Source organism: Corvus cornix, chromosome 4 (genome assembly GCF_000738735.6).
Source record: "Corvus cornix cornix isolate S_Up_H32 chromosome 4, ASM73873v5, whole genome shotgun sequence".
NCBI classification, from domain to species: Eukaryota; Metazoa; Chordata; class Aves; order Passeriformes; family Corvidae; genus Corvus; species Corvus cornix.
Genome location: NC_046334.1, coordinates 55,820,861 through 55,965,039, shown reverse-complemented (window position 1 = coordinate 55,965,039; position 144,179 = coordinate 55,820,861). Strand labels below are relative to the sequence as shown.

Genomic DNA, 144,179 nt, shown 5'->3' with positions numbered 1-144,179 from the left:
TCCATGACAATTTGGAGTGAAATCCCTGTCTCAGGGAATTTCAGTTCAGGGCAAAGACATTTTAGAAGAAGGGCCTGTCCACTCCTTTTAAAGATCTGGTTTTTAGGATTAGCAGCTTTGTCTTTTTGGTGGCACACGTACACATACTCTTCTCAAACACTGACACTCACACACTTAAACATGCACTCATGTTCATGTGGCAGAACTTCCTAAAGACAATGTTGAGCTGCAGCACATCTAAATACAAAGATTTGTATGAGGGCAATTTCATTTCTTGATCTGGGTTAACTCCCTGCCCAAAGCATTATTTTTATTATTTCTTTAACAGCCTGGACTAGCTCCAAGCCCTGTGTCCCTTTAAGGCTTTCTCTATCTTACCTCAGTTTCTTTCCTTAAAAAGGGAATCTGCCAGCATCCAGCTACGGCATTTTGTGAGCATGTCTCAATTCCTCCTTCTGCAAGATTCCTGCAGCTGACAGCTTCTCTACCTCCTGCTTTGAACTCTATTCCAGCCAGCCCACACTGCACCTAGCATGACATAAGATGTTGCAGCAGTCCTCTTGCTTCTCTACTGTAAAAATTCTTCACCTTCTCTGCTTTTTGACAGTTTGCCCTTGCTCCGACTCCTGCCTTCTCATAGTATGGTGTCACAGCCTGCCAAAGGTGGTGTGCCAAGAAAAGGGAACACATCTGCTTCTACATCCTGGCTAGGTCAGCAGAAAGAGAATTGATTTAATAAAATTTATTTTTTGAGATTCTACCTTTCCTGATCCAATATAATCAAATCAACTAGTGAAATAATCCCTAAACTGGCTATTTTTCCTTTGGTACTTGAAACCATAACACAAGTTAGTTCTCAGTTCTTCCTGATATAGATTAAAAACACACTAAAAAAAATCTAAGGCACTTTGGAATTGAATTAATATTATCTCTAACTGGTTAAAAAAGTACAGTTGGATTTTGAAGAGCTGATAGGACTTAACAAGTCTATAGTCAGGAGCAAGACTCAGCGTCTGGAACAGAAGATTTCACCCAAGCAGTCTTCTATTTCCACCAACAGAGTTATACCAAGTCCTACTACTCTAGAAAATGCTATCCTTTGCCATTGTAAAGTAATAAAGACTTGATTTTTTTTATATGGAGTTTATATCCATGAGTAAGAGGCAGCTGAGGTTTATATGGTAATACAAGTTAGAATTCATTGCCACGGGTAAGCAAATGAACACAATAAATTATAAAGCCAAATAAAATTGTCAAGATGCATTTCTGAAAACTCAGTGATTTTTCAAAAAAGTTTTCTGTACCTTCCACAGTGATTAGATGTGACAACAACTGGCAGAAAATAAAAGTACTAATTGTGAGTGCCTGGGCAGCTACACAAATTAACAATAAATTTGTGTTCACAGAATAGGAAAGAAATACAGACTGTCCTGAGGGGAGAATGAAGTCTCGCTGCAAAGTACAAAACTGCAGGTTAGGGACAATGTTCCAAGAGTTAGAGGAAAAAGCTTGCTGCAGCACTAGTAAAGACAAACCCTGGAAAACCACTGGAAAACTTCATGCTTGACCTTCATATTTTAGCTAGTTTTTATTTTGATCATTTATTAGTTTGAGTGATCACATTGAGTCAGAAGACACATGGTGCCACTGTTAATTTATTTCTCCTGCACCTCTGCTCTTAGAGTTACTCAGCAAGTCTAGTAACCCTACTTTGAGTCACATTACTCTGCAAAGACCTCTAAGATGAGCTAAGCAGGGAATGTTCAAGAAACTGGTGCTTAAGTATGAGAAAACATTGATTCAAAGGAAGCATCCTCTGGTACCTGTATTTTGCCTGCATCGCAGGATGGGGTTGTGTCTCCTGAAGCGTGTGGCACAGCTTTGCATGCAGCAGTGTCACAGGATTTAACTTGAAATGATACCATTTTATAGCACAGAAGTCAATCTGATACAGTACAAAGATTTTTGCCTTTACTGTTTTGTAATTTAATGACTACTATAACCTAATTCACCTGATATCCAGTATCTTGACTATCGATAGCAATGAAATTAGAGTCATATCTCAAAATATGGCTCCAGGATAGTGAAGAATCATGTAAAATTTCTTAAGAACTGTTTTCCAGTGAGCTCTCACAGAGGGGCTATATAAGCCAGCCACTAACTAATGAGGGTTTTGACACAGTTGTTCTTGCAGAGATTCCTAGTTATCTACCCAAAAATCTTTTATTCCACTGACTGAAGCAATCAGTGATTTCTGAACATATGATACTCAGTCATGTAGCCTTGCTGCATCTATTCCCATTGACTATGTGACCAATCTCTCACCATACAATTTTCAAAGGCAGAAACAATTTGGTGGTAGAGCTACTTACATGGAGTAATGTTGCTCTGGGTATATTTTTGAGGATGAATTTTGAAGTGCATCCATTCCTTTGGATGAAAGATTTCTGCCAGTAAGGTTCAAGGTGCCAGATGGCTTTAAGGTGGCCTCCAAGAAAGCAAGCATATAGGTAGCTGAAATGGGTAGGATATACTTTGTATGGAAGAGCAAGGTATATAACAAAATGACCTAGGCTTAAGGTCTTTATTCTGGAGCCCATAGACACAGGCTCTTATAGTTCATGGGTATTTCTCTGTCAATTTATACACATATGTGAGAATCATTAAAATAGCCCTTTGTGACTAATGCAGGGGTAAGAATTGTAGGCAAATTCATAAAACACAGACCACCGTTTTTCTAGTTATTTCTAGGAACTTAAGTATCTTCTTTAAATTCAGATCTTCATTGACAGAATCTCTTTTACTAGTCAGTGGAAAACATTTGAGAAAGATCTGCCCCATGGAAGGGTCAAATCATCTTCTGGAGATATTTGATCCACTTTTCACTGAAGATGTCTTATTCTGTCAATTATATAAGAAGTCCAGAGCAACTATGCTCCTGGAAACCTCAATTAAATACCTAAAATTTGTCAGAGCAAAATGGCCCCAGGAAAATGGTTCCAAAAACTTCAAATGCAGCAGGCTGTGTTGTAATTCAGTTAACAGACTTTCAAATTAGTCAGAAAATGTGATCAAAGCATCACATTAAGGCACTATTAAAAGGAATACACTTTGATCATGACTAATGAGGTGCAAAAGCAGAAAGGAGAAAGAACTTCTGTGGAATAAAAAGAGAATTAAATGTAAGAACTAATCTGCCTCTATACTGTCTTATTGATAGGGCAGAGGTTAATATCAGTGCATATTTAGGAAAACAGTATAATCTATTTCTCTAACAGTTCTTTTCATGAAAGCTGAAGCTACTTGTGCTGAGAGTGAAAAAGAATTAAACATAAAAATATTAGGTTATAAATGGGTGCCTCTAATGTATTTTTTCCATACCATTTCAGGACTCAAGTATCAAGTGTAAATTCCATTGTTTGGAAAAATTGGTGAGGCTGTGCTAATGTATGAAAGGACTAGAACTAACCAAATATTGAATCCATTGATTAAGCTTTGTATATCTCTCTGTAAGAGATTAAGTGACAGCCCCATTTATTGGCAGAAAACCAGAAGAACATTAGTTAGTTGTTTTTTCTACTAAAAGAAAGAATACTTTTAATTTTAGATTTATCATTCATTTGCCAGATATTACAGGGCCTCTGGTTTATTGATAAGGAATCTGTGGTTTGTACTGCAAATAAAGAATAGCCATGCTACTGGACATGAAGGAGGCCTCTGTGCTCTATGCTCTGCTGATCTAGCACAATAAATATGTGTGATAATAAATCTAGATTTAAAATTAATTTAAAGCTGTGAATTTATCATCATTTATCTTCAGCTTTTATTGATCTAAAAAAGGCTGTAAAAAGGCAAAATAAAATATTGTATAAATAATGTGGATCAATAGTTCTGATGTATTGTCTCAACTGTTGATAGTATGAAAAATAATAAATACAACACAACCAGCACTCAGGGTCTTAGGTGAAATTTCAACCAAGCTGCAGAAGCTGGTGAGGATACACATTTTTGTAAGCAGTGCAACAGACTTTATACCGTTTCTGTACCATCAGCTACATCTAGCAGCAACAAAGTTGTATAAATGATATATTATCCAATAGATAGCATACAATTATGTTGCATAACTGTGCATAACCATCTTGAGTAGGTATGGTATAGTACACCTAAATATAGTGGGACATAGTATGAACATACTGTTATCCTATGATTATATTATGTAGTTATATAGTACATAATATATATACATTATTATATGGTATTAATAAAATTTTATTATAACACACTATAAAAGCCAGATTCACTAAGATTTATGTCACTTTTTAGTAATATGCATATGGTAATCTAAAATATTATGTGGAGTCTATAACCTGAATATGATACACTGACCACTTCTTTATTGAATTAGTACATTTATATTTTTAAAATCCAAAGATCTGGGTAAGAACTACCCCTTTTATATTGTGACCACTAAAGCTAGGAAAAAAATGCCAAGTTTGTTGCATAGTAAGAACTCAATCTATACCTTGTATGAATGTCATGCATGGCATTATGTTCTTCTGTCTTTCATCGATGAATGATGTGCCTTATATTGAAATAAAAGGTAACAAAACCAAACATGTTTGTAAGTGTGGTAAATGGAAATGCTTTTGAAGTATGAATTAGAATTACCCTGTAGAACATATGGCCAAAATATCACTGATCCGAAAAGTTTATCAAGGATTATTTAGACAAGATGACCTCCAGAGATCCCTTCCAGCTTCAAACATTCTGTAATTCTGTGGTTAAAGTTATTAAAAGTTCAAATAGCAAGAAAAGTGTCCTGGTTACAGGAAAGGGGGGTGGAGTTTGGCACTGTGTGGTGTGACCAAGGTTTTTCTTCTATACCACCCCACCATCGCTGGGGCGTGGTTGTGGCGGGATGAACCGGGGTGCTGGAGGGGAAGTGCATCCTCCTGCCTGGCTCTCTCCAGCAGAGGGACTGCCACCATCACGTGGATGCACACGTACCCAAGAGTCGGGTTACTGAAGAGCATTGCAGTGATGGACAGGTGGATTGAGCTGCCACGGTTAGAGTGTCTCAGGTGCATCTGCACTGGCAGCACAAGGGTGAGTTATTTCTGGCTCAGTGAGCCAGTGATGTCTCCAGTCATTAGGGAGAAATGCAACATAAAGGTGGGCTTGTGATCCAGGGGTGGACTTGAGTGCAGACACCATCCCCCAGGTTATCCATAACTGTGAAATATGTCCTGTGGTCAAGCAGACCAAGTGGGTAAAGCCCCTGTGGTATGGGGGAATTGCTGGAAAAGCAGGAGTGATGTTCATGGACAGAGAAATAAGTCATGGAACACTGCTTGTTCTATGAACCTGAACATTGTGTTAATCCAATATAAACACTTAAAACTAGTATCTTAAAAAACTAAAAATGCTATGTTGTAAGCTATTCTAAGATTTAATTAAATATTTATATTTTGGATAGACATGGATCTTATGGAGTACATGGCAGAGGTCAGTGTTATTCTTTTTCCCAGGCAAATGAGAGTTTTCAAGCTAAGAAAGCTGTCTAGAAGATACTTGATTAAATTCCATTTCATTGCCTTATTTTAAGCAGAGAAGAAAGTAGCAGCAATCCAACTATGAGAAGATGATAATGGAAGAGTTGATAGCTAGATACTCTTGTAGGTATGAAATCAATAGTGCCCTTCCAAGTATTAAGAATTAGGAGAGGCACATCACATCTTCTGCTTTCTGTCTTTTGTTAACAAAGAGGTTGGAGGCATTATTCTTATATTTGTATTCATTCTCTTTGAAGAGTCTCTGTGTGTACAGTTACTCTCACTTTTAACTGGAGATTGGAATCTTTCTGAAATCTTAGACTAAAAAGTCTATCTTCTTAATTGCACCTATATTTAGGAGTTGTATTAGCTGCTCTTCGTTGCACAGTGTTCCCTTTGGTTGCCCATAGGTAGTACATTATTCTCATCCTTTTACATGGGCTCCAGCAGCTAAAATATACACCTTTAGTCCTGAAACTGTCTCTGTTTTAAGCTGCTTTAATTATTAAATGGAAAAGAAAGATTATTTATTGAATTGCTGGGCTTTTTGGTAAGGCAACAAATAAAACATCCAAATCACTGAATTCATTGACTGAAGTAGTAGCTGGTTCCTATGCCAAATTATCAATGAATTCCTCACCTTTGATTAAAATGTGTTGTGGAGCTGATTTTTTTTAATAAGCAAACAAGTAAAAACCCAATTAACATTTATTTATAATGCTGATCAACATGTCTAATAACTGTTGCTAGCATTTTCATGAGCAATTGTGTTTTTCAGTATTTCTAAATTAATAAATTTCTCTTTGGCCATGTAGTTTATGATTGACAGATGGTGGCTGTGCAATGCATTTTGGAACAAAACCAGCTGACAGACTCTAGGTGGGTAGTATATTGAGCTGGCCAATCTCAGCGTTCTGTCCACATGTGAATAGCACAGTATATAAGGTAAATTTTTTGTTTCTGTCCTATCATTGGAAATACAATTAAATACTCTGAGTGTGCGTACATAAATTAAAAAAAAAAAAAGGACCAGTTCTTCAAATGGTGTACACTGTGTCCACTTGCCTGACCAACCATGGAGTTAACTGAAACATGTAGATTTAGATAACCGAGGATGTGACCACTACTGCATATATCAGGAGTCACAAAAAGATATAAAGAAACTCTACTGCATTTGTAAAGATTTAGCATTTTGTCTTCTCCATAGAGAATGAATGGGATGTTCTATTGGTTTTAGCCATCAGCTTCAGAAAAATGGTATCCTCTGACTAGACTCTGCAAGATGCTCTCATAACATGAATAAATAATCTGGATTTTTACTGCAAGAGCACCAGTAGGCCATCAGAAAGTTAAAAATGTGCTGTAGAGCATTTAAAGCTTGGGGAAAAAATGTTATCTTAAGTTCTGCTTCTGATCAGGAGCCAAAACCAAAACATTTTTTCACATCCCAACAGAAGGCTTCATTGTACTCAAAGATGAGTAAAGCTTTAGAAAAAACAGGAACAGAATTTTAAGGGATTCTAATTTATACAAATTTGATTTCTTAGATGCAAACAACAAAAATGTGCATATTCCCTGATAATTCTCATCCTAATCAGTCTACCTATCTGTAACAGGGTTGTGTGCCTCATAAGATCCAAAGGCTCCATCAGTCCTGTTCAGCTGCCCCATCTAACCAATGCATGCTGTAAGAGGAAGAAGGCAGGTTCTGTAAGAAACTGGGTGAAATAAGGGCTGCCAGACTATGATCTGAAGATGGAGTTGAGCCAGTTGTGTTGAATTCAATGATCAAATGAGTGGTAAGTTGCTGAAGATGTCTTTGGTCTTGACTTCTTCCAAAGGCCTTGGCTTTTTTGATATGCTGAGAGGTCAGGAAAAGGTGGCAGTTATGAACAGAATCTTTGTGAAGAGAAGACACAGAAAGAGAAATGCTGTTTGAAAGCTGGGAGCAGGAGATGGCTGTGAAAAGGAATGTGGTCACCAAGATACCATGGAAGAAAACAAGGCAGGTTGATAAGGAGAATGTCCAGGCAGGAGCTGTGCTGAATGCAGGAGACAAAGCCAGTTGTAAGATCAGTGTGCTCCATGTTGGGAAAGTGCTAAAAGCTGCTGGCAGAAGGGCAAAGGGCAGGAGAAACATACATTTTCTAGCACTTAGAGCAGGGTAGCAAGCAAAACTGGGGAGGTGTCTGAATACTTCTAAATCAGCAGGTGGAGAAAATGAAGTAAGCATAAAAGAGAAGGGTAAAAAAATTTCCTTTCTTTTAAGAAGTTAATTTTAAAAGCAGACTATTATGCAGGGTAACAAAAGGCTCAACAGCAAAGGAGGAAATATAAAAAATTGTAAGTCAGGAATTGGCAAGAAAAATGGCCCTGAATTTTTAAAGATGCCTTTCATGAGTGCCAGCTCATTTAACTACAGAAGAATTTGGGAGATGTGTTTTGTAATTAACAAGCATGAAGTGGAATTGGCTGCTGTAGATGAAACCTGAACTAAAAATAAGGTCCTTCCTGGAATGAGTTTTACTGTGCCAGGTGGCACATTGATAGATGACTCTTATTGAACTCTGTCCCTGGTTAGTTCATGTGTGGAATGAACTCTGGGAGACAGAGGCCAAATAAGAGATCAGCTGAGCGGCTGAAGACCATCTGGAAAGGAATGAAGGAAGAAACATGTATTGCAGGAGCTGGCCTGTTTTTGTTAAAGACTTTACAAGGTATGTATACAGTAGCTAGCTAGATTCTCTGTGGGATGTGAGGTCTTGAGACTACCTATTGTGCTACTACTGATCCTGAGAGACGAAACCAGGCAGTAAATGGCTTGTGGGTGGTTGGAGGATGATGAAGATGTCTAGACATTTTGCATACAATCTGCCTGGATCTCATCACAGGCCATGGGGTTCTGAGGTGTACTACTGCTATTTGGTGTTCTGGGAGATGTGGCTGCCATACAAAATGAAACAATTGAAAAATGTCCCCATTTGATGTTTGCAGTGAACAATGTCTCAGCATGCATCTCTATAACTGGAGCACAATCTAACAGCAATAAGCAGTGGTGACACTATTTACCATGATGATGATTAATGTCAATGTCTTTATTTCATTACAGATAAAAACTTGTGATTCATTTCTCGTCTTATACAATCAGATCAAGGCTATCATGTAATTGACTGAGTTCATCAAGTTCACCACATACATAAAAGAAATTGACATGGGTCTTCCTTTGTAGCGGGGGGGGGTCCCGAGAGCAGGGGAATCCAGCCAGAGTCACGATATGAACACCGATACGATTTGAGCATCGTGCTCCAGTTTTATTATTCAGTTACACCAAGTTATACTTTTTTCCAAAGTTCATGCCCCTTTCCCGTGAGAAAGCCTCTAAGCAGCGGGGGAGCTGACCAGTATATACCTTTTCCCAAGGCTGTTCAAGGCTGTCGGCTAGCAGGCGCCTTACAAGCCTGTTTTCAGCCTGAGGCCCCATCAGGGGTACTTCTGCAACAGCCCTGGGATGCCCAAGCCCTCCTGGGGTATCCTATATTCCACAAGGAATCCCTCTACATTCCTTCTTTGTGTCAAATACAAAATGTCCAGAAAATATGGCTGAAAGCGATTACATTAATGGCAAAATATGTTTCTTAATTACTTTGTTTTCCCCGATTTTAAGGGTAATTTAACTTTTTCTAAAAAGCAGAGAAGTTTTAATAGATGAGATAATCCTTGGAAAATATCTCTTGACTTTTGACTTAACTACCTGCAGTGACCCCATCATGTGAAAGTATCTTTGGGATCCAGCTGCAAAATACCATGGTTGATCTTTTCCTTTGGAGATGTATTGAATAGAAACTTTGGCCTAGAGAACAAGCAGGGCACTACTTGTTTTTGTGTTGAGCTTAACACTGAAATTAATATGGCAATTCTCCAGAACATGATGTAGGTTGATAGGTGTGACTTGCTATGTTTACAGATATGTGAGCTTAGTTAGTTCTTGAGATGTCTCTGTAGAGAATATCATGGATGTATCTGTCTCAGTGAATTGGTATTATGCAAATATCGAGTAATTTCAGTAATGTCTTTTTTTGTCTCTAAATATCACAGTGTTAGGAAGAGAAAAATATTTACTGGGGCACCGAATAAGAGAGCTTTTATTTGAACAGTGCTTGTCTGAAATTTGATAAAGCTATGAAGGGGAGAAAAAAAGATCTGTGTATCACTGTCACCTACATAGACAATGAAAGGGAGTGAAAACCACAGGTGAGAGAAGCTAACTGCAAAAAGATGGGTGAGTAGAAAGGATGAGATTGGGAATAATTACAAGCTCAATGACTAAGCTTTTTAGGCACAAATGGGGAAGGAACACACACTTTCAGAACAGCAAACTACAATGTTATAACTGTACATGGGGGGATGGAGATAGTTCTGGTCAGGACACTCAGGTGGCTTTTTTTCCTTAAAGGTAAGTCATAATGTTTTCGGATAGTTATGCAAAGACAGAAAACAATCATATTTGTTTTAACAATGTGTTTCTAGAAACGTATGTGTTTGTGAAGAGCTTAATAGATGGCAATAGGGGAACTGGATTGTTTATGAGATTTTATTAATAACATGCTTCATGTTGAGGAGAGAGGAAATACAAAGGTTTGGAAGCATGTGGGGAAGTTCACTTTTATGCTAAAGAAAAAAGATATTAAAATCTAAAATGAATGGCTTTTCAGAGCTAAATCTTTAGGAGAGATTTAGTGGTAGTTACACAGATAGACATTAAAGGAAAGAGCTAGAATTTCCCTCAAGTACAGAGCATGACCACTGGCATTTCAGGAGAGGTAATCATCCTGAGCTCTGCTGGATAAAGTAGCTGTGGAATCAACCTCTTCTAATGAGTTGAAGTTACCCATTTTACTTGAATACTTCTTTTATCTAATTTTATGCCCTGTTTAAAAGTCTGCCCCTTCCCAGTTGTACCTGGCTGTATCTAGTATTTGATTTGTAGTACTGTACCTTGGTGTCATCAATGTTGTGAGTGAATAAATAGCTGGAATTTGGAGTAAGGTCAGTTATTTATTTTGACCAAATGAGTTGTGTGAGCTCCATGCTCGTTGTTGCTCTTTGAATCCCAGACAACATGTAGAGGTAAGCTCTTCTGAAACTACCAGTCTGCAGACTCAGCCTGGGATTTGGCAATTATGCCATGATTTTCTTTCCCCTCCCTCCTTCTTTATCAGGTGGCGCAGAATCTGTAAGGCAAGCTGATCTTATGATCCATGCTTTTGGATAACTAGAGAAATATCTCTGAAGTGTGTTTCAAGAAAATTCTCATTATGAGAGAACTTGCCCTCAAATTGCACTTTTTTGACCATAATGGCTTCAAAAAGTAGTTGTTTAAAATGGTTGGGAAAATGGTTGTTTAAAATGTCAAATAAAAAAATTGGCTGCACAAAAAGAAAAAGGTTTTTGGGTACAAAAGTGCTATGTCACAAAGTTCCATTCAAAATCAAGTAGAATACTGAGGAATTCAAAGAAGTTTATATAGAACAGAAGGGTTTGACACTTTAAATTGAGCACTCACTAGACAACTTCTAAAGTAAATCAACTTGACAGGCAATTTAAAAAAGAGAAAAAGAATCAATGCTTGCATATTAATGAGCAGCATATTAGAATACTTTCTTCTAGAAAATAGAATATTTCTACTAGAAAATAATTAGCTACGAGAGAGGTAACAGCTTGTATGGGAATTGGTAATATTCTTATCTCAAATTACAGATGCTAATGGTTCCTTGTGTAATGTGGGGATGAGTATACCTAAAGGGTCATAAACCTCAGGAAATTCCCCAAGTACTCAACAGTGAAAGGGAAAATCATGTCTGTTTTTCAAGAAAACCTATTTCGTTGTTCCTGAATGTTCGGAAAAGTTCTATCATGTGGGCTGAACAGCTTGGATATGGTATTCCTGCTTTTGGTCCTGCCAGCTGACGGTAGTTCACCACAGTCTTTCAAAAAGACTTTGAGGTCAGGTCACTTAAACCTTTACATAGGAATTTAACTGTTGGATTCAATAAACGCATGCTAAGGATAAGATGGTGCTGATATCAGAACAAGCAATGATGCAAACAGTATATAGCAGTGCAACTATACTACTTGTTTATCTCAGTACAAGAAAAGGTTGCTTGTCACTCACCTACTGAAATTAAATTAATATGACCCATGTGCTGTTTTTATAGTTACTGAATGCATCCAGATGTGAAAACCTTCACTTTTCTTGATAGCCTTGGGGAAGTATTACTTCAATAAGAAGTATTGGAAAGGACTTAATGCTCTTGTTAGTTATGTTACCAATCAAATATTCACTGAAGTCTGTGGAAAGATTACATTAATTTTATGATGTTTTGAACCAGCCCTGAGACTTTTGTTTTGCATATTAGACTTCTCAAACCAGGAGCCAAACCAGGCATTTGAACTACAGGTACCAACATGTCATGAGTGTCTGAAGGAAATGCCTCTAGCATCACACAACACTTAGCTTTGATGATCATCTTCTGGTTTTCTGGCTGCTCAGCTACCTTTTATAGGTTCTGTATCAAAATTGGCATGCTTAGAAACTGCCCAAATCCTTTCCGTGCTTTATTTCTCCCTGATCATGGATATCCTTTCCTTAAGCAACTTGTTCAGGTTGTGGATTGAGCAAGAAATCTTAGTTCTAAAATTGACACTGATGCATGACCCTAGACACTGCAAAAGGCTAATTACTTCTGAGAATTATCCCAAGCACCTTGTACAGTAATAAAAGAAGAATACTGTGCTAATACTGTATATGGAGCAAAGGTCTCCTGAGTCTCTCTTAACTGCAAGAACTTTTCTGTTGATGGAGGGAATTTCCTGCACTTGAACATATAACTGATGGCTTTATGATGGTTTTCACTCAATCAAAACTGATCTGTCATTGGAGTTTTTTAATCACAAAGGTCAAAAGCTTTTCATATGCTTTCTATCATTTCAGTCTCTAACAGAATTTATTCTTGAATATGTCTCTTATAGAATGAATTATGCACCACAAATTATATTTGACAGTTCTTTGTATATTTCTGAATAAAACAACAAATCTTAAATCTGATACAGGAGGAGTACAGGGGAGACCTAAACAAAAAAGCTGTGAGAGAAAGACAAATCAGCCAGACAGAGGGAAAGGGAAGACAAATGCCCTGAAATATACTCTAGCTCCATTATTTAAATGTTTTCATGTAATTACAGGATGTACTGTACATGTGTTTTTAGACATCAACAGCCGAAGTGGATGGCAGGTACTTAAAATATTTCAAATTAGACATGAGGCCCTGTTTTCCCTTCCTTGTGATGTCTGAATGTGTTGACAAAAGTCTAAATTACAGTCCCTGTTTCGAGGTGACTACATTTGAAACATCACACCAGTTTATAAATCTCAGTTTGCAGTGACCCAATTCATCAATACCTGTCTTTGCTCCTTACTCTGTTTCAGCTCCTTTTTCTTCTATATTTAGGACTGGAAACAAACAAAAAAAAATACCTTTTTTATCCATCTTATGTAGCTGATTTGTTATTTGTGAAAACAAGAAGATAACCTGCTTTTTGGAAAATGTGCTGAACATGGTATGTAATAGATCCCATACCTGAAATGTTACTTTTCATTGCTTTGTGCATCAATGTGTTTATTTTTTAAGCCAGAAAATCAGAGTACAAACTTTCGTATAGTGATGAAAAATTTGAAATAGACTTGGCAGACCATAAATCAATGGTTTGCATGTTAAAGCACAGACTCTGTAACGTACCAGGAATGACGAAGACTCACACCACTTAGTTGTGTACTTCCATGATATGGTTGGAGGTTTGGCTACCTTAATTCAGTGGAAGATGTTTCCCTTCTCTCTGAGTCTCGAGAGACTCACATCACAGAGCAAGCTGATTGATATCCCAGAGTTTCAGAAAAGCTTGATTAGCTTTGGGAACATTGAGGAATTCATCCCCATCCCACCCACTCTGGTTCTGCTCACTGCTGCAGATTTCCTCTCATGTGCTCACAGATACGTTACTCACAGCAGTGTCTGTTCACTTCACTGGAGGAGAGGATAGCTACACCCACATTTTCAGTTGATTCACCAAGGAATGAAAGACACGGAGATCACTCCAAAGTGATCCAAAGACAGCAGAAGTTTACCAATAGGATGGGAAATGCTGGATAACTAGAGTCAGAACTACTTTGGGTACTGGAGCTGCAAAATGGAATTTGGGTGAGAAAGCACATGTTGGAAGAGGCACCAGCATGCCTTGGAAGTGTGTCCAGTGTTAGCTGCAGTGTCTCTGCAAAGAGTCTTTTCAATGAAGAGCAGCATGTACAGCATCCTTCCAGGTAATAACCTAACAGATGGCAAATCAAAGAACTGTATGAAGGGGCGATGGAATTCTGGAGGGAAAAGGAGAAACACACAGCACAAGAGATGTGGGAATGAACTGGGAGAAACCAGGCAAGCAAGCAAGGGTCCTTTTTGTTAATGGAACTCCAGATTTCAAAGTGCAGTGGAATAGCCGATTTGGTATATTCAAATGATTATGTGCTGGGAGATGTGATTTTTTGCAGGCATGAATGGGAAGCTGCTTTGGCAGATCTGGTTGCTTACTGACAACCCTTTAGTTCTCCTTGTGACAACTGTGTGCTCTGGGTTGTGTTTACTAACATTGTTTTTGCATCTTTGACAGTCTTTATGTACTATGTTACTGTAGGTGTCTAATTGAGCAAGAGGAGGGATGGGGAGGGGTCTAAAGGTTTGCTGGGGTGTTATGTGCCTTAGATCAAGCAGAACAGAACTTGCTCCTTTGGCAAGTGCTTCTTCTGCAGAAGTGCAGATAAATACCAGATGGGTACTTACTTTTTTTTGGCTCACATTTTTTGTTTTGAAATGTGTTGAAACATTTTTTGAGAAGGACATAGTGCCATCCAGAATTTCTGTCAGCCTTGCCTCATTTGTTTGACTGGATATGTGCCTTAGCTATAGGTTTCCCCCGGAAATTCTGTGGGTTTAACACCCATTTCTCAGCTTTAGTACATAAACCGGAGAATGGAGCGCTGTTTCTTGCTCTTGATGTCATCACTTTTCTGGAGAGTGATAGATATGTACATATAGAAAATTGATACCTGATCTGCTGTCTAAATCTGAAAACGTCCCATAGAGCTGGGGACATCTGCATTAATTTAGGAAATTCTGGGCTTCCTCCTCCATTACTGCAAGAAATTGTCTCAACCATTCTGTGGTGGCTTGTTACAGAAAGTTTGATCAGCTTTATAGTATTCTTCCTATATATTATCACAAATACTCAATTTATGCCTGCCTCTGACCATCCAAATTTTAATTTAATACATAAAAAACTGTGGGTAAAGGCACCCAGGTTAAGCCATTGTGTTGCCAATGTACAGTGTTTTCCAGACAAACATAATGCTGCAGTAGGGATGACTTCTGAGGTAATGAAACTCACATGGGAGTCTTCACATGCAAAGTCCTTATCAGTTTTCTCAAAGCTGTAATAGCTGGCTCTTCTTTTGAATCACTTCTGACCTCCCCAACACTGAACATAGTAAGGGAATTTTTTGGCTAGGTTCATTGACATTTCCTTAAAAAATTAGTAAAATAAATGCACAGCCAGGAACACTCACCTATTGCTTGCTGTGTATTTTACAGTCCACCTGATTCCTTACCCAGTGTTTGCTTGTTTGCAGATCTGTTGACCTTCTTTATCTATTCATAAATCACTTGCGTTGTTTTCTGGGTGTAGAGGAGAGAAAAAGGGAGAGATTTTGGAGTAACTAGGGAAGAGTGGTAGAGAACTAAGAAACTGTTTATTTTGTTTCTAATTCTTTTCTGTTCACTTAAGCTTTCTTGGTATTTTTTGGTCTACAACAACAGCAGATTTCTCTGCATGCAAATTATTCTCAAAATCTAAAGAGCTTGTAACAAGAACACAACAACATATAATTGGTATAGAGTTTGACAGAAGATGGCCAGAAAAGATAAGCGCCTCTAAGCTTCAAGGAGAAATTCAAAACATTTGTGGCAACTTTCAAGGCATGGAACCTGAAATGTAAGCATGTCTCTGGTTTGGCTCATCAGTGGTTTTGATAGAAACTTACTTGCAAGGTTTTAGGATGTGTTTGCATGGTGCTCAGCTTTGCTACTTGTGACTTACAGGGCTGGGAGCTGGGTACTCCAGCAAGAATCAGCTTCAGCCAGAATGTGTTTGTCTCTTTCCCTTTCTTCCACCTTTTAAAGTTTAGGCTTTCCAGCTCAGAATAGGACACCTTGATGTAACATCACTTTTTTTTCAGAGATCAAGTGTTCCTGAGCTGGAGCCCTGGAGCCGTCGTTCCTCCAGTGCTTTGCTCCTGCCTTCACCACAGGAAGCCGCTATCAGATGCTTCCTGTAACTTCCTCAAACACAGATACTGCTACTGCAAACAGTTGAACAAATGTCCACTGTTGTCCACTAATGCGTAATTCTGGCTGGTGTTACACTCAAATAACATTCAGTTACTTTCGTCTTGTGAACCTTTCTTATAGGATTTACCTCTTTTGCCTGTTTCATTGAATATCTGTATTCTATAGGTAGTGTAAAACTGTTTGTTTCAGTATATCTCCAACATGCCGGCACTGTAAATCTTCTTTTGTCCAGAAATACACAACTCTTGGAAAAAATAGTAGTTTTGTGTCAGTTTAGAATTACATATTCTGACCTTCGTAAAAGAAAACTATTAGGATTAAATTAAAACAAATGTCAGCATTACAGCCAGTGAAATTGGCGTTTTTTTTCTTTTGCTTTGGTTTCTGCTACTTAATACAAAAGGGAATCACTGCCCTTATAAGAAGACTGACAAATCCTATTGCAAAACTCCCTTAAATAATTTTAAACACCGTATATCCTCTTATCTACCCTGTTCAATTCTGAAAGTAGTAAGCTGGGAAATTCATAGGAAACAGCTAGTGTCAAAACCAGCTTAATTTTTGTCTCTGGCCTCTGAGCCTTGTGATTCTACCCTTACTGGCTCAATTCAATTTCTTTTCCCAGATGATAGTCTCTATTAATGAAATTTTTCCTCATGTGCAATATACTTGCTGAGCTAATTGCCTTCTAAAGAGGGGAAAATTCTTCTCTATTTCATGATAGCAAGAAAAAGCAATAGTGATCCCAGCATAAGCCATGTAGAAAGAATTTAGTGAGAATTAAACTGAGGAGAGAAAAAGGGATACTCTTGAAGTGGTCTTCATGTGTAGAGCTGTGTAACAGAGACAGATATTGCAGGAGGCAATTGTAAAAGCAGGTCTGGGTAAAGCACTGATTGCAATACCTGTGTGAAGAATGAAGTATTTCTCATGGGGTTTGCACAGAGTCCAGGGGAAGCCTGAGATTTCTATCTCTCAGAAAGCACCATAAGGGGAAACTGGCATTGATTTGGCAATGAAGATATGATGTGTAGTCTTTGTAAGTAAATAAAATGAACCAAAGAAATACCAGATCCCTTTCAGACTAATCTAGTTGATGGAAATAACCTGGTGAAGGCCCATCTCTCTTTTAGGTCTTAGGGATCAAAAGGAACAAGATCTGTATCCATCTGGATGGCAAAAGTCTTACCAGTATAGAGCAAAACTATATTGTAAGGCAGAAATTACTTATAGAGAGTTAACATACATGATTTCAAACATTCATTTTGGGTATTTGGATATTTAAGCTTGGGGTTTGTAATCTCCAATCCAAACATACACACGCCTCCATAAATTAAAAAGAATTTACTGTAGTCAAGACCTGCATCATTATTAGATATATATTATTATATATCTCACAGCATACAGCTCTCACTTGTTAACAAATTATTTGAAGACCAGATTTACAACAATCAGTATGCAAAGAAAAAAAAAATGCAGAACTATTATTAATAAAAACATAGCCACTGTTTTTGTTGTGTTTGCTAAATCAGAAACTGAAAGCTAATGTACCTTTCCACATGAAAAAAACCCTAGCCATGAGAAAGCCATGTGGCTCTGAAACAACGTCCTTTTTTGGGGATGTTTTTTTCTTTTAATTTGATTTTGCTTTTCAAAGTTCAATACCTGCAGCAGAGGGGAATTAAGCACATGTTAATGTAGTGTAGCAGGAAAACAGGAATGTGTGGTTTGCCTTGCTATGAACATGAGGGAATGGAAGAATTCTGCCATGTCTGTATTTTATACAGTCACTCACTGAACAAAAGGACTCCATTGTGACCAAGTTTAGGTTTTGAAGGGAAGAAACAGAATCTTGTGGGATTCGTTCCAGTATGGTAGATTCACTTTTGGAGGTTCCTGGGGGATGAGTTATCTAAGAATACAGGGGAAAATATCTCGTCTTTGTGGATCAGAAGGAGATGTAGGTCTACCACTATTGTAAAACATTTGGGAGCTTTGGTTTTGTACTACGTGCAGTGCTGCCATGGTTGCAAAAATGAGACTGCGTTGCTCAAAGATTAAAAGATTCTCGAGTTGTCTTCAAAGAACCAAGTCCATTTTTGGAACTATATTATCGAATACTGTCTCTATGGAAGTGTTAAGGGAGACATACTAAGCAGCAAGCAGGATTAGTACTCATTTATGCATGGACTTAATCCATACCTTACTTCAAATAATATTTCCTGCTCTAGTGTATTCTGCAGGCACACCCACTATAAATTGTGAATAGCAGAGGAACAATAGTATCTTTATAGTATCTTTAATAAAGTTTAATGGTTAACAAAAGATAATGTCATAAAACAATCTTACCACTTTCCAAATGAAACTGACTTTCCCATCTGTGATCTCTAAATAGTATTTGGAATCCATAGAAATGATATAATGTTTAATCAGATTACAGTATAAAAATCTATTGACTCTCCTTAGAGATTTTTTTAAAATTACAGCTTGTCCTCAAGTTCTTTGTTGCTGAGCATAGGAGTCACTGTCCTCTCAGGAATGGATTTCTGTCCTCATTTAATGCAGGAAATGACAATATACACTAATCTTACTATATTGGTAGAGAGCATGTGGCTTAATGCTTTTACTTTCTAAAACTCAAATTTTCCAGAAGCAATGAACTGTGTTATTCAGGCTTGTGGAATTCCTGTGCAAGGGATTCAACTAAACCTGCAAATGAAATCAATGGATGTTCAAAGCCCTACAACATACCAGCCATGGTGAAACTCTTTCATACCCAGCTCATTACACATAATTTAGAGCACCTCTCGAAGTACAGTGACACTGAGTGACATCTAATACCCCTTGGAAGCAAGAGTTTGAAAGAGTTTCCCAGTTTGGACACAACAGAGTATTCAGTTTTCCTTGTGATACTCCACAAAAGGTATTAAGCAGGAAAGACACATTTCCTGGCCAGGTAAGGACTGACCGAGAATGACACAAACCCTAAAGCTGTCATCACTTAACTACACCAGATGAAACAACTGTAGGATGTGCCTGCTTTTATGCTCTTTCGTTTCACCCATTCCTCAAAAGCCTATGTCTGACCACCATCCTGTCAGTTTTGTGTGCTAATTGTGTTGTATATTCAGCTGGAAAAAGGTTATTCAGGAGTAATTGGGAAAATGGTGGTTTTAATCTTTAAATGAAACAACCAATGGAATTTAAGCTGTAACAGAAGAAACAATTATCGAATAAGGGTTTTCTGTTATTCATCTTATTAGATCAGATTATTAATAACAATGGCTCATTCCTTTTGTAGAAAAATATAACGGCGGCAGGAAATTGATTCTTTCAAATAAACATGAAGTCCTGCCTGACAGCAAAAAAAGATGTGTTTCTCTTCAGTACAGATGACTTTAAATTTGTGAATAATATCTGTGTTCCACCCTTACCACATTAGTATTAACACCTAGTTATAAACACCACACACATTTGATACATTTCAGCCCATAGGAATACACCACCAAATTTCAAAAGCAAATCTTAGTCATGTTGTATGTATTTGGAGCTGGGATAATAGCCAGCAGGAAAGAAAGATTTGCTAAGTTTTGAAATTAAAACTGAAGAATACAATATAAATTCAGCATTCTGTTCAAGAAAACATTAACATTTTACAGGTCTTTGGTCTTGTTTTCCATTTTCTCAATTTAGGCTCCAGGCAGTTCAGGACGTTTGATTTATACCAATTACATGTGATTGCCTTGTGTACTCTGTAGTGCTTGGAACAATAAGGGGATGTAAACATCTCTGTTTCTGAAGCAATAATAGGTTTCATTTCAAATATGTTCATTATACAGCACATACTTCAAAAGATAGATAAATCTGATTACTTTTTTGTTTACATCCAACTTACAAGGTAGGACATTGCTTGCCTCTTAGCACTCTAGCTGTGGATTCTTGGCAAGGGAAAAATCAAAGAAAAATAAAGGTCTGACAGATTTTTTCTTTTTTTAAATTATCAGAGACATAACCCAGTCAATAAAATACTTGATTTATCTGTGAGTGAATGTGTTCATCCAACAAAAACCCAACAGTAACAATACTGTAAGAATGGGCTACACACCAGGCTAATGCTGCTTCAATGACTTTTCTTCAATTCAGTCTGTTCCTCTATTGAATAATAAAGAGGTCAATAGTATTTAGATTAAATTTACCTTTATTTTTAATTTACCTTTATTTTTAATCTTATTATTCTAAATAAAGGATTTGTAGTTTTCTTCTCTAACACCAAATCCCCTCTTGGCTGGGTCTCCTGAAAGTGATATTTTCTGCTCTGTGAAAAAGCAGAGGGGTTTGAGCTGACTTAGGAAGATCACACTATTCTTGCCGGTATCTCTGCTAATCTTGTTCCCGTATGTGGTCTCAGTGCCTCCCCAGCTCAATCATATTCCTTAAACTATTTCCCCTTCTTTGCACTCCCTGCCCATGCACACACTTCCCCCCTCTTTGTGAAAATATAAAAGAAAAAAATGCCTCAGCTCTGTCCCTCCCTCCCTTTGCTGCCGCAGGCTGGTGCATGCGATGGCAGGGACACACACAAGCCTGGCCCTTCATCTCCTCTGCACAGCAAGGCTTCTAGAGACAGAGCTGGTGATGGTCACACCCACTGCAGTGCTTGAACCTGTGCTCTGGCCCTTGTGAAGGCTTAGGAGAAGTGAAAGGCCCCTTAAAATAACACCCAAAACAACCTCCAGAGCTTTCAAAACAAAGAACATGAATACAGCAATGTCTGAAATCCCTTCCTTTCTCAAAATAGAGGCACTAGTCAGCTGTCCTGTGAGAGATCTCTGTCCTTAGAAATAATTGCTCCTAGAAATAAGTGGATACTTGCTTATCTCAAAACCTTTCTGAGGGTGTATGGAGACAAGGAAAGGACAGCAGAAGGGAGTCTTCTTTTGTTATTTCTTAACGAAGTTTCTCAAGTTCTACGCCTGGTTGGGAGACACAGTTTAACTTTCCAGGTCTGCCTGGAGGAACTAGACTCTTGTCCTTCTCCTTGTGCAGTGCTGGAAGTGCTAGGCTTTAAGTGTGAGCCATTATCTCCTGGCAGTGTGTGTCAGAATGTGCAAGACAAAGCATGGAGAGGCTCCTCTTGCTGCTCAGAGCAGGCTCATGGAGCAGGGGTGAGCTCCACATTTCACCTGAGTTGTACAGAGGTCCCAGAAGCAGAGCTCACAGCAGAACCCTGGAGGTCTCCTCTCCTGCCCAGAATTGCACTTACAAATGCTTTTCATCATATTGCACTCCCTTGTGTATCTGCTCCTCTGCTCTATTGTGCTTGGTTGATCCTGGGCTCCTTTTCCCTCAGCCACAAAGAGGGAAGGCTCCCTCTCTGAGCACCGCTTTCTCCTGCCAAGTGGTGGGGATTTGAACTCCTCAGCCTGAGGGCTGGGGCTGAACACAGCATTCCTTCTTCCTTACAGTGCCATTACAGAGGACATTGCTGCTTCTATCCAAAATAAAACAGGCAGAACTGTGTGTGACATGTCTTCTCTGTAAATATGCATGCCCTGAGAACACACAGTTTTTGACACCCCAGCACAAAAACACCTACTAATTTGTATGAATATGGACTGTACAACAGAAAGGCACCCCAGGAAATTTTAAATACTGTAATATTATTACTGAAGCAGTAGCTGGAAAGAAGAGGATCATAAAAGCAGAAGAAGGAGTGAGACCTTATATGTGCCAAACCCCTCAGATATTTACAAGGGTAAACCATGGACTGAGGAGGGAGGCAAGGGCTGGTGAACTTAGGGGAACAGATCAGCCACATGGCAACCTCCTGACTCCCTAATAACTTGAGGTACTTGCTTTTGAACAAGTCTTATCAATAAATAAAATCCCCTTTTATCATACATGACTCCAGGCAATTTGATTTGAAAATATTTTATTATAACCTGGATTTTCTTTTCTGTACCAGAGGCATAGGGCCTTTGGGACACATCCTCTTGTATATGAATACCAAGTTTATTCTTTGCAGGAACAAAGACGTTCTGAACAGAATTAACTTTAGGAATTATTAATAGTGACTCATACTATCTCATACTCACAAAGAAAATGAAATTGATTGAGTAAATGAATACTCAGAGTAAAGGTTTATAAGAGCAGGGACTGGGACACAGCCTTTGTCAGTCCACTTCATTTCAGATAGTTACTTAGCAAAAAGTGCATTGAGAATCTAGCTTGTTTTTCAGAGATTAAGTTAAAATACCTTTATGCAATTCATCAAGAGGAATTTTCAAAGGTCAGATGACCAGCTGGAAAAAAAGTAGATCTTTTTTTCTGAGCAGAAAAATAGTCCTGTCTAGCTAATCCATTAGTGATATAAATGCTTCTTTTTGTGCTCCACAGAACTTAGGCTGATTTTATTCAGCCTGTGTTTCTCTTTCTAAATGTCTGCCAATATGAAAACAAATGGTATGGGTTTTTTTATAAAGGGAAACTTAGTATTATAATCATTCACATTTACCAAAGTTTATAGGCATGGTTCATGACATTCCCCTTTCCTCTCATTCCTCTCCAACCCTGCTGAATTACTTAATTTAAATAATCACTAGTTTCATATTAGTAATGTACAAGTTTCCCAAAGACTAAATTTTCCTTGTTGAAAATATTAGAAACTGTTGAATATCAATATCTCAAATGCTTAAAAGTGAAGTGCCCTAAGTGTTGCCTCAGGGGTTGGTGACTGTCACCAACTTCCCCACAATGCAGACTGAAAGCACCTGCTGTGACTTCTCTCTTTGGTATCAGCTGCAGGTTTGTTTGCATTTTTTGTAACTGATTTCCATTGGCCATTCTCTGTACTGACTACACTGCAGGGATTGGCAGTGGAAGGGTATCTTCATACTTCCTACAGGATTCATGTGGGGTGAGATCAGTAGCACTGTTACTGGTCCTTTACTATTCCTCAACAATTAGTTGTGGCTAGTGAGGCTGGTCTGGTCTTCTCTGATTCCTCTGGACATGGCAGTTTCTGTTAATCCTATCATAAATCAGGCTGTTAGGCAGTTTGCTGTGTTAAAATAGGTGGCATTAGCTTTCAATTTCTACATTTCCTGATTATGAGGCAGATCTTAAAGCATACTTAATGACATATACTAAAGATGCCTTCTTCACATATACCAAGAATTTATTGTGTGGGAGTCTTGTGAAAGTAATGAACAGAGCAAGTACTCCTTCTGGATCTTTTTCTGTATTTTTTACATTATAGTTTCTACTTCTTTTTTTTTTTTAAATTAACATCCGGAGACTGCAGATTTAACTGTTACTCAGTGGTTCATCATCATGACAAGTGTCTGAATTAAACAAAATTGACTTAAGGAGAAGCATTGAAGTGAGTTTTATGACAGAATTTGGCTTAGAAGCCTGACTGTCTAATGCTTAAATTGTGAGAAAGAGATTTTGGTACTGAAAAATCTTTTTCGTCTAGAAGTGTATCCTGAAAGTTTAAACTTGGAGAACTCTGCATACTGAAATGACATCTAGGAAAAGACAGAGGGAAAATGCACTGAATACGAGAACAGAATATTTTACTTTACTATGTCTATGAGAACTAAGTTGAAGTCAATGCAGAGAATAATTTAAAGCAAACGTCCTCTGAGAAAATACAGGAAAATGCTTGTGACCTGGTTTAGAGACTCAGCGGAGAGTGAGAGCGGTCTCTTGGTTCTGTGACTGCTCTCTGGAGCTCTGCAGTTTCACATCTGACAGCCCAGTGGCACATCTGCTTTGGTGGGCCTCAGCCCAGCTGCTTTGACCAAAGTGACAAATTTGTGACTCCTTTCCCTCTCTCCATTTCTTGCGAATACCTTAGCTGTGGTCGTCTTTTCTTCCTTGTGATTTCATATTCATTTCAATTAGACAAAGGTGAGTGGTTCAAATCCCATTGGACTGTGCAGACACATTTGCTGGCATAGTTGCTAAACTGGGAATTTTTAAGGGTGTTTACAGGAGGCGATGTTTTCAGGTTTTCTTTAACTTTGCTTGGAACAGATTTTTTTTTCTCTCAGCTGATGGGATTTGATGTGTCTGTAATGTCTTCAACACTACCACCCCCCGATCAAGTGAAACATAGATTTAAAAGAAACATAAAGATTTTAGTTATAGGCTAGCTGCGTTGAAATTAGTTAGAATAGGAAGGAATTTGGGCCCAGCTAGAGTTAATTGAAATAGTTAAGAGAGCTGGACCTGAAACAGTTTTCAAGATGGTAGTAATTGTTTACTGAATAATTAGTGATCTGTCATTTGCATGTTTGTTTAGCTGTGCTTAGAACGAGGAACAGAAACATTGATAAGTTGGTCTAGGAAACAAGTACAATTACCGATTTCCTCCCTTGGTGGGAACCCATTCAAAAGTCATGCAAGAGGAAACTTAGACATCAATAAAGTAATTAGGATTGTTAAAGTTCAGAGAGGCGAAAAGGTCAAAATGAGGAAGATGAGCTTACTTCATTTATTTTGGACCACTGGCCCAATTCGAGACCACTGACTCAATTCAGAACACACACTGCGCATGCTTAATGGCATTTAAGCTCATTTCCATATGAAGCAGAGAATGGGAGGTGTTAATGTTATGAATATGCATTTGTATTTTGGATATTCATAATTTTTGTAACTAAAAAGCTTTGTGTTTGCTTGGATCGGAGCCCTGTGTCTTAGGGAGCTATCCCAAACAGTGCCTGGCACCAAATAAACGTACACTTTCTAACTCTAAACTGTTAGAGGTCTTTGTCCGTCTCAGTTGGATATCGATACTAGATTGATATTCATATTTTGGTAAAGCAAAACCTCAGAGGTCTCAAAGGGTGTTTGCCAGTTCATAAAAAACAAGTGTAGGATACTACAGAGGTTTTGCTGTAATCTTGAAAAAAAATGGTTCTCTCAACATCGAAGCTTAAACATGCTTCAGAGGCTTTGTGTCTCATTGGACAGTTACAATTGGTCTCATTGGTCCAATTACAATATGGAAGTTCTGAACAGGTTTTCAGGTTGTTGGGATATTTCTAGGTTTATCTAGAATGATAGTCTGTGCTCAGTATCTGCACTAAGTCGTTTGATTTCCTCTGTACTCACACAATGTAAAAACTTTCCAGCCCCTGTAATATTCACCCCTTTTTAAGTAAAGTAAGTCAGAATGTGCCATATGAACTGATACAGGTTAAGGTAGATACTCATCTGAAAGTAATGTGTCCAAAATGGATCTTTTTACTTTCTGCTTTTTTAAAAAGAAGGGAGGTTTATGATATAGAAAATTATAAGAGGAGTTTAATAGGCAGAGAGTATGAAGACTGAATTTGTTGACCTCTCTCAAGTGAAAAATTGCTTTGGATGCTAGCATGCAATTTCCCTGATATGAAGGCCTACAGAATATCCACAGGTCATCTCCCTCAAACATCTTCCATACCGCCAGAAAGGGAGAGTGCTTTCCTTGATGCTACCTGCTAATTGCAAGCAGCATGCTTAGTTAGATGCCTTATGGCCCTTCTCCAGGCATGTCAGGCACCTTTAGCAGGAAAGGTAGAAAGACAGACACATTTTGCCATATCCACAACTGAAGTTCTATGGTTCCACTGGTTGCAAACACACTTTTTGTACCTGCTGGGACCTGGCAACCTCTCTGAAGCTACTACAGCTGATCGTTTGTCACCCATTTTGAAGTTCTGCATTAATTTGAGATAGCTCTGTAAATCATCTAGAAATCTTTAAGTTAGTTTCAAAACTTATTAACTCACTCTTTAGTAAGAGTCAGCCCTGAAAAGTACGTGCTAAAGCGGAAGAGTGTGGCATTGAAAGGGACATTGCTGCAGGGTAGAGCACTGGCAATCGCAGAGCTGGCACTGCTTGGGCTTGCTCAGAGTCAGGACTTGCCAACTCAGGCCCAGCATCATGCTGATGTAGTCCTGCTGTGTTGTTGTCTCAGGTAGCATCTCTGAACATAAGCCTGGGACATATTATGTGTGTATACCATTGTAGCTAAAACTACCTCAGAAGTCTGACCACCATATCCCATATATCTCATTTTGTGATGTGGATGTGCCCCATAACAGTAAATTGTCTTCAAAATGCTACTCCTTAAAGCAGCTGTCTTCTGAATCAAATTCTAGTGGACTGAACCCATTTGATTTACCTTTCTCCTTCATAGATTATAATTCATAGTTTCCCCCTTTCATAAAAGTATATTTTTATTTTGTGACATTGAAAAAAAGGTCTATAAAACTATTTGATACTGTCATTTTTATTACCCTGTCCCTTTTTATGATAACAGTGCTATTTCATGTGTTTCCATTTATCTTCCAGACTTCTTCATGTTCCAGTAATTAAAAGAAGAGATTATATATCCAGCTGGCTTTACAAGCCAAAACCAATATTTATTTATCAAAGTAGTTAAAATCATGTTTAGGTATGAGACAGACCCAAAAATATTCTGTTTAAAGTATTAGTAAGTGTTCATTCTGTGCATTTAGTCGCATGATTCATCGTTACGCCTTACAGTGTTTTGTAAGGGTCATGAAGATCACTTTCAGCAATACAAACCACATATCAAACTCTATCTTCATATTTTAATTAATATGCAATTTGCGCTCTTTCTAAGAACACTTCTGGCTAATATTCCAGAGACTGGATTTGAAATTAGTCTGACTTTTATGAGTTTTGAAACAAGGAAAGAATGAAATTGCCTATTCATAGTAATAGAAAATAGTAATGCAACTATTTTCTTTAATAGTCCTCAGAAACACAAGAGAAATATTAATAACCCAGGTTGCAAAAGTAAAGCAAAGGGACAGAATGTTTTTAAGGATCAGTGAGGAAAATACTAAATTCTCTGTTCTGGTTCTGCTTCCAGGGTGCTATAGGGTCATTACATCTGTTACAGAGTACCAAGTGCTGTGCTACGGAAGACATCAGGAAGAAGATCCTGAGTTGTCCTGAATCAGACATGAACTGCCCAGGGAGTGGCACTCCTGTAACATGCCCGTTGCAATGACAATAGGGAAAATCTCTGAAGGCATATCTGGTTCTCTGTCAGTCTGTTGAGCCTTCTCAGGAAACCAATAATCCACTGCCATGTGATTTACAGATAACAAAGAGGGTTTAGGATTGTGACTTGTTGGTCAGCTTGTCAGTAGTGAGTTCTAAGAACTCCTTTCTCAAACAAAATGAGCATGATATTAATTTTCTTGGAGAATAGCCTCGTCATTTGCCTAGATGCAAAATGACCATTAAAGTAGTAGTAGTAGTAGTAGTAGTAGTAGTAGTAGTAGTAGTAGTAGTAGTGCAAGTGAGGTACAAATTCATGTATACATCTGTAATGCAAACCATTTCCACCTTGACTTCCTTGCCTGTAGCAGTTCTAATGAATGAATCCACCACACAGTTTCTTTCAAAACAATTCTTGTAATGATAACAAATCCTAGAATTGCCATTGTTGTTCCTGGGAAAATTAAAACAAGAACCTTAAGTAACCAACAAATTTGAGGAAAAGTTTTAACTGTTGGTGTTTCACTTTAATTTGTGTATTCTCTGACCTATTATTGTGGTTCAGCTTGCCTAGTGCCAGCTCTTTTCTTGAGGCAATTCAATTTGAGACAACAGAGCAGGATCGTATTTTTGTCTTCTTGGGCATGGGCCGGAGGTAGAGAAAAATCAGTTTTGCACAAGTAAATTGTTCCTCTCCTCATGGCTTCTTTTGCTTAGCCAAGTAAGAGGATTTACATTTTGTTAGCTGCTTATGGGTGAGAGGTATAAAAAATATTTTAATTTTACAACAATTCAAATTTTGGATGGCACTCCATCTCTCATCAAGATTAAGGTGAGACTTTACAGTATTTTCAAGGATTAGTGCTAACGTGGGAGAAGAGAACTTCTCTTCATACCACATTACAGAGGGGGGAAGACAAAGTCAGGCAGTGATTCTGGGGAGAGCATAGCTGCCCTTGCCACAGGTTACCCACACATGCAAAGATTCACTGACTCTGGTTTTTGCAATAAGGCTACTGGGACAAAACAAAGAACTGTGATCTAGGAAATATTTGTGTATTGTCTGCATATTCCTCTGGTTCAGCTGCCTGAAATACATCACATGTACATCTTACTTACATCACATGTACATCTTACTTACATATTGGAAATACATCCAATATGAAAGGATTTTATGTTGCAGTATAGAAAAAGTACACCTTGCAGTATAGCCTTCAGAGCCATCTTCTGGGGGAAAAATCAGTATCTGCCAAAGTATTAAATTGCATTTTATAAACAAAGAAAAAAGCAGCAGCAAATAATACTTTGACGACTTCTTAAAAAAAATCAAAATACAAGAATGCAAGATGGGATTTTACAGTGTGCATTTTGATTCAGAAGCAAAGATCTCCATGATCATTGTGGAAGTAATTTATTAGCTCATAAATCATCTGGGATCTTCTGAAAATATCCATAGGAAATTTTACATTCTTTAATTAACTACCAGGGGATATTTGAAAGAGGGTGAAGCTGATACATTTTGTACACACACCCACACACATACATGCATGCACACAACCTCTCTTTTAACTTGCAACAAATCCTAAGAAATTAGCAAAACCTATAAAATGAGTAGAATTACCCAGAGAATTTGGGTTCAGTTCTGAAATCAACAAACACAGGCTTTTGTCAGTCTGGACCCAAATTTCTGTTCTCTATTCTTAGCCCAAATAAAGCTGCTGTTTGGCTAACAACAAAATGAGCAACATTTCCTTGATACAGGTGGCTGGTTTATTTTTTGTTCTTAGCTCTGTGCTACACTGCTTATTTTTCTTATCCTAAGTTTCAGTGGCTTTTAAGGAAAGCTGAATATGCTTTCACCACTACTGTCAGACCTGGAGAACCATCAGAGTCCATCATATGTACAATTTTTTTATGACTTACCTGAGAAGGGTATAGCAAACATATATGTAATTTTGGCATTATTGAGCAATTGTTGCAAAACTGCTGTTAGATATTATTCATGCAATGAATACTTGAAATGTCTGGTTTCATGCTTTAGGCAGCGTAACATCAGCTGACAGTATATTTCTTGTATCTTGAGAGAAGTTTACATGGTAAAAATTGTAGTAATTGTCTTACTGCATAGGCTTAAAGATGGCATTACTTGGGTCAGCTGGTACCTTCACCAGCAAATAATCCCATGAAATTGGCAGGACAGCTCAAGACATAGGACAGTCCTAAACAGAATTTAAAATTTACTCTTCTAGCTCATGCAAGATGTGTATATATAGGTTAAATTCCATTGTTTCCTGGGATTGTCTGAGGGAAGTTTTGATTTCTTGGTGTTTCTTGATACCTTTATGACCATTTCACCATTTTAGACAGAGTCTTAAAGACTCTTGTATAAAAATGACCAGGAAAAATCCAAAAGAACAAATTTGGTATGGCATGGATTTTATGACAAGGGTTTTGTTATGGTTGCATCTCTTCTGAGATTGAAAAGTGAATATTTTAGTACTGTACTCCTTCAGGGGTGCTGGGTTTCACTGAGATGAGCATATTTCTGTCCCTAGCTCTGAAGTTATTTCAGAATCAGTGTCATTATGCTACAGTTAATAACATAAAAGAGTGTCTTTCATCTCCAGAAGCAATTTACAGCTTACAATAAACTGGCACATAAACTCTTCAGAAAGATCACTTTGGGCATTAACTTCTGCTGCACTGTAGAAATCTATTTAATCATGAGAGTCAAAATGTTTTGCTGAGTGGACATTGGAGCCTGCAGTTCCTTGATTAAACTTATCACATGATACAGTGAATGTTAGAATAGCTCCTTAATACAGGTGCAGCATACCAAAAATACAGGTTATGCACACTGATTTTGAGGGAAAGCTTTGATTTTTGTTAATCTGATAATACAAGAATAGCATTTGAGGGGTTATTCTGCTTTTTGCTGGTATTAACATTGGAACCAAAGTTAAGCTTTAATACCAAGGCCAGCTGTTGTCTCTCCTCCTACAGCTTTAACTGCAGTATTTTCATACATTTTAGGGAACACTGATTTTTATTGATTACGGATTGCTTTAATTTATTTAATTCTCTGACTTAATTCTTAACAGGTAAGATGTACATTCAAGACAGAGAGGTCACTTACCTTAAATCAAGTTCCTTAATGCAGTTGTTATCTTGGGCAGGGCTGGGCAAGCAAGGCTGTTTTCTGTGTCTGGGATTCATAACTAGACCTTTTAAGTATTTGGGGTTTATCGTTCACTTGCTTCATGGGAGATCAGTGAAAGCATCAAAGTAATTGCATAGATTATGTAGAACATAATACAATTATTGATTCGGCAATACGTGTACATTGTTGTTATAAGAGGATTTCTGTGAGAACCAAAAGCTAAGACTTTGGGAGTTTGGGTGGGGGTCACTGAGGTTTTTTTGAGCTTTTTCTTCTATTGCTTCAGGTTCAGAATAGGTTTTCAGGGGTTGGTAGTGGAGGATTTTGCAGAGCTAGTAACAATATAAGGACCAGAAAACAATTGCTTTGAACGCACACAATTAAAAGTGAAAATAATAAAAGAATTTCTTTATGAATGCAGTATTACTTGCCAGTTTTCTGCCTTTTCTGTTTCTAATCACAGCTGCACTCTACTCTTTGTTTTCTCTGCCACCTCTATTGTTGAAGTAGGTTTTCATTTCTGGAGGTGAACTTGAGTGTGCTCACATTTGGGAACTTTTTCCATTTTAATGTGACTGCAGCAACTTTGAAAGTCTGCTCCCTGTTGAAAGCTATGGCAACACTCTCTCCGTGAATGAAACTGTCTGACAGGCTTGCATCGCCTCCTTACCATTCTGTTATTACTCACATTGTTACTTCATATAATCTATTTATTATTGTTATTATGTCCTGTCCATATGTTTGTGACGAGTTTCCAATCATTTATTTTGCCCATGACTGGTACAAGTGGCATGTTACTAGCAACATAACAATATATTTATAACTTCATCTTAATAAATTTTCTCCTCTATTCTTTCTTCTAAAATCTTCCTTGGATGTTGAGGCCCTTTAAGTTATTTTTGCAGCTGTGGCCCTTATGGGGTGTGGAAGGACTGGGAGGCAGAAGCAGCAGCAGGCAGTGGAGTCTGCCCTCAGAGCCCTGTCATAAATGTAAAATCTTTCTATAAACCACATTTTCTTTCACGTATTCTTTTTCCATTCCCACTTCATCTGTCCTTTTATGTTTGCTTCCTGCTCATTTTTGCATTAATAAGTGGAGCACAGGAAATTTTGGCTCCCCCCTATCGAATAGATTTGGTTGTAATGCTGCTGAAAAGCATAAGCGTTACTTAAGCCTGAACAAAGGAAATGTCACACAATGTGCAACTTGAAGCATACCAACTTTAATTTTGTCCTTGAAATGAAGAAGGGAATTTTTGCATTATTAAAGACTGGATTTTTTTTTTTTTAAATAGCAAGTTTCCTTAAAACAAAGGCTGTACATAGAGAACTAAACATTTTCCCAGTACCCTTGCTTCAATTCTTTACTCTTTGAAAGTACGAAGCCACTGGAGCTTATACTTCTGGAGGTAAATAGGAGAGCTGAGACAGATGGAATACTGTACTCTGCATCTTATGTTCATTGTATGGAAATGAGCATGAATTTTCTTCCTGCTGAATTTTTAGCATGCTATTCTGGGTGAGCAATACCTTACAGTTAGCAGGCAACTGTGACTGCCAAGGCTGGATTTGATTATGGCTAGTGTGAGGCATTGGATCACTGAGATTCCACATCTGTGAAACAAGGAGTTGGGGCCTCATTATCACAAGGTACATGGTACCAGCAGCTCCCCTTCAAAATGCCTGCCTGACAGCACTCCAATTTCATCTGCACAGACCATGCAATGGAAATGGCAGAGCACAGGAGACAAGGTGTGAGCATTAAAAAGCATTCTCTACAGCTTTGTAGCTCTGGACATCTATTCTGCAATAAATTGAAAAACTTACCCTAATGCAAAAATACACTGTAACAGTAACTTGGATCTTTTCAGCAGGCATGGTTTGAAAAGAAGAACTAATTTCCTTAAGGAGGTTTGTGGGTTTTTTTGGTTTTTTTGTTTTTTTTTTTTTTTTTTAAATAGAGCTACATAATCAGCCTATTTTAAGTTACGTTGGCAAGTAGGCATGTATTTAAAATTTCTGTCATGTGCTTTCAGAAGTAAAAGGGTTGGGCTTTTATTTTCTCTAGGCGTTCTTCTGTGCATTAAGAATGATGATTTAGTATTCACTAGAGAAGACAAGGCTAAGGTGATACTTGTTAAAAAGCAGAAACACCTAAGAAAATTAACAGGAATAATATAGCAGGTCTTAGAAACATCTTCAGACAATCTCTCACATTTCTAGTCCAGACTCATAATGATACCATGCTACCATAGAGCCCATCATCTTTACACAGGTGAACAGAAGAACTCATGTGGCCTTGCAGAAATTTATCATCTGTGCTTTTATTTCAATAGTAACGAAGAAAGTTTTGTAAAATGCTTCCCAGTTATATGGAGCCACCTTGCAGCAGAAGCCAGTATTCCATAGGGAAAGGGGAAGGGTGTGCAGGGGACTTGGGGTGGGCTTTTTGGGTTTTGCTCATTAGAATACACATCTTTAGGAAAAAAGATGTATATTGGGAAATAAGAAAATTTCCTATTAGGAAAGATCCTTGACATATGTGTTTGACAAACTGAGCTACCAACTTGCTGAGTTAACAGCTGTTACCTGTTAACTTCATGGGGGCAGGGAAAAGAAGAAAATCTCCAAATCGGCAAATTTAAGTTGCACCTAAACTGTTCGACAGCAGGGAAGAAATAATTTTACCCTAGTCCTAGGACTGTGGTAATTACACTGTTCTAAAGCACAGTGTTTTGGGAACACAGATCACCCCGTGGATGGCTTTGGCCATTAAGTGCTGTGGTATTTCTGGCATGTAACCTTATTCCAAGTAATTTTTTCATGACACTCCTGGGTCTGCCTGCATGTTTGCAGACAAAAGCTTCAAAAAGAGGCTGGTAGGAGCTGAATTAGAACTGTCAGATGTCAGCAATTAAATTCCAGCATTATCACCATGTCTAGACACTAGGCACTCCTAGGGCACCTCAGAGCAGCTTCATCTGTTCATCTTTACCACAGTGAAGACATTTTTACCTATTAAGCAGTATTAATATTTTGCTCATGTTCCCCAAGCCTTCCTTTATACATGAGGATATTTAGGAGTTCTTTACAAGACTAATGAGTAAGACTTAAGCTGGCTTTCTTTCCTGTTTTTTAATCCAGGAACACTAAATATAAGGTGGCAAATGTAACAGGCAAGAGGAATCACACCAGTTGAGCTGGTGTCTTTAAAGAATTAAACTTGCCAAGTAGCTAACTTACATAAAGATGAGAAAAATCTCTAAGTATAAACCAGTTTTGTCAAAAAGATGGCTGTTGAAGGTGACAGGAAAGCTGAGCCATGGACTGAACAGCTGACACTACGTGCTGTTACCATTGTGCAGCTGCCTGCATTTACATGGAAAGATGGCATGTCTTGGAAACCAGTTAACGTGCAACTGTTTTAACTGTAAATGAGGCTTTTTTTCCAAAGCTCATTCATGTTGTTCACAAGGTTCAGATAAAACTTCAGCTATGGGATAACCAGATGACATTATTTCACAGGATAGGACAATGTAAGTCATCACCAGGGATGTGTCCATATACTGGTGATGGTTCCCACATGCAGGTCATCTTTCAGCTGAGAGGTACTGGCCAACTCTGTGTCACTCCAAACTGGGAGCATTTTAGGGCAATCTGGATTGTTCATTACCTGTATGTGGAAGGAGCAGAGTACTGCTGATTGCACTCATTTTTGTTTATCAGATCTTGGAGACTGTACTGGCCTGAGAAGATATTTTTATATCTGCAACTGTATTAATAAAGGTGTCTTTTCAACTATTCTCTTCTACTTTGTATTGAAATCTTCCCTGCACACACTATGTGCCTTGTAGTTATCAAGCCATGATTAAACTCAAGTACAGTTTAACTTGAAATTCATAATAGTAGTACATCTTCAGCCCATAAAAGCTGAAGATGAAACTGTGGCCTGATGCAGTTAAGTGCTATGTGTCAATAGAATTGACAAGTTTATGTCTTACAATTCCTTGAAGAGCCTGTCAAATTTGTGTGTCTGGGACCTTTACAGATAAGCCTCTTAATGATTAGGTGCACACTACATCCAAGTATTTATTTTAAATATCTTGCTCAGCAGCTCCAGATGTTACCAAGGATGCCTCCTCCCCTAAGAAGGAAACTGTCCTTCCTACATGTTTCTATTTCACCAGCTGCATCCAGTACAAACACCATCAGCTAATAGATGAAATACAGTCCCTGCATACTTAAGATTTTTGCTGCTCAGATTTGGACTCTGCCTTATAGGAACGACTTCTTCATTTGTGAATTAAAGGGAAATTGCTGCAAACAATTCAGAAAGCTGCTCCACATTGTCACAATGTAGAAGGCTGTTGGGGAGGGCAGAAGACAATCCATGTTAATTTGTAGCTGGCAATGGATTAGGAAAAAGGCTGCAGGAGGAGCATTTGATGCTGAAACAGAATTATCATAGTCAGCAAATAGAATTTTAAGTGGATAAAGTGAAAATGTCAGGTATGTATTATAAGAAATGGTTCATCCTATCAAGAATTACATAGTGATTCATATAAAAGGCCCTTTAGGCTTTGCAGCTGAGCTGAAGTCCTCCTCCTCTAGGTGAAAGCTGAAATTTACACTTAGAAGATAAAACATTTATAAGAAAGAAAAAAACTATGTCTTTAGTCATTTTATGAAACCTATGTCTCTGAAACAATCTCTAAAATCAAGTTCTAAAACTTAATCTATACTAACATTTAGTATTCTCTTTCATTCACACAATGATTGGATTTGAGGCTAATCAGTGATGTCCCACTTGAAGAGGTACATGAAACTATTACTATATGCAGTACTTAAGTATCAAGTGCAAAATTTCAAGGATCTTCATCTAATAGAAACTAAAAATTTCCCCTCAGTTTTATCTCACTTCAGTCTTGCCTCATCTATTTCATTACAAAGATTTGTAAGTACTATTCTACTGACTAAATGCTGACTTCAGAGAAAATGCCATATTCAGCTAAGCACTTAATTTGTATACTCAAATTGTATACTTTGGGATTAAAGGCGATTAAAGGTTGTTTGGCTTTTTTAAGATGAAGTCACATCGGACATGTAATCAGCTGGCTGTGAGTCATGCTTTGTCAGCAAGCCCATTTCTGCACTGACCTTTTAGTTTCTGTCTTTCAACTCTCTAGAGCCATCCTCCACAATTCAAGACTTTGTCTACGATGCATGGGGGAGCCACAGCCTCAGCCAGCAGAGAAGCCTGGTGAGCAGCACCAGCTCTGTGAGGGCTTTTCAGAAGAGGCCAGGTGAGTGGAGCAGGCAGATGACTGCTTTTCCTCACCTCCAGCCAAGGACTGCCATTCCCTACCTGCTCACGTGGAGGCAAGTTTCAGCTGTGATGTTGATGGGCTTGTCATACTTAGAATCTTACTAATATAAGTTTTCAAAATTTAACTCTTCTGTATAAAATAAATTGTACAGCTGCATTTATAGATACCACCACGTAGTTTCCTCCTCCATCTCCGCAAATGTCCATATTCAGCCAATCTGGGAACCAAAGGTATATAAACCTCATCTAAACTAAAACCAAACTCCTACAACACAACAGGTTCTCCTTTTTTGAAAACAGGGGTTAAAAATTCAGTGTGTTCATTTAAATTAGATGGTTTTTTTCATGTTTTATATGTTAATCTTGAACTCCAAGGAGAATAGTACTTCTCACAGATGTCTATGCTATTAACCTCTCTAAGACCTGGATACTGTGACCCACTGAAACCAATGTGAACCAATCCTTCACTTTGCTCAGGGATGTGAAAATGCAGCAACACAAGACATCAACAGTTTCAGCAAGCAGCACAGTGCTAACACAGAAGTGGTCAAAACATAATTAAGTAAAAATGAGAGAACTTAATAAAAAGTCATTGTTTCTTCCAACATCTGAAATATTTCTTAACCTATGCAAAGTTTAAATTTATTAGCATTTAAGGTGTTATGATAATGGATGAGATCCAATTAACAAGAGATGCCTCTGCCCAAATTATGGTGCAAATGAGACCACATGCCAAGTCAATAGCACGCATTTAACAATGAACATGAGGCAGAAAGATAGAAGATTATGTGGAGACTACATTGCACCTTCCAGTACCTGAAGGGGCTTACAGGGAAGTCAGAGAGGGACTCTTTCAGGAATTGTAGTGACAAGACAAGGAGTAAGGGGCACAAATTGGAAGAGGAAAATTCAGGTTACATATTAGGAAGAAATTTTTTACTCTGAAGGTGGTGAGATACTGAAACAGGTTGCCCAGGGAACTTGCAGATGGCTCCATCACTGGCAGCGTTCAAGGCCAGGTTGGACATGGCCTTGAGTAACCTGGTCTAGTGGGAGCTGTCCCTACCCATGGCAGGGGCAGTTGAAACTAGATTATCTTTAAAGTCCCTTCCAATCCTTCACATTCTATGATAAAACCACCTAAACCTTTTTAGCCATAAACCAGGGTGTGCTTATACCCTCCTCCTCTATATCCACAACACTTGTTTTTCAAAGTCTGCTGCTGCCACTAGTATGACTGCACAAATACACACTTTTGTCATGGTAACAACCAGCCCTAACTACTGCTGCCTCTAGTAGCCTCTTTTCTGTAGATAACACAAACTGCCCCCACTTTGTGTTACTTTCCTTTATATCTCTGATTAATGATGGTAGTTACTCTCACATTGATCCACAGAAAGCCAAAATAAGCTTTTTGTGGTGTTTTTTGTTTGGTTTTTGTTTGGTTTGGGGTTTTTTTGCATTGGAGTGATATAGGTGGTTTTTCATATGAAGTTTAATTACAATTCTGAAAATAAGCTTACTTTACACTATTAGGAAGGAAGATAAAAAAAAACCTGAAGACTTTTCTGCTTCTTTCTTAGTAAGATACTATATAAAATATCCCCCCTTTTACAGAGTCTAATAACCTGCCTTCCACGTTTCAGTAACATAAATTCTTTCAACTTAAGATTCTTCATGAAAAATACAGCAGATGGAAAGTATCATTGTGTTTGTCAAGACTATATCAGAGAACAATGTCTTAATTTATCATCTGAGCCAAAGTACTTGTTACATGAAAAGCAAATGTAGCTATGTATATAGCAGTGAGTGAACTAAGCATGTTTATTAGAGTAATGAGGTAAGAAATATTTTACATTAATGACCCTGCCTGTACCAAGGCTAGTCAGAGTTTATTAGGTACTACGAGAAAAGCTAATTTTTTTGTCTCATCAAAACAGGGCAAACTATCAAGCTATGCAGAAGTATTACACATAGAATTAATTTTAAAGGTGAGTTTCAAGAACTACTAAACTGATATTTGGATCCAAGCAAACCTATGAAAACAGGGCAAGTGCTAAAAGCAATGGGCAAGTAGATTTTTAAGCGTAACTGATCCTACCTTAAGTCCCTACCATACCTTGTTCAGATAATAAATTATCTGTGGACTGTTTGGACGTTTTTCCGTGTTATACATGGATTACATTTTTCTACCACTATAATCTTAAAGATAAAAAGTAGGCTTAAATTATTTGCATGAGTACATACATTTGTTACTATTAAAAAAAGCACAGTATAAACACCTGATTAAATATAATGTATGAGTATCTCAGTTTGAGCTACTATATATGGATTGCTCCTAGTTGTGTAATATACAAATTCATCTCAGAGTTGATTGCTTCTCCTGGCACATCTCCTTACATTCACCTACTGTCTGCAATTCGGTTTTCATAACTTGCAGTATTTGGAATGGAATAGGATCAAGTTGCTGGTTTTGACTTCTACATCCAAAACTGCATTTCTGTCACCAAAAGGAACCCTCCTGCACCAAGTAACAACCCACAAACAGCAATTACAAAGCAGTCAGTTGTCTAAGATGTTTAGATACTTTATCAAATAGATTTAAAACATATTTGATATACACTTGTGTATTTAGTTAAAATTCTTTTCTTTAGTAATACCCATGAGCTCCTTTTTTTGAGTGTCTATCCTTATGCTAACTGTAAGGCTGGATACAAGATAAAAGCTACCTCTCTTGAAACCAGGGAAATAGAAAAGCAATCAAAACTGAGTCATACACTTGTCAAAATGTTCCTGAAAGAATTCTTAAATGGTAACTACCCATAAGTAAAAATAGAACCCAAATTCTAGCAACACTGTCCTATTGCAGAGGTTAGTACAATGCATCCAAGATTAATTCAGACTACCAAACAGACAACTAGAAGCTGCAGTAAATCTGGCAAGCAGTAATTAAAACATATCTGAACAAGTTTATCAATTATTTAACACAGTATTTGAGTATGGACAATGTTAGATCTGTATCATGACTCAGATACACTTAAGCAAAACACCCAAAAAGACAAGTTGGCAGTGGGTAACCAACTAACTAAGTATATACAATCCAATTCCATTTGTTGCTTAAGGTTGAGTTGTGGTACCAGTACTACATTATGCAGAAGCATTTTTTGCTATTTAATACACGTAACTTTAGCAAAATTTGTATAAGTGCTGGAAACAGGTACAACCTCAAGCACCACTCTGCAACTACAACTTCAAATTGGTCACAGCAGCAGGATGATACAAAATATGATCTTGTTTACACTGAGGTGTCAACAATTTAAGTGTAGGAAATTGTAACTTCAGTATTTTCTTTAGTAACAGAAGCTCAAAAGTTTCAGATAATGAAAGAGTAAAATCAATATGACATTCAGTGCAATAATATTTAAAAAACCCAACAAGTAAGTGCAACTTTGGGCTGCTGGGGAAAATACTATTTATTATACATTTAAATACAAATTTGAAATGTGTTGTGGACACATCTGCGGGGTTACAGGTAAAAAAAATATACAAAGTTGTGTTCTGCATCTCTCAAGACTGACACTTCAGAAAAAATTTCACAAAATACCAAGCAAGAGTTCAGCTTTGTAAGAACAGACAAGGTAATAATGCATAAAATTTTTTGCTTTGTTCCCTCCCTGCATAAAGTACCTACAGTCTGTAAACAGTCTTTAAAAGTGTTAATAGCTTTAAGGAATGTGTAATCACAGTTCATATGGATTCATCCCAGAAAGAATTACAATGCTACACAGTAGTTTCGTGTTTCCATAACCCAGTTCTAATATTACCAGTACTGTCTGCAGTGAGCAAAGGTCCATCCTGTCCACTGCTTTTAAGTCCATTCTGGACGGCTAAATTTAACCCATAAGATTTTTGTTGGTTTTCAAGTTCAGCCGCTATTGGTTTCCTTAGAATATCTTTTTTGTTGTTGGTAGCTATTGTTTTCTCAGTATTTCTACTACTTTTTGGAAGTGTACTGCAAGCATCACTGCTGTCTTGTTGGGACTGGTTATACTGACGTTCTCTGTATGCCATATAGGCTCTTCGGCTCCTCGAGTGGCCCTCGCTGTTGCTCTGGCGAGTTTTGGGTAAGCCATTCTGCACACTTCCTTCCACGCTCGTGGGAACGTCATAGGCATATTCCCTCAACACTGCGAGCCTGCTGGCACGATGGCCCTTGCTCCTGTTCTTATGGTGCCGGCTTGGGTGTCCGTTTGTCCGAAACTGTACCTCCAGTGGAGCTACGTGCATTTTGATATCATTATCTACCGAATGTTCAGTGAGACTGTTATCAAGTTGAGGACCTGTGTTCAATGGCAGAGAAGTAGGGTGGCACTGAGCTGCTGCAGCTTGTAAATTAGTTAGTTTACAACCTTGAGAGGAATTTTTTAGGCTTGATGCACTTTTATTTGTGCATGAGGATTCTGCACTACTGTTGGTGCATTTCGGGGCCTCTCCGTTGGTTCCACTGGAACTGGAAGGTGGCACATTTACTTGCACTGAATATGTACTCCTTCCTGGGCAGCAAGTTGTTATCCAAGCATGCCTGACATCTTCCCTGTTAATGCAGTGGTGCACCATAAGAAAGGCACTGAGACTTAAACATGTTGCCCCAAAAAAACAGCTGAAGATCAGGTCCATAGGATAATACAGGGAGATGGACAGAGCTCCAAAGATCCACAGCATAACATACAAAACCAAAGTAAGGCCCACTCCCAGAAGCTGTGCTTGAAAACTGTGCTCGTTCTCCAAAGCAGATGTGGACACCAGGGACACTGACAATGAATCCTGATGGGCCAGTTCCCCGTGTTCGTTGGTGGCCAGACGCTGCTGCTCCTCGACGGGTTCCTTCAGCTCGTATTTGCGTTCAGGGTGACGCTTTAGTTGTATGAATATGCTGAGAAAATACATACAGTTTATGAAAATTATAAAACTAGCAGGTCCATAAAATGCTCCTAAACTAGGTTCCCAAGCCATCCAGCAACTGCAAAAGAAACAAACCAAAGAATAAATTAATATCTTTGCACAAGTCACTTATACTTCTTCAGTTCATTGAAATGACCCTGTCTGTGCTACATTTTCTGGAAAAATCAGAATTAATTGCAACAAGTATTCAGAGACAAGCAAGCCTAAGGAATCTTATGACAGAGCTCTCACTTATAGGCTACTTACTAAGGCGCATTAGGTCTGCTGCCGTAATTTCGGATGTTTGCTGCAGCTGTTATTCCACAAACTATGATAGGGATCCCTCCACCAATAAGGTAGAACCTAAAAAATAAAACCAGTTTATCAGTAGCTGCTTAAGTGAAATGGATTTTTTCCAGTCACTATGAAGGAAATGAGAGCTTTCCAGGATTTGGAAACACACAAGTTCTTTATGAAACTAAATAGGGTGCATCAGGTTTGGGCTTTGGTAGCATCAATTGTTTTCTAAGTCTTCCTCAGTACAGTTTTTCTCCTCCTGCTGTAAGCTGCCTCTCTCTCACAGCTGCTCACTCCCACCTCTCACTCACAGACACTGAACAAAAGTACACAGTGTTATAAGGAAGAAGCAAAAGCTGTCAATCAGAAGTTATAAACTGCTGGAAAAGAGTAAGGAAACTTAGAATGAAAATACTAAGTGTTATGTCCTGTTCCAGAGGTGAACTTGCCTAATATTATATACACTGTTACTTGAAATTTTTTTGGGTGGAGGGGTTTGGCATATGGCAGTTGTTTTTTTTTTTTTTTTTATTTTTAATGGACTCTGTAATTTTACAGTATAGTTCCTGCTTCTCTGTGGTGGTATTAATGAAAACTGTATACTTTCAAGAAGAAAAAGGGCCTATGTTGTTGGAGTATCTTACTTTTCATTCTGATTTCTATGAATTCCCATTGAATTCATTAGGGGCAGATCAGTAATTACTGATAATCAAAATTAACAGCACTCAGTCCCGCAGCTTATACTAATCCAGTCCAAATTCAGATCAGAACACACAAGTGAAAGCTCCTACTGTGACATGCGGGTGAGCGCTTGTTTTTTATCAACAGGAGACACCTATTATGGTGGTCCTGGACTTTTCCAGTGCATTTCTGATAATTCACCAGAAATAACTCTTCTCTCACTTGAGACACAAAACAACAGTCTAAAACAAATTATGACTTTCTTGGAAAACAAGATGAACTGAATTTATTATTTAGTTGCTGAATCCTACGAAGATCAGATTCTGACATTGGTGTATTCTGTATCTTGATGCAGCAATCAGGAGCTGGCCAGATAAAACAAATCTTTGTACAGGTACTGCATTGTGGGCAGTTTTATTTTGAGACTAAATTTAAAAGACAACTGAAAAAAAAATTCTTCGGTGGCCCTTCCATACAAAAACATCACACATCTATCTGACTGAGGAAATTCCTGATCTGTAGGAAGTTGGACACTGAGTCTGAAAAATATAAAGCATGTTTGCTCTGTTCTTGTCTTGGATACTTGTCTGTGGAGCTACTGCCAGTGTCAGAGATGAGGTGTTCAGACCTAAAAAAGCAAGTTCATGTATGTCTGTGTAGAGCTGAGCCTGTGAGGCTGGTAATTTTACTACAACATTTTCCAGAGGAGAAACTTCATAACAAATAATAAAGGATAAAAAAATGCTTGTATGTAGTACTGAAAATGATACTTGACGCTAATCAGAAATGCACTTCTGTTTTTCTGCAGTCTCTGTACTTAAAAAATCAAGCTCTTTAAATATTTGCCTGTAACTAATCAAAGTTAATCAGTTTCTGCCACCTTGTGGCGAATTTCAGTGTAGCAGTTTTAATTAACATGCAGCAGCTCAGGAGGCAACGTGAACAAGCTATGTCAGTATTTTCTAGTAAGAACATTTCACATAAGTGAATTTAATAGATAATTAGTTTGTCTCATTTGTGGGATCTCAGAAATGAAAATTCAAGGAGGAATGCCTCACAAAGAACACTATTTTCATTTGATTATGAGTGATAACCCTATTTTTCAAATAATTTGTAAACAATCTTTGGAAAACATATTAAACTTTATTTACTTAAATTGCAGTGTTTGTTAATTGTGGTAACAGTTCTCCACATTCTTTCTTCTGACAATTTAATAGGTTGTGTTGCTATCTAAAGTCCTAATGGTCCTGAAGTCAAACTTTCAGTGGTGATGCTGAAACACTACCAATTTTTTAATTTGCAAATCAGCAACCCAGCATTGCATCTGAAACACACCAAGACCAAGTCTTTCAGCTCATCCTCCTTAAGAAAACACTGAGAAACAGAAAAATATGAAAGGAACTTTAAAGACCTTGAGAGAACTGAAGAATAGTGACTTATTACATATTCTGGTCAGAATATAAATGTAGCAACTTGGGAAATACAGACACAGAAACAAACAACTCACCTCAGCATAGGCCTGGGTGGAGGAGGTGGCTCATCAGGATCTTGACACCTTTTGGTTTTTTTGGTTACCTGCTTGTAAATATTACGAGATGTCACTCCCAGCCACAGTACTGTTGCAAGAGTGGAATAATGGAGAATTATCCCAACCTTAAAACAAAAATAGACAACAAAAAAACAATTAACCCCCAAATATTTCCTTTCTACTGAGTTATTATAGTAATCATTAAACCCACAAATCAACATAAAGCTGAAATTTTCAAAAGCTCAGTTCAAGAGAAAAAAACCCCCTCTTATTTTATATGACTGTTCTAAGTGCCAAGTCATTATTGTTTTAAAAAAGAATAAAACATGTAACGCAAACCCATGCATGGAGAACTTAATAACAGGGGAAAAACTGTTTCAGATTACATATCAATCATACGCTTTAGGAAACTGTATTTTACAAAAGACGTAATTAAACATGTCCTGTTACAGATATTATTCAAATTGAAACAAGTAAGGGAACAGCAAACTCACGATACTGTGACAACTATGGAGCAGATGGCAAAACACAGACAGCCAACATTCATCAGAGATTTTAACATAATGCAAAGATAAAGAAAGTGTATTAGCTGTTTAACCAGCCCAAACATTAATGCAAACTCTGCTCAACAGGGGAATCTCCTTGTCCGGTACTGCCTTATTCACAGGCCAACACTGCCATGACAGCACATGCACGTAGAAGGGGTAACACTTTAGTTCCTATTAAGCTGACTACAAGTGGGTTTTTGCCAGTTTCAGTCACCTGTAAAAACACACAACTCCCAAACAGCCCATCTGTATCACAAGGTTTCTTCTGGAGAATTTCTTTCTCCAGGAAGGTAAGAACAAAGGTGTGTGTGTATGTGTGCACACACATAGTAGAAACATCAGGGATATATTTTATTGCATCACTTTGAACCATCAACCTAATAACTCCTGTAAATTCAAACAAAAAGCACTATGGAATGTTATGGCGAGGGATTTGAAATTTTTTTTAATTGCTGGATTAAAAAAAATTTTTTTTTAAAGTTTCACTGACATTTTTGAAAGCAGCAACTGTTGTTATACTGAAACACTGCAACTAAATTGGAGATGGCCAAATCTTAGAAGGGTAAATCATTAAAAAGACGGAGTCTCAATAAAGCTAAGGACATGTGTTTAGAGAAAGCATGGGGGCTTGAAGCACTTCTCTCCCCTTCGGTTACACTGAGCAAAGAGAAATAGGTATTTCAATACCTGTGAAAATCAGATTTCACATGGCCTGTAAAGGCCACATACAGGCCTATAAAATAATTTCATAGTCAGTAAGTCTCAAAAACAGAAATAACCAATAAAACTTAGTTTTTGTGATAGCATTTTGGGGGGAAAAAAAAAATCTCCTCCACATTTTACAAGGGCATGTAGTGATAGGAGGTGACTTTAAAGTGAAAAACTGTTGATTTATATTAGATGTAAGAAAGTTGGTTTTTCATAATGAGGGTGGCAAAACACAGGCACAGGTTGCCCAGAGAGGTAGTACATGCCCCATCTCTGGAAATATTGCAGGTCAGGTTGGATGGGGCTCTGAGCAATCTGATCTAATTGAAGATGTCTCTCTTTATTGCAGGGGTGTTGGACTAGATGACCTAAAAGCAAAACATTATTTTTTTTTGTCTAAATTTTACATTTTGATGAACGCCTTTACAGCATTACAGTTCTGTAGGTGGCAAGGGGGCCATATTCATATATAGGAGTAAGAAACCAGCAACTAATTTTTACTTACTGCTTGGCAAATGCTGGCATTCCTGGTCTGAGTTATGCCTCCAATAAACACCACACATGTCAGGAAAATATGAAAGCTCAAGTTAACTAACATATGCCAGCTTTTAACACTGATCCTGACCACACTGTTAAAAGAAACAAATTAGACAATATAAAACACAGCTACATTACTGTTTTCAGAAACTAGAAAGATATTCTTATGATAAACAACATATAATTTCTGTTAATGATTGTTTGACTACCACATGCTTTCTAAACAAATACTATCTCTGGACTTTATCCCAAGAAATTAAAACACCCTCCCACTGCCAGCTTTATACATCTATTTGGGGCCTGATTTAAGAATTTTAGGATTCAAGTTTTCACATCAACAGAAATGTAAAAGGCTGAACAGTTTGTTAAATTCTACTATTATTCTTGAATGGCCTCTTCTTTCATCATGAAGCAAAATGAAGAATTAAAGGAGAGACATGGTTACGAGAGCTAAATTCAGCTCAAGAGAGATGAAATAGCTACTTCTGTAACTGTTAGTTTGCATCAACAAATTTTATAGGGAAAAAACACTGAAAGCATATTACTATATCATTCTCTAATAAAATAGAAAAGATAGTCCTAAACATGATGAAACTAATTTTCTTAGTCTAATAATTCTGATTCCTACCTGTGATGGTATATGTAACTGACCATGATCATCAACAGGCACATCAGCAAAACCATGGCAGTGGCATAAATTACTGGGTGCAGAAGATCAGCTGGCTGTGTATATAATTCAGCTCCAGTCAAGTCCTAACAACAAAACCAAAAATAACATTAGTCCACGGTATCTATTTTTTGAGGGTGGGGGAATGACAAAGGGAACACAAGAAGTAACAGACACCTTCTAGATGAAATGCCTTCCCTCCCTTCCCACCCATCCCAAAACAACTCTCCAATTATTTATTTATTTATTATTATTTATATATAGAATTCTTCTGCAATTATCTGCTATTCTGGCTGACCTTTATAAATGCAGTCACAATTCTTATAGAACAGTTCAACTTCATATGTTCTGGAAGATACAGAGAGGTCAGCAGCTTATAGAAACACACCATTTTCTTCATCTTAAAATATCTGTATGTACAGATGTGGAATAACTGTGTGTTTCAGTTGTAATTATCTTCTTTAACAACCCAAAGAACATTACAGAAAGTGCCCTCAGCAAGTCTGTAAATGATGTTACAGACTGGGGGGACCAAGCAACAGACTCGAGGATAATCAGAGGGATGTTGGTTAGACAGCAAAATGGGTTGATAAAACATCATGAAATTTAGGAAAGGAAAATATTAAAAGATCTGCATCTGGGATGGAATAACCCCATGCACATAAAAGTAGAGGCTGGGCATTGGACTGATTAGAAAACAGCCATAGTTAGTGGCAGACAAAAGCTGACCACAAGTCAGCAGTGTCACCTGTAGCCCAAGGCCACACTTTGCTGTGTGAGCACTGGCACAGCAAATGGGTGAGTGATGATCCTTCCCTTCTCCTGAGCACTGAGAGACCATCCTGCAGAACTCTCAATCTGAGGCTCCCAGCACAAGAAAGACACTGACATACTGGATGGAGCAAGTCTAACAGATCACCAGGATGATTAGCAGGCTGAAGCATACAGTGTCTGAGGCTGAAGATGTCTTTTATATTTAAGAAGAAAAGGAAGAGGGGAGAAATCTCATTATTATATTGAGCTACCTACTAGGATGGTATAAAGAAGACCAAGTCAAGCTCTTTAAAACTCTTCTTGGACCTGAACCATCCACTGATGAAAGGAAACTGACAATATCAGCAACACAGAAAATTCTGATTAGATACAGGAGAAAAATTCTGAAGTGGTCACATACTGCCCAGGGAGTCTGTGTCCCTGGACATACTCAAAGCTTGACTGAATATGACCTGGAACAGTATGGAACAGTAAGACTTGACTTTGAAGGCAGTCAAACTTTGAGCAGGTTAACTGGACCAAATGGCACCAGATGTTCCTACCAGATTGTTATTCTATGATTACTGTTTGACCAGAATAGATCGTTGATAATTCTAAGAGAATTCAACAGCTCTATAGAATCAATTAAATTTTCTGAATCCACCCTGGAACAACATTTTCATTTACTCAAAAGAAGAAATAATTCTGTTTGGAAGCAGTTACAATTTACTAGAGTTCCAGGAGCGGGGAAGGGACACAAACATGACATGACAACTCAAAAGAAACTGTAGTTCCTTCCAGCACAAAATACAGTAAATTTACTTAGCTATGGTTAGTGAAGAAAGTCTATTAAAAATAGTTTTTTGGACTGGACACGATACAGAAAAGTCTCTCCCCTATAATTCTGAGTCACTCTAAAATCTCTGGAGTTGGCAAAGTTCAAAAGCGTCCTGAGGAAAAGGAGAGAAAACTTGCCATTCGGAAAGAGCAATAAAAGATTAGGAGGAAGTTTGAGTCTGTTTTGAGAAAAATCCATGATATTTTTAAGCTTAAGATGGGTAATCTGATTTCATGGACAGCAAGAGTTTTTGAATTAAGGCTTACAATTAAATTAAGAGTCAACAGTTTCTTCACCATACCTTCAATTGTTCTTTCATCAGAATATAAATTCGTTATTCCTAAGTAACTCAACAACCTCATTTCAAACTAATTTAATCAGGTTGTCAGTTTGATTCTTATCTATCTGGTTTTCTTTGGCACCTCGAAAAGGATCATATGATATTATGCCTTAGGCAGCCAGTGTCATCTGATTTCAACACTACCCATGGCCTGGTTGTTATGCAGCTGGGGATCCCTGGGAACTCACTGCTGTTACAAGCACAAGCAAATGTTTTGTCACACCTGGCCCATGAGTACCAGGCAACAGAAACTGTAGGACAATTCTGGTTGCTGCTTCCAGACTGGTGTCATGTTACAAGATGTCATGTATGTATTGGTGTGAATTTCAAGAATGAGAGCTACAAAATCGCAAGATTTACAATAATCTTCTAAAGTATCTGAGAAAACTCAATATGCCTTGCCTAGATAGCCAAGGCCTTGACCCAATAACCAATGGAATAAGTCAATGGAATTCTTATGTGTTGCAATGACATTTTTCATCAGACCTAGTAGGAGTGACAGGAGCTAATAATGTTACTTCTGAGCTAAACTGATCCTAAATAATTATTAAGTAAAAAAGAATGACAGTACAATAACAGAAGTGATGGCATTAAGAATACTGGAGGGGGGGGTTATAGCCAATTAGCAGAACTCTTGCTTCTTCTCAACCACTTTTGCTGGGTTTTTTTCCTCTCTTCAGCCTGTAATAATGAGTTTTCAGCTGAGCCTCCTCCTTATCTCTTCTATTATTAAGAACAGTGGTGAAGATAATTTCCAAATAAATACAAAGTTTTACAACTGCAACTGCCTATCGCTAGATCAGAAAAGCAGGCACTTAGTGATGTGTTTCCTTATCAGAGGACTTTACATTATGTTCTGAAATGTATGAAGAGGGTCAGTACACTACAAATTGCTTTCTTCTACACATATACGAACTAAAGTAAAGTAGATTAAAACAGAGGGAAATAGATCTGGTTAAGTCATTCACCATCCAGCCAGGACGATGAGCCACCATGTTCAGGTCCCCCCTGCCACTGCCATTTCATGTGTTCGATGTTAATGACAACTGCTGGATTAAAGAGCAAACTTCTAAAACTGAACCCAAAAGAACTTCCTCTGAGCCCAAGACCAGAACCCAGACTTTCACAACGTGATGGGAGTCTAGAAGTGAAATAGACTATTATGGCTTTTTTGGTTACTATCTGGACAGACATTACAAAAACCTTTTTTAGCAGCCACTTAGACATCCAGAGTTTCTGCAGTGTATTATCTGTGTGCAAAGAACATCTGTCAGATGAGTGTTATTCTGTGCCAGTCCATCTACCCCCTCCTCTCCAGTCTCTACAGCCTAACATTTTAGAAAGTAGCTAAACACTTAAGGAATATCAGTTTTGAGCAAGTATACAATGAGAGCTACTGATAGAAAAGGAAGAAAACTGCACCTTTCTCCAACTTCCTTGATTTTTGATTGTCAACAGTTCTCTTTATAATTCACAAGAAGATAATCATACAATCTTACCATGTATTAATTCAGAAATAGTCTTTACGGAAGCAGATTGAACATGCTTTTCATTTTTCCTCCTCAAGCAGCAGAAATGTGACCAATTTAAAGCATAATCTCTCTTTATATGCATAGTACACATACAAATGAAGTTTAATTCTATTTTAGAAAATGCTGTTAAATTTTAGGAAAGGATTATATATTTTAAAAATATCCAAGAAAGGAACTATATGATTGTAAAAGTCTAAAGTAATTTTAAACAGTACCCTCAAAAGTAAAGTGAAAAGTTGCTTTCTTTGAGCACTTTTAAAAAGCTTGTCATGTAAATCAATTTTATTTATGTTTAGCTTGGAAATTACCATTTAATTCTCTTCAGGGGAAGATTTTTGAAAATCTGAGTTTCTAAACTCCCTATCAACTTCTAATCCACTGATCATCATAAAGGAGCCCTCTTTCTTCCATGTATGATTATATAAAAACATATTTAATTCCACATAGAACAAATTAACTACCACAAAACCCATACCAAATTTACACTTAACAGTATTTCCTAAACTTTGTAATATTTTGCTCAGCCTCCTACCAGCCCACCCTAATTATGCATCAGATTTTATCATTTAGCATCTGTGGTGATTTCTGATGAGCAGGGTAGCAGTCACCATCTATAAAAAGGGAAGCTTCCCAGGCGAAATTCTGAAATTAAGAGTTCTGAGAACAGAAAAAGAGGAAATTCAGCTTCACAGCTGAGGAGCACTAAAAGGAAGTGTCTCTTCTATCACCGTATTTCAAAACTGGTTAACCATTTTATTGATGCCAATATGCTTAGACTAGATTTTAGATATATTTTCAGCAGTATTTCAAAAATGTTTTTCATAGTTACTAAGTGTTTTGGTTTTTTTTCCATTTCCAGTGATGTCTTCTGGTAACAGACATACATACTAGTGAATGAACAATTAATTTAGAATGAAATAGCTGTCTTTGGTTAAGAAAAAAATACCTGGGAAAACACTCCTGGTCAACTGACAAAGTCAACAAATCTAATCTAACACAGAGAAAATAGTTTAAAATAAAGAGCGGCAACAGTTGAAGAACACCTGTCATTATTAGACTAAACTTCATAAAAGCCAATTTGATTAGGTAACTCATTAAAATGTCTGCCTATAATATACTACTTTGCATATGAAAATTCTTTTGTTTCTATTATATCCAGTTGATTATTAGTTATTATCCAATTAATTACACTTTGATAGATTTCCACTTAAACATCATCTTATTTCAACATTTACATCAACAAAAGCAAAAACTAAAGATGTATTTATTATGTCTAGATTTATGTGAAATGGAACGTGGGAATGCTTGTTTTCCTTAACACAAGAGAAAAACCAAACGGAATTGTATCTTGAAACATGTTTAAGTTTCAGAAAGAAAGTTAATTTTTCAGTGTCATACCATTAAAACAGCATAGTTGCTGAGGGAGTAGCACTGAATGGTTGTAATATTTTCATCAGACAGAAGGATGCGACAACCATCAGATTTCCATCCCCCTTGTCCGTTCAGGAGATCGAAGTCCCACTGAGCTGCAACAGCATCTGCTCCATGTGCAATCCGCCGCAGTGTCACATTGATAGGAACGTGGTGACTGGCTATGTTTAAGCCATCTGTTGCAAAGGAAATGTATTTGCACATAAATTTCTCATCATGTAACACATTGGATGCTAAAACCTTCTACTGGATACACACTAATCAAAACAAGGGAGTCAAAAATGTTTACTAAAGATCATTAAAAAGTAATAATAAAAACAAACCTATCTTCGTAAGAATAACTGGAGTTACAACTGTACGACGTTTCCCATCGTCAGCCAGATTTGTTGAATTTCCTGTTGCTGGGAAAAGCTTTCCATTGCGAAATGCAATAAGCTGAAGCTTGTAGACAGATTCATCTGCTGGTCTGATTTCTCTTTTTTGTTTTTGCATGAAAAGGGAAGCTGGCAACTGGATAGAAGCCTCTACAATTGTGTTCTAGAAACAAACAGATTTAAAGTTCTAAAGAGAAAATTGTATTCTTTACAGAGATTAAATTACCAACTCCTCTATATATACAGTGTCAGAGATGAATACATTTAGCAGACTATATATAATGACCAACCTATTTGACAGTATTTCCGAGTAATCCAGGATAAAATAGTTTAATCAGGTTATTAAAGTCTTAAAACATTTTTTAAAAGAAAAAAAAAAGTAAAAGATTCTGAAGTTACCTTACTTGTTACAGAGAGCAAAGTTAAAGTTGGTATCAGTAAAGGATTACAAGAGTTTTTCCAGATTAGACTATTAGAACTAGAAGCAGCAACCAACACAAGTAGACAAAGAGAAATGCTGCAATTGTGCATTGGTACCATTCAAAACAAAATGCTGTGTACAAGCAGGGTGGTTTTACTTGTATATAAATAACACTTGAGTGAGAAGCATGCATATAGTTTCATAGAATTACATAAGTATAAATTGTAATATACATCCTGCAGTGACATTCAAGCAAATTAAGTGCTAAAAACAAACAGGTAAGTTGGGGAATATAACTGAAAAAATACTTTTATAGAACACGAGGAAGTGTTTCCATTTTATACACACCCACATACAGATGTAATATATGAGTGCGTGTGTGTGTATGCACATGCACACATGAAATTAACCTCTCAGGTCAATCTTCTATTTCATGTTTAATTACAGGATTACTCTGAGCAGAATATTTCACATTTTTAAGGAGACTGATAATATCTGATTTAATACATAATGAAGGTGAAAATGCAGAAAAATAAAGACATACTATTACAAACTAGGAAGTGTCTCAATTTTAATACTTATGAAAAGGTCTGAAAGGATCTTTCAACTTAAGAAGTTACAATGAAGAAAACCACATCTACTTATTAAAAGTTGTGTCCATTAAAACAACTATTTTATAATTAAGCTTTATTATCCTTTATCCCTTTCATTCTTCTCACAGTCATTTTTGGATTACACAAAACCACTAATTTAACCTTAGAAATTAATAACAATAAACTTGCTTGCCAAATTATTAATACATATTATTACAAAGTCAGTAGGGAAACAAAGAGCGTATCACCTTTAAAGCCAGACTTGACAGTGTATTTGAAACATTGCACTTAAAGCTTAATTGTTTATCTAGGTTTCCATCTGGATCTCTTCTCCCATAATCACTGAGTCCTGTACGGTCTGATGTAGCCACTTTCTGAAATACGGTGCAAGTCATCCCAGTGAAACCAGCAGCCTTTATTACATAGGCCTCAAGAGCGATATTTGGAGAATACTGTGATGACAAAAATCAAACATGAAATGATTTTACACACCACAGACAGAATAATAAATAATCTTAAAGGGATTCTGTGCCTTCACAGAAAAACAAATCCAGAAAACTGTTTCAGTTTGTCTGGCAGGTATAAATCTTTTGAGAGTATTGCTCTTCTCCCTACAGAAATAGTAGGCATTTCAGACAATGCCAGCATCTATTAAGAAAAATAAAAAGCTATTCAAACTCAAGAGTGAGCAAGACCTCTTCTAAATAAATAAATAAATTCATACTTACAGTAGAATAAACTTGAGCTCCATTTGCAAGCCGATACATAGCAATTTTCTGTAGACACTGTACGATTCTGGTGCAAGCCTTGGCTTCCCTTTGTGCCATCCACAGAACACGTTCATCAGCCAACATAATATTACTTGCTATGTCCACCATGACGTCACCAAGCTAACATGGAAGAGAAGTAAGACTCTTTTATAGGTATGAAACCATTCATACCTAATGAATTCATACCTAATGACCCAAAGGTGGGTCATTATCAGAAAATACAAAGTGACTTGGCAGCACAAAAAAGCACAAGGAAATTGGTTGCTCCTATTTCAATCACCTCATCATGTTAAGATACCAGAATACTTCAACTCAGACATTTACCCCATTGAAGAAAAATGTTATGCCAATATGTCTGTTTATATTGTACTTTGGAAAAAATCCATGATAAATATTTTATTAAAAGGAAGGGGTGCAATACTCCACTTTCTACTGTACTAATTGCTTAAGAGGACTATTTACAATCAACTTGAAAACTAAAACTGTAACTCAACAGTAATACAGTTTGCATGTATGATAGAAGACAAGAAAATAGTAAAACAGGCAAAAATTAGCATACAACCCTTCTGTTTTGCTTCCTTTTGGCAAGTCAAACTTTTTTTATTGCTTTCTTGCTTGCCTTCAAATTTGCATGACCTGTTTTAGGTCACAGGTTTACATGAGAGACACAGCAAATACCCACAGGTACCAGTGCTGCTTTCAAACCACCAATTACATTGTTTTAAGTTCATAGTCCTCACCCTGCCTTCTGAATAAAAACAAACTATAAAGGGAACTTACTTATTTAGGCCACTCTACCAAAATTAATGAGTACCTACATTGGCAACATTGACTCACACCAGATTTTCACAACATTTAAGGAGTAGTGACAAATACTGGACCAAAAGAAAAGGTGAGTATAATTTTTAGTTGAATTGACTGCAATGCAATTCACAGTGCCTAAATTTAGGGACTGGAATTTTATGCTTGAAGAGAGACACGGTAGTGTGAGGAAGATATGTCCTTTACTATCCATCCAGGCTTCCCAAATTTTTTTCAGAATATTACTAGTAAGGAGAGAACACTATAATTTGCTCTTCTTTTTTTACATCTTTATATTTAAAGGCAAGAATTGGAGTATAAAAATATTTATTATTTTGAGAACTGACTCTCTTAGGAACAGAAGTTACAAACAGTAAAAATTCTTAACAACTAACACAGAACCTTAAGCAGCACTTGCAGGCTGTAGTCCTTTCACTAAATCTTCAACAACAAAGTTAAATTAATTGAAGGTGTTTCTCATGACTTATTACTACTCAAGAAATGGTAACAAGTTTTACACATCAACAAATGGTGATTTTAGAATAAACCAGCAGTGTTAATATCCTCAGCTCACAGAATTCAAATTGCTTCATACTTTTAAAATATACTACACATTATTCTTTCTCCTGCTTATCAAGGTATGAACAAGTTTTTCCAGCTGTATTCTAACTCAAGACAATCTGCTAAGAACTTTCTGAACATTTGTCTTGTTTCTTCTGATTTGAAAGAGCTATTAAATGAACCTGTTTATTATTTATTGTACTAATCTTTCAGAATAGCCACTTCAGCACAAACTAAGGAATGACTTGGAAGATGGCGGGAGTGAATGAATATGAAACCCAGTGTCAAGAACAAGTTAGAGTCGTAACTTGATAAGAAATCAGCCTTATTAATAGCTACTAAAATTTTTACATGAAATTGTAGTCGTGTTCCTTAAATATACCAGCAAATCACAGGCTGGCTTCAAATCAAACCCACTGAGAAAAAAAAACCCATTGTCTAAGACGAAAATCCTCCAAGGAGTTCTGAAAAGGATGTAGAACCAGCATTTATGGTTTGCTGGGGGGTGGATGGGGAAAATTTGGCTTTTTTTTTTTTTTTGCACGTGTTTAAACTCAAGGCATTGTGGTCTCCAACTTCCCAACATGCACTGTACAGTGAGATCAATATAACCTCTGTTCAGCAGTGAAACAGAGAGTTTCTACCCACTGGTGGGACTATTCAACTACTTGCATTTTTCTCCCCAACAATGAGCGTTCTCTAAGATTTTGTTTTAATGTCTTATGTTATATCCTGCACAACAGAGGAGTACTGAAAACCTTAGAGATATGGCTCAATATTGAATAAAGACAGCCTATCATGGTGGAAGGGGAGAAGATAAGTCTTGTTTTATTCATTATTGAGAGGATCTCTGAGGCTTTCATTATTTGTGTTTTTAGATAAGAACATACCAATGAAAACCTGTGTGACCCACTCTATATTAAATAAAAACAGACTTACTGTACCTATCTCCCTGCTCCAGTGCTGACCAGAGGTGTTACTCACATTACAGGTCCAGTGAATGCTGGATCATCTCAGCGCGAATGCAAAGTCTGTGACCATGGGTCAGCAACTTCAGGGACCTACTAAACAAACAAAAACATGGAATAGAATCTGACAATCCACTAACTCAGTGCCTGCATCTAACGTTGGGAAGATTTCACTGCTCAGAATACTTAAGGACAAACACTTTGATTATCTTTAAAGTGATGGCAAATTATCCAGTTACCTCTTTATATTTTTCAGCAAATCTTCCAAATTTCTCTATCATTTCAGCCACAAAAATAACATCCATTTTATCAGAAAAATTTGCTGCTTCAACGGTGTAAGCCAAGAGCTGTCTTGCTGTTGCCACTGCATTAGTAAGGTTGAGCGGCATCTACACAGAGAACAAACATGAGCATTTGAAAAAGTACAAGACAGAGAAAACACTTACTTCATTAATCAATAAATAAGCATTCATCCAAAGAGGAGAGCAATTCCCACAGGGTCACAGTGTTTTGAGTAGCTAAGAATCACCACCTTATCTGTAAGCAAAAACATTTCCTACAAGCCAGAGAACTATCATTTGTACTGGCAGCCAGCAACTGGGTTTTGTGCTGTTTTCCTAGAAGAGAGAGGTATTGTACCAAAAAAAAAAGGAGAAAACCCCCCCCAAAACAGTACTGTCAACTGCTTATTTTCATTTTCACCAAAGCCAATGCATGACAACACAAAGCTCTTTAAATATAGCATTTTATAGCAAGAGAAGCCAAAACCAATCCAAACACACCACTACCATAGCATTCACTCTCAATTCTGTAATTATAGGAAGCATTTGGAATGGCATACACGCACAAAAAAACAAGACAGATCTCTCTATGGCAAAGGTCATGATTTCACTCTGTAAACAAACCCCATGCTGGAAAATTCTTCACTAAATAATATACAACATCAACATGCCTGAGCTAGCAGGGACCAAAAATGGGAAATTTTACATAGTACAGTGGAAAGCTGTGCAAATGTTATCAGCTCATGCTGTTTATCCATGATAATCCAAACTAGAGAGGTTCTCTCTCTCTGGTTTTTGGTGTGGAGATATCTAGTCTGCCCTACTGAATTTGAAAAGTGCTACATAAGCACAACTATATATTTGTCCTTGCCAGTCTTAGCACTTGTACATAAACTTCAATGTGACTAGCAGAAGTTAATTTTTTGTTAATATGCTAAGAGTCATGCATTAAAAGTGCAAACAAAGTTCAAAATCATAACACACACTGAACAAAGTCAAATTTCAAATTCAGATACTCTGTAAAATTTCTTTGAACTTTTTATCATTAATTTCTTTTCACCTAAAACTGTACCTGTTCAATACACAAACAAGAACAGTGGAATATGAATGCTCTTGTAGAATACTAAAAAGGTTTTATTTTATTTTACATGTGAACCTTTACTTGATTTAAAATGTTTGGCGAAGCTCTGATGTTCAAAACAGCTCAACTACCTTTGTTCAGAGGCTATAAACATGCTTGTAATATGATTACATTTAACATTAGTCTCAGGGACAAAATATTTCTGTGCAGAATACTGCTAAAAATTCCAGACCTACTATACATAAAAAGAAGGCAACTTTCATATGTAAAAACAACTCCCAAACCCTCCCTTTAAAAAAAATTAAACCTTTATTTCAGCACAGAATACCTGAGTACATGCATTTTTAAGTAGATCATAGGAACTTGTCTACTTCACACATTAAAATTTTTGTTTTGCTTTTCTGAAGATACCAGTCTGATACTTACATTTTTAACTTCCTAACACAAAGTTGGCTAACCAAAAGCAGTAATAACAAGCTTAAGTTATCTAGGCTCTCGAGCAGCTGGGCTACAGTACACTGGCAGGAATGGCATTGAGTTGTCACAGGCCTTGCAGGAAAATGTGAATACCCAGGTGAGAAAAAAGCAAACCAGCAGCATCAAAGCTCTATTTAAGCTAACACTCAACCTTTCTGCGTCTCAGAAAAGGACAGAGTGATCCCCAGCATCATCTCTCACCTGTTAACCAGTCATTAAGACAGAACAATCTTCATTTGAGCCCTCAAATGTGTTTCATGGGATCAAGCCATGGCATGCACTTCTAGTGCTAGGAATATAAAGCAGTAAAGCAGAAGTTATGTCAGCCTCTAAGTTTATCTTGGGCCAAAACAGCCACTCCCTTTGTTTCCTTTTCTTTGTTAGACCAGTGCTGAGGGGTCCTCAGGGAACCAGAGCAGGGAAACAAAAAGCTATGTCTGCATTAGGCAGTACCTGAACACAGAGGGAGCAAGTCATCAACAATGCATCTCACAATACGTAGTACAAGTCTTTTGCCTCAAACTGGAGTTAGCCCAAGCAACTGGACATCAAGATTTCACTGTGTGTATAAATCTAAGACATCCCAAGGGGAAAACACCAGTTCAGATCCGACTGTCCCACTTGGGGGCTGAGGCACTTCAGATCAGTAGTGTGAAGTTTTCCCTAAAAGAATATGAGATGAACCAAAACACTCCAAACCCACACAAATGGAGAAATCCTACCCTAGGCTCAGACAAGCATCACAGCCTCATGCTAAATGTAAGTGGTGCTACCAACATCATCAACTCCAGTGACCAAGCCTTATTATTAAAAAACAAACAAAAAACCAACCACCAAACCAAACTCCAAAACACCACACCAAAAACAAGCAAACAAACAATCTCGTATTTCCATAGTTTGACCTGTTGCATCTATACTAGTGATCTGACCGCATGTGTTGGAAAACAAGCTTAAACCAGAAGTTCAAAGCTTTATGGAGTAACTTACAACACAGCACCTATACAGACAAGGTTGGGTACACCACTGCAGAACAGTGTTAGTGGAAGTGTGCGTTACCTAGATGAACCTCAACAGAAACTTGGAGCTGAAAAATTTTGTTTCATAGCTACAATTTAAATTCTAGAATACTCTCTTGGATCCTGGTTAAGTGCTACCAAATAAAGAAGCCTAGTTAATACTCACTACTTTCACTAGTTAACTTTTATCAGTTACACCAAATCTATCAAAGGTTTACAGCAACAAAGGCAAAGCAGAGTTTGACTACTCTCTATTATTATAATGAAAAGAGCTGCTCTCCATTACAGAATAAGCCTGCCTTGTTTCTTTATAGAATGTGGGCAGGGCAGGGCATCCAGTTGACAAAAATAATCATAACAAGCCACTCTCTTATCCTTTAGACAAGTACAAGGAATAAAATTTTCCTTGCACTTTCAACCTAGGGGCATTCAAAACAGATACTAAACCAAGCTTTTAACCTAAACCTGCAAGTTCCAGTATTGTACTCAGAGGCATGTGTCCATCATAACCTATCTAGACTACCAATATTTCCAGCTTAAAAAAGATGAAGGGTCTTCTGAGTTTAAATTTTCATTAATTAGATTTTCATAATTTGATTTTACAGAAATGCACAAATTACCTGATTGAACATATAAAGAACTCGAGTCACATCATTTGCATACTGGCACCTGGAGTAGTCCTCGTCTGCCCAGTACCCTCCCCTGTCGCATCTGCGCCAGGCTCTTCTCTCATCTTGTGAGTTGCCAGGATATATCCCACTGCCAGCAGAGTAACGTGTACACAGCAGGTATGCAGTGATGCCTGCCAATGTTCTGGGCCACCTGGGGAGTCAAAAGGAAAAAAAAAACCCTCATATTTAGACAAATTTACATGACAAGTAAATAAAAGGATTAAGCACTACAACATGAAATAAAGAGACACTCAAAACTAAGCATCTCTAAACTATTTAAAGGGCCACCTTGGCTCATCTTCAGTATTTTCAAGCTGTTCATATTTGTGTCTATTAACAAAATGAGTTCTAATGCTAGCATGCTTTTTTTAAAATTCTTTCATGAGGTTTCAGGTGGAGAGAAGAAGGTGCTTATAAAATAACTAAAAATAGTTTACAATTTTTGATAAAAAACCTTGCCTACTTCATGAAAAATTCCCTGTTAACACTATAAAAACTAGTTGATACTCACTTTCTACTTGTCCTCTACACATGCATCAATATAACTTCCAAACAATTGCATTCATATTCGTACCAAAATGCAGATATGAACAGAAGACTACATTTGCAGTATTCAAGGAACAGTAGAGGCAGTACTACAACCACTCTGACCAGTTTTGCAAACAAAATACCAAATAGAAATTAATGGGAAAAACATCATTCATAGTGTCAAGAAAGGAGAAAACAGTTCCTTTCACTCAAGGTATGTGAAACTATGCTCTTCTTTAGAAAACTAATGTTCTCTCCAGTTTCTCTGCTGATTTTACTGTGTATTTTATCTGTAAAACAAACACAGATTAAAAAAAATACAGTAAATAAATTGCAATACATCTTTAATGCACTGATCCTTCATTAGAGCAGAACTGATTCAAGAAAAAAAAAAAAGAATAGAAGGAAACCATGCCTGAATTAAGATGCAATGCTGAGCAGACAGAAGGGACAAGGACAAGGAATGGCAGCCAGTCTGCCTGTCCCTGCTTCTGTCCCTCTACCCTGTCATATGCATAAGCACTATTTTATCATTCAGAGCACAAATTCTTAAATTTTAAAAGTAAAAAGCATACAGACCTAAATTGCAGAATGCTAGGTATCTCAAATTTAACAATCCAACATATATGGTTTATCTAAAACTGAGAGCAAGTGAGCTTCATTGGATCATTCCAGGCTTTCTGTAACATCACTATGTCAAGCTCTTTTAACAGTCTTAAGAGCTAACATAGTTTTTCTAAATTTTAACTATTTCAAAGGGCCTTGTACAAAGCAGTTGTGTCCAAAAATTGGAACTGGTTGAAAAAAAATTTTTGTGGATTACACTGGGATTTAAAGTTTGCTTTTATATCTGGACAGCATTTTAGTAAATAGCCATTTATTCACTACTATCATCTAAATTAAGAACTGCTAAGAATATATTGATACTTAATTAAAAAAAAAAAAATCTGTGTTTGCAGGAGGGTGAAGTAAACACTTTGAAGGAGGTTCCATTTTCAGGAATCTAAAAATTTAAGTAATACTGCTAACACAGAGAAACTGAAGAAGTCAGCACCATTTTCCCTCCTTATTCATCAGTTAAGTATCTCCTCTTCTGAAGATGATAGAATTTATCACAGTTCTTCCTGAGAGAAGAGAATTAACTCCAGGAATGGACCAAGGCAAAAGGCTACACTTCTCAATTATATTAAGTGATAGAAGATACTAATTTTCAGGGTATACTGGAAGTTTTTTCTATCTTAAATTCCCATTTATTCTTCATCCGTTCCAACAGACCAATTGTAACATATTCAATAATGGTAGAAAGATACTTAGTTCAGGCCATTTTTACCATTACTTAAGTTTGGGCAAGAAGCAACAAAAAGATAGTTGCTGGTGGCATCCCTATATTGCACAGGTCATTGCAACAACCACAGAAGAATTCTAAGTTGGTAAGAGAACTAATGAAAAAGACTAGATGATAAATACAACAAACTAAACTAGGAAACAAGGACTTAAGTTTAACTACCTTTTATAACAGTGTTGGCATTACAGATCAGTTCTCTATATTGAAATGACATAATTTCATTAAGAAACGGAAACTTGTTATTATGACCATCACCAGAGTATCTGAATACTAGAAGTGACAGAAGATTATTTGGGTATCCAGCAGAGCCCAGCAAATATGCACTCACTCAGAGCCTCAGCAGCCACTTCAAGTAATTAAGAGAAGTGTCACCATCAACCAATACCAGAAAGGAAAACTTACGCAAGATTTGGTATCTTTGGAGGTAGTTAAAAGAAAGAAGAAAAAAAATTTTTAAATAATTAGCATGTATTTTAAATGCCTGGAATCATACTGAGGTATTCTAGAGAATGTAAATTAATTAAAAGAACAGTTATAGATTCTGCAATGGTAACATAAGTTTCTTACCATCTTTTTAACTGTAAAGACGACGGCAAAAGAAAGGACAAAAATCTTCCTCATAAAAAATTACTACAGCATTGTTGTGAATTGCCACAATTCCAGTAGTAATCTTAGTGCAATGTTACATGCACCTCAGCAAGCTAACAAAACATCAGATTGCATCGTGACTAGCCAACTCTGCTCATGGAGACAGCAAGTTATGCATCTGCTGGGAAGGGAGGGAGGGACACCAGGATACAATACATGTGCACTTATCCAAGTCTCTGAAATGTCACAAGGGACAAATTGAAATAAACTCTGACTCAACACAGACTGGAAAAACAAGTACAAAGATGAAATACTTCTGTGGTCCCAATTTTAATATATTTATAATAAGCCTTCAGAGAATGAAGCCAAAAAGAAAACAGGCAGATGAGGACAACTAATAAATCAGCTGGCACAGCTGTTAGAAGACATGCAGGCCCACAAATACCTTGCATAATACACCCAAACCTCCACTTCTAGAATGCAGTCAGGTTTCCAGAAACACTGGCACTGGAGTACCAAAACATCATTTCCAAAACCATTTATCAGTGCTGAAATTTTTATATTAAGTTTCCACATCAAAGATGCTACTTCGAAAGGGGTATTTGTCTCTGTCTTTACAGTCTTCTAAAAGTTGTATTTTTCCAAAGCATTTTCAGTAAAAGTGTGGTCAGCTCAGTTTTTACTGAATGTATCACCTTACAGATTGAGTACCACATGACCTTGGAATAATTTAAGCTCTGTGGTCCCGACAGAGGTTGTATGACACAACCTCCAAGACAAATATTTTCACTGAAATATGGCACATGCTGTTCCTTTTCTCACTATTTGCATCTAGTGCTAACGAACTGCAAAAAGAGAAAACAGAGTTTCTCTCTGGTTTCTCAGACTAGGACTCAAATGTAACACAAGTTTTTCAGGAGAGCTTTAATTACTATGCTTCCAAACAAGTATTATTTCTAAGCTATATATATGTATATCTTCCAGAACTTCTGTAGCCATCAAACAGAAAAAAATGGAGAGCTTCAGTGTTTAACACTACTGCAAAAGTTATTAGATTATCACAAGGTTATTTGACTTTTCTCCCTCCTCTTATCTCCACTTTTCCTATTTTTATTACCCCCCTCTTTCATTATTGTCCTTTTATTGTCCCTGCTTTACATTCATCTCCCTACACAGCATTTTATCATCTTTTGCCATAATCTTCTCAAAAGAATACAAGCAATGACAGGTAGTCTTATAGTCTATGCTACCATTAGAACAAATTTAGATACGTACAGAAACATTTTACTGTTAAAAGTAATGTATTATTTGTAGAGTGATTTAGATAGCTTTCTACTAAACCAGACATCAAAAGTGGGCAATTTAAAACTCAACAGCTTTGTGCCATAATCGCACATCACAAAAACAATACAAATGCACAGCGCCATGAAGAGAAACACTTTTGAGCAACAGTGTCCCTTTATCCTCCTTCCTCTCCCACACACAAAACCCCTTGTGTAGGTACAAGTTTCTTTGCAGCCCAGTGGTGAATGAGATAGGGGAACTGATTTTAGCTTTAACTACATTCCCCTTATTCCCTAGTTTTGCTAAATGAATGTTAACTTGTACCATTCTTAGTCAAGAACTGTTTCCTCCCAATACCTATACGACATGAGCTAAAGAGGCATTCTCCAGTTTCCATGAAGCCAAGAGGACATCCTTCCAGCAGGGCTCAAAAGGTGACTAATGACATGAAATTCTTACCATACAAACAAAGGCTATGTAAGTTTGACTGTACTCTTAATTTCTTCTGAGTCTAAGCTTGAGTATCTTTCACAGTTTACCCAACTGCTAGCAGAAGTGCAAATTTGGCCTGTATTAACACTTATTTCATTACTTTATATAATTAGGTGCTCAAAATTTATCACATATACATGAGCGTAGACAGCTGGGTAGGACAAGATGGTTCATTTACGTTTAAGCACTTTAATTTCATTTCAGGGGAAAAGAAAAAGACAGACCGTGAGATTATAAAAGAATCCTTTCTTTCATACATATTAATTCTGTTTTGAAAGCACTCATTTCTTTAAAAGAACAGTAACTTTCAGTTACAATGAGTTCTTATATCATAATTTCATTAGCTTACAGATACTCCAGTCTTATTGCATTACATCTTAGTAATTCTCTAAATTCAGCATGATAATTACAGTTTTAAAATATATTACACCCAATGAGTAACAGTTTTCAAGAAGATCATTCTTATATTTAAGAAAGAATTCTATAACCTACCAGCATAAAATTATGTTAAACACAACAGTTAAAGGACTTATTGAGGCAGAAATATTTTAACATGCAAACTGTATTTTCATTTTAATAATTAGTTATAAAATACTCAGGGATATTACCTGAGTAAGACTTAGAATATTTAAATTAAAGGAAATAGATTCCATGATGAAGTTTTTGCCCTTTACAAACTATGCTGAACTAATACTGAGCCAAAGACACTGAAGACAAATACCTCCTTCGTTACTCTTTGCTATCCCATCTCTGCAGGGATAAAAATCTAGATGCCATTCTTGAAACACCTTCCAAGCTAAAATGACTAACCAGTTCCAACTAAAAAAACTATAAAATCAAATTCACCTAGGATCATTTACAGCCATCTGCTCAGAACCATTTTCTCACTAGTCAAAGCTTTATTTCCATATGCTCTCTAAGGTGAAAAATTACTCTTTATTATTACTCTACCCAAGCTACAAGTGGAAGTCTGCTATAGTAAACCCAAACACAGTGAACTTTTTGATAAGTTGAACATTTCCTGAAATCTTATTTCTTTCTGCTGAATTCCAGAGGGGGTAAATCCTATTACACTGAACAGTCACTGAACAGCACAGGTTAATTTAATGGAAAGCGCTTTGAAATAAGCCTTTACCATCTGTTTTCACCTCTAATGGCAAATCAAAGAACAACAATTCACACTTGTATCATAAAAAAATGCATAAGTGATTTAAATAGATGTGTTCTTTGATGAATACAACCTGCATCTGTTTGACTTTCTTTGCCTTTTATCTAAAGCAGGAAGTTCTCCTTTTCTAATGTACTGCTTATCTCTGCAGTTGAAACCACCACAGTGTAAAAAGAGGACATGCACAAAGTTACTTAAATAAATAATTCTTTACAATGTGAAAGTTAAGCTCTTCAATAATTCTAAATTGCCTCTGTGCAGCAAGTGATCTTAACACTAGTTCCCTTTAATAATAGTTCCTCATACTCACCCTTCTCAAACTGTCCAAGTGATGACCATAAAGGAGATCAGGTTGGAACTAATGCTCCCAGCCAGGACTTAAAGTGAATTTTTGCTACAGCTGGAGGTCTTCTGCAACTGAAAGCTTGTTTTTGCCTCCCCCTAAAAACTATGTCCCTGCAACGTGGTTTAACTTTACTTTTCCTTTCTTAATATAAAAGATATATGGTCTTAGATTTGTATACAAAGAAGATGACTTTAAAAACTCTAATGCACACAGGGAAAGGAAAAGTTTCTAACTGTAAACAAAAGACCAAGCAGAAGATCAACACAGCCAAGCAGCATAAGGAAAGTGAAATGAGTGGATAAAAGCAGTTTGTACAACAATAAGAAACCCTATGCACCATAGTGAACACAATGCTATTGCAGACACTAATTCTCAGTAGGAACTACTGCAGGGAGGTAAAACACAGAGTAGTCATAAAGTGAATTACCTTACATATAGAGAATCTATACAGAAGCTATCTGTTACAGCTGGCACCTCCAGGAGTAACGTGTTGTTAGAGTGACCAGCAGCAGAAAGATCAGAAAAGGGAAAACAGGTGAAGAGGTAAGAACAAAAGATAAAATACTCTGCAACACCCAACACAACGGAATATCACAGCTACCACTACAGTCCCAACAATCATTAAAAGGAAGCAGCACCATTCATATTGTTTACTCTAATACTCACAGGGGGGAAAAAAGATCCAAACTATATTGCGTATTTCTTATATAGTGATTTTGTCATATAGGAGCAGAAGGCTTTGAAAAAGGAGAATGATAACCTGGCAGAAAGCCCCCTGTCAGTATGTGGTCTAACTTGATCTTACAGGTAATCTACAGAAGTTTAACTATTCCAATAATTTCATTTATATATTTCAAATATCATAGCTTAGTTTCAGTATCTTTCAAGGATGTGTTACCAGGCTCAAAGTTTAACATTTCATAGGATAATTTCATGCACTTCTGTCAACACATAGTAATTTAGAACAGTTAAAAATCTATTACACACCATTTACAAGCAAGCATCCACATGGGCACCTCAAAATCATAGAATCTTAGTTAGAAGCTAAATTAAATGGACTTTTCTTTAATCTGAAAAAAACCTGGGGTTACTAACCTGAAATCCCCCTTATTGTTCACAACCCTCTCTGGAGGGCAGTATTGTGCAGAACTTTCTAACACCACAATGTCTACTGTCCTTGTGTTATTCCCACGTCTGGTTTGTACATGACAACCCCAGTTTCCTGTGGAGCCAGCCTGAATGTTCGAGATTGTCAGCGCACTGGAAAGATAAATTAAACAAATAAAACCCAACATTTTTGCAATAAAATTTACATAAGCTTTCACCAAAAGATGAATTAAGTACAGAAAGACAATGGAAGAAACATCAAATTACATACAGCCATGAGTGATCTTACAAAACCAGAGCTATTTACATCTCCATGTACTGTAATTAACAGAGAAATATTTACTGTTCTTCAGGCTCTCAATTTTGCCAAGGTAGGAAACAAACAGAACAACCACAGGAAAAAGTGCCTAGACTTCAGAAAGAAGAGATGAGAAGTCCAAATTCCCAAAGTGTTGTCATTGCTATTCAACACAAAATTCTTAGCTGTTTAGAGAGGTTAGACTAAAATAAATTCCCAAATGCATAATTTGTTATAAACATTGAAGCTCTAATTTACTAATACAATTACAGGACATCTAACCACTGTAGATGCTGAATAAGTCAACAATTTGCTGCAGGCAGAATAAATTACACTTACAGATCTCTGCTGGAGAACAATATTAACAACTGTGGTGTGTTCAAAATGGAGAGTAAAGAATCCATGAGTAATTCAGTTAAATGCCTTGTTTTCAACATTTTCATCATTTTAATATTCCATGAGAACAAATGTATCCTACTACAAACATATTTTAAATGAATGCATTGGGTAAAACTTGCAGAAAATTAAAACCCAACTGCAAGTTCCTCTAGCTAATCTAGTATTTTAAGCATATAGCTTTGACTAGCCAAATCTCTAGACCTCCTTCCTCAAACTTCATCATTAATAGGAGAAGTGTGAAGACTACTTCCCTGCTAGGGATGTTTCTGTGTACATGTTCACTCAGTGAGGACATGAGGACTAGTTATGGAAATAGTCACCAAACCAGAGCAGAATGTAAGAAGTAGAAAATACATTTTCTCACTACGGATTCACCTTGCAATCAGTGAGCAGTTATGAATCATGTTTTTTTCAACAAAAATACCCTGGGACTCATCAGTTTCCACTATCTTCCCATCCTGATACCACAAGACTTGCATGTCTTGATCAATATATGAAGCCATACATTGGAAGGGTAGACTGTCTCCTTCAAAGACCACCTGACGATGAGATGGAGTCATATAGAAAGACGGTAATTCAAGTGGTGGTTCTAGAATTCAAGACATAAACCCACAATTAATAGCAAGAATCTGTTATATACCTAATTTTCAAAAGAGGAGAGAAATACACTAAGTGAGTATAAAGTTGTATCTGGCAAGATGTATACAAAAACTACATTTAATGCATCGGATACTGAAAAATACAAATTATCATTATGTTCTTTTTCAAAATGTGTATTCCTTTGATGTAATATATTTCAAAATTCTTTTACCAGCCCACATCTAAAAGAGTGGAAAATACAAATTAGAAGGAAAAACATATTTATGCATTTTAGTTCTTCCCAATTATTCACTAAGACTTCAAAATCACAGTAACATGTGAGTTTTTATTTTCATGGTTGGAATAATTCCAATACAAAAAAAAAAAAGAAGGTAAGCAAGTTGGTCATGGTTTTGTCACAAAAAGAAGGCTAATCAAGAATAGAATTGCCATGCAGGAAAGTAACTCAAAAAATGAAGATCTTTTAACTTCAGAAATCTGGGGTTAAAATAATTCACGTATTTGAAGTCAGACAGCTAGACCTAGGAAAGAAATTATCAGTTTCTAATTCCTCTTGTGAAATTTAGGTAAAGATCTCTGAAAAATACAGATAAGCAAGAAAAAGGAGTTTATCGCCTTTGTTACTACAAAATAACATCCACCATCATCAATTTATTTATTATTTCCAAAAGCTAGCAATACTGAATCACAACTAAAGATTGGCCTTTGAAAAGGAGGTACTATTACCACTGTCATCTAAGTGCTGAATTTTAGGGAAATGAAACAAAGCAAAAAAGTCTGTTCACTAACATTAACAGAACATGGAATGCATTAGAAAATACATATCAGTTGTGAGGAGTGCTTACCACAGGTGAGAAGCTCCTGTTTAACACCAGTCACTGTCTGTGACTGAAGTGACTTGGGATAGGCACATTTAGTCTCACGTACAGTTATATTTCTTTCCTTTAACCACTGATGCATCCACAGTATGTTGCAATCACAAAGAAGATAATCAGTCTGAAATTCTCTGCAACAAAACACAGGTATTTACAGTGACAAACTGCAAAACTGCAAGGTCTGAAAGCTTGACATCAACAGCTGTGCAATGCCTCTCACTGTCACAGACACAAAGACATAAGCAGTCGAAGTCTACACTACTGTGGAGTTGCCTACCTCTACCTACTGGAAGTTATTCTAATCCTCCACAAGCTGTACTCTGAGAACAAAAGGACATACTCCCTGAGAAAAGGAATCCTCTCCATAAATATAAGGAGTATCTAATACTGGCACATGAAAAAATTCTAGTAATTTCTGTCATGGAGAGTGTTCATGCTACTTCAGGTGAGCAATAAGAAAGATTGCTTGAATATGCACCATCATAACCTAAGAAGAAACTTCATTGCTTCACTGTAGCAATCAAATGCTTTAGCAGTAAAATCAACAGAACTAAAAATAGCTCAATTATTTCTCTTTTCAAAAGCAGTATTCATACAATTTTATTCTGCTTCATATGAAAATCACAAGGTTTTTAATTGACTCACAGTCTTCTCTGTACTTTCAGTACTTCTGTACTTTCTACTAAAAAGCCATACCAAATACCCCATAGATGTTTGCTGAAGACGGCTAAATTAAGGGATTAATTAATTTTATCGGTTCAGAAATTAGTATTTTATCTGTTTAGAAACAGATAAAAATGTACCAAAATATATGGCTATGTCTACACTGGTTTTTACCTCTACTGAAAACATTTTCTTTTTGTAGATGTCTAGAGGATAACACAACATCACAGGCAGAACACTTCAAACACTAAATCAACATTCCTGTGAAACCCCATTTGGTGTTTGTTCACATGAATTCCTCCAGACAGATATTATTTTAATGGCAACCGTTATATCCAGGTTCTCTTGTCACATCTGTGGTGTTCTTGGACAGCAACCTTTATGCAGACAATTAAAATATCAGGAACAACAACTTATGAACAATTAAAGAGACGGAGGAGGGAAAGAAACATTCTTCTTTATAAACAAGAAATTAACTTGGTGTCAAATTCAGAAACCAAAGCTTTTGATAAAGCCCCAGTACAATAAGCCAGCTGCCATGACTACCAGGGAAAAGCATAAGCTGATCATCAGCACTTATTTTTTAAATATACTTTCTTTCTTGCACAAGATTACAATTCATGAAACCAAGAGAGAGCAAAATGACATGAGGTTGAGATGTTCCCATTGTTATGTGTAACAAAACTATACTGTTCACAAAGGACTAACATCTTGCTTAAAAGTATTTGTTCCCTCTGCTATAAAGGTGTCAAATACTATTTATTTACTATAAATTAATAAATGACACATATAGAATAAAGCTTTTGGAAGCCCAAATGGGAGAAGAGCTTTGTTTCTTCAGAATAATGTAACAAATAGTGAGCAACTTTTGAAGGGGCTTTTATAAACACCCAAATACCCATATACATGCACTTGCCACATGCTTATTCAGATATTGTTATGGGGATTAAAAGTAAAAATACAAAACTGTAGTACAAGCAAGTGTATATAAAATGTTTTTTTTTAAGAACACAAATGATCATGCAAATTAAGACCAGATGCAGCAAGTACTTACAGAGACTTTAGTGAACCAAGATGATCAAATGTTCCCTGCGTAAGTGTAGAAAACAGATTTCCAGAAAGATTCCTGAAAAATAAAAGTATGATTTGAACTCATGCTCAGACAACTGACATTTGAAATAGAAAAAACCCCTCTCTTCAAGATAACACTATGTTTAAAAGTTTTAAGTTACTATTATGACACTGTCATAGTTCAGAAGACTGTAAGAGTAATAATCAGGTCTCAATAGCCTAGCAAGATCTCCAAATAAACTGTTCTCTAACACTCCTGGTTTAGGTGAAGAATTTTAAGATTGGGAAAAAAAAAATTAAATGCAAAGACTTTACTTCCATTTAAAGCAAAAACTAGCACACGTTGAGCATAAATTTCAAGAATTGTAAAATTAATTTTGCTGTTCACGGTGAACTGATGTGTTCCTATTAACATGCTCTAGGAAGCATGTTCCATCTAACAGAATGCTTTTTAAAAATATTAGCCATATCACTTTCTATATATCAGTGAAAGCACTGTGTGTAAGAAACTAACAACCAGGGCAAAGAAATATTCCATAATCATACGTGTTATCCTCTTAAAGTAAATGAATGACTTCAAAACATGCAAGACAGCCACCAAAATATACTGACACCAATGCCACAGTAGAGAAGGCATAGATATTGAAAGAGTCTATAATGCTGAAATATTTTTTTGAAGAAAATATTTTGTACAGTCTGCTAGTCTCCCTCCCTGCTACACATTCTAAGAACTGGAAAACTGTTGCGAAGTCAACAGACCACTGAACAGCGTGGTTTGGGTTGGCCCCAACACTTGTTTTTACGTTTGCTACTGAGTAACAAACCACAACCATAGGCACTGGCTGTCTTTCAGTAGCACACTTAAATAAACTACTCCCCCTGAAACACAGAATGTTAACTGACACAAGACTGAAACATAAGTGTATTTATATAGAACAAATTATACTTACAATCTAATAAGGTTTACAAGTCCTCTAAATATATCTGCATTCAGACAGCCTATTCGGTTATTAGTTAAGTCTCTATAAATAGAAAAAAGGAAAAATTGGAACAAACTGGTTTATTTCCAAATGAAATACAGCCTGCTAACAGAAGTATTTAAACAAAAATTCATGAGCAACAGATTACACCACATGTATATTTGGTCTTTTTCAAGAAAACCCACAAGGTATTGCTATATGGGTGTATACACATGCCCACAGACTCCTTAATCCATCTCTTAAGTAATTATAGTCTGTCCATATACAATTCAAAAAGTCTAGATTTACCAATAAATTTCTTTAAACAGGCTTGGCTTACACCCCTACCAAGTAAATTTTCATATTTGTGTAGTATGTATATATGTGTGTGTATATATATATACACACACAGAGATACGTATCACTTGTTTTTTTAACATGTCAGAGACCTATACTAGTGCCTTTATGATACATAAAAAAAGACGACTTCTATAATTATACTTAGATAAATAGTTAAAAGTTATATATTTTTCAATATAGGTCTTGGATCAAATTGCCAAATATTCTTAAAGTAATAAAAATTAAGCTTGCAAGTATTAACGATCCAGAATTGGTGCTTCAGTTTTATTTTTAAGGTTTTCAGAAGTGCATTTACCAATACTCTTTCTTTTAAGTGAGCCAGATCATCTGATCAGTTACAAATGAACATATATACTCTAAAAATTTAAGAAAGAAACAGGGTGGAGGGAGGTAGTGGAAATTCACTAAGAATTAAAAGTTGTAAAAATATTCCAAAAATCTGAAGTGTTTTAAAAAAAGAAAGAAGAAAAAGAAAAGAAAAGCAATAATGCTGAATTTTTGTTTTTCAAGTTTCATGTGGTACAGAACTTTTACAGCCAAGGCATGAATCCCCCAAAAATATGTTAATGGGAATGTTGGCAAAACCTTCACTAAAGCAGCCCTAACAGTGCTGCAACTTCAGTGTAGTATTAATAGCAAGGGACTCCATGTTCCATTGTAACCTTTGGAAAATAAAAATCATGAGTTTAACGTTCAACAAAACAAGATTTGATGGAATCAAAGCTCTGAACAAATATCCACCCAGTGATGCTTCAAGCCACTCAAATACAAAAAGAAAGGAGTAATACAAGAGACTGTCAGAACAAATGAGACTGCCAAGCCACAAGCAGCAGATGTTCTTCAGTCGTAAGACTGAAAGCAAACTTTGTTTTATGCATGTGTGTGTATGTATTTAGACAGCATATATATTCAACTGTTAATATATAATAACTTTGCTGTCTAAACTTCCAGAAGCTCAGACTTACTCTCTCTGAGGAGATTTTTGCTTGTTCTGTTGAAACTGACTAGCCAAATATACTACTTACAGTCTTTTCAAAGATGAAAGCCCCAGAAAAGCTCCTGGATCTATGGTACTAATAAGATTGTTTTTAAGATCCCTGTGGAGAAAAATTAAGACATAACATTTACCATAAATAACATTTTAAAACAGATATAGTCATAAAGATATACCTAATTTGTCTCAATTTGCTTGAGAAACTCAAAAAAAACCCCACCCCAAACCCAACCCCCCAAAACAACCCAAAAACAAAGAAACCCCCCAAAAACCCCAAAACAAAACACCAAAGGAAAACCCCAACAACACATTTTTAATTTCTCTAACATAGCATCTTTCAAAATTGGAAAAATCTGTATTTTAACAACAAGGAAGAATAGAAGCAGCATGTGTATTCCCTTAAACACTTTATCAGTTCGTATCACATTAAATGGTATAGAGTCAAAGATAATTTGCCACAGTGTGAACAGGTTATAGCTATGCAGGGAGAGACATTTGCTTATTACACAGTATGATACTGTCTAGCACAATGTTGACTTCTTTAGCCTATCCAATTTTCAATACTTCAGTAGTGCCCAACATCTACCAAAAAAAGCAAATCATGATCTTAAAAATACACCGAAGACACAACACTGAAAATTTCCACTTATGTTGCTGGCACAAAAGCAAAGCCCTAGCTGAAAATCCCAAATACAGCTGGTGAAAAAACTTCAGAGCAGATTTCTAAATCTTAAGTTTCCAGAGACTGCAAGGAGAAATGTAAACCACTAAACTGCTTTATTAATAGTACAAGTGATTTAGGAATTTTAACTCCTAACTTGAGATATTCTGCAGATACAGCTTAATTCAAAGGTCACAGAAAGCAGCTGACAACACCTGTACAGTCTTGAACAAACCTTATCACTGCACGACTGCTAAAATTACTTCCACCTCCCTAGTCACCCTAGATTTTTACTTTACTACTATCTGAAACTTCACAGGCACTTATTACTACACGTAAAGTTTCTCACTCCATAATATCCAAACTTCTACATTTGATAAGAAAAATAATACTTTCATTTAAAAACAGTGTTTGAATTTGCAAGAGTAGAAAAAATATCTCATACGTCTACCAAAACATTAATAATTCTGCCTGAAAGAGAACTGCCCAAGAGAATTACCTCTACCATCACATAGATATACATGAGTAAATCATAATTCATCCCAAGATTTCACAACAGCATTTCCTGAAGACAGATTAACAAATCATGGTACAACAGACAGCGTCACGGCACACGTATCACACATGAATGCTATACCTAAACATTTTAAATACTTGGAAGTACTTTAAATTCACCTTGCAGTAAATTGGTTTTCATATACACACTTGTCTTATCTCAACTTTATTTCCTTCCCTTGCTATGGTGGCAGGAACTGCCGAGTACTTCCAACGCAGTAGTATCAGGAGCCTGAAGAACTGGTTCTTTCAGCAGGCATATAAACACCATGGTGTACCAGACTATGACAAACCTGACACTAATAAAAGGTATTCATCGCTCACTTACCATCAGTCTTTGATGTAGGGAAGAAAAATGATACCTTCTGTTCATATTTCAAATTTTGATTTAAAATCATGTAACTCCCACTTAAAATCTCACTGTTGAAGCCACTGAGGGAGAAAAACCTTGACAACAAGCCTTGGAAACCCACTAGTCTAGACTCAGGGATCTTTAATTTAACTCCATAAATTCAAAGCGTATTCCCTGATACGACTCTTTCAAAAACCCACTGCAATGGATTCATATCAATGAATGTCCAAAGCGTTAAGACTCTTCTCAGCCTGCAACTATAACAGCTGGGGAGTCTCTGTTTGGCTGGGGTTTTTTACCCTTCCCAGTGGCAGTCCTTGGGTAGGCACTAGCTGTATATCAATTTACCAAAAAGTATTGCAGAGGAAAATAGAAAAGATACCGAAAGATACCATAATAGAAGAGATACCATAAGATCTCAAAATTAACAGTGCTGACATGTCTAGCAACTCTTCAGAAACAGTAAAAGATGTTCATACAACACAGGCTGGTACAACTACCAGGATTCCAGCATCTAGGACAGTCTTTAAATGAAGCAATTACAGTAGTGGTTAAACCAACAGATTTGTATTTCTCACATAAAAGGGAGGTGGGGGAGACAACCTCTTTAGAAAGTTGTGTTTGGCTTTAAAATTTTTGTTGTTTTTAACACCTATGAATACATTTGTATAAACCATATTTTAGTTTTAGCAACAGGAAATTAATGATTTCAGATGTTGATTTTAATTTTTCTTTGGCAAAGCTCAACCAACAAGATATATCTATGGATACTTATTTGTCCAAATGGAAGAAAACCTGTCCAATAGAAACGCCAGAGAGGATTTGAGTTAGGGTAACATCTTTTATATTATAGTAACTGCATCTTCCATCTATCAAGAATACATCTAAAAAACAAAACAAGGAAAACAAACAAAAATCAACCAACCAAAAAACCCAAACAAACAAAAAAACCCCAAATGAAAACCACTCCAAAAAAAACCCCAAACAAAAATACCCACCCCTACACCAAAACAGAACAGTGCTCTACAGCCAGGCAATAGAGCAATCTTACACTGAGAATCTAATAAAAGATTCTTAATTTACTCCAAAATCTAAGTAACACTGTAAATAAGGGTACCGCATATTCATCAGCAAAGGCAACTAACAGATGTTAGGAGAGTTAAAAAACTTAGGTTTCAAGGGATGCGTTCATGTCAGTCATGTAATCCAAATTCTGGCTCAAAGTACAACTAAATCAGATCAACTGCCCCACTGTCACATCCAACGAAGGCCTGAAAACCTCACAGGATGCAGATTTCAGCATCACGCAACTCTGTTTAACCATTCTCATGACAGAGGATACTGTTGTGCCAAATCAGAACAGCCCTTTATCAAAGCCATTATTAAGTGGACAAATAGCAACTTATCAACAAAAATATTTTTTGTGCCTAATGTTCTTGTTAAGATGTGAAAAGTATCTTGATGAAAGATTACTTGTATTTAAATATGGTTTGCCATGTAAAAAAAACCCCAAACCTTTAATTTTATTACACTTTGTAATGAACCGTTTCAGTAGCCAGTCATCTATGATTTAAAAGCGCACATATACATACTTTAAAATTTACTGCTTTCTGTCTCAGCACAATGAAGACTGTCTTAATTATTTAATAAAGCATCCCGCAGGCACAAACAAACTATGCCTATATATACATACTGACAGGTATACATTATTAAGTCTTCTTAACTACCATTGGATAAATTACCTTTTTTTCCTTAACATTACTTGAAAATGAATGTCAGATGGGAAACATATTAGCTACCATGGACTCCTCCTACATGAAATGTTTTTTCAAAAGGGAAATGAAGGAAGACCACAAGGTAAGAAATTACAGAAATAGGTTATACATTACACATATTAGAAAGTCAGCCTATCCCTTCCACGGCTCTCTGGGGTGTAGATCTTATGCAGTCAAATCCAACAAATGCTTATGACAGAATTTTTACATTTCCCAGTATAACCCAATGGGTCAGGTTGGAAGGGACTACAGTGGGTCACTTGGTCCAACCTCCTCGCCAAATGCAGAGTCATCCCAGAGCACACTGCACAGGACTGCATCCAGATGGTTCTTTAATATCTCCAGTGTGGAAGACTCCTTGGCAACCTGTTCCATGTGTGGTCACCTGCACAGTAAAGAAATTCTTCCTCATGTTCAGGTGGAACTTCCTGTGCATCAGTTTCTGCCTGTTGCCTCTTGTCCTGTTGCTTGGCACCACTGAGCAGAGCCTGGCTCCATCCTCCTGACACCCTCCCTTCAGATACTGACAGACATCGATGAGGTCCCCTCCAAGTCGTCTCTTCTCAAGGCTGAACTGGCCCAGCTCCCTCAGCCTGTCCTGGTAATGGAGATGCTCCAGTCCCTTCTATCACCTTTGTCACCCTCCTCTGGACCTGTTCCAGGAGCTCCATGTCTCTCTTGTACTGAGGAGCCCAGAACTGGACACAGCACTCCAGGTGCACCTCACCAGGGCTGAGTGCTGGCAATGTTTAAGGCAGGGTACTATTGGCCCTCTTGGCCACAAGGGCACCACTGGCTCTCTTGGCCACAAGGGCACTGCTGGCTCATGGACACTTGGTGCCCACCAGGAGCCCCAGGTCCTTCTCTACAGAGCTGCTCTCCAGCAGGTCAGCCCCCAGCCTGTGCTGGTATGTGGGGTTACTCTTCCCCTGGTGCAGGATCCTCTGCACTTGTCTTTGTTGAATTTTAAATTAATATCAAAACATAATGGAGATTAAAATACTTAGCATCTTTTTGTACAGACACTTTTATTACCACTTAAGACAGTTAAGATTACTCTTACTTGCATACTTTTTTCCTGTAAGAGTAGATGTAGACATAGCATAGTCATTTTCTACCATAATTAACAAACATTTTACCCTCCAGTAAAATAAAACTTTTATTTTCGTAAATTTATCACCTTCTTTAGAAAATACTGCATTAACAAATTCAAATTATCATAAATTAACATATCTGTAAATAATTAATTACTTATTAAAACTATTATTTATCACTGTTTTATTTGTTGCTTGTATGCCCCAAAACTATATCCCTTTTCAACAGTAACAGAGAAGAATTATCAGATGGGGATGAGGTCAAGTGACAACATGTTTGAGTAAAATGATAATCTAAAGTGCAACAAGTTGCCAGCTGCAGATACCATGTCCCCAAGTTTACAGGAAAAATTATTAAAATGATAGAAACCATCTAAAAATATCTACATTTTCATTAAATTTTTAAATAACTGAACAGGATAAAAAAGTTTAGTATGTTAACAGATGAATTATAAAGTTGTCAGTGTTGATTAAAATTCAATCAATTATTATGCAGATACACATTCCTGACATATTCATCTGATTTATTGTTCTAAAGGCTTTATTTAAATATATCAATACATACATAAACTCTACCTGAAAACCACTAAGAAGAAATGGCAAATATTTTTGCTATCAGATATAACATTACAAGGAATGAACAAACAAGCATGAAATGCATATAGAATCTCTCTCCTAGTAAGCAGTAAAATGACAATGATACTGTCTGAATTAACTGTTTAAATAATGACAATTTATTTCTGTTATCTCCACTTAATCTCTTAAATTAAATGTGGGGAAAGGAACTTATCTACACTCATAAGGAAACAAGGGGAAGCATGAATAGTAAGAAAAAATAAAATAAGCAAAAAATGTCAAAAAAGTGCAATATTCAAAGCATGCAAGTTATCACAATGAACATTAAGGAAAATAATTTGAAACTACTTAACATAATGTGAATGTTTAAAATAGTTACTGTGACTTTCGACTGTTTTTCCTTTTACTATTGATTATCTATTTAAGTTTGAAAAATTATTTTCATTACAATAGCAGTTTCTGTCCAAGGTCAGAAAAGCATTTAAAGAAGAAAAATTTACTTTTACTATGGTTAAATATCTATGGCTTTTAAACAAGTCTTGCATGTATGAAAGGAAAAAAGAAGAAAATATTATCATTAATAATTACTGTAGCACACTAGCTATCCCTCCACTTATAATGAAGACACCTGGCCATTATTAAATGTTTGTTGATGCATTAACTCCTACAACAGCGCACAATAAGGAGTGTTCTCACTCTGATGAGACTACCATACCCTCTAAAACACTGCTACCCCAGCTCACGTTAAATGTTCCAAACATGATGCCAGCCTTTCTGCCTTCTTTTCCTTTTCATGAAAGAAGATATTAAAATAACCTAAAAAACCCTTACAAAGGACAGGAGTTAAATGGAAGAAAGCTGCATTCTTTTGACTTTAAAGAAAATTAGGATTTGGATTCATGGAGAAAACTTAAATCATTATCTCAAACTAACTAGAGTTTCAAGTATTTCCTGTCTGAAAATGTAATGAGTTTCAAAAAATAACAGCTGTCAGCAGATGCCTTTATTACCTAAGCAAATGGCATCACTGCTGATAACCTTGCTTCTTTGGCACAGCAGCTTCCTTCTACAATAAAGCTCATCTGCCAGTGAAAAGACACTTTCTTCTGGTATGTGGGAAAGGGAATGGTAGAAGTGTTTGAATTTATTTAGGTCAGGTGACTGGGATTGGAGCCTCTGAGTTTTAGAGGAAGAATAAAATACTTTTAATCCCCTGAAGCCAAAAGCCATTTGGAACTCTTCCTAGATGCTGTGAGATGATTATGAAACTGGCTACTTTCCCAGTCAAATGGCCTAGAAAAATCCTTATCTCTAAAGTTTATGCTTGCTACCAGGTAGATCAACCTGCCAATCCTGACCTCCTACCAGCTGGAAAAAAGCTGACTGTAACAGAAGCTACAATGCTGCTTCTTATCCCATAGGCAATGTATCATCTGCAAGGGGAAGTGAAAACAGGAAGCAAAAAATATCCAAAAAGTTGCTCCCATCAGACTCACTCCCACCCTCTGTACATTTGGCATATACTGAAGTTGTGAAGTAAGCAGCAAAACCTTTTAAATAAATGTCAACAATAAATCTATAATAAATCCACTCTCTCTTAGAGGCTCTAATACACTTGCTTCCCCTGCAAATATACATTGCAACAGTTCAACAAAGGGTTTGACACTTCCTAAGAAATTAAAGAAGTAATTTTCTTTACAATGTAAGTGTTTGCATAATGAAACAACCAACAAAGCAAATCCGTCCATTATAGCATTCTAGTGAACTTCCCACTGAAACTGCCCTCTCACCTGCAGGTGAGATTATCCCTTTTTTGCTGTTACATGCCATTCATATTAATGAGCAATTCATTCATTCATATTAAGAGAACACTTCACTATGTTAACTCTTCAATCACAAAAAAACCCATCAAAATAAAGAACACATCTCTTATTTAAGACATTCTGTTCTCACAATTATTAATGAAACATAAACAGTATATCACTTAATTTTTAAACTGAAAATAGCTTTTTAAGAAGTACTTACAATCTTTCAAGAAGGTGTAATCCAGAGAAGGAACCATTCTTCAACTCTGTTATTTTATTGTTACTCAAAATCCTGTAAACAAAACCAGTCAAGAACAATGTATTATAGGTTTGGCAACAAAATATTTCACTGCAACTTACACTTCTTCTGTAACTTATTTTGTTTAACAGCCTGTGTTGATGTTGATCAAACTACAATGCTGACTGAGCTCATTGTCTTGAGGTGTATACAACAGCACTGCTTAAACACTATGAAGGAGAAAAAGAAGATTTTCTATGTCATCTGTTTTAAGTACCATGCAAGCTTACATATATAACATCTGAGAGGAAGCATACCTATCCAGGATTATCCTAGTAAGACCCCAGAATTGGTGTAGTAGAAATGAAGTATTAAAGAACCAATCAGTACATTCAAAATTCTTGTCTTCTGTACCTATTTTGGTTTTCCAAACCAAGCAGCATATTGCCTGCTTCCCATTTCCTCTGCTCTCATTTTCAGTCACACACACACACTTCTCCCAGACTGTACCACCTTTCCCAGCCATCCTTCACACATTCATCCTACTCCTCAATGCAGTCTTTTTGAAACATTTGCAAATAAGCTCAGCAAACACTCATCTATCCTTTCTTTTCTTAAAGGACAACACAACCACAAATTTCCTCTTCCATTGAAATAACTGGATCAGGCCCATCTTGTCAAGCACAGATCACAGCAGATGCTAATTATCCTCAAGGTAGGAAATTCTTTGCACAGCTGGGTATTTCCTTACTTAGAAGGACCCGCTTTCTACACACTACATAGCTCTGTTGGACAAAAAAAAAAAAGCCGATTTTCCTTTCGAATCATGTCAAATTTTGGCAACTGCAACACTCCTTACAAAAGGCTTCGCAGTACAACACCCCATTCCAAAAAAAATGCCTCATCTCACTCGTTTTGAAAACACCTCCTGCCAGCTTTATTTAATGTTCCCCACTTCTAAACAGTGAAACACTTAGTAATCAATCCACTTACCCTCTTTTTACCATGTGCAATCATATACAAAACTAGATGTCTCTTTGCAGATGTAAAATCCATGTTTTACTTAATTATTCTTTACACAAAAGCCATTTGTGCCACCTTAATAATTTTTGAGTTCTTTCCAGCTTTATTACACTAAAAAAAAAAAGTGAGGTAAGACCACCAGAACTGAAATAGTACTTGACACGCAGACAAGTCACAAATCTACAGACTAGAATAATGATGTTCTGTTTCTACCATTTCCGTAGCAATTTCTAAGATATGATCTGCCTTCATCACTTGTGCTAAGAATCTAAGATTTCTGGTCAGCTCAATGCCCATCATCTTATATAAGACAGGAGTGTTTTCGTCCTCAATACATTCTTCATTTTTTTACAATGTGCTGTTGCTGCCATTTTATTGCCCAATTACTTTCACAAACTTCTTCCAAAATTCTTCACTTTATCCTCATCCTTATTACACCAATCAACTCACCCAACTATATCAACCCCTTACTCACACTGTTTTACAGGTCATTAAAAAATAAGTTGTGCATTACAGGTCTCTATGACTCCACCGAGAAGGATAACCATTTACTTCCACACCCTCTTCTTATCCTTTAGCAAGTCAGCTGCTGATCTGATGATCCTCGATTTAAGACTGATATACTCTTTTCATTAAATGCCTTTGGCAAGGGACAGACACACCTTTTAGAAAGGCATGTCTCATTATAACAGCTGGATCAACCTTGCAAATATTTTGCTGATTCTGAAGAACTCCAAAGGACTGCAGGGAAGAGCTTCTCATTACAGAAGACGTAAATTTTCCATGGTACCTTTATCCAGGTATCCAATACATTTATTATAAACTCTACCGATTTGTTCAACACAAACATCAGACTTGGAACTATGCAGATGGTGGTGCACTTATAAAAATGTGCATTTGTTACCATCCAGTCCTCAAAAATCAAGTTCATTCTAAGCAAGACTTCAGACATTTTATCCCTGAGTTCTTCTAAAAGCTCTTCAGTCACACCATCTTGTCCTGGAAATTTATTCCCTCTGTCACATTGTTCCACAACTTCTGCTACAGTCACTTCAATTTCAGACAGGTCCTTCATCAAATGCATCCTTCATATCCAACATGTCCCTGCACTTCTTCACTTACACCAATTACATCTTCAGGCTGGATAACTACTTCTGCACTTAAGAGTGCCACTATGAGATTTCTTCTCAGTCCACTACATCTTTCAGATGTCCTTTACAACAGCCATAAACCAAATACACACACATCCCCCTCTTTCCTCCAGTGCACAAAATTTACTATATAATGACAAGGATTAATACTTCAAAACACACAATCAATAAGATAAAACTAAAATACAGAAATAGCAATCTATGAAAACAGCACCATTTTGACACAACTCTGTATTACATTACGTAGTTTTCTTCTCCAGGTTTCTCAAAGACTGCCTCAAGTCTCTGAATTTTAGACAAATACAGAGTAGGTATTTTTTGTGTAAAAGTTCTGGCTTTGACTCAATCTCTTTCATCTCATATAGAGTGAGTCAAGACACCTGAACAAACTAAAAATCCTTCCATTTCCAGCCTGATGGTAGGAAGGTTTGAAAATTCTTGAAGTTAACCTTAAATCATTCAACAAAGGTAACAAGTCCTGATTCCTTCTTCTCACCTTCCAATCATATTATGTATTTCTGCAGCTCATCTCAAGTCATCCCTGGTGCCCCCTGCTCTACAAGCAGCAAACGTTAAACTACACATTTGCCCAGGGCATCTCCCAGGAGATTAATTTTTACGTCAACTACACAAGTGTGATCAATATAATATACTAGACAGTCAGATAATACCAGGTGAAGACTGATCATAAGAATGGTGGAAAGGAAGAAGGGGAAAAACATACTTTAAAGTATACTGAGAAATTGCTATTTTATTGCTATAATGCCTGTAACATCTACTAGAGTGTCAGCTAATAGCATTTGCTCTTGTGAGAATATAGCTCTGTAGTCCAACACATTAAGCTACCTCACAGGAAGAAAATAAGGAAAATTGTCCCTTGCCTGCAGCTGTGATAACCTAGATGAACAAATGAAACAGTGCTGTTTTTTAAAAACAGACACAGAAACCAAGGAAGCCTGGGTAGTCTTAAAAAATGTACATGTATTTCAAGGAATCTTCCCATCAAGAATGGCACGACATTTAACAGAAAACCAGTATACACATTTGCGAGAGTGCGAGTTTAGTGGTAATAATAATAATTACCATCTAAAAATTGGAATGCCCACAAAACTAGTAAATTTAACCTGAAGCATTAAAATTATACATCCTAAAGTCTTTGAAACTACTTCCATTTCTACTCAAAGAGAAAAAGTTTACAACCTAAACAGTAAGTATTATTTGTAAAAATGGTAGGTACCAGATACATCCAGTAAACCAAATAAAGAATACCTTTATTTCAACATCCTTCCTGGTTTCAGAAACGTATGCATGAAGAAGAATAGCAATAATATATAAAGAATTAAATGAAGGAGCTTATAAAAATCATTAATAGTTAATGCAAACTGAACATAAGACATAACAGCAGCAGCAAGAAAAAAATTTCAGACCAATTCCAGACTTCTGGAGAAATTAAGGAAAAAAACCACATGAGGCTCACAAGGGAATGTTGATCTAAGTCAACACAAGCAAGCAAGCAAGCAAATTACAATCTTTGGTAGCACAGAAATTAATGTGTATCTTAGTTACAATTTACTTCATCTTCATATTTACTGGTTTACCTGTATTTCTTCCAGAAAAAGAAGTTATTCAAAATGGAGACTGAACCACTTCAAAAGTAGCTATAACTGACTGAACTAAATATAAACTAAATAAAATAACAGTTCTGTAAGAAAAAAAAAAATTAGTTTTCTGACATCACCTATAAAATAACAGGCCTAAAGTAGATGCCTTTGAATATCTGGGTACAAGGTAAATTTCTCTCTTGAGCGTGATTTACAAATTACAGTCAGACTGATTTAGTATTTTCTCTGCAGAGGCTGTTAGTTGCTCAACCATAAAAGTTTAGTACAATAAATGATAGATTTTACAACACTCCATATAATCTAAAACACTTAATCACACAAAAATGTTGTCTAATCTTAAAAAAATGCAGTTAAAACTTGCTATTAATATATAGTCTGTACATTATTTGAACTATTAAGAGATGTGGCACAAGAAGACAAAACACGATAAAGCATTCACCTCGAAGTAGATGTTTTATAGTCACTTTCACAGTTTCTGTGCATTAATGCACAATGAAATGATGGACTATTATGTACCACTTAGAGGATATTATTTGTGATCAATAATATCTCCAAGTTACTAGTTTAAGACCATAATTTTTCTAAAGAGACAATTCTGAAAATATGCTAACTTTTCCATCATTAAGAAGTCTAAAAAGAAAACAGTAGAGAGCTACCATTGAGATGAGAGCTCTACTCATCCCCATCTTGTTCAACTCTTTAACAAATGACTTTGAAACATAAATGATGTCACTGAAGATTTCATGAAGGGGTTTCCATAGCCTGATGTTATTGTTACTCCATATTTCTTATGAGCTACACAAGAGATTTTTATTTTCTTTTCTTTTAAATGATCAACAACACCTGCTTGGAAGAAATGCACTTTGCTTGAGAAACACCTACATACCAGAAAATAAAATGTGGAACACAGGCAATGTTAGTTCCTGTGTTAAAAAAACATGGCCACGGGAATTAACACAAAAAACTTGGAAGAAGACGCAGCTGAAAAGTAGGTTCTAGAAAGAATTACGGTCTCAAGTCACCTTACAACAAAGCATTTCCCTCTTCCTCTGACTGAGCAGAAGAGCTGTAGAGAGACAAAGAGGTGATCTGAAACAATGTACCTCCAGAAAAAAAAAAGTACCAACCCCCTCAAACTCTCCCTGGCTTTTTACCTATTCCAAGAACATTGCTGAAATGTTTCTTTGTCAAATATAGCTTGGATCAGAAAGCCCATTTTCCATTTTGCTCCATAAACTAGCAGAAGACTTTGGCAAAACTGAAAAGAAACTCAACTGTGACTCTTAACTTATGGGCGAGATCCTTTAGCTGTAGATGCCCAGCATGCAAAATATATATGCAGTCAAACCCAGTCTGTCCTTTGTACTATGAAGAATTTTAGCAATAGATACTAAAGATGATGTACTAACTTTTCTTTCTCATACAGAGTGGGGAAAAAAAACATAGCTGGATCATTTTTTACCATTAGAATGAGGTAATAAGCACTAAGTGGAAAAAATTTTGTTCTGTGAAACAATTTTGGCTTGCCAGCTATAAAACAACCACTGCTAAGACAGCAGTCAACTAGACAGGAATTTAGAATGCATCTCCTAACATCACAAATGAATCCTAATCCAGAGGATATCATTAAAACACACACACATCCATTAACACTATTACCGAATCGTGAAAACGGCCACCAAGAAGCCTGCATGAAGGCTGGGAGACTGTGTAACTGTTAGCTGAATGCTGAAGTAGCTTCCAAAAGACATTTTAAAAGACTCAAATGGAGAGCCAGGAAACAGATAATAAATCATATCAATTCATGATGACTGCATACCCTAAGGACTGGGAAAGTGGCCACCAGCAAAAGTCAGATTAAAATAACCATCTGCGAACAACCAAGAAAAATGCTTTCTGCTGAAAGTTGTGAACATGCAAAAAGAAACACATTCTTCAAAGTTTATCTTGTAGAAACTGTGATTTAACAAGGATATAAACCCAGTGTTTTTCAACAGTTAATATTTTGCCTTCTAGTGAGTTACTGGTGTCAAAGGGAAAGAAACCCAGTAATAGACTGAACAGAACACAAACAATATTTGCTTAAAAATAACTCTAAAATGAAAGCACTCCACAAGCTTTATTCAGAGAAAGAACTATGAATCATTCCAAAACTCTAATGAAAGGAGACAAGTATTTTCCAATTCAACAAAAATATTATAACTGAGGAAGCTTAGCAATGAAACATTTGCAAAATAAAGTTTGCAACAGATAAAAGTTTTCCTGCGATATTTCATTATTATGCATATTAAACAATATTAAAATTGTAAACTAAACCACTCAGAAGTAATGAAATTACAGAATTAAAACTGTATCTATTTATGCTGCTCCATTTTTTAACTGGTAATGTGCTAAATTCATATAATCTAATGAGGAATCTTTATTTTTCCTACACAATCCCTGGATCATTCAAGCAGCAATGCTCACTATGCACTGCCATTAAAGAATATTTTTCTTGATATTCAGTATGTGACAACATGCTTTATTTATTGCTTTTCATTAAAAACATTCTGTTCTTAAGGAGAGAAATTATTTCTAGTGAAACACAGTGCCAGTCACTAGAGCAACTCAGCAAGTTTTCTATGTAAAAGTACTGAATAAAAATCATCTTAGAAAAGGACAGAACTGAGGGGCAAAATAGCATGCAAGAATGAGTAGCAATGTTGCTGAAAATCATACTACTTTCAGAAGACAGTCTTGTGAAATTACAAAATTACCAACCAAACCTTTCTTTCTTTCTTGTACTTATCCCAGGTTCAAAAGCCGACCAAGAAGAAAATTCAGAGGACACAACTTCACCCGATTTCTTCCAACACTAACTCCATGTTGCCATTTCTAAAGCCAATAAAAAGCACTGGAAGGCTAACCCTTGTGACCACTGCATTCTAGGAAGCTTCCTCCAAGTTCTCTGCCCCCTGCTTCTATCTGTAGCATCTGCATTATTTTAAGATATTATGATCAACTTCTGTAATAACTGCCCTGTTTTACTACCTTCTGCTCCCTCCTGGGTTTCCCACTTAGTCACCAGATGTACACTTCTTAGGATTCCCCCAGCTTGCAGTTCAGTGCAAGTTTACCTGACCCCAAAAACCTCCATACATACATGCAAGAGAGTAACTTGCTTCACACAGAAGACTGCACATGGATGTCTTGCCAGCCACTCCTAACTTTAGCTGCCACAACAGATAAATTAATGAATTCTCTGTGTCATCACAGTAGTACTAACTGGAGCACAGACTGTCACACCCAGTCTCACATGTATTCACACTTCCTATCAGGTGTACCTGCTCTCTAGAAAGTGCTTTGCCTACACACGTTAACAAGCACTTCCTGTCAACTGCTGGCACACAAGGATACATTCACAAAAATTTATATCCTAATCCTACAGAACTAAACAGGTTTTGGATAGCTTAGCTCCCTGAACTGACTAGGCATGGAGCCAGACAAATGCTAGTACTGCAGCCAGGGAGGGGGGGAGAAAAAAACCCACAAACATCCACACAGTGAGACACTGGGAGGGGAAGGTATGAACACACCAGCTCCAGTTTAGGCTACAGTTTTACAGATAGATGGATACTGATCCAACATTCCCCACTCAGAGGGTGAGATCTTCTCTCCTCAGCCCTAGCATGTCATCATCCCTATGTCAGAAGCAGGAAGAAAGGGTTGAAGGGGATCTCCAGCACACAGCTGTAAGGTCAGGTCACCGCAATCCACAGAAACACCAATGAGCCCATCAACACACAAATTTGAGAACTGCTTTAAATTCCTCTTAACACCAGAGGCTGTTATCCTAAAATAACAGCTTGAAATATTGGAATAAGTTGTCTGGAATATCAGATAGGACACTTCTAGAAATCTAAGCGTAACTTGCAAAAACTCTGCCCGGTACTAAGTTTCAAGGTAAAACACACTCTGTAACAACATGGGCAAACTAATAAGAAGTCCTTGTATCTGACAGAAATAGCTCAGGTGGAAACAGCGCATCATGAGGATGTTACACCACTACCATTCCTTATACGACCCATCTTTTCTTACTGGCATACAGACACTAATCCTGTCTTTAGTGATTTTGGAGGTAGTTGCTGAATTTCCAAGAATCTTGCTCATCTCATATCAAGCCAGTTTACACTCAGCCTTCAGTACCATATTTGGTCTGCCTTCATTCCCTCTTAAGTTTTCTGATCTCCCAACTCCGTAACTGACATATCCATTCAAAAAAACTCAAACTTCATCCCAACTCCCAGCAACAGCTTCTGCCTCTTAATCCAATCTTCCTGCCTTTATTCACTTTGTACCCAGACTCTAACTTCCCTCCTCCTACCTCAAAGCACCTTCTTCTCCCTAGATTGAACTGATGTAGCAGATGGCACAGACTGTACTCTTACACAAAGCACCTGAAGACAGCACAGCCCTCAGCCACCTGGAGTCTGGATGAATCCTAGAACACACTGTCCAGTGCAGACAGAACTGTGGAATTAAAGTGCCTATTTCTTAAACATCTTTAATCAATCTGCATTTATTATGTTTGGGTTTTTTCCCCCAAAAGAAGCTCTTAGTTGGTCTGTCTTACCAAAAAGGTCAGCTTCCTACTCCGAAGGGACAACTCAGCGGCCCACCCAAAACTGGCAGACCAGCTTGGATCACACACGCAACCAAAGCAGGGCTGCTCCTTGCGGACCTAAAAGCTCTGCACTGCAGTGCACTAGCATCCCACTCACTCCAGGGCAGCACTGCACCACTGCACATAGCCTGCGGCAGTGCACAAGGAGAAGCCACAACACAGTGAGCCACATAAACAGTAATTAATGGATATAATCTCTAGCACTTTAAGAGCAACAAGACATTGCAGTTTTCACTGCTAAACACTCAGTAAATACAAGGTGAAAATAAAATTCTCACCTATTTACTATGTAAAGACTAGAGACATATAACAGATTATATAGGATTTTCAAAATCAGAATTTAAAATTCACTGTTAATCTCACTACAGAAAGCAAAACTCATGAAAACATACTTTATGTGACATTTTTAAATTTAAAACAGTTTATTATCACTGATGAAAATAAATGCTCAACTGTTTTTAATCTTTATGGATTACAAATAGTACAAAAATGCATTTAAACTGAGTAGAACTCAAAAATTATAGACTGTAATGGTAAAGATAGACTATATAAGGCAGTAATGACAAATCCATGAACCTGCAACATATCTGGCCCATGCAAAGTACATATGGGAACCATTAAATTCTGAAAAACCTAAACTTGCAGCTCCATAGTTGTTTTAAATTACAAAAATAACCTCTGAAACATGAGCAAACTGCAAGCAATGAGACATAAGAAGTTATTAGTTCTTCATCACTGCAGCACAAATTCTAGTTTAATTTTTTTACTCTTGGCATTAAATAAAAATAAAAATTCTAGTATTTTGCAGTTCTGAAGCAAACCCAGGAATACTACTGATCAATAAAAGACAACAATAAAATAAAAAAGTATTAATTGTGAAGATTAAGACATCTTCCTGAGGCTAGATATAGCATAAGACATTCAACATTTAATAGTCACTTTAGGGTTAATTGAAGGGCTAATGAACACATGAAGAGCATTGCTTATATGCGTATCTTCTTAGGAACAAAGGTATTGGGCAATTTTGCATTAATATGGTAGCTCTGAGAACTAAAAAAAAAAAAAAAAAAAGTTTCCACTACAAAAATTTGTATTTGCTCTCCAGAATTTTGCAGCACTTAGCTCTGTCCTTCTCTGCTATTTTCAACTTGACAGTAACCAATACATAGCTCTAATGCAAAACCTGAGCCCCAGGCTTGTAACAACTGCTACAGTTGTATCGTTGTATCTACGGTACAGAAGCCATATTTCTAGTTCTCTCATGTATTTAATCACAAGTACAGTAATCTTATTGTGAAAGGCACATAAAAGAACTTAAAAATGCTTATTTAGAAAAGTTTTTTTTTTTAATTAAAAAGAAGTATGAATCAATACAATAATTGAATGCAATATTGAATGAAGACTATTGCCAGTTACAAAACCACCATGTATGTTAAAGTCATTACTGCAACACTTCATGAAATAGGAAAACACTATTCAATCTTGTCAGTGTATCCCAGTGGACACATATAAACCATGTAACATGATGTCTTCCAAAGCTGAATAGTTTTTCAGATAGAACTAAATATTGAAATTTAGAAGAGAACACTGTTCATACTGCGATGTCAGAATTTTCTTGCAATACTCAAATACATACAAAAGTGTACACAGTAAGAGAATACTGTATGTACTCAATATCCTATAACAAGCTCTCAGCAATGAATCCATGTTGGAAAAGTACATACAGAAAGGCACAAAACTGGTTATCTTCTCAACAAAATCTGCTAAAAGTATAGAACACAAGTCCATCAGTAAATGACACACTCTATTAGATTTTCAGGAGTCAGATGTCACTGATAAAAAGGCATGTACATGTACTTGTGAATTACTACACTGTGGCTATAGTTCTCAAGTACTAGCTCTGTACTGCCTTGTGTTCATATGTAAAATGCATTTTGCATAGCCTGTGTATCCACTGGTCAAAGAAATTTTTAAGTTTTAATGGGGATTATTAGCACTTTGTACCTTCAAAAATGTTATCACTGCCTAAATTATTAGTACTGATCACTTAAACAGTCTAAAATTGACTATTCAAAAAAAAAAACACCAACCCACCAAAAAAAAACCCAACCAAACAAAAAACTGCCAAACCAATAGCCACCAAGAGTACCATCAAGTTAGTAAACAGAAATGCACTGTAAAAGAGGCAAACTTCCAGCGAGGACATTTACATTACACACGACTCAGATAATTACAACATAACTGCACATTGCTATACAAGTGGCTTCTTACAATATGAGTGACATTTTGCTTTGAAACTTTTGAAATTTTAAATTTGTGTCATAAATGGAAAAATTGCACAGATATCTGGAAGTCCAAGTAAGTATACCTTAGAGCTGCTTAATGGATGTAGTTTGATATGATTTTATTTAGAGCTGGACAAAAACTGTAACATTTTAAGATGTTTCCTAACAGCAATCCAGTTAAGCACATCTTTGAAAAGCACTGAACATAAATCCAGGCAAATGCTCTGGCTTGTAAATCCTAACACTTTTTTAAGTGCAAACAGTGGTACTCCTATGCTCCTATTAGGATATGCGCTTAAGCAGAGATGTTTGCAGAGCAGTAAGCCTCCTGATTCAGAAATGCAGTTCTTTACTGAATATATATGCTTTTCCTTTGCTTATTCAGATTCTTGTTCCAATAACATATGTAACAGGTAAATAGTATTCTCAACAAATAATAAGCTTCATGGGCTTGCCTTCAGTGGACTTACACATTCTCTTCAAAACACAAAGCAATGGCTAATAGCCAACAAGTTCAAACAAGTATCCACCACCATCATTTGAGTTTGCATCAAGAAATGCAACAGCAACAGACATTTTATCTCAGACTTCTATTACAGTGCATTCCTTATTTAAATTTGCATCATGGCAATGGCTTCAGTATCTACTGAAATAAAGAGCATGGCAGACAAGCCACAGTTACATTCAGCCTATTTTGGTATCTTCAAACCAAAAGCATCTCATCTGGCTACTTAACCTACAAAGGTCAAAGCCATCTATGGTGTTCATGTAGATACACCTTTCATTTGCACCCAAACCAGCTGTTATTATATGATGCTAGGAAAAAAGTCACTTCCTTAGCTATAAATGAACTTGAATTCACCTTGGAATTTGACTTAAGTGCCCCATAAAGCAACAGCTAGTTCTACCTCGATTGTAAAGGAAAACCAATTTACAGTACTGCCAGAAATCCTAAACCTTAACTCTCCCATAAACATGTCTCCATACTTTAATACTCCTCTTCCCGTGTCTGCTTTTTTCCCTCAATCATGAAACAAACTTACTGTATCTCTTATCAATTGAAATCAAGTTAGGATTTTTTTTTCTGAATTGCAACTGAAGAATCTCACCACACTGACCTAAATTAGTGGGACAATAACATGTTTTGTGGCAAACACAGCCCAAGGCATTTCGCAAATTAAGTGACCTTGCCCAACTTATATCATCATTAACCACTAACTACAATGGTGTGCAAGAATGAAGGAACCTGGCCAGCATCCTCAGATGCTACTCGCTTATACTAAATTCCACTATTTCTCTTATTTTCTCACTTTTTAGAGACTATTGTCCTCAAAAATATTTCACTGGGGAAAAAAAAAAGGTAAATGCTAAAGGCACAGTAGCTAATCAGCTGAAAATCTAAGAGGTTGCCCAGTAATAAGAATGAAATCAGTATTTCCAAAATGCATATAATCACTTCGTTTGCATCATTCCTAACTCATTCAAAAAACAAAAAGTTATATAAAACTATATAGGTCACTGTATTTAAAACTGGTTTGTGCAAAATAGAGTCAACATAAAAAAAAATTAACTGAATTAAAATGCAGCTGATATACACAACAGTGATCTATTTTCAGCTATATATCTCTGCAGTGATCCAATAATCCAAAAAGATCTAACAGAACTAGTACTTATCTCAATAGATGAATCCCACAAGAATCAAGATTCAAGACAACTCAGGGCAGTTTGTCTCGTATCAGACAACTATTCATCAAGTGCTGCAATTTCAAGTATCAGCTTGGGGAAAAAAATGTAATTTTTGGCAAAAGATTAGGTAACAATTAATCCAGGCACTACTAATCAACATGTTAGTGAAGTGGCATTTGGCAACAAACCCCACAGATCACCAACACTTTCTATCCAGATTAACATGGATTTGGTAAAAATAATAATAAAATAAAAAACAAACAAACAAAAAAAAAAAACCACCAAACCATAACAAACCAAAAACTCTCAGAGAAGGCAAAGTCACATCTCAAGACTCAACTTGAAAGATTCTGAACCCAAACACAACAGTTAGTGTCCACACTCTTGGAAAAAGCAGGTCATTAGTTTAATAATACTTGCCTTATATTCAAGCAAAATTTTAAAGTATATGTTCATTAAGTTGTATCAACACAGTTAAGATATTTGCTACAAATAACAATGAAAAAATGGCATTGTTTCTTGCTATGTCTATTAAAAAGTTCAAACCAGAAAAATAAATGTTTCAAAAGTTGTTATGAACTTCAAAGGCTGGTTAATTGAAAGCTACTAATTAGTGTATGTAGATATGCTCTAGATATTGAAGCAGTATGAAAATCAAGATGAAAGATGAACCGTTCTTCCAAATTCTTCTGTCACTGCAATGATGAACAAAGATCCACTCACAGCAAGGCTGCTGTGTTTGGTATCTGCTTGTCTTTCACAGCTATCAGAGCTGTGATTCAAGTTTTTTGAACCAAAAGAACCCCACAGTGAACTTCAGCATATCAACCATACTAACATCTACTTATATCAAAATTTTTAAGGATAATACCATACTTGTAACATTTAATCAGCTGCAAAGCATTTGAGGCTAACAAAGACTAAACATATTTGTTGATCAAACTACTGTCACTTCTACTTTATGCTTTGTTTCCTACTTCAGAAACTTCACATGGGAACATCTATAATCATTTCTCACAAGTCATTTAGAGATATTGTCTGAACCCTTGCAGACTTTCAAGCACAAGCAACTACTTTAGCCTTAATCAGCTCCCGTTTTTTGCTTTCCCTTTTCTCACAGGTCCGGGTCCGTGCATCTGCTGGGTTCACACCTAAGACTTCTGGAAGGAAGCCTTTCCTTGGTGTTTCAGTGCTGTCAGCATTCCCAAAAGCAGCAGATTGTTGTTCTCATGACAGTATATTCTGTACATTTTAAATGCCAGATTACTGGTAGATCTTTGAAATCTGTGATTTCCAGTTAAGTAGATAAATATCTTAAGCTACACCCCATATTTCAGTTCCTTTTCACTGACTTTCTTGCACACTACTTGGCTGCACTTGAGTCTTCCCAGGGTAGCACAGGTACAATAAGCCTCTCTGAAGAAGGGGCAAGGGTTCCACTTTTGGGACCATCCACTGACGAGATTCAGTGCTGAGGAAGATCTTGCCCATGCCAGGGGGATTTGACCTGCTGATCTTGAGAGCTCCCTTCCAATCCAAACTATTCTATGAACTTCTTTGCTAAAGTGACCCGGTAATGTCTCAGAAAGGAAAATAATTTGCAAAGCCTCTCTTTACATGTGCACACTTATGTCTAAGTAAGTGGCAACATATTTTTTACTTTAGATTAAGTTGCATATCCTGTTTGAAACTTGTTATTCAAATGGATAAGCAAGGACTGCCTCCACACAAAAACAGCACGCCTACTGAGGGATGAAGAAGGGAGAGCTGGGGATGCTGTTCCACGGGGTGGGCGGCGGTGCGGGGGGAGCTCCACGGGACGGTGCCGCTCCGCCGGTGAGTTACGCGACACTTCGCCCCCTTCTCAAATAACCATCCCGGGAAACTACCGGAAAACATGAAAAGCACATCCGCTCCCGGGGCTTTCTGCAGCAGTAGAGGGGAGTCACCTACGCTTCCACTCCCCCCCACCTCACCCCATTTTACCTCAGACCGGCGCTCCCACTCCCCCTCCGCCCCGTCCACGTCGCACCGAAGCTGCCCACCCCCCACGCGGGGACGGTACTCACAGGGTGACCGTCCGGTTGGGCAGCGCCTCGGGAGGCAGGACCTGAGCGAGCTCCAGGTTGCTACAAACCACCTTCACCTCCGCCGGGCCGCCGGCCGCCGCTTTGCCGGCGGTCTTGGGACGCCCGTCGTACTTACAGCCCGGGGGCAGCGCGGCACCGCCGCCGCCCAGCACCGCCAGCAGCAGGAGCGCGGGCAGGAGCCGCGCCGGGCGGCGACGGCGGCAGGGCGGCAGGCGGCAGAGAGCGCGGCGGCCCGGGGGCAGCATGGCGGAGCCGTGCAGGACGCTGCTCCGCTCCTCCCGGCGACGGACGGGCCGGGCGGGAGAGGCCGGAGGGAGGGAGCGAGGGAGGGGGCCACGGTCCGCCCTGGCCTAGCCCCACGGGGGCGGTGCCGCCGCCATGCGGTGCTGCGGGCGGGAGTCGCGGTGGCCGCGGCCGCCTTTGTGTGGCGCGGGTCGGGCCGAGCGCGGCAGCAGCAGCGCCGCCTCCCGCCGGGGCCGGACCCCGCGGCACCGAGCGCGCCCGCCGGGCCGCGGCCCCACTGCGCAAGCGCCGCCGTGGCCGCCGTGCCCCCCGCGCCTGCGCGGCGCCGGGCGGGGGCCGCGGCCGGGGGTGGCGCGCCGAGGGGGCGTCCGTGCTGCTGATTCCTGCATGGACGGAGCCTGTGGGCCCTTACTTGATGCACAGCTGGCGGGCTGTGTGACTCTCCGTGGGCCCTGTCTTCTTCGATAAAGCGCTTTGGTTTCCCTCTCGTCTGTTTTCATAACGTGTCGCTTGCCCTCCTGCTCCAGTTCCTTACTCGTGCAGGGGGGGACTGTTGCTGTTCATGCTCCATGGGGAAAAGATAATCCCCTGCCTGGGTGCTGAATGGCTTTCAAAATTCATAACGCCAAGTAAATAGTACTTACAAGACATTTTTTGTCAAATTTTCCCCGTAAAATGAGGTAACGAGTTATTCCCTTGGTAGCCATAAGTTATTTAAATATCATTCAAAAAAACCCGCAAAAACACACAAAATCCCACCTACCAACAATGAGTGTTTTTATGGCACGCTTGAAACTACTTTTTTGGGTGTAATTAGGTCATGTTTGCACATTTCTCTGCAGCCAGTACAGCCAGGCACAAACACTTTTGTGTCGATGATAGTTGAAATTCAATATGTTTTTTGCCTCTGGTAGGTGGAGGATAATAAAATAACTGTTACCTAACTCACAGTCAAATGTGGCAGGACCTATTTCAAAAATTTTAAGACAGATTTTGCAGAACTCATAGGAAGTTCTGGTAACTAACCAAGAACTCACAGTGCCCTATCCTTTGAGAAGAGAACTGGCAAATGGCACCCTGCAAACTACTTGCTATTACACAGAAATGCCATTTTAGATATTGACATGTAACAGCTGCCAAAATGAGTCTTACAAAATCTTTAACCTAAGATGTCCTTGAATAATGTTGAACACTTAGTCTGTGACTCAGTTTTAAATGTAACCTAAGGAAAGATACTGGCAAACCATTGGAATTGTGGATTGGAGCAAGATGAACAAGATTACATCACAATTGTTGTAATAACATCACAATCATCCTTTACTCATAGACTCTGTGTCCTCTTACAAATTAATATGAAACCTGTTCCAAGTACTGAAATTGTTGACTGGAGTGCAAAGAAGACACTGGTCCCTGAACTTTAATATGATGTTTGTCTGCCACTGAGTCACTCAACAGGACCAACCTGATCTGGGTGAGATGCGAGGCCACTATTACACTTGAACTAAATTAGGTCAAGACACAAAATGCAAAGTTGACAATGCCTTTTTGCTCTTACACTGCAGTTACACTAACTGTAAGAGAAGAGAGAGCTAATTACCATAAAATTCACCAGTGTTCAGATAATTCTTCCATTTTGGGCTCTGTTTTAAACAAATTCAAACTGCGGTGTTAATTTGCATTGTATCATGGAAGCTTATAATTTTTGATCTGGCACCAGGAGTTTTAAAGCTGGATTAACTATATCAAAACATGGCTCAAGATACTTTTTTCTCTCAGAAGTAGTGCTGGGTTAAACAGTTCTTCCCTTTTGCCACCTTCTTCCCAGAACCTTCACCTACATCAATAGTATGACCCCATTCTCTGCATAGCCCCATAGAGAGTTTGTGCTGGGTGATGGATCAGCATGGACATAGGGCGTAAAACTGCCTCTTCTGGCAGTGGGGGTTGTTTATGCCAGTTTAGACTATTGTTGCAACCAGAATTTGGTTTGGCATCACCACAGTTTCAGCATAACTAATCAAGATTGCACTTCAGTGCTACTGAAAGAAACGTTCTTGTGTTTTTCTGAAGATACTTGCTTCTCTACCTGTCTCGTGTTTGTGGCAGTTCATGTTTTGACCAGTTGTATCAGTGAGATGATCCACATGGTCACATAATCTACACATGATGATGATGGAAATGGTGAACTGTTGCTTCTGGTGTCTGTGATCACAGCCCATCGTAATTCTCCATTTTCCTAAAGTCCTGGAGAGACAAATTTCTTGCTACTGCTTTTCATCTTATTGTCATGTCCAATTCCTTTCCTTCTAATGTGTAGATTTGTGTGTTACTTGTGCTTGATGTTTCTGAGGTATTTGCTCTGTTCTTTCATCTCCGCTGAAACCACCCCTACTAAGATATCTAACTTTGGATGCCAGTTGCAACACTGCAATTTTGAATTATGCCTCTGTTTCAACTGCTGCTATGGAAACATACAAATCTTGCTCTCTGTTGATTTTTCTTCTTAGTTTTACTGCTTCTGCAGTGAATCTAATGCCACTGTTCCTCACCTGTTTTCAAAAAGTTTGAAGGCTTCAAGCAAAAGTCTCTTCTTGAAGGCTTATGCTTCTCCCCTCATCTTTCCTCTTTCATGCAAATTACTGCAGCTTCCATTCTGTGCCAAATATTTGAAAATTTATTTTCTTACGTTGACTCAGGAAAGCCCTTAATCCAAAACATATGTCCCACAGGAGTCCCTTAACAAATTTGATGTGTGGGTTTGGGGTTTTTTTGAACTGCAATATACCTTTGTCGAGTTTATTGGGTCACTACTTTTATTGTAGATGTACTGATCGAAGGATTTAAGAACAAAGCTACAGAGTATGTCTGCTTCAAAAACCAGAAAGTCCTGTTGCTCCTACCTTCCCAAAGCCCCTTTACCTTAAGCTTATATGCCCTCGCTCTTGCTCCACCTGCTGTAATTACCTGATTGTTCAATAAACCGATTCAACTCAACAACAAAGCTAACTTTTTTTTGTGTTTAGTTTTCTGCCAGGTTATTGAGTTGAGTCAACGCAGGAGAGGGTTAAAAGAATGTCAGAGCTAAAAAGAGGGGAGGGCACAAGGAAAGAGTGAAAATTCTCATCTGGGCAGCAAAGTAAGCCATCCTATGTAACTTCAAGAAAGACAAGGTTTGTAGGTGGAGGCAATGTCTTTTATTGTAATAGCTGATATAGATGCAAAGAAGGAAGCAAGTTGTTCCCAAAACCTACTGGCTATAGCTGGGGTTCACCTACTTTAAAATATCACTTCTTTCTGCAATTTTTGCTTGTTTTTCTGTACTGAAATATCTCCAAACTTTCTTTCCCTCAATCCCCTCATTCTCCACCAGTGTTGGTAATGCTGTTGGTGCTGGTGATGCTTTCTTTGCAGTGAACCACATAACTTGGAACTTTTTTGAATACTCTTTGCTTCCAGATTGCCAACAAGCTTATTTTGTCCTTTTCTGTGGTTTCCCTTCCCTTCGTAAAATTTGCCACTAGTACATTCACTTTAAATTACTTTTCAAAATTGAGTGTACTAATGGCAAATTTTATGAAGGGAAACCACAGAAATGGACAATTTTTCCTCCCTTCTTTCTAGTCTACTAATTACTAACTTTTTGTATCCAGTATATATAAGAAGAAGGATGTGGGAAAGGGGAAGGCAACTAAATTCTTATTGGTGTTTGTGTGTCAACAAAGGTAGCTTTGGCAGCATTTCAAGTTCTTCATTTGTCCTCAGGTCAGAGAGATAAATAGGAACTTTTACATTATGTCTGTCTTCCATTCTGCCTCTTCTCTTTGCTTACTCCTGTCCTTTTCTTTTATCATCCATCATTTTACATCCCTGCACATTTTCCTGGGCTATCATCACCTTCACTGAAATGGTGGTGTGAAGGAAATCCCCTAATTCTCCTCTCAAGGGACTCCCAGGCTACCTCTACCTTCCTGTCTTATGGGGTTTTTTTCTCACTGCCACATAGTTTTTTTACCAACCACTTTTCATGAATTGGGACATCATCAGTTATGTTTTGTTTACTACAGCAATTGTCAAGAAGGAGGAAACATTTGGTTGCCCTCAGCTATGTCTGCAGTACTGTGGTTATTTGATATTCCAAGTACAGGGAGGTGATGATAACTGCTGACACATGCTGGCTTGCTGTTGGTAAGCACTAAATCTAAGCAGGCACAGAGTCACCTTTGTACAACTACTTACACAGCTGCAGGGTGTAGTACTGCACCCCTGCCTCTGTCACTGAGTTACCCCAAGCTCTGCTGTGTGAAATACACAGGTATTCCCAGATGCTTGGCTAATGTTTTTCATGCTGGATATTCTCCATTTGTTCTCAGAGATATTCTCTGCAAGCCCCTCTCCCCAGTTTACTGCAGTCAAGGGTCAGAGACCTTCAGTTTTCGTAGTATAATGGGGAAAATGGAGCTTTTAGCCTCCATTGGGAGTCTTAGGAGAAACATTATTTCCCTTTACCTGGTTGCTCTTTAAGCAGACATATTTCAAGAATACTTTGGCAGAATACCAAACATTCATTGACTTAATTTGTATACTTCTTATGGAAAACTTTTTGGAAGTGCTTAAAAGGAGAAAGCTCTCCAAGCTGTTTATTTAGAGATCTCTGGGTTTGGTTATCAATAAATCCCAAATTAAGTGAGAATTAGACACTGAAATTTTGTGTATTAAAACTTGAAATACCACCAGATTCACTTCTGCAGAAAGGACAGTCAGTCCTTGAATATTTTCATGCTTGATTTTCATGATCTTTGCCATGACTGAAAGAAAATTCTGTGTGGATTCAGCACTCACACAGGAATCTCACTCCTCTTCTGCTGTTTTAGCCTATAATTGCAGATGGAGCACTGACTTCGAAATACAGTTCCATCACTAAATTTTAGAAAGCAATATGAACGGCTTGAAAATAGGTAAAATATGTCGTACAATGTTTCTTTTTAACATATAAATTCCATCACCACTTTTTGCGTATTTAGCCTTCACATAATTGTTTCATATAATTTTGAAACATTTTCACTATGTATCTTACATGATTTCTCAAAAAAAATAAAGATAAAGCTATAAAAATATATATTTGCATGGAAGAGGAAGAGATAAATACAGTTTTCATATAACCTAGCATTAAAAATTTTCTAAAATGTGTAAATTCCACCCCCTTCTGAAAATATTTTCATCTGTTAGGCACATTACTCAGCTTTAATGCACTTACAGGCTTCCAAGCAATAATCGACTAACAAAAATGGAAATAAAATAGTTTTCATTCTACTCCTTGCCATACTTTGTAATATACTTCAATAAATGTTGTAATGTAAGTACTCAGAGTTGTAGGGAAAAATAGTATGGAAAACAAAACCTGTACTACTTCATTACTAACATAGCAGTGCTTATGGCTTAAAAGAAGGTGATGGTGTTCCAAGGTGTTGGTGGTTATGTCTAGGTAGATAGATGGGGATTTGCACTGTTGTGTAAACAATGCACATGAAAAAAAACAAGCTGTCTGATGCTTAAGCAATTAAAAAATTCAGAAATTAAACTTCCTTAAGAGGAATACTTTGAAGTATTTCTTTCATTCCCAAATCTTTTCACCTTAGATTTTACAGAACATTAATTCTAGAAAAGTCCCAAATTTATTGGCTGTATAATGTTGCCTGAAGCAAGAGATTCTCTTTTTCTTCCCTGAACGTTATCTCGAACTCAGGCAGAAAATTTAGGTGGAAAAACAGGAGGGAAAAGGCTAATGTGATAACAAAAATAAAAAAGAGTACACTGGCCAGAGGCAAGTGACAACTGAGTCCCACGCTGATAAAGGACTGTAGCTCAGACAACATCCTGGAGGACTGAGCCAGGCCTGGGCAATAGTCAGAAGAGCAGAAAGGGAGGATGATAACAAGCTCCCCTGGACTCATAGGTGTACCCACAGCGATGGAGCAGGAGTTGCTTTTGGCACATTGATGACAATAAGTAAGATGTTGCATTTGACACAGAGGTTGGGATCCTTGCTGTCGAATACCCGAGATGGACATACACTGTGTGTGGCACACAGACACATGGCACAGCCATACCATGCAGAGATGCAAAAAAAAGCAGTCAGTGGATGGGAGAAGCACCGTGCCTTACTGTGGCACTCCTTCGTAACTCAAACCCATACCTTTCAGCAGGTGGAGCCACAGCAGTAGGTTATAGCTGCCTGTCTGGTTGCAGAGCTGTATCATTAAAGAAGTGATCTCTGTGGCACCCTCAATTTCTAAATAAAACCACAGTCTAAACAATCTCCAATGAGACTTGTACTGATCTTTTCTCCCAGTACATTTTATCCATAGGATTACTTATAGTTCTGGTAAACAATCACAAGGCATAAAAAATGGAGCAATAGGAAGCATAATAATAAATAGCAGTTAATACATCATTAAAGGTTTTCTTCCCAAGACAGAAGGAAATGGGGGAAACAATGCATTTTGATGTCAACCTCAGCAAAATTTCTGAATCCTGCTCTTTGGGTACTTAATCATCCTGACATCTAGGCACTTCCATGGGAGTTTTGGCAGTGAAACTATCCAGGGAAAACTTTTTGTTCGAGTAGGCCCCTCAGACTGCTGCCCTTTTTTGTTGTTTTCAAAACAGTGTAATTTTATCGTGATAATACAGTATAATAAACATATTTCAAATTGTCTTTTGTACTTCCCAGGCAATTGAGATTCAAGTATTTAATTTAGACTTCATTAAGCAATTATTATATATCATACAAATAGCAGCTACATACTAAAACATATTTGCAGAGTATTATGGCGATGCAATAGGAACATATCAATTTCACTGTTATGAATCTATTACATAACTTTTAATCCTTGGTGAGCATTTAATAATCAGTATGCACATAACGTACACTAACTGTCCTATTAAATCTAAATTAATTGTGGCTCAGGGAACATTAATTTAAAAGGTTGCCTATTTTCCCAGCAGATCTGATCTTTGTTTCATATTTTTCCATTAAAATTAGTGTTAAAGACTGAGTGGATTTGTTTCATTTAGAATCTAGTTACTAGGTGCTCTGAATACCCGTGAGTCACATTCTGCCAAGCTTCTCTGGTAACAGCAATATTAAAGATCCTCTCCCATTTTCTTCCAGTGTAATTAGCATTATCTGGAGATAATAAAGATAATAAAATATCACATATTTGTGTAGGAAAAGCAATCCCTATTGGCTGAAGGAACTGACATTCAGCAGTTCATTAAAACCAGTGAGTCAAAATTTGTCTGTGGGATTTGCATATTTCTAGTTTGCAAAATAACCATCTTTCAGGAACGGATGCCACGTTGAAAATTTTTGAAACTTTTCTTGTTTAAATTAATCATGATCCCCACAGTGATGATCTAAAAGTGACTCTGTCCCTTGTCCTCTGCAACAAATGTGAGAAGTTGCAGTAACACTGCATGTACCTTGATGAAGACTGCATAACTATGAGTAATAATTGGCATCAGAGTGTTTTGATAAGAGAACTGAGATATTTCATTGGAGAAAGGGTCAAGAATCCTTGAAATTAATGTCAGAAGAAACTGTTGAATCATATAGTCTAACATATAAGAAGCCATCACAAGTCCATATTGGACTTAGTAGATTGTAACTGATTCAAGCTCCCTAGAAAGATATTTCTGAGAACATCCAGAGCTAGAGAATTCATTGCTTCTTTTAGTAATCTATTTCCAGTGACTGTTCACCTTTAGCTTGAAAAATCAGTTATGCTATTTTTAAAAACTGGTATAAAGGCACTATTCAGCACTCTGTATCTAATGCACAGGAATTGTATCAATACACTGAAATCGTATCGTTTCTCAGTCTTTTTAAATCCAAACCATCTCTGTCATACAAAGGTCTTCCCTTCTGTGGATCTCTTCCTTACTCCCTCCAGTTCCTCAACACCCCTAAAAAACAAAACTGTATACAGTATTCCAATACTAGCCTCATCAATGCCATATAACTTCTTTGTTCCTGTTTACCATTATTTCCAATTACTGTGGGGTTATTTTCTGCTACTGCACACTGAAAATCAGGAGCCCACTGAAGTGTCTGTTAGTTTATAGATCTACTTTCAGTTCTTTGTCCTATCTAGATACCATGCTCAGATATACCTGTATTGAAAACACAGGAATATTTTAACAATTGCTGAGCTATCCTTACACAGCATCAAGGCCTTTTCTTCTCACTCCACCCCATCAGTGAGGAGGCTGGGGGTGCACAAGGAATCGGGACAGGACACGGCCAGGACAGCTGACCCCAGCTGACCCAAGGGATATTCCATACCCTGTGGCATCATGCTCAGCATATACAGGTGGGGAAAGAAGGAGGAAGAGGGATACATTTGGAGTGATAGCCAGTGTTTGATGGAGCCCTGCTCTCCTGGAGGTGTCTAAACACCTGACTGCCCATGGGGAGTGGTGAATTAATTCCTTGCCTTTTTTAGGTAGGCAGCTTCTCCATTAAACTGTCTTTATCACAACCCCTGAGTTTTCTCTTTTACCCTTCCCGTTTTCTCCCCCATCTTCCACGAGGGCAGTGAGCAAGCAGCTGTGTGGGCCTAATGTGGTGAGCAGGGTTAAACCATGATACATAAAGTCAGAGATTACGTAACTCTTGCCATCTTATTTCTTGCTATACAGCCTTAGCACTCATGTTGTAGTCCCAGCTCTAGTTTCACTGAAACAGTGAACTTCAATCTCAGATGATATATCTGAAAATACTCAACAAACAACTGACAACATTTTACTTCACTGTCTCTCACACCCTGAAAAAATACACACTCACAGAAAACAAGAAGTACAGGAATTAAGAAGGATATGGTCTTGTGAGCCAAGGGTGGAAGGCAGCTTGGTAGTCCTGTTTAAGCAGAACTTTCTCCTTTGCCCATAAAGTCATTGGTTAATCAAACTGGATTTTATTAGTCATGCTATTGTATACTGCTCAGTTTAATATCCATCTATGTTTCTTTGCCTCTAGAAACCAGGAGGAGGCTAAAATTATAATTCAATTTAAAAAAAGAGAATAAGTGAGGGTTGAGGAAAAATGCAGAAGAATTATAGGCCACTAAATTTAACTTCAATATCTGAAAAATAACTAGAACAATTAGTAAAGCAAGAGCAATCAGTATGTAAACAGGCTGAAGAAAATCCAGTGATAAATAGGTAACACATTTGTAAAAAGCATAAATCAAGTGAAACCAAACTAATTGGTTTCTTCAATGAAATAATGAATGCACAAAGCAAAAGCGGTAGACAGAATTCCTTAATATTAGTAAAACACTGATCCTGGTTGCACATGGCATTCTCAGAAAGAAGTTAAGTTGGATTAAATAGAACCAGCACAAAATGAACACACAGGTAAATAAATCAAACACTGAAAAACTTTTCCAGTTGAGCTGATAGCTGGGAGTAGATCAAAAACACTTTGCACAATCAAACATCTTACACAGCTCAATTTAGACATGACAGGATTTTTTTTTCAGTGAAAAACCCCCCCATAAAACAGCATCTCATGTAAGAAACACCTAAATAAAGAAACTGAGCAGACCAGCAAAAATGACAGCCATTTTGGTTCTATGCCAGCACCAGAATAGCTTACATCAGCATCGGTTTTCTGCTACACAGCTGAGTTGCTTTATTTAGATGTATTAAATATTCCAAAGCGTATCTAAATAGAGCTTTGGTTGCTGCAGGATTATCTCAAATTTATTTATTGACGTTGCTTCTGTTGACTGGTATTTCTGTCCATTCATCTAAAATCACAGGATTCATTAAATGTTTATGCCTTTTTGTTTTGACTGAGTGAAAAAAGATGTCTACTGTCACTACATATCTCTGGGATCTTCTGCTCTCTTTTCTTTATAAAAGCTAATAAAGATTCTTATAATTATTTATTTGTTTTTACCACAGCAAATAGTCATGCTGTTGGCAGGTATGGCCACCTATGTTTTTTGACAACTAAGAGAAGGTTTTGGCTTTTAAGAATACAGAAACTTGTTCTTGTCCCAGAAGCTGATGTGCTAATAGGCAATAGGTGATAGAGGTATGGGATCCCAAGATATCAATGAGGCTCTTTGTCAGACTTACAGACAGTAATTGTAGCAGGAACATCAGCTGCTTCATCATTGTCAAGACTTTTCATTGCAATTAGAGGAAAGGAACATTTTTAGAAGTTTTAAAGGATGACTATCAAGTTAGTTTTGCAGATTTTTATGAGACAATCTTTCCAAGTTAAGAAGAGTAGCACACACCTGAACAGCAGGTGAGCTAATCAAATCTGACAATAAAACACAACAAATGTATTTTAGTGTTAGAATAAAATTATAATGTTGAAAGGAGACATTAGTTTAAAAAAAAAACATACTGAAATGCAGAACACAGAGAATAGGCAGATGCAATGAACAGTTTTTTATACAAGAAAAAGCAAATACTATTAATTGTTAAAGAGTTGATTTTGTCTGAACATAGACTACAGTAGTGTTTATTTTAAAGCACAATGAATATATATGCCATAAATAAAACCCTCATCAGTAAAACTTTTTCTACAGTCATTTCTACACCCTTTATATAATCCAGATTGCATTAAAGTTGAAATAAATGCAAAATTGCTTCTGACTTCCCCAGCATGGATTTGCACTTATAAGCAGTGACCCTTCTCATTTCAGTCAAGTACCACACGACTTGAATAGTTAATTTTAAAAAGGGCAAGGATAAAATATCACTAGATAGATTGGGGTTAAAAAGTTATGAGCTTATATTTTAAATAGTAGAAAATTACTTCATTGGGTTTTTTTTCAGGGAAAGTATCACATCTAAAGATGCAAAGATGAAGGTAACTTTGTTCTCCTACATAATGAATGCTACCTCAAATGTGGGTACTAGTACAATCATAACATTGCCTTAGGATAAACTTAAGAGTTTAAAACACGTAATAAAAATGGATGGATTTAGGGTTTTTTTCCCCCTTATAACTCAATTTCTACACAGACATGTTCAGTTCATAGAAAAGAATGACAGCAACCTTTAACAGCATACAAATACACATTAGATTGCAAGTACTGCTTGCTGAGAACAAAATAAAGGGTCCATGCAATAGACAGGGGAAATTTTGCTTATGATGGGTGGAATAGACAGTAAACAAGAGTAACTGTGGAGTTGCTGCTATTGGAGGCCCACATGGCTGCAATGGATGCAGTGTGAAAACAGAAGACATGAGATCTTTTAAGTTACTCTCAGCAGGCAGTAAGGGCATTTTAAGAAGCCCACACACCACTACCTCTTCTTTAGAGGAAGCAATGTGCCAGGCATGTTTTCAAATTACAAAGGCTGACAATTCCAGGTAATTGTCAGCCTTTCTTTAGACATTGGTATTTTGAAGCAGCACAATGAAGAGTACAGAGATTTACATAGCCTCGAAAGTTTACAATTCTTTGTTGTGAGTTATAATGGATATAGATGCTTAACTTCTACTGTAAAACTAAAACCTTTTGCTATAGAATACCTAAATAAATTTATTCGTAAGTAACAATACTTACACTTAAACCTAACAGGCTCTGATATAGGGAGGTCTGATCAGAGCATATACCTCGAAATACATTTTTAGGAATGTTTCCTAGAACATATAGAAGGGTAATTTTTTCCTTTTTAAATTGAGAAGCTGTAATATAAACATCTATGTAGAAAGACATACACATAAGTAGCTCTCAAAGTTTTAAGGTGTGTTTCAGACCTACCCCACAGAAATGCATTTGGTCTCATGAATGTAAGTAAGAATGCGAAACAAGATAACAAATGTTAAGATAATTATACATGTGCCCTTTCTGAATGCCTTCAGAAAACAAAAAAAGCACCACAACTGTATGAGGTAACAGGGGCTGTGTGATTCTCTGAAGGTGAAAAAATTTGAATTACAGCTGTATAGGAAATTTCAGGCTCAGATCCTTATTGCTCATAGTTACTGTTCTCCAAGTGCTAGTCTACAATGAAAACCAGCAAAGTTAAAACTTTGAAGATTGTTAACCGAACTATTAGCATAATTCATTTTCAAAGACATATCTCCTACAAATCCCTACCAACAATTTTTTTCCATTCAAAAAGCTACAGCTTCTTCTGAGATGTAGCAAAGAGTACCATGCAGTGGTCTACCAAACAATTATCTAAACCAAGAATCAAAGACAATATCTGCATAAGACTAGACGGCAGGAGCAGGAAGATCTTAAAAAAGGCAGAATTGTATAACTGGATGACATTTAACCAAGGGAAAGAGTACAATATGAATTATCTCAGTTTCATTGAGTCTAGTCAATCTAACTGCCATTTGAATCTGGAAGACAGCATTTCTAACATGGGCACAGGGGGACAGATGGCTTCTTGTGGGACATATATCCAAGACCTGCACTGAAAAAAACACTGTGACTCTAGCCCTTGCAGATACTGCCTGTAGGAGAGGGAATCTATAACACAGCTCTGTATAGCGATGTGGCCATGGCAGCACCAAGACCAGCACAAGCTCGCTACCCAAATATTTATGTGACTCTTTAGTCAATTGCACAATTGCTATCACAATAACAGTGCTAACAGCACATCAACTAGTTAGCTGAAACTCAGCCTCTGTAAGTGCATAGAGCTAATCACAACCTTCATTACAGAATAAATTTTCTCCTGGAAGGAAAAGCATCGCTCCTGACAGGTTGAGATTCTGTGTTTCCCCAAAGTGCCTTTTGTTCAGTTACTCACTCTGCCTAATTTTAGATAGAGTGAACTGGCTTAATTATATGCAATTTTCAGCTTTGGTACACAGTGCCTAAGCCTTCTCCGGCCCTTAGCATAGGGTGACAGAAAGTTCATTTGCTCACTGGAAGTTCGTGTGCTTTTTTCTGAAAATGCTGATCATTGCCACACACAGAATACCCACATAGTTGAATGCACTGAATCTAATCCAGTATGTCATGCCTTATGATCCTAGCTGATAAACAGGTTGCACTGAAAAAGTGCTATGAAAACCCTAAGAGAAGGGGGAAGGTGGGATGGCCTTCTCAGGCCATGACAGCAGGTATAGGGAAGCAAAGCTGCATGAATTTCAATTCATAAATTAATTCATGACATAGGGAAAAAAGTAGTATTGAAAGTACCTAAAGAGACTTCAATTTACAGTAAATTAAATTATTCTATACTAGTATGCTAGGATCTTGCCATATGTTTTAACATAACATTACCTTCTTTGTGTGAATAATTGCAGTGTGCTAACACAGGTACACTTATCCAAATTTCACATAATTGTAAATCAATAGTATAATTTTATTAGGTTTACCCACTTTTTCCACTAGATAAACCCCTTCATCATCCACTGTGGAATTATGACCATGGCTCTTCATTTTTGTAATATAAAGGGTAGCTCTTCCCACAAGATTTTGACAACCTTGTGAAGTTGAGTTCACCAAATGCCCAGCTCTTGCTTTCTCAACACCTTACCCTACCAGTTTAAGATGCAGTCAGATTTTATCTGACTCTCACAGGACAGAAAGCATAGAGTATTCATATAGTTTGGTTTAAGCTAAGAACACAACCACATTTAATCCACTTCACGTTGAATGATATAATCCTTTGTGATTTTGGAGCCAGGTAAAAGTGCTGTAGGTAGTAGCAATTTTATATTTCTGGTTTAAAATGCCTAGGGTACGTGAGCTAACAGTGTGCAGATGCACAGATGCCTTGCTTAGGTAGCATTTGTCAATGAAAGACCCTCATTATCAGCATTTTTGCCCCAGATAGTTTGGCAAGTCATTGCATTCATGTCTTCAGAGTATGCTCCAGTTTTCCTAGGCTCTTTTGTGGATAGAGTATGTACTATCAGGAGAACAATTATTTCTTCATAAACAATGCCCATGTTGATGACTGTATTGTTTATAAAATTCACCTGTTTTATAGTCAAGCAGTATATTATATAAATGTGAAAATAAAAGGCTTATTTTAGGGTCTTAAAGAGGCACAGCTGAAGATCTTCTTCCTCTCCTAAATGCAAATGCTATTAAAATCACTTTTTCAGCAATTAAAGAGCATTAGGTAGACTTTCAGTTAAGATAAATTTACCTCAAAAATGTATTCATCACTCTCTTCAAAAGTAAAGCCCCAAAGCAAAATACACATAGTTGCCAGCAGCTTTAGTCAAAGCTAAAATTAGCCATGCTGATTAAGTGGATTTTGCATAACCTTAACTATTAATCCCTCATATTGGTCTTCTTTTCTTTGAAAAAACTTTAAGTACCAATAACCTAAAGGTTTATAGAGTCACTTTTTAATACTACTTAGTTAAGATTTAATCCTTTGTATAATAGTTAACATTGGCACCATCTTTTAATAGCCCAAGATTTCTAACATGCACTTGCTGAACAAAACAGACATTTTCAATTCCAGGGAAATAATGGCAATACACATAGAGCAGAAGAACTTTGATTTAAAGAATTAAAAAATGTACTTACAAGAGATAAAATGGAACTAACAGTAAATTAATCTCTCAGTTTTCACCCTTTCCTTAAATAGTATTCTTTTCATGGTTAATTCTTTCCCCTTCCATTTTCTTTAACTCAGCTCCTTATTTTCTAACAGCTAGATTGCCTTCCATCTTACCTGGCTAAGCAAGACATAGATTACATTTTCCAGGAGACTAATAATGAATTCAACTCCAAGTCTCTTTTTGAAAGCAACCCCTGTTTTATAGACACTTCTTCTGAAAAGGCAAGATAGTACTGAGTCCTGGATCATTCTGTTGCTGTCAGAGGGAAATTAAATTACCGCCTTTAAAAGTTGATATTGTTCCTATTTTCAGAGTAGGTCAAGGAGGAGTGAAGTAAGTTGTTCTTCATAAAGTGGTGTGCCTTTGCAAACTTTGACTCTTGTTTAGGGCTGGTCCTGCTAGCAGAGGGTGCTTTCTCTGAAGATTTATCTAACACCTTCTGCTTCAGATTTGCTCCAGGCTAAGAGTGCAAATATTACTAGCTACCCAAGCTGAGCCGACACCTGGAAGCTCATCAGTTTACCATAACTCCTTTGTGTGCCCCAGCCCCGCCTCAGCATTTCATAGCATTTGCTCATCTGCCTGATTTTTTACAAAAAGTAATCAACCTTCACATTTTGTGGTAATTTGCATTTTCTGATATTTATTTTTTTAGCACCAATAATTTGAAAAGAGTTTGGCAGTGCCAGTGATCCTGCTTCCTTCACTTTAGCAATAATTAACAGAAATCCAAAAAGAAAAAAGAGCTAATCTACGTAGCTGGTAATTATAGCTCACACTTCTGTTTTGCCAGTCAAACAATTAAAAAAATCAATTATAAGCCAAATTATTAATTAATTGAGTAGTAAACATTTTTGCTCTTTTATATAAACTACAATTTTTTCATCTGTGTTTGAGCATTAATTCATTAATTATTTTAAACATCACTTCATCAGCAGTAAAGTCAAAGCAGCTGACAGTTGTGTTTTGTTTATATATTTGATCAATAAAAGCAGCTGAAAACTTTCAGATCATTGATCATGTCATGTTCTGCTGAGTAATTGGCCAGTAAAACTGGATGTTTGGAAACTGATGACTTAGTGGTTCAAGGGTCAGTCCAGCAAGAAACTGAAGCTGGCTAAAACAGACTTTCTTTTCTTCTTTGTCTTCCTCTTCAGCAGGTGGTCTTCTGGATGATCCATGAGCTCATCTCCGATCTTCATGATATTTTTCCTCTTTTTTATGACAGATTTTTAAGACAGATCATTGTTCCATTGATTACCTTAGTCTGCTGTCTGTTCTGCATTGTAAAAGTACTAGCAATGGTATTCCAGATGGAGAGCATAGTGACATTTATAGTTTTTTTTAATGTTTCCTTTCTGTCCTTTTCAGCTATTTATGACTTTGCCAAACTTTCACCTTCACAGCTGAAATTTCTCAGATATGATCATTGACCAAATGTCAATTTTATCCTAGTTCACTTATTAAGTTTGAGAAAAAAAAAAATCATCCAGTTTTGTGATCTTAAGTCGTGTAACAGTTTGCTTTTCCTTACATGAAGAGTTGTGGGGTTTTGCTTACAGAGCTTTAAGCGAGACTCATATCTGGAGACCTTGAAATTTATCTCAGAGAACACTTAGTATAGAAATTTTATTTTCAGTGCTTTTTTACCAGTCTGTTCCTATTTGGTAGACCTATACAGATTATACAAGCTGTCTTTCTTTTTAAATGGTATGCACCTTGTGTGGAAAGAAGCAGAGCTTTAAGAAACAAAGGAAATTATGAAATTGCCAATATTTGGAAACTTGAATTATTTCCTCCCCTCTCCATGAGGTTCCTGTCTCAGAATAAGTGCAGACAAGCATTTGTCTCACTAAATGATGCAGTGACATCGCATGGGAGACAAGCATCCAGCCATGGGAGAGATTGCACAACGGTCAAGGAATCATAAAGAGACACAGTGCCTTCAGAAGTGAGCAGAGTAAGTGAGCTCATGGGAGGTTACAAGTATCAAATGCTGTCAGTGGGATAATGGCATTACTCCATAGAATTCTGTGAATTATGGTCAAATAACCAAAAAATTTTTTGTTTTTTCCAGCCTTAAACAAAGTTTCCTTCATTTGTCTTAGTGATGAATAACTATGCAAACATATTATTCAAGCTTTAATGATTGTTAAGAGGATAAATTTTAAAGTGCTATAGTTGGGCAGTGACAGAGATAAACCACAATGGAAAGGCATAGCAGTCTTTTGATTCTGTCCAATGGAAAAGCTATTATTTTCAGATAGGTTTGTCACTTCTGTTAAAATTCTAGTCCCACAGCCAAATACTTATCCATCCTTTTAGTAGATTGTGATCACAACTCTCTTCAAAAGCAGCTATAATTATGTCTTTTTTACAATCACCTCTTTCCCTTACAGATTCATAGGAAAAATTTGAATGATAAAAAGGTAATCTCTAATGTCATTACAGTGTTCATATTTGAGTTGGTTGTGTACTGAACACATGACTTTAATATTTCTTTCTCCATAGAAGCTGAGATTCTGTAGTATTGACTTTAATAGGCAATCATTCAACTTTTAAACTTTTAAGATACAAAGTAAATTTAGTACAGGAAACTTGCCATTGCAAAGTTATGGATGAAAAGATATATTTCAGCATCCACTCAGCAGTACATGCAGGTTACTGCAGAGAAGGGCAGAGCTGAGATACGTGATTTTGGTTTACGGGTCTTCTTTCTGACATTTTAGCATTTCAGTTACAAAGCTCTGTTAATGTCAGTTTTTGAAGGAATATACAAAGTTTCAAATTCTGTTGAGCATTTCAACAGACATGCTTGCCAGAACAAAGCAGAATTGTGTATTCGCTTTCAGTGCATACCTCAATATTAAAGACAATTATAGCTAACAAAAAACTTCTAGCTTTCCATTTTTATAGTTATATATTGTAAAGTAAACATCCATCTGCATGTTTCCTTAGCTTTTCAGAAATTACCTGCTCAGCACCAGGTAATTCTGCAGTAGATATGAGAAGATATAGATAGGTATTGTCCTCTGAAAAATACATATGCCTGATGAAAGATCTAAATGTTTTCCTAATCCTGATACTGATCTTTTGTGTAGCTTTTGAGAAATCATTTCCCTTTTCATTAGGGGCTCTTTTCTCCTGTGTAGTGTGTTTCCAGGGACAGAGAAAGATCTGTTCATAACAGCACTGTAATCTTTTTGCACTGAATGCTTCCAGCATTGTGGCAAGAAACAATTGGTATCAGTATACATGTTTTTTTTATGGATCCTTTGTCTTTTGGCAGTGTTATTCCCTACATATTGTGCTCTTTTTCCATTGTTTCATCTGTGAACACCTCTCTCATTTGAAAATTCAGCACATTCAAGGGAAGAAAACTGAAAAGTTTCAAATTAGTATCACCTTATTTTTAAATAGACAACAAACCAGTGCCTAGAGAACTTAATGGCTATAAAGTATTCCATGGAAATAAACAGGTATAGTGACAAACAGAAGTTATAACAATCGCAAGATCTTCTCTTAAGGTCTTCCCAGCTTGCTCTCTCATGCTGATATGCTCCCTGAACTATTGTAGGAGAACAGAGATTGTGTTCATTTTGTACCTTCTCTTTGAACAGCAAAGGTGTGGTTAAGGCACTAATCCACATTTGCAAGCTCTATTACCAATAGCACATGACACAAAGCATGATGAAAAATACGTATCTTGGATCTATTTTAGGCATCAATCCAGGGCTGTGTTTTGTAAGTGCAGGAAAAATACTGAACCTGCAGCCTTTAGAAAACCCTCAGAAATCTTATATATAGCATATGTTTACAAGGACTTGGCTAATCTTGACTGGGACGAGGAGAGTGAAATAAAAAATCCAAATCCCTTTTGCAATAACTGTTAACATCCTATGACATAGTGGAAGTTCAGCCATGTTGAAAAAAGACTGCAAAAGTAGCTTTAAATATATCAGTTACAGTCATATGAAAAAGATACTTTGAGAGACAAAAAATTTTGATATCATGTGTTATTTTCTCCTCTCTTTATTTTATTCCTGTTCATTAAATATCTTGTTTCGGTGAAAGCTAAGACCTGATTCAACTATCAATGACTAATGGAAAGCTTGTGTTGATTTTGTTTGTAGAGTCTGTGTCCATATAGAGTCCAAAATGGAAGCCTTTTGGTATTCTACTTGTGGAAGTGTGATAGAACTTGTATTTTTTCCACTGTACTCTGGGGAATTCCAGACTAAGATGTTTAAAAGGAGGAAAACAGTGAGCATGGAAAGATGAAGTCTAAAAAGAAATTACTATGACTTTTTAATTTTTTTCCTTACTGTTGAAAACGGAGATTTAGAACCAAGATATTTTGTCAGAATGAAGTATTACAATACACTTTTTATCAAAAAGATACCCAGGACGCCAAAAAAAAAAAAAAAAAAAAAAGGAGGAATTTTTAAGTTCAGCACAGGATAACCAGTATCTGCTGCTTAAGACACTCATCTGGTTATTGAGAAATGCATATTTAATCTGACTCAGGCTAAACAAGAACTGGACCCTTGCAAATATTTCATTTAAGATGTCTCATAACCATTGCATCTATTCTTCATTGTTTGAGGCCACAAGTCTGGCTGCCTTTTTCTTTTCAGTCTCACATTTGTATGGGTGGTGTAGATCAGAGGCATCTGAAGCATGAGATTTTTGCAGAAAGGAAACAAGATAGCTTTAGCACCTCCAGACACTGACTGAAGAGTGAATCAAAATTGGGACAGCAATGGCACATGCTTGTCAGCTTATCTCTCTTGCCCTATCTATTGAGCTTCCATAAATTTGGAGCCAGTGTAAGCCTTGGAGAAGAAATACACATTGCATAAGCTCAGTGGAGAACTTGTTAATGTTGGTTGTGTAATCTGCCAAAGATTCTGTCTGCTTTGAGAACGCTTCAGCCCCCATCATCTTCTTTGCATTAACTGAATTGGACTGCTCCTACAGAGATGGAGCTGTCTCCATGCTAGAATTTGGAGGCCCAACAAAAGTTCCCCTGCCATTCTCCTGCTACTGCCAAAGGCTGTGTTTTAAAAAAATGCAAAAAACAAACCAAAACAAAACTGAGGCTAAGATCATGAATACAGGCCAGAAAGAGGGTATAAAATAATTGGTAATCAGTACAGCACAGTCTTCTGGAAAACTTGGAACTCAATCTAAAGTTACTCACTCTTTGGCAAGGAAAGAACAGCAACCAGTTGCAAGATCCACATAAAAGGTAACGGCTTTCTGTTGCTGCAACTTCTTGCCTTGGCTCAGACTGAGGGGAGAGTGATGTGGGTAGTAGCACCACCACTGGACAGATTTTAAATACATTTAATAAGCTGCTCTATGTATTCTGCTAAATAGTGGTAATTCACAAAATCTGCTTTTCAAAGGCTAGAAAATAGAAGGTTGCTTTTGTTCTCCTACCCCAATCTATGCCATAGATCATGATGTAGTCTTTTTAGTTACATAAACACAATTTTTTCTACAGACTTCTATGGGAATGTGAGGAGCCAGAAATATTTGTAAGAGCTCAGTGTGCATGTGTGCCCAATATCCACATCCTCAGAGCTCTAACTATTGCCTCCTATGGGATATTGATCACTCAGCAGCCAAAAGCTTTCATACAACAACCATTACTAGGTCTATTCACCAGTTTAGTCTGAAGGGCAATTAAGAGAGAATCAAAGGAGCTCAATCTAAACACAGACTTGCTTACCCATAAACTCCACTTTTTTTTTTTGTTGTGTGATTATAAAATTCTGAAGTATTTCATCAGAAGGGGAAGAATGTGTATGATTTAATCTACAGTATGCCATTGTTCAGTTTACTCTGTGCCAAGCTAAAATATGAGGGAAGATATAAAGAGCTTAAAGTGAATGAGACACAGTATTTATCCATGTGGCTTCTTTATTAAGGAGACAACCTCTGTGATGGTAAAAAGGTCAGTGCTGCTCCATTATGCCTACTGTATCCTTTAATCTTTTTTTTTTTTATTTATGTGCTGAAATCAAGAAATAGAAAGCTATGTTAAACAGTTGTATTGTTTTTTTTTCTTTCTTTTTATTCTATTAGTTTAGCTTCAGGGTCAGGTACGTGTTTTGTGATATTTTCAGAATAACATAGTCCTGAGACATCACTGCACATCTGTAATACTGTTTGGAAGACTATATATATGTGTGTGTGTATATATATGTGCATAGGTATGTATAAAACTCAAGTTGTTTGAAAAATAGCCTGTATTTACTGAATTTCAAATAGGTATTTGAATTACTGTGTCAAATTAAAATACTGCTGTACATCTCCTTTTCCAGGTGCAAGCAATAGTACTCACTACTATTTTGCAGGATAAAAATGAGGAGTATAATGGATAGTATTTCTTGCAAAAAGAAAAAAATATTTACAGGATAATGGTGTAGCACAAATCTTTTGAAAAGTAATATCAACTACTGTCTCTCATAGTGTGCTGCCATTTAATAGTAGATGGTTCTATATTGCTGATACAGGGAAGTGAATTTTATGTAAATGCACTAATATAATGGAATTTCTTAATCCTGGCTGGTGGGAGAAGCTTTTCAAGCATATTTGCTAGAGTCATAGTCAATGTCATTAGTCATAGTCAGTGACATGAGAAACAGCATTTCTGGAAGAAAAAGAAAATGAAAGATACAGTTTCAGTGCTATATAAACTACTTGCACTATTTCAAGCTAATTCTGAAAACAAATAGTGGGACTCTGCAGGAATTTATACATATTATAAATGTTGAAACAATTTTGTTTTGTCAACATATCCCCAATATAAAATTGGTCTGGGCAGAATCTGTTCCTGGTTTATTCCATGATTGTATTAAAGCAAATAAAAATTATTTAAAAAAACCAAAAAACCAAAACAAAAACAAAAAAAAAAACCAACCAACAACTCCCCACCAAAACACAAACCTTGAAAGAAAAAAAAAGTCAGTAAAAATTGTTAAGAATTTTTTAGGTTATTAGTGTTTTGGCGAGAAAACCTGCATATAAATGAAAAAAAAGAAGTGTTGCTGTGATAATTCAGTTTTAAAAACAGGTTTATGTGATGGTGTTGATTTTCACTTTTTTGTGGTCTTATGGATGTTGCTTGAAGCATTTCCCTTAGTCCCAGCATCTGTAATGTCTCCTTCAAGTATATTCTCTGGTGCCTAATATAGTACTTGCAGCAGCTTTTCAGGCTTTCCATCATGTTGCAGCACCAATATTTATTCAGCCATGTATTCTCACAAATGCCAGTTTTTTTTCAAATTTGGTTGGCTCTGGTTAGTGATTTCCATGGATATAGTGCCTGTAAGCACTCAAACAGCTCAGCAATATTTAACCCTCCCATCATGTGATGTGACGTCAGCACACACCTCTGCCTCCTGGAATGCACTCTAACAGGGGCTGCTGCTGTCTTCTTGTCAGCATGTGGAGTCAGAAGAAAGAAAAAGCATTCCTGTGCTTGGAAATATGTAAGTTGTGAACGTTAGAATGGGAGAAAAATATAGACATCATGTATATAATCTTTCAGCAATAAAAACCAAGTAATACAACAAGTTTCTAAGGGTTAACCTGTTAAGAAGGGAGAAGTTTCAGAAACAGCAAAACAAACAGATACTGGGCCTACATTTTCAAATTAGCCAAATTTGACTTCTAGTTATGGGCACTGAAGTGATGTTCCAGAGGATAAGGTGCTGGATTTTCAGTGTACCTACTGTAAAAAATGAGGCATACTGATTTTAAAGCAGAACTAGGTATGTGCAGTGAAGATTCTACGTACATGATTTTGAATATTTAACTGTGTAGCAAAATAGCCTACAGATTCATGGCATAAATAGGGAAATTGTGCCACTTTAAAATGTGTGAGACTTTGCCTTCTATTTTAAAAATGTTAACAAGTTTAGATAAAATCATTTGGATGTGTCTTTCTAACCAGTTGCAGCCAATCTAATAAGTTGCAGCAGATATTTTCCTGGCAAAGTTGTATTAAGCAGGTTTGCCTGTAGGTAGCTCTGCAAACATCTTGAAACTTCCAGTTTCTGGAAAATGTAGGCAGGTCTCCCTGAAACACCAGTGGAAGGGTGCTGTCTCAGCAAACAGAATGCGTTCACAAGGGACCAGAGGTACTGCATATACTTCTGGTATTTTTGTGTTGTTTTTCATATATATATCTCTTCCTTTTTTTATCCTGATACTTTTGCATGACGGCTCATTGTTTTTAAGCTTGTTCACCTAAAAGATGAGTGATGCACAAGTGTGGAACAGCAGGACATGCCAAGATATAGATGAATAGAGCATGGTTTTACATGAAACGGCTTTTGCCGGGTTTTCTACTGAAGTGTGCAAATTTAAAGCTGTGGATCAAGGCCCTGCTCTGTGCACTCAGTGTTGTGTCACAACGTAATGACAGTGACAAACTCCTGAGCAGACATGCCCACTTAAAAATACTGTATGGAGGCACTCAGCAATAAAGGACAATTGCCTTCAACATCCAAGAACTATCCAGGACTTCTGAAAACTGATTACCAATATGGACTATCACTTTATAAACATACTATACATCCTAATGCTGTTGCCATTCTGAATTGCCAAGATTTTTCTGGTACAGGGAGTGATGTAACACTAGTTTGGCCCTCCTCTGTAGTTTGTGGAGAGTTATTCCCAGCAAGATTAATTTGTGTGAGCTCCCCAAATGCAACTAACTTGCTCACAAGTAGCTTTAGGTCTCCAAGATATTGTGAACATATATCTGGTATTGGAAAGCTCGTAGCAGCTGGCATTACATCGGCAGTTACCTCAGGAATATTAAAAATTTCAAGCTGCATCATGCAATTACCAGAAGCAGTATTTTATTTCTTCAGTCTTGGGCTTTTTAATGTTTTTTTAGCCAGCGGCTCACTGTTATGTCATTCACTTTATGAAGGACAACACTCTGTTGTATGAATGGCTTACTTTTAAGTTTTCTTCCAGGAAAAAATTCCATACCTCTAAAATCTCTAACCATCTGACTGATAGTCTGTTTTTCCAGTGCCCATGCTATACACCGAAGAGAACCGATGGTTGTAGAGCTGCTTTAAGATGAGTCATTACTTGTTTACTTATTCTTTAATAGTTTTGCACAAATTTCACAGTTTATATCTACTGCTCAGTTACAGATTTCTGCCTAGTTTTCCTGATGTTCTCAATTTTAAATCTCTTCCAGCATTACAGCTCTCCAGAATTTTACCTGTTACCATCTGTTGATTTTTTTACCAAAATATTATTCATCTGTTTTCTAAATGGAATCGCATTGCAATATTCTGCCCGTGTTTCTAATCTTCCCAAGAACCCTTGAATTATTTCTCCATTTTCAGCAGTGTGCTCAGCTCCTCCTAGTTTAATAGATCTGCAGATTTCATTAATGTACCATTTACTCCCTCTTCTAGCTCATTATTGAAGCTATTAAATGAGATCAGAAGTAATACTAATCTTTGTGTACTGCACTAAATGCCTCCCTTCAAAGTTATTGTTTATCATTACCCTTCATTGTTTGTCATCACCCTTCATTTCAGTCAACATGATAGTTCATTTCCAATTTATTTAAGTTTGGGAACAGAATTTTGACACATTGGTGATGGCAGAAGAAAGGCTAATCAACAGTCCAGGAGCAGCTTCTAATTAAGGCTGAATTTAGAGAATCAAAGTTATGAGTCCTCTACTGCAGCCACAGCACAAGGTAGAAACTGTCTCCATAACTTAATTGAGAACACCTTAAGCCCAGTGCTAAAATATCCTAAAGTAAACAGTATATGGCTAAATGTCAGACATATGACAGTATATCTTCTGCTCTCTATTCATTAATTTTGTATTACTATTAAAAAAATCAAGTTTTTCTGGCAGACTTCAAAGTGTTTTAGTAAATTTGTTTCTCAATAGCTGCTCTATTACATTGCCAGAGAGAGAAGGTAAATTTATGAGTAGCAATTACAAAGAGAACCCACAGAAGATATGAACTTCTACCTTTGGCTGTTTCAGAGACATACAGTCTCACTTCCAAAGTAGGTATATCTTTTTATGGGTCCCTGCATGGTGTAAAATTTCAGGGACAAGATTTTAATTTTCACCACCCCTTCAAAATTTAATTTCTAAACTCCATAGTAAATACAATTAAAGATATTTATAATAGGAAACCAATTCAGTCAGGAAAATCTCCTTTTGAAAAGATACAATTCCTCTGATAATAATTAACCCACATGACTTAAAGTCCATCACCAAAACCTATCCATCTTTCACCTTAATAAAATATCTAGCATTTTGTAATTTTAGTTGCTAACCCTTATTACCAGGGCCAATTACTCCTGCTTTTTATTGATTTGACAAAAAAATCTTTGTCCAAATACATTTGGATACTCAGAAACTGCTTGTTTTTTCTTACAAATACTTGGCTTGAGCTCATTCAGTTACATATATGCCAGTGCAAACATAAAGACCTTAAACATCGTCAGGAAAAACATGGCCTCTAGATAGAGTTTAATAGTTCTCTTAAAGTTTTATACCTACATGTGTTCAACAAAACCATGGGACAGTAAAATACTGCAATTCAGGTTGGGGCCAGGTTATTTGTTAGATGTAGGGAAAATTATCAGAGTAAGAAGGTGGGTGCATCCTAGAATCCATGCAGTGGGTCTAAAGAAGATGTAATTTCAAGTCCCACCACTGCAGTAAGGAATGGGTTATGAATCCAGAAATACAACCAGAAGTGGGATCACAAATGTAGAAACTGGGTTGCCAGAAAAATCTGAGCTTCGTTGCTATAAGCGCAGCTTCTCTGAGTTTTGAAGCCCTGCATCTTTCAGTATCTGCCTACTTATCTGACAAAACCTGGTATCTCATTTCTGTGAATCTGTCTTAACCTCTGAGGCATATTTTGTTCACTCTCCCCCAGACTGCTTATGGAATATTTTCCTCCTACTCAATCTCTCCCAAAACCCGTCTCTGTTGATTCCTGATACGGAATCTGCAGTGACACTTTTTAGCCTTGTTTTTATGCTTAAGCATTTTTATAAAACTTTTTTATTGTTAGTATCTCCTGTCTGCCCCTCCCCCTGAGTTACATATTTATTATATTTCCTGTGAAATTAAATTGTATTATTCTCAGAGAAAATATTTAATGTTACTTACATTTTCAAAGATGCCTACCAGTAATATTTAATGACGTAAAAAATAAGCATTATTATTCTGGTTCATTAATACTTATTAATCTTAATTTAAGGTGGCCCTGATGAGTTTGACTGTTAACTGTCCTTAACTTGCAGATGAAAGCCTGAGGATGCTGTTTGAACAAGAGAACATTGACTAGTTGATTTTATCGATTTTTGTTCATCTGTATAATACACATGAAGGATATGTATGTTTGCCTAGACCATGTGTCAGCATGCGTTTTGGGAACAAATTAGTATGTTGTGCCCCATTTTCCCCTTCGTTCCTTTGTATTCAAGGGGCTTTTACCTTTCCTCTAAAAGACACTTGAGGAAATACATGCCTGCTGTGAAAGCCTGATTCATTTTGCATTGCAGCTGCACTGTCTGGTTCTGCAATATTCGTTTTGGAATTAAATCAGCTTCCCTGCATCTCTACAAAGGAATTTTTTTTTTTTCTAAGAAGTTGATTCTTTTATTGTGTGCATTCTTGGCAAAAGTATGTGCATTGACTGTGTTAGTGGATTTCCTATGTATATTAAGGTTTCTTATTCTCATTATCAAAGAAAATGTCAGTTACATGTATAATGCTTTGCAGAAGTAGGTCCTCACCCAGAAACCTTTCAAAATCAAGAGAGTAGAGTGTAAGTGGAGTAAAGAAGAAGAATAGTGGTCATATATTACAGCAGTCCAATACGTGCAGATACGGACCTCAGCAAAAACAGTGTGGATGTAATGTTATAATAAAGGGGGACAAACACCAGTAAGTGAAAAAAGAAAAAAAATTGCAGTAGTGCCATCTAGTGTGCCAGGTGTTGCGGTTTTCTGGAAAGGGACAGTAAACTACTTTCAACCCATCCCACTTTTTACGTGACTCTCCTGCTGCTGCTTCCTTTTCAGTTTGCTGACAGGAGAGCAGTAACAACATTGACAGAAGGTAGAGGAAGAGACCTGAGGGCTGTTTTGCAGATGCTGATTCTGGCACACATGCCATAAGGTTGTCATTGCTGCTTTAAAAAAATGAGCGTCCACGGGGTTTTAAAGAAGGAGAAAGATAGCTGTTCTGTCTGTACTCCCATACAAATCTTGCTCTTCTACTCATTGGTTTCCACTGCAAAACATGTAATGGCTAAAATATCCTTTTTCAGCTACTGCAGGCAAGTTTTCCTGGTGTTGGAAGAGAAAAAAAAAAAAAAAGAAGAGGGGCTGCTGGTTTTTGAAGCTTACTGGAAGAGGTGGAAATTATTTTTTGCCTGGTGGCTAAAGGAATTATGTTGGATAAAGGGTCCACAAAGTTCTCTGTATGAGAGATGGGAGATGAGAGGCAAGTGAAGGGAAAGATGGATCTGTTCTGTGTTTTAATTCTTTGTACTAGGAGGAGCCCTTTTACCATGACCACCCTAGGCTTTTCCACTGCTGCCTTTTCCACTTTCACTGGTAGCTGACTGAACCTCTCTGCTTTAATCCTGAGATATGCAAAGTGCATGGCTTACCCTCCAGTGTGTGAAGCTGCACAGGGTTTATTTTTGTCTTCCACATAGAATCTGCTTGTAACAAGTGGAAGAGTGATCAAGCCAGGAAGTGTTGACTGCAAATGAAGCCGACATCTCCACAACACACATAATGCTGTGTATTCACCTGTCCTCTGCAGCCGGTGCTGGAGGATATTGCTTTTCCAGTTGGATTTGCTTGGGGTGCAGCTACAGCAGCATATCAAATTGAAGGTGTCAATTTTTAACTATCAAAGCATTAAGGAAGTTTTAAGTGAACAAAAATCTGGATGCAGGAGTGTTTGATCTTTGCCTTGTTGTGTAGACATTATATCTGATGCAAATCCATGTAGCACTTATGTCTAAACACTTGACTTGAGGAGTAAGAAGAGGGTAAAAGATGATTCAAATCTCAGACATACGGCTAGGTAATGGAAATGGAGCTAGTTATTGGGGGCGGGGGCGTGGGGAGGAAGCAAGTATAAGTATATATATATAAGATATAAGTAATTTTTTCATCTACTTCTTGTGTATATCCTTTCTGTAGAGCTAGTTCAGGTAAATTGCTATTGGCTATTTTGAAACTGGATGGGACAACTACCTCATCAGACATTGGTACTCACAAGAAGTCTTCAGGTAGGAACTCGTCTCCAAAGATTATGAAGAACAATGAACTGAGAGGTTAACAGTTGGACTTCTGGAGGCTGTCCCCCAGGGAAATGTGTCGTGTTCCCAGCTGAATAGAGGGACTGATGAAGGGATTTGCCCAGCATGGTATGAAAATATGTTGCAGATTAGGGGATGTAAACACATAAACATAGGGACACCTACAGCCATAACCCCTCCAAATTTTATCCTTTCATAAACGTGTCTTTACAAACCTTCAAAATACACATGTACCTGATTTTCTCATATTATACCCTGCAGCATACAGGCACTTAACTCCCATTGATTTCAGTACCTAAATGGGAGTTGTAGATCCTAAATTGTCTTTGAGGATGTAGCCTTTAGTTCTTGGTTATTGCTGAAATTGAGAGTACTTGCCCATGCTCGGTACCTTTTAATGAGCTCAGTTCACTTCACCTAATAGACTCCACAGCTCGCAGTTCCCAGGGAATCAATATTCTGGGCCAGATTCTAACTCGAGTCCTGCAATGCACATAGCTCTTCTAACTAATTTTTAAAATGTGAGTTGTGTGTGCATATAGAATGGCATTATAATTTCCTGCCTTTTGAGTGGCTAGATGTGCAACTTTAATGTTCTCTTAATGTATTTTTAATGAACTTTCTTATGGCTTCTGAGTGGGAAAAACATAAAAAAAAAAAATCTATAATATGGTCTAGACACTACTCAAATGACCCTTTTCCTGCAGAAGTAAGAAACTCAACAGGGAATTCCTTCTCCTGAAAGCTTCAGAGGCTGTGCAGCTTCTGACTTAGAGGCAGCATGATTGAAGCAATAGTTCTTGTAGAGTCCAAACTCAGTTGCTGTGCATATCACAAGATACACAGTAGAAGAGGAACAAGCTGACAGGCTACTTTATTTTTTACTGTCAGCTATGTATTTATGCACAGCACAACCTTCTCCACTCTGTATATTTCAAAGCGCTAAAAAATCATACCAATTGTACTCTGCATGCTCAAAGTGCAGATTTCAAAGGTTCATGACTCAGTCAAATCAAAATCAATTTTGCACCAGAACATTCAAAAGCACTTCTTCTTACTGAGGGCCATTTCTATGCTAAATTTCAACTCTCTGCTTGACTTTGTTGCTTTTTTTTTTTTTTTTTTGGGGGGGGGGCAGGGAGAGAAGTTGGAAAAAAAAATCTTGTAATGGTAAAAGTGGTTTCCTTCACTTCTTTCATATGCCAAATAGTGGAACTGCATTAATTCAAACAAAATTACACTTTTTGGTCAGAGACCAGGTCAAGAAAATTTCACTCCGGAAGGTTAAAGGATGGCTGAATTAGAGGAAAATGTACTTGTAAAAGTACATAAAAGCTTAAAAATACTCTGATCAGTAATATTCATGCTTTAGTAGCTTCAGTAGTTGGAAAAGCATTACATTTCTTTCTGTTGTAATAATTACACAGAATGGGGAACATATATCACAATAATTTATATTATTCATTCAATGGCATGTCATGTGCTGATTTGGTATCCAATTCACACCTAAGCATTTTAAATGTAAAATCAGTTCCTCATCACTGTTCTTTCCTGGCCCCAAAGCTCCCTGAAACTCCAGTTATGCCTACACTGTGGAGTGCTTTGTAGCATGGAAGTTTCTGAGCAAGCTTAGAGGTGCAAGCTTGGTTCAATGAAGAAGAGCAGAGCTCTCTGCAGACTAATTGTGGCTCAGTAGGATGTGTTAGTATGTAGAGCTTTCTGTTGCCTTGCTGCATTCCTTCCTACACTTTATCAGGTAGCTCAGATGCTCGATGCTGTACAGAGAAGTCTCTTTAAACAGTGTGAGGAATGCTTGAAAGTGAAAAGTCTGTTTGCTGCAGCCCTGCTCAGGGCTTTACAGTGGCTAATGACCACGGGAGTAGTACTGTTATACTCTGCTGAAAAGCAAATGCTTCCCCTCCTCCGTCCCACTTCCTTTGTTGGAGGAAGGCAGACAAAAAAGAGGGATCATTCAGCCTCTGCTCTAGATGACCATTCTTAACCGCAAGTGTGCTAACGGCCTGTTATGGCAGCTTTTTCTTCCCTTCACTCCAACAGAACTGAAAAAAGAGCTGTATCAAACCAATATGGTGCAGGAAGCCTGCTCTTAAAGGCTTCGAAATTCTAGGTACCATCAAAGAATTACTGTTATTTGTTATTTCCTGCACTTCTCTCAGATGACTATTTGTTTCAGCAGTCATGTTTGAAATTTGAAGCAGGATATAGAAAACTTGTAGTATTGTATTTTTCTGAGGAGCATACAGACAGAGCACCAAGTCTATGATAAAATCCAAGATTAATAAAAAATCAAACTGTCTGGATCTAAAATTTGACCTACTTTGAAGGTTGTCCCATGTAAAATTTAATTTACTGACCAACCAAATGTAGATGTATGTGTGCTGCAATAAAATTCTGTAAAGACCATGAAATGTGACAATGATCTTTGAAAAGCTAGGTTATAGAAGTGATATTACAGATTTTAGTAATGCTTTAAATTAAGTGTCTTCAATATGCTTAACCTTGCATTAAACTTAGATTTAATAAGACAGATGTATATTAAGTACTGAATATACTTAAGGGAGCAATCTTGCGTTGGCAGGGGATGGACTCAATGACCTCCTAATAGTTCTCCCCCATCTCTAATTTCTATGATACTAATTGATTATTAAAACACTTTTATTGAGGATTTATATGTAGCTATTATATAGTCATTAATCTTATAACCCAACTGATATTTAATTTATACATAATTTTAACACACAATGTCCTTTTAGTTTTTAAAGAAAAACCCTGGAACAGTGCGTTCACTGGGACTCTGAAAAATCTTGGTGGTAAATGAGGTTGGCCATTTTGAGGTTAATTGCAATTTTATGATTAAATCACACTTTACAGGGATTTACAGAGGGAAATAAGTTTACAGAGCTCTCCACATGAAAAATGTAATGTTTGCCTCAGCTACAGCATTGCTCAGGAAAGACAAAGAAATTGTAATGAAGAAAGGTGCATTTATTCGAATCAAATATTATATGTTGTTAGATCTCAGACAACAGCTAAATTTTGCATATTTTAATGATAATCTGTGTATCTCAATTTTAGAATTGTGAAGAAATATCTCAAAACTCTGAAAGTTTGGGGGAAATGGTGCAGTGCTTTTGAACACTCAAAATTAATTTCTGTGAATTTCTGGCTAAACAAAAAGCAGAAGTTTTGTAGAGCTGTGTTATTAATTCAGCTTGTATATGTCTAGGGCCATGGCTCATAATGGCATTCCTTTCTTTTTAACCAACTGTCAAGATTTTCAAAGGACATACTGAAAGCCGTAAGTGCCTATTTGTTGGATGTATTTCTCATACCCTAAAGGCTTTCTTTGATATGGACTGATCTTTTATGGATGGAGGTTGCATTAGAAAATGCCCTTTGTGAAAACCTGTAATATCCCAAGAGTGGCAAACATCTGATTTTTGGCTAAGGAAGTATGAAGAGTGTTAGAAGTCTGGATTTTTTTAAAAACAGGATTTTCAAATAATTAGCAGCAAGTAAAAATATGAATAAATGCAAAACCTAATGCAAATGTATATTAATGCTTGAAAGTTCCTAGTTACTTTAGATACTATAAGGAGTGGGTAGAGAATACTTCTCAATTTGCCCATAGGGTTTTCAGGGATTTGCACCTATTTTGTGATAAATATTTACTTGCAACATATGTCTTTTGATGTCAAAAGTGTAACGACCAAGTTTTGTTTTTCAAGCAGAAGGCTGGAATGCAGATGGAAAGGGCCCTAATGTCTGGGACATATTCACCCATCAGGGAGGAGATCGAGTTTTCAAGAACCAGACTGGTGATGTAGCTTGTGGCAGCTACACTCTGTGGGAGGAAGATTTGAAATGTATCAAACAGCTTGGATTGACTCATTATTGCTTTTCTCTTTCCTGGTCACGTCTGTTACCTGATGGGACGACAGGTTTCATCAACCAGAAAGGCAATTGTTTCTTAAAAATAGAAGGTTGCAGCTTTAATTCAAGGTTATTGCTGCAGTCTGGCATAATTAATCCAGTATGCTATTCTGCAGCGTTGCTTTGAAATTGCAACTTTTTTTCAGAGTAATTATGGGATGATTTTTTATAGGTTTGCAACAACTTACTAATTAATATTCTAGATCCCCTTGGATAGCACAATCTTTTGGGATAGGATTATTACTATGTTTCCTATGTATCTTTTTGCTTACTCCAGTTTTTTTAATTGTAACTCTAAATCATTTTGCTTCATCAGAATGTTTATACTTACAGGAATCCTAGCCATGAGAATATTTTTGGACAGCTTACAACAGACAAGTTATCTCATTTGGCAAAGTGAATTTAGATAGCTTATCAGTATACTCCAATGTGCTGAACTTCACATTGACTATTTTGCACTAAGGGACATACTTTTCCCAGACATTTTTCTGTAGCATATTAGAGAGGATTCTTCAGACTGATAGGAGCTATGCTTAGTTCTCTGGCAAATAGAAGCTCTGAAGAGTTTTCACAGTCTCAGCAGGCAGTATATATGTGTAAAGGGATACAGCACATAAATAAGCTGGTCAGATTGCTAGAACTCAGATATAAAATTTGTTTCACTTCTGATTAATTTATTTTAATTCCATTGGTGTGGACTTGGTGAGATTAAGGTCACTCACTAGGAAAAGACAGGAAAGGACAGTTATGCCTACAGAACAAAGGGAATGGAAGAAAGAAGAAACAGAGAATTGTGAAGAATAAAAGCAACTGAAGCTGAATCAGAAACAATGGGAGAATCAAAGTAGTTGGCTGAGATCTCTTGTATGCTGGGAGGATAATGTTCCAAGGAGAAAAAAAGCAAAGTATATTTGAATGAACCTCTAAATCTCAATTCTGCTTCCTACTCTTATGCATCTCAGTTCTACCAAGAAGATAGATATCTTTATACTTCTAGGGCAGTACTTGCCTTGGCAATTCCTTTCTTCTGGTTTGAAGATTGCAACGATGGAAGGCTACGAAGGATAGGACTCTTTAGAAAATACTATTCAGGTTATCCTTATCTGTACTAGGATGGTTCCAGCAGAAGCAATCTTTTTCTGCAGAATTTTGGTCATATAGAGCTTGGCTATTCAGTAGACAGCAGCCCATCCTCTGCATCCTGCAGATTAAGGTTTTCACCAGAGAGTGGAGGAGCCTTTGTTGCAAGAGTTCAGAAAGGGGGGCTGGTAAATCTGCTGTAAACAGACCAACCAGCCATTTTTCCCTGCAGAGCATGCCAGATACATGTGCCAGTATCCCAGAGAGGCTTGAATTGAAGCTTTTTCTTTGCCACCAAAATTTACAATACGTGGCCCACTTTCACTGGCACAGCTTGTCTTTCCCTTGGAATGCTTTTTGTGGTGTGTTGAATTTAAATTTGGCTTAGTCGTTGTGGTTTCTTTCCTGTACTGATATTCCTTCAGCTGGGGCTGCAGGCACTGTAAAACCCCAGTGAGCTGCCTACCGTATGGGCTTTGTTATTTAGTTGTCAGAGTGGGAAATAGCAAGCAGACATTCTGAACGTACTTGGTAAGGAAAGCTAACATTATGACAAAACTCAGCTGTAATTTCAGAAAATGTTCACTTGATCCCCAGTATAAGCAGTTGCCTGATTAATATTATGAACTTTACATTTAACGAAAGGGCATTGGCAGAACTCCAAGTAGGCCAGCTTTCATTAGGCAGGAGTTCACTTCTCCTGTGCAGTGATCTGTTGAAGCAATTGTAACTGCATAGCATGGAAAGGCCATCATCTTCTATATAAACATTTTTGCAAAGAGCATGTGAAGAATTAGAAAGCTTAAAGCAATGTCCTTTCAAATAAAATCATTCACACCAACTGATTCACTACCAATTTCACACCTAAGATGTAGGACATTTGAAAACCTTTAAAACCATTCTGTTTCTAACTTGCTGGAGGTAGGGTCTTTTAAAGCAGTGATGTTGTAGATGTATTGTTCCTGAGATGTGTCAGGTTTTAGCTTAAAGCTTACACTAAGTTTTTAAAGTACTTTTGTACAATTATTTTTACCCTAGAAGGTGCCCTGAGCAGAAAAAGTGAGCTGCTAAACATGAGGTGTCAGTGCAGAAGAATACAGAAGGGGTAGACATGGGGATATTGAGTCTGTGAGAATTTGATGTTATGTCTCACTTCAGCATGAAGGTAGGGAATCAGCATGGGGAGAGAAGATGACAGAAAGGAGAAAAGAACAATCCTTCATTTTCTAGTAATAAACTGCTCCTTAATATCTGGAATCCCAAAATTTTGGGTTATCTCCACAAAACCCTTCCTCATTTCCTCAGAAGAATGTTTTCTTCTGTATTTCTGCTTCTACCTGACTTGCAGATACAACCAGAGAAGCTAAGTCAGCCTACTTTGGAAGGTATGAGACAACCTGGAAATTTGACTTGACATTCACATCTTTCAAGGAATGCAGTTCCATTTCTCTTCATTTCCTAACAAAAGGCATAAATCTTTTCCAATATAGGTGTTTAATTCAGATGTAAAAAATAAATGATACCTGGTTGCACTTAAATGTTATAAATTGTACTATATAATTTATAATCTGAAAATTAGAATGAGAAATGCTAGTGTCTTCTAGGTAGGGATTACTCTTAATATGAGAGGACAGGATCCTGTAGCAGCAAAGGATCTCTTTTCTCCCAGTTTAAGCTTTTGTAGTAAACCTTGTAGTCTCATCAGCAAAGGGTTAACACATACCGAGTCCCACTGAAGACAAATAGAAACCCATTCAAAAGTTAGAGTAACAAGATGTATTTGCTGCTAATTGCTATTGCAAACTAAGAATTTGCTTTTCAAAATTTAAGTTCTAGTATATTCCTTTCTCTTTTGTATGGGAGCATTCTCAGGCACAGGCACATATCTCCTTAGAATTAAATTTGTTTTTCTGGTGCTGCATTTGGAAGGAAAAGCAAACTACATGTGAGATATTGAGTCTTGCTGTGCTAAGGGATTTGTATGCACCTGTTTGTTTAGGAGAAGGCACTGTCTAAATTCGGGGTTCATAACTGATTGCTCCAGTAAATGTTGTCTTAAAGAGCTATTTGGCAGAAATCCCTAAAATCAGTCATTTGAAGTTGGGTTAAGTTGAAGTCTTATACTGTCCTTTTAAGAAGAAGGTAGTATGGAGTTCTGTGTTGGCATTTTCAAACATCAGTACACAGTAAGCTGAACCTGAAAATACCAAGGAATGTATAATAGAAGTATAGAACAAATCTCCTGCTTTGGATTAAACAAAATCTCTGCTTCAGAAACTGTTAAGAATAATGATCTAAGCCACACATGCTTCCTAAGCATACATTTTATTAACCTTTTCAATTTAGTCTTCCTCCTCCTTCCTTCTGCCGTGTTTTCACCTCCTGTAGACATTTCTCAGTTCTGTGTTTCAATACAGCAAGGCCTTGGGATAGATATTTCACAAGCACCTAGGTCTTACTAGGATATGTGGTAGTCTAAGATGCACAAACTTTTTATGAATTTTAGGTTTCTGAGGTTATTAAACACTTTGGTATGTTTAGCCCAAGCCTCTGAAGCAAAGGCTGACTGATTTCTACATTCCACCAGCATGAGAGAGAACTATTCCTGTCTGGAGCCTCTTAGCTTAACAAATAATAATTCAAGGCCACTGCTGGCCTTTTCCAATTACTGCACTAAACCAGATAGTTCAAGTAAAAGAGCAAGCTAATTGATACTCTTTGAACCAGAGCTTATGATGTGTATTTCAATATCTAGTGTTTTCAGAAGGTTTAAAAGCAATACAGTTGTGTTTGGATGTAAGCAAAATTAAAAATGCCTATTTGAGAGCTTAAAGTATCCTGATATTTAAACTTACAGTGACCTCTCAGCGGCATAAAAATAGTCCTTTAGGAAACATATTCATGTCAGCCACTGCTAAATCTGTACAGAAGGTGAATTCCTTTTAAGCCTCTAGAAATACATCCCCAGTACTGGCCAGCTTTAACAACACATCCCGGAAATTAAAGTTGATCTCTGTCTTAGCAAGAGGGGACAAGAAAGGTTAGAAGTCATAAGCTTTTAGACAGGTGAGCTAATTCCTTCTTGGAGTTAGAAGGACTGAGCAGTCTGCAGCAGTGGCAGTGTAAAAAGGTAAGAGATGGTTTCTTGGATAAACTATTGTCAAGCCATTCAGGTTGGTGGCTAAAGAGACCAGTGCCTCAAATTCTATCTAAAATTTAGTAGAACCCAATGAAAAGCCTTAATATCATATAGATCTAATGAGTGAAATGTTGAATTCACACCATTGCAAAATGTTGAATACACTGACAGTATCTTTGTCCTGATGCTGGCACAGTGATGGAGAATGGAACATTCTAGAGGAAACAGCTAATCCAGCTAACCAAGTTCAAAACATAAAGATCAGCTTAGTTACCTTGCTGAGTGTGGCACTGAAATTTTTAAAAGACACAGTTCTCAAGGAGAGAAATGTTTTCATTAGAACAAATCCACCTGTAAGGCTCTCAAGCGTCAGGCTTTTTTCAACACGCTTGTATCTTGCACGTGCAGTCAGGCTGCCATTCAGGCATTTAAATGAAAGGATTATATTTTCATGTAACCAGCACCCATCAGAATGATGTTTTTCCTGGGGAGTTGCTGTCCACTGATCTATTTTGAAAATTTGCATCCTCATTTCATTTTATGTGCCTGGTTGGAAGATTTTGTGTGCTGAGCATTTTTGCCAACTCTGGGGTCTTGTAACAGTAGTCAGCAGGCGCTTGAAAGAAAATATTTGCATCTCATAACAGAGAAAATGTGCAGTGAGGTTGCTTCAAGTGTTAAAATGTATCAAAATTATTATTAACCCTCTTTTGTTTCCTTTACTAGTTTCAGTGGTCAATTACTGCTGCAAAATCATTAACAACCTGGGAAATGGCATCCTTCTCCCTGTATCAGTTTGGTTTGCCTTAATCCTTAAAAACCAGAGGTGACTGGAGATCTGAAAAGATCATTGAGACCATTGATATTCATGTAAATTATTGCTTCAGTACATTTGGAGACTGAGTGATTATTACTAATGGGCCTTATGTTGTTGCTTTAGGTGGTTGTTAAAAAGGTACAGCCCCAGTACTGGTACCAGAGCTTACAAGGTAGCTTGTAATATGTAAAAAGCTTCTGCTAAACCCTGATGCAGTTGTGGTAACATTTGGAGAAAACACTGTGGACTTGTGTCTATAGCTGAGATTGATAGAACCTCTGTGAATTCTGCAGAAGGTTTTTGAGGAGCCCATCTGGGTGGCATAAGATATTGTACAAGATATAAATAAACAGGTCACCTTGGGATTTGTAATTTAAGTTTTTCATGCTGGCTTTTATGAGTAGGAGCCTTAGTGTTTTCCTATTACTTTTGTACTTGATATCTGTTTTACAATTTGAAATGACACACCAGTGTTATATCATCTTTTGAACTCCAGAAATTATCTTTCTGATGCCAGCAGTAAGGCTTTCCTGGCATACATCTACTCCTGGAAAGGAGACATGTGGTGTCTGCCAGTACCAAGGGGTTAAGGAGCAGTGACAATAAGCAGATGCTAATGCAGGAAAGATATTTTAGTCTTCTCATTAAAATAAGTCATTTCACTGTCTTCATGGATATTTGCACAGTTTTGCTTTTCCATTGTTAGTCATAAAAGGTCACTTCATAGAAAATTAAGTTAATAGGGTCAGTGCAATTTGATGAAAACTAGTTTTAGTTTGCAGCTTAGAAAAGATAGAGGGTAATGCATCTGATTTTATGGGCTTTCTTACATCTGTTCTGAATAAAACTTCTGCTCTCTCTTGTTCTAGGATACATATAATAACCCTATAATTTACATCACTGAGAATGGGTTTTCCCAAAGTGACCCTGCTCTACTTGATGGCAGTCAACGATGGGAGTATTTCAGACTGATTTTACAGTAAATTTTAAAAGTCAGCATTTAAAATTATGAAAGATCAATTGTGCAAACTTAATATAATTTTACTCTGTGCTTATTTGCATTCAGCAATGATCAATGATTCTTGAAGCTAAAATTTATGTAAATCAGAGTAAGGTGATGAGATTAGAAAAAAATGTTTAGCTGAAAGGAAAGGAAGTAGTTTTAATCTTGGTGTGGAAACAAAAGAAAAGGTGCTCCATATATATGTTATTTCTAAATTTGTTTTGTAAGGTCACAGTTATTCATTGAGCAGAGCAACCACGTTAAAAAGTGCTTATCATTCGTACTTCTCATTGTGCAGGATGTGAAGTTGAGTGCACCTAGAAACCTGACAATTGCATCTCATAATATCCTTACAGAATACAACCTCCCCCACACAGTGAGGTCTGTGTAACAACTAATTCCTGTACACGGCCATTAAGTCATTAGAACTCAGTGTCTGCCTTTGTGTCAAGGTGGTCAAAAGTGTTCAGCACTGGCAAAGATCTGTTTTTATGCTTTACCTATAGTTTTTGTATCGGTCCAATTTCCAATGTTCTGGAAATTCCTTCCTTACCTTCCTTCTGTTGGTAGTATTCTCTGAAGTAATTTACTGGAAGCTGACCTTCTCACTGTGTAGCAAGTGAAATGCATTTTAGGATGTCAGCTCATTTAGATAACAGCTAGTATCCCTTTTGTATTGGTCCAAAGTGATCCCAATCATGAAAGTCATATCATAGTTCAATAATTTTTTGTAGCTATTTTTCCATTGTCATGCTTATTTTTTACTTTTGCTGTTTATATTCTTTATTTTATCCTTACTTTTGTTAAAATATTCACTTAAAAGCTGTCTTTCTATCTTCTTCCTTTTCATTTAAAGTTGCAGTTATGCAAAAATCCATGCCAATTACCTCTTTTCCTACAACTTAGTAGAAGATTTTCTATTTTTCAGCACTTTTTCTCGTGCTGAAACCAACTGGTAGGTCGTCTTTCTATCTGAAGCAGACAGGCCATCTGCAGCTGTCTTTGGAGAGCACTTCCTGGGCTGTTCCATATCTGGCCCCAAGCCACATCTGGAAACTAATAGTTGGCATTGGACAGCAGTTTTATCAAGGAGTTTTGTTTACTTTTAGGTTTGTAGACAAGATATCTGGATCTGACTTTCTCTGAAGATGCAAAGAAATTAATAAACATGGGATTCTCACTGTTTGATGAAATGGAATTCATTTAGCAAATCTAGTTGTTTGACAATGTTTTAGAATGTACAGCAGCTTATCCTGAAGTAAATATTTAGGGTAGGTCTGATGAATTTGTTGACACAGTTCTCTTTATGCGTAGTAACAAATGAATGGGACTAGCTTGGAGGTAGATGCTTATTGGAACACATCAAGAGTTAAGTAAAATTCACCTTTACCATTCGTTCAGTCCAAAAATACGTTTAAATGTGTATGTGGTCTGAATGTAATTAGTGCAACCTTACACAGATTTAGTTATATATGCAGCTCAACATTAAGTTTATCATTTTATCCAGTAAAATATTATGGTGGAATGCTGGCTGAAATGGGTCCCTTTATACAAAGATAATACAGCTATTAAATCCATCAGCTGTAGGCATTCTATGAAGAAATGTCAGTAACATTATCCCCATGTAACTTCGTGCCTGCTACTCTAAGTAAACAGTTTATCAAGGCCACTCCACATGTAATGACCCACAAATGAGCAACCCATTTCAAGTTTTCAGCTCAGATTGATGCAAAGCAGGATACTCAAAGATGTTCACTTTATTCAGTGGTTAAATGCTTAACCATTTATTAAGTGTTACATGAAGCATAATAGTTTAATTGCTTTGCCCATAGTGTCTACTCTACAATAATTCCTTATCTTTTGAGCTAACTTTTGAAATTATTAGTACAGACTCAGTCATGCAAGGGGCTCTGAGTCATGACAGGAGACTGTGTGGGTTCTGCTATGGGATTTAAACAGCTACTTAAAAAGAAATAAACATGCTTGACTACAAAGAAGAGTATATCTACAGGTAGTTACTGCACTTGTTGTTAGAAATATTTTAGTACATTGTAATTAGATTGATAGTATCATCATTTAATCTTTTTTTTTTAATTATAAACCTTCCTAGCTTTTAAGATACACACTTACATTAGTTGTGTTAATTTTGTCTTCCAAAATTTTCAAAATAGTAAGGATCTTCAATTTTAAAGATCTTGTGTTTAGAAAGAGTTATGCTCTAGTACTCTGAAAATCTGAGTACTTCAGTGCCTCTCAATCTATATGTCCAAAATTCCTAAAACTTTTACTGTCATCAGGACTATTTAAATTACAAGATTTTGGAGGACAGGAGCAGTCCTGAATTGGTACATCAACACTGTCAGAGAAAATTGAGATTTTTATTTTTTAGTTAGTTAAAAAGACCAGCAAGAGCAATGTAAATATAAACTAGGAAATAGAGAACAGCATGCAGCTACTATAAATCACATCACTGCTATTATAAATATGTACAACTGCTGCCATGTTGCTTCTGCAATATATGAATAGATAAAAACATCAGTATTTTAATAAATGTGGATATACATATTTAGCACCTCGACAGAGCCATAAGCATGCATGGCGCTTTACAGATAAATGAAAGTGATGTCTTCTTACCCCAAGGAACTGAAAATCTAATTTAGATACAATGCATGAAGAGATGACGAACAAAAAGCTGGATGAGAGGTAGAAAGAGAACATGGGTCAGAGTATTCAAATGCTTTTTACTAGAGTTGCTCTTTCATAATGTTATGTAATGTATGTTAAGGATGACATCTAGACCAAAGATCAAGGCTGCAAAAAAAGAAAGAAAAAGATGTTTGAAAAGTGGAGCCTTCTAAAAAAGATAATGTAGTTCTATAAAGTCTGTGGATGAGAGCAGGGCAAATATGGGTAAACTATTGCCAGCTGATGGAGAAGAGCAGTGAAGATATTCCATAGTCTGGCTGGTAGAAGATTATTAATAATGCTGATGGGGAGGAAAAAATGAGTTAAATGAATTTTAGGTTGCAGAGTGCTGCAAAAAGTATATCCTGGAAGTTAGTAGAAATAGAAAGTAAAGAAGTTGAGGATGATGTGATGTGATATGAGCAGAGGCAAATAAGAGGGAGATGAGCAAGAATAAATGTGAACAAGCAGGGCTAGATTTGGAAGTAAATAGGAAACATATGAACATTTAATTTGGAGTCAGCTAGAAGGTCAGCAGCAAAAGATGCAGGGCAAATAGGAGAAATGACTGTGAGGAGAAAAGGATGGGTAAAGCTTAAGATTCAGATGGTGTTAATTTTCTCCTTAAATATTCTTGAATGAAGCAGAAGAGAAAATGAGATAATGAGATTTAAAGAAATGCTGACTGCAATGGGAAGTGCAAGCAGAACTAGAACTGACAGTAAGCAAGGTGGTGCAGCTAAGAAGATTTTAAAAATTGAACTTTAAATTAAATGCAGTCCCTTCTGGATAGCTTTTTGTATCCTTTTTCCCTCAGACTTCTAAGAATTGTTATAAAACCTTTTATATATTGTTGTCACTATACACTCCAACCTTGCTCTCATGAACTAACCATTTAGTCTGTGTTGTAGATAGGTACAAGCCTGCTTTTGCTGCATTCCCATGCACATAAAACAGTGAGGTTATAATGCAATACTCTAGTCCATGAAAATATGATTTATTGTTAAATTAAATATGGATGTCATAATGTGAGCCCCTCGGGTCAACTATAAGCTTGAATGTTATTGAAAGAGCTGCAGCAGCAGCTCTGTTTCTTCATTGCTGCTGACAAAAGTGCCTCTACAAATAGAATACAACAATGCAGACATATTAAGGAGTCTCTGAGATGTGCTGTCCCTGGCATAACATTGCCATGTGACATTTTCAAGAACTATAAATACATTGACTGCATTATAGTGTAAAAGTTAAGAACCTTTGCTGTAGTCACTGCAGAAGTATTAAAATCAAGCTGAATTTTTTGTGAATACTATGAGGGATTCAAAGCTTTTAAAAACCCAAACCAACCCAAACAAAATAAACAACTGAGAAACTCTTAAAATCACAAAGATATAGGTGGGATAGTACAATATTTTTATCAGTTTTTAGCATAGTTTTAAAAGGTGCAGAAGACACAAGTACGTGTATATAAAGTTACAGTTAAATGCCAGTATTAAAGGTCCCCATTATGAAAAGAGGAAATATGTATAATTTCTTAGAAAAAATGTCTGAGACCATTTAGACAATTGAAGTTACAGTTACCACTTTGTAGCAGTATTTGCTTGTTAGTCAAAGTTTGTACATCATTTTTTCACATTAATCCTTTAATCTGAATGTTTTAACTTGCAAAAATGAGCAATTTTTTTAAACTCTTAATCAGCAGTTTTGCAGTGCAAAATTATGAGAGAACATTTTCTTTCTCCAAAATGGCCTGTAATCTGCCTTCAAAATTATCTTCAGTGAAAAAACCCCACAGTTGTGAGCTTGTGAGCTCCTGTTGGGGAAATTTCTACTGGAGTAAGGGTAATAGAAGCCTGGCCGGTACAACAACAGAAGAGGATCTATGAAACAAAGATATGTGAGTGAATATCTTCATTGCCACTGCCTTGATTTTGATTGAAAGAAAATTAAATTAAAAGACAGATTATGCATTAGCCGCTACGTGTCTCTGGATTTATCAAGTGGCCCCTGGGGAAAGGACTGTGTAAGACACAGGAGCTTTGTGTGCAGTGTTAGAAAGAGGATAGCAAGACCGAGTGGTGCAGCAGTTTGGTCAAGTTTTGGGAACTGACGTGTAGCCAGTATTTCACATCCTCACACAGTACCTGGGATGTGCTTTGATTCCGAAGTAACCAGCCCCCCAGTGAAGTGTTAGTTTTCAAAAGCATTAGCAACTGCAGCACAAGAATAGCTCCTGCTCTGTAGAGGAGAGATACTGTGTGGGAGGCTTTAGTCACCGCAGAGAGGATAACCTAAGTAATTAGGCACTGTGGACGTTGTACTACTGCTAGATAGCTCATGATTAACTCCCTGCTAGAAACCTCTTTGGAGTATCAGCTTTGTTACAAGCATACTATTTTCTTTGCTTAGCAGTACTACTGGATTGTTGACGCGAAATTCAGGAATTTTCAGTTTTGCTGCTGTTTGCCTCAGTTGTGCAAGCAAAAACTGGGGATCTCAACAGCTAACCAGTTTCTAATCTCCAAATCACACCCATGTGGCCAGAAAGTTAGAGGCAATTATTGCTCGTCTGCACTTTAGAGAGTTGCTGTAGGAAATGGCTTTTACCTCTACAATGTAATCCCCACACCAGAAGTAGCTACTGTAGTTTTTTTGATTCTGCTTTTTTTTATTGTACAAGATGAAAGACAATGACAACTCTGCTGGGGAAAAAAAAAACCAACTTCACAAGTAAAAAGGAGGGATTTTTGCCTTTAAGACATTCACCATGTCTTTTATGAAAATTGTGAATTTAAATTCATCAGATGTGGATAGCACATACAATCATTGGGTTTGATATCAGTTCTAAGCCACATGCTTCATATGGAGTTACCTTTCAGGAGTAAATGTACTGAATCCACAGAGACACATCATTAAAAAATACTGTGGCAGTGTTGTGTCTTTGAGACAGCTTTTAATTTTTATCCCCCCTTTTTAAGATAATACAGTTTTAAATAACTCAGGCCAATTAAGTACATTCTAAATGCTTTCTTAGGATTATGTACAGGATCACTATTATCAAAAACTAAGTTCATATGTAATACAGTTTGTCTAGGCTTTTCCATATAGGCATATATGTTTCCTGTAATTGAGAGATAAATTCAGTTTATTAGAATAAACATCTGCATTTAGATATCTATCACTTCTTAGTCACAGATTATATCCCAGAAAAAGAGACTTTGCCTTTTAATATACAACAGAAAACATATTTCTTCTTAAGGCAGAGCATATTACCATAAATATTATGAAAATTCGTTCAAAGGGTATTACAAAATTAGAGGGAAAGCTATTAAATGTTGTACTGATGGTACAACTTTTATCCCAAGATGTTCATATGTTCCTGAGTACTTTCCATGGGATATGTTAAAGCTCTGCTTCTCATCTGGCTGCCTAAGTGTCTTCTGTTGACCATTTAAGTAGATGGACCTGTGACATGATCATGCTTATGTTCATTTGACAATTACTCGCGAATGGATCTCTTCCAAGTCACATTTTTAGAAGTGTAAATAGAAGAACGAATGAGAAGATAAACTTAGGGGGTCTACTGTATTAAAAAACCAACTGTGTTTTGAAGTTCTTGGGTGGGTAGCTAATATATTAATATCCAGCTTCCAAGCTGGTTATTTTTCATTATGTTTCTGTGATAATAATAGCTCATCATTTGATTTCATGGGACTTATTGTCATTCTAAAGGGCTGCAAATGATATAAATGCAGCTGTACAGGGAATATTACAATGTCAAACACAGTAGTGTCATTGCAGATCTACGTATATGCTGCCACAATGTCAATATAAAAGGAAAGAAAACATTGATCAATAGAGCATAGTATCAGAAGTGATTGGATATAATGCAAACAATGCATTATCTCTTACACTGTCTTATTAAATGAAAATACAACTTTCAGGCTATCACAACAGTGCATTGGATTTGAACTCATGTGTGCCTGGTTGTTGAAAGCAACTGCAATTTTTTCTGAGCAAGTATATCCCCTTCATGCATTAACAGATACGTTCAATATGACCTACTTTGTAATTGCTGTGGGAGTTTGCCTTCGCATTTTTTGAGAGTTCTCTGTTCAGATTCTCAACCATAGCATTGCATTAGCTTATTTGCATTGAATCAGTTTCGCTAAGGGTTCTTCCATTTTTATATAAAGAAATACTTAGCTTTGTTACACAGGGAATGAAATATCTTGATATCAATGTTAAAGTAGGGAAATTGAGGTAGCACAAGTTCAGTGTAATTTAGCTAAGGTCAAAAAGCAGATGGGATAATAATAAGAATAGTACCTGGATTCTTCTGCTCTCCTGTTCTGACTCTGTATGTGCAATGTCACATTCCTGCTGCTAACAAAGACATTCTGAAATAAACATTCATATCAGAGAATATGAAGATGCATGGTGTACATCTTTCAAAAACACTAATGGGAAAGTCATCTAGTGAACTTGTAGAGTAGCTGGAAATTAAATACAAAATGTTACTATTTCAAACACATTAAGGATGCTTATCCTTATTGAAGCAAGTCTGATGTTTGAACAGAAGATTTTTGAGGAGTTAATAATTCTATTATACAGTGCAATAATTTGCCCAGAAAAAAGATGGATGATTATATTTTGGGGAAATAAAAAAATCAAATGATCAAATAGTAAAATAAGTGCAAAGCATTGTACCTCTATAAGAATGCTGCATCTCTCTGGATATAACACAGCTTAAAATATATAAACTGGAAAAAAATCTATAGGTTTTACTTCATGCTAGAATAACAGAAGACCAGGTACATTAAGTTTTTTAGAGTTCTCTAACAATTTATTTCAAGAAAGACGGAAATATAAGAAAATGAAGTTCTCAAAAGGAGAATCAATTTTATGATGTTCATGATAAATGCTTAAAAATTTACATTTCATTTTCTTATAATAATGTAACAGTTAAGTGTATTTCCTTGTTATTCCCTGAAAGACGGAACCCTCTGTTGCTGTCACTATTTTACTTTGTAAAAGTAACACCTGAAAGTAAAGACCTTCCTAACATTAATAGCAGTTCTCTATTCTATTTTCAAATTGTGCATCCTGGAACATTTACACAGTGTAAAAGTAACTTGGAAGCATCAGAATGTAGGGCTTTTGTAACAATCTTGCATTAGAGATAAAATCTGGAGGGAATTGGACTTGTATGGCAAGTACTTGCTAGTGTTAGGCTCAAGGGATTAATTGTCAGTTAAAGGGGAAAAACATGCCTCTGCAATTGCTGTTTGCAAAACAAGGAAAGAATGTCTGCAAAGGTTCCTTCTCTCACATCTCACACCATGTCTCCTCTGTTTCAGTATTTAAGAAGCCTTTAAGACATTTCTATGTTAGTCTTCCTTTCTATTCCCTCAGTTACACCATTGAGTTAGGCAAAAATTCTTAGAAACCCTCACTGTCTTCACAGCTAAAGTGTAATTTTTTTATTGATGTTCTTTGTGTTGCCTAATTTATTAGTATGGAATAATAAAGCTTATATGGAGACCTGCTATGGGAACTTTAGTAAAGGGCTTAAGCAACAAAGACTGATTTTTCAGAAAGAATCAACTGTATGTGCCTTAGGTGTTTGAATGTTTCTATAAATAAGTCAGAAATCAACAACAGTATTACAGTAGTTTGCACTCTTCTTTCTCAGAAGTATAAGAAATTATACGAAGCATAATTTTACAAAGAGAGTTCAAAATCACATTTTTATATACTGTGTGTTCTTTACAATGAATTATTACTGATTACTCGGATGATACAAAAAAATAGTGACAAACCAATGCTTGTGTTATTGCAGATACAGGGTCAGTGAAGAGCTCAGGCAGTATATTTTTGCCTGGACTAATACCCTCACAGTAGTATGCAGGATCCTGCTGTAACAACTGAAGCTGTCATGCACTTTTCAAGTTTATTCCTCAGTCACCATGCATTGTAGAAAACAAATCTTCAGATCCTAAAGGAATGAATAAGCATGGTTGAATGCAGAGGCAGAGACAAATGCTTTAGTCCTTGCAGAAGGGGACAAGAGAGTGCTTTTGGCTTCTGCAGCTTCTGAGAGTAATTCGAAAGCTCTCTCTTGGACTTGCATGTCTTTTATATCTGCAACTCAGACTGTTGCCTCTCATCTCAGCAACCAGCTTTATGCTTGTCTGCCATGACAGCTTTTTCTCTTGAGCTACCCCAGCAGTTGTGAGCAGCTGGGTGCATAAGTAAGTATACAGTCTCCAAGTTCTATGTCCTGTTTTTTACTCATCTTAATAAGCTTCTAAAAAGGATCTTTTACTAAGAAATGCAATTTGAAAAGCTGAGTGGGGCAAAATCCTTAGTATCCCCTTTCAGGTGTTGGCTTTGCAGGGTGGGTATTAGCTTCAGTACTGGACCTGCATTCTGAGACTTCAGTAATCCAATGCTTTTTAAATATAGGTTACAACATCAATTAGGGCCATGGAATCCCCTTCCTATTTATATTCTTTTGACTGTTGCAGGTTTTTTGTGCTCCTATTTGACTATCATGGTGTTTCTTCCCTTTTTTTTCTCTGCTTGCCTTATCCCCATTAGTCCTGTGTTTTTGCAGCAGGCAGATGCTGATTTTTCTCATCCATGTGTAATCCCAATGAAATTTTCATTTTCCATATTTTATAGTCTGCTGCTATTCACCTTTTTAAACACAGGCAATAGCAGTCCAAGGGAGAAGAATTCACTAACCTCCTGGGGAAACTAAAAATGATCATAGTCTAGCAAGTCAGTCTTTAAATGTCCTTTGCCCATTCCACCCTCCCCTCTGCTACTCTTTAAGTATTTAAATCTGCCCCCTACCAGTCAGACTTCCTCACCAGATGGTGCCTTCTGACTAGCTCTGCCTTTCTTCAGAGGATGAATAAATACAGCAAAGAGCATAAGGAACTGGTGAGACAGCTACTGGAATATTTCATCAGCGCTAGTGTCCACTTTTTTAAAAGGACAGTGAAAAATGGGAGAGAGCTCAGGAAGGAGCCACAAAAATGATTTGAGGGCTGGAGAAAATGCCTTACCATGGGACTCTAAAAGAGCTCAATCTGTCTACCTTATCAACAAGAAGATTGAGAGGTGACTTGATTACAGTGTACAGGTACCTTCATGGGAAAAATATACTAGGCACTAAAGGGCTCTTTAATGTGGTGAAGAAAAGCATAAAAAGAGCCAATGGCTGGACGCCAGAACAAATTCAAATGAGAAATCAGACACATTTTTTAACAGTGCAAGCAATTAAACATTGGCACAAATTACCAGGAGGACTGGATTCTGCACCTCTTGCCCTCACACCAGTGCTCAGTGTAGTCTGGAACATACACCTTAGTCAAACATGAGCTTTGGATATATACCAGGGAAAGTAGTGGAATTTAAAAGCCTATGATTCACTGAAGATAAACCCAGATGACCTTACGATCTCTTGGTTTTAAATTCTATAAATTTAAGAGTGCTGTCTACAATGACTGTTCATAAATCATTAAAACAAATCTGGTATGAGGTGTACCTTGGCAGTATTAGACATTTGTTTTGTGGAAATAGATCTGCATAAATAATTATTAAATTAGCCTAAAGACAAAGCTAAAACAAACAAACAAACAAAAGGAATGAAGTGATCCAGAGTATATGATTTTGACATTTAGATAATTTAAAATTATTATAATTTTTGAAGTCAGGACAATTTGAAAATATATACCTCATTTTGTAAGAAAAAGTCAAACTGTTTCTTCAGGGAGATTTTAAATTTGTATATTTCTATTTTCCCCAAATCTCTCAAATTTTTGGTTTTGTTTTTTTTTTCTGGCTGAAAGAATTCTGCACTCCTTTCACCATGATTGGGTTTATGGTACACTTATTTTCAATGAGAAAACCACCTGAGGTTTCTCCAGAGATACAGGGAAACATATTCCATATTATTAGTTCATTGGTTGTTCTTACTTGTTCTCCTCTCTGAGAATAATTCTCATTTATGCAGGCAGTGATAGGGTTTTAAATGATGTAATCATATATTAGTGTGAAATGGTAATGGCTTTATCTTTAAAGATAAAGATTTTTTAAAGGTTAATTATATTCCACAAATTGTTTTAGAAGTGGAATGTTAATATTATTGCAAGACTCCAACTTGGAAGGCAATTTCCTTGTCTAATATATATCATTTAATCTCAATATACTTCCTTCTTTTCTTCCCTATTGCTAATGTTTCCAAGTGCCATGCTAAATATTTTGTTTCTTTTGTGTTTATTCATACACCTGTGGGTATCTGTTTCCTCTCCTCCAGCCAGATACCATTTAGTCAGGCCATGCATATTTATCTTTTCTCTTGGTCTTAACTCATGATTTATTTTTTCCATCTCTTGATACCTTTTGCTTTTCTTTCAGCTTCATTCAATTTCTCACTTTCTCTCCAAATAAATCATACCCAGAGCATGAGACTGTACTAATAACAAGTGTTACAGCTTGGTGGCTGATCTGACAGGTAATATGTATTTCAAGTAAACTCCAATGCAATTGCAGCCAAGGAAAAGGAGCAGTTTCAGATCTAAGACTGGAAAAGTGACAGAGGAAAAAAACCAATCCAATGTAGAAGGCAGAGTTGTATGTAGCATGGCTTAGTGGCTGAAGCAGGAAGACAAAAGGTCTCAAGAGTGTGGCCAAGGCAGGTGAGGTGGAAAGGAGAGGTAAGGAGGACAGTGTGGTAGCAATAAACCTTAGTTGAAACCTAAGTCAGAAAGTCTGCTCTAGCCATCATGAGATATTACATATGGAAACTTCACAAGGTTTTTCCACCTGGCTCTCAGGAGATGTATTCTCACACTTCATATGTTTTACTGTTAGTATCTCATGTCTTTTCACCCCTGGTATAGTGGTAGCAGCAGCCATAGTCATCCTCTCTATCTGATCAGCTGCAAATCTGCTCTCCTTGCTTCACAGTATTTGGATGACACTTATCTCTTCACATTGGCAAAAAAAAGAACCCCTCATTAGTGCAGTTTTTCAGTCTAAACCTCCACTTCTGCTGGGTCATGAGCCCTTGTGATGTGCAGAGGGATGTTCCCTCCCTCTGCACATTTTCACATGTCATAGGCCATCCCACAGAATTTTAGAACTATTCCAGAAGTTCATTGTAGACAAGTAGAAAGCAAGGACGTAGGATAATGTGAAGGTAGACTCCCTTTCCTTATACCCAATATAAACTGAGTGGAGAAAGCCCTGAAGTTAGAGATCAGAGTCCTTAATTGAAAGTCTCTAGTAGTGGCAACTTGATCATACTAGCATACTAGTATGCGGGGAGTGATGGTTTATTTGTTTCTGTGGTATCAATTTTTGGATTTTTTTTTAAATCAGCTGTAATCAAAGGCTCAAATGTGTGCATGTCTCTGCACTGGCAGTCAGCCTGAACCTTTTGCCAGAGCTCATGCCTGTTTACCATTTATTCTAAGTGACAGAATAATACACTCAGTATATTCTGTGCATGGTCTGTAACTGGAGGTGGCAGTGTTCTGCTACATCCTTTCTATAGTCAGTTTTAGTCATGGAAAGTCCATTTTAATTCTCTCAGTCTTAATATATTGCTTTTAAATAAGCAAAGTGTGTGTACCTGTATGAAAGCTGTAATAGAGGAGATTAATATGATATGAAAAATGTCTTTACTTAAACAAAAATGTTTTCCAGAACCTTAGTTTTATTAATTTATAAGCAATGTTTATAAATTACGTACAAAACATACCATGGGATAGCATCAATTCTGTGTGCAACAAAAGCAAATCAGGTAACAGCAAAGACATCCCTCTTTGTCACAGATAGCTGGAAGTGTGAATATGCTGCATGGTTGCTATAGGTATGCAAAAGACTTCAGATTTAAAAAAAAGAAAGCTGGATACTGTGAAACCAACCCCTTGTTTTAGCCTCCTCCCAGTAACAACCACAGCCTTGCTGCAGAGTTGATATTTTTTACTTTCCAAGGTTGAGAAGCAGTTCACTCTGTGGAGCAGTGAACACTTTGCTTGTCCTGCAGAATTTCATAAATTTTGGGAGATTTTAGAGAAGCAGTGGAGTGGCTGGAGATGAGCTAAAGAAGACACTTTGCTATAGCATCCTGCTCCTTTTCACTGGTCCCAGCTGCAAAAATTGCACTGTATTTGTAATGATTTTTTTAACAGCCAAACCACTGTATGTACCTGAATCTGTAAAACAACAGAGTATTGATCTATTACAGAAAATGATCTATTTAAAGTATCTATTCTCTGCTAGTCTGGGGTGCAGAGAGACATCTATTTGCTACTGTAGCCT

At 37.1% G+C, this 144,179-nt stretch overlaps 2 protein-coding genes across 3 annotated transcripts; one reads left to right on the top strand and one right to left on the bottom strand.

Annotated features, from left to right (window-relative positions):
- Positions 1-32,130: 32,130 nt before the first annotated feature.
- Positions 32,131-93,230, bottom strand: ADGRA3 (adhesion G protein-coupled receptor A3). Of its 2 annotated transcripts, none has more exons than XM_039550804.1 (19): positions 92,965-93,230; positions 78,448-78,519; positions 71,441-71,512; positions 70,047-70,118; positions 69,080-69,151; positions 67,333-67,493; positions 66,263-66,476; positions 65,179-65,343; positions 58,282-58,483; positions 55,046-55,195; positions 52,435-52,596; positions 51,955-52,158; positions 50,642-50,855; positions 50,286-50,494; positions 45,386-45,510; positions 44,726-44,849; positions 42,944-43,089; positions 40,726-40,821; positions 32,131-40,537 (listed from the first exon to the last, which is right to left on the bottom strand). In XM_039550804.1, the coding sequence occupies exons 1-19, from the start codon at positions 93,228-93,230 to the stop codon at positions 39,298-39,300; spliced, it is 3,966 nt and encodes a 1,321-aa protein (XP_039406738.1). In that variant the 3' UTR covers positions 32,131-39,297. The 2 variants fall into 2 exon arrangements, with proteins under 2 accessions (XP_039406738.1, XP_010400143.2); XM_010401841.4 differs by lacking the exon at positions 92,965-93,230 and adding an exon at positions 79,459-79,578 and having other exon boundaries at positions 39,298-40,537.
- A 26,013-nt stretch (positions 93,231-119,243) lies between these two features.
- Positions 119,244-125,244, top strand: LOC104690895 (cytosolic beta-glucosidase-like). Its single transcript, XM_010402184.1, has 3 exons — positions 119,244-119,264; positions 120,659-120,731; positions 124,916-125,244. Exons 1-3 carry the CDS (start codon positions 119,244-119,246, stop codon positions 125,242-125,244), a joined length of 423 nt encoding a protein of 140 aa, XP_010400486.1.
- The last annotated feature ends 18,935 nt before the right edge of the window (positions 125,245-144,179 follow it).

Coding starts and splice junctions, on each gene's coding strand:
- ADGRA3 (XM_039550804.1), bottom strand. CDS start 93,230: ATGCTGCCCCCGGGCCGCCGCGCTCTCTGCCGCCTGCCGCCCTGCCGC. Junction 65,344..66,262: donor AACTGCTCACTGATTGCAAG/GTGAATCCGTAG, acceptor TTATCTTTCCAG/TGCGCTGACAATCTCGAACA. Junction 45,511..50,285: donor GCAACTATGCTGTTTTAATG/GTATGACACTGA, acceptor TTTTGTTGTTAG/GACTTGACTGGAGCTGAATT.
- LOC104690895 (XM_010402184.1), top strand. CDS start 119,244: ATGCGTTTTGGGAACAAATTA. Junction 119,265..120,658: donor TGCGTTTTGGGAACAAATTA/GTATGTTGTGCC, acceptor TGTCCTCTGCAG/CCGGTGCTGGAGGATATTGC. Junction 120,732..124,915: donor AGCAGCATATCAAATTGAAG/GTGTCAATTTTT, acceptor TTTTTCAAGCAG/AAGGCTGGAATGCAGATGGA.